Here is a 144179-nt window from a genome sequence, read left to right as displayed (position 1 = left end):
ACTGAGAGCTCACCTCCTCCAGGAGGCCCTCCCAGACTGAGCCCCCTTTTTCCTCTCCCCCCCATCCCCCCATCCCCTCCCCACAGCACCTGTATATATGTTTGTAGATTTCTTACTTTATTTTTCTTGTACATATTTACTATTCTGTTTATTTTATTTTGTTAATGAAGTGCATCTACCTTTACTTCTATTTATTCTGATGACATGACACCTGCTGACGTTTTGTTCTGTTGTCTGTCTCCCCCTTCTAGACTGTGAGCCCGTTGTTGGGTAGGGACCGTCTCTATATGTTGCCAACTTGGACTTCCCAAGCACTTGGTACAGTGCTCTGCACACAGTAAGCGCTCAATAAATATGATTGAATGAATGAATGAATCTAGAAGCTCTGGGAACTTGAGGGAACCAGAATGACCTAGTGGAAAGAGCTTGGGCCCAAGAAGCCAGGTGACCTGTGTTCTAATTCCAGCTCTGCCACTTGTCTGCTGCGCAACCTTGGCCTCGTCACTCCAATTCTGTCTGCCTGTTACCTCATCTGGAAAATGTGACCTGTGTTCTAATTCCAGCTCTGCCACTTGTCTGCTGTGCAACCTTGGCCTCGTCACTCCAATTCTCTCTGCCTGTTACCTCATCTGGAAAATGGGGAAGAGGACTGGGAGCCCCATGTGGGACAGGGACTGTGTCCAAGCCAATTACCTTGTTTCTACCCCAGCACTTAGTACAGCCCCCGGCACGTTGCGCTGAACAAATACCACAGTCACTGTTATTATTAGTGGGACCTCTCAGATGCAAATTTATCCACATCTCTTTCAAAGAGCAGTGTTGCCTAGTGGAAGGAGCATGGGCCTGAGAGCCAGAGAAGCTGGGTTCTAATCCCAGCTCCAGGCCTTCATTTCCTCCGCTACGAAACAAAAATCAAGTACCTGTTCTCCTTCTCAGACTGTGTCTGATCTCCTTGACCTCCGCATAAAACAAAAACCCCTCACCATTGACTTCAAAACCCTCCATCATCTTACCCCCTCTTACCTCACCTCACTACTCTCGTACTCCAACCCAGCCTGCACACTTGACTCCTCTAACGGCAACCATCTCACTATTCCTCGATCTCATCCATCTCTCCACCGCCTTCTCACCCACATCCTGCCTCTGGCCTGGAACGCCCTCCCTCTTCATATCCTACAGACAATGACTCTCCCCACCTTCAAAGCCTTATTACTCTTATTATTATTACTCTATTTATTTATTTATTTTACTTGTACATATCTATTCTATTTATTGTATTTTGTTAGTATGTTTGGTTTTGTTCTCTGTCTCCCCCTTTTAGACTGTGAGCCCACTGTTGGGTAGGGACTGTCTCTATATGTTGCCAATTTGTACTTCCCAAGCGCTTAGTACAGTGCTCTGCACACAGTAAGCGCTCAATAAATACGATTGATGATGATTTATTGAGCAACTTACTGTGGGCTAAGCACCGTACTAGGCTCATGGGAGAGTACAGTATAATGGGGTTAGTAAACGTGAGCCCAGCCTAAAGGAGCACAAGCCCACCAGTCAATGGGGGAGACACACATTCAAATAAATTACAGATAAGGGAGATGGATATGCACAAAATAATAATAATAATGGCATTTATTAAGCGCTTACCATGTGCCAGATCTGTTTCTAGAACTGAGCTCAGTCCTGAGCTTCACAGATGAGAACTCCTGCCTTGAAAAGATTGGGAATTTATAAAGAAAACCAGGAGACAAAAGTTTTCAGAATCAGGGCTTCTAAATAATAATAATGGCATTTATTAAGCGCTTACTATGTGCAGAGCACTGTTCTAAGCGCTGAGAAATAAAATGCTTCTAAAGTGAATGAAAGAAATGTGATCAGGACATTTGGTAAACTCCAAGGACTACCTATTCTCCTCCACCCCAGATGCAAACCCCTGATCACCTGTATATATGTATATATGTTTTTACACATTTATTACTCTATTTATTTTATTTGTACATATTTATTCTATTTTATTTTGTTAATATGTTTTGTTTCGTTCTCTGTCTCCCCCTTCTAGACTGTGGGCCCACTGTTGGGTAGGGACCGTCTCTATATGTTGCTAACTTGTACTTCCCAAGCGCTTAGTACAGTGCTCTGCACACAGTAAGCGCTCAATAAATACGATTGAATGAATGAATGAATGATGATGATGATTGAAGGCCCATCTCCTCCAAGAGGCCTTCCCTGACTAAGCCTCCCTTTCCTCTTCTCCCCTGATTTGCTCTCTTTGTTCTCCCCCCATCCCAGCCCCACCGCACTTCATTCATTCAATCGTATTTATTGAGCGCTTACTGTGTGCAGAGCTCCGTACTAAGCACTTGGGAAGTACAAATCGGCAACATATAGAGATGGTCCCTACCCAACAACGGGCTCACAGTCTAGAAGGGGGAGACAGACAACAAAACAAAACATGGAGACAGGTGTCAAAATAGTCAGAACAAACAGAATTAAAGCTATGTACATATCTGTCATTTATTTGTTTATATTAATGTCTCTCTCCCCCCCCTCTCTAGACTGTAAGCTTATTGTGGGCAAGGGATGTGTCTGTTTATTCTTCTCTCCCAAGTGCTTAATACAGTACTCTGCATACAGTAAGCACTCAAAATGATTGAATGAATGAATGTGGGAGGAGGACTGTGTCCAACACTTTTAACAGTGCTTGGCACATAGTAAGCTCTTAAGAAATACCACAATAATTATTATTATTATTGATGTGTGTTTGAGAGGTCCCTCTAAAGTAAGAAAAATTAGGATTGGGATCAGTTCCAGAACTGTTACTCTCTGAAAGGATTATGATGGAGGACAGAAGCCACTTTCTTACCTGGCAAAGGTCCCAACTCCCGAGGTGCTGATTGGGACACTGGGGAGATGGCTCACCTCCCCTCCAGGCAACTTGGACACACATCGGGGACCAAAAGTCAAAGGCTTTTCACTCATGACCCCGCAATGTGACCTTTGAGCTAATTTAGCTGCCACCTGATTGCTCCATTATGTTGGGATGCCCTGACCTCCTCACCTCAGAGCACAGAAGCTTTATAATAATAATGATGGCATTTGTTAAGCACTTACTATGTGCCAGGCACTGTGCTAAGCGCTGGGGAGGATAGAGGCAAATCGAGTTGGACACAGTCCTCCTCCCACGTGGGGCTCGCAGTCTCGATCCCCATTTTACAGATAAGGTAACTGAGGCACAGAGAAGTGAAGTGACTTGCTCAGTGTCATAGAGCAGACAAGTGGCGGAGCCAGGATTAGAACCTATGACCTATGACTTTTAGACTGTGAGCCCACTGTTGGGTAGGGACTGTCTCTATATGTTGCCAACTTGTACTTCCCAAGCGCTTAGTACAGTGCTCTGCACACAGTAAGCGCTCAATAAATACGATTGATTGATTGATTGACCTTTTCACTCCTAGGCCTGTGCTCTATCCATTATGCCATGCTGTTTCATTCCATTTAATCTGGCACCTCACACCCAAGAGCAATCCATCATTTAGCAATTAATTTGCCTCCTGATTAACAAATCAACTTGGAGTCCCGCAGATGAATGTGGGCCTACGTGCTCAGGCCCTTTGGTCCACAAGGACCAACTGTGCCTCAGTTACCTCATCTGTAAAATGGGGATTAAGACTGTGAGCCCCCCCACCGGGACAACCTGACCACCCTGTAACCTCCCCAGAGCTTAGAACAGTGCTTTGCAAATAGTAAGCACTTAATAAATGCCATTATTATTATTATTATTATATGGCTGGGCAAAATAAAAATGAGATGAGGGAATTAAGAAAACCAAGGGCAAAGTTCACAAGAAATATGATCAAATTCACAGCAATGAAGTGGTATGAGAAGGCCTGGAGGAAAGGGGCAGGCAGATCATTCAACCATTCATTCATTCAATTGTACTTGTCAAGCACTTACTGTGTGCAAAGCACCATACTAAGCACTTGGGAGAGTACAACACAACAATAAACAGAAACATTCCCTGCCCACAACCAGCTTACGATCTAGAGGGGGAGACAGACATTAATAAAAATAGATGAATTACAGATATGTATATAAGTGAGCCCGTTGTTGGGTAGGGACCGTCTCTGTATGTTGCCAATTTGTACTTCCCAAGGGCTTCACTCTGCACACAGTAAGTGCTCAATAAATATGATTGAATGAATATAAGTGCTGTGGGGCTGGGGAGGGGGATTTCAATCATTCAATTGTATTTATTGAGTGCTTACTGTGTGCAGAGCACCATACTAAGCACTTGGGAAGTACAAGTCGGCAACATATAGAGATGGTCCCTACTCAACAACAGGCTCACAGTCTAGAAGGGGGAGACAGACAACAAAACAAAACATGTGGACAGGTGTCAAGTCATCACAATAAATAGAAATAAAGCTAGATGCACATCATTGACAAAATAAATAGAATAGTAATAAAGGGAGGAAGTCAAGGCAGTGCAGAAGGGAATGGAAGAAAAGGAAAGGAGGGCTTAGTCAGGGAAGGCCTCTTGGAGGAGATGGGCCTTCAATATGGCTTTGAATGTGGGGAGAGTCATTGTCTGTTGGATATGAGGAGGGAGGGCATTCCAGGCCAGAGGCAGGATGTGGGCGAGGGTTCAGCGGCGAGATAGATGAGCAAGGTACAATGAAAAGGTGGGCATTTAGAGGAGCAAAGTGTGCAGGCTAGGTTGTAGTAAGAGACTGTGAGCCCGCTGTTGGGTAGGGACCGTCTCTATATGTTGTCAACTTGTACTTCCCAAGTGCTTAGTACAGTGCTCTGCACACAGTAAGCGCTCAATAAATATGATTGAATGAATGAATGAGAGTAGAGAGGTGAGGTAGGAGGGGGCAAGATGATTGGAGGTAGAAGGGGGCAAGGGGGCAAGGTGGAGGCCTTCCACCTCCTCCAGGAGGCCTTCCCAAACTGAGCCCCCTCCTTCCTCTCCGCCTCATCCCCCTTTCCATCCCCCCGTCTTACCTCCTTCCCTTCCCCACATCACCTGTATATATGTATATATGTTTGTACATATTTATTACTCTATTTTACTTGCACATATGTAGTCTATTTACTTTATTTTGTTAATATGTTTGGTTTTGTTCTCTGTCTCCCCCTTCTAGACTGTGAGCCCACTGTTGGGTAGGGACTGTCTCTATATGTTGCCAACTTGTACTTCCCAAGCACTTAGTACAGTGATCTGCACACAGTAAGTGCTTAATAAATACGATTGATTGATTGATTGATTGATTGATTGATGAGTGCTTTAAAGCCAATGGTGAGGAGTTTTTGTTTAATGAGAAGGTGGTGGGGCAACCACTAGTTTCTTGAGAAGGGGGGAAATGTAGTCTGAACGTTTTTATAGGACAGGGCAACTACTGCCACCTCTACCTCTAGGTTGGGCTGCTGCTCCCATACCCTATGCCAAGGGCACACAGTAAATAATAATAATAATAATAATAATGATGATAATAATAATGGCATTTATTAAGTGCTTACTATGTGCAAAGCACTGTTCTAAGTGCTGGGGAGGTTACAAGGTGATCAGATTGTCCCATGGGTGGCTCACAGTCTTAATCCCCATTTTACAGAAGAGGTAACTGAGGCACAGAGAGGTTCAGTGACCTGCCCAAAGTCACACAGCTGACAGTTGGTGGAGCCGGGATTTGAACCCATGACCTCTGACCCCAAAGCCGGTGCTCTTTCCACTGAGCCACGCTGCTTCTCTGACATTATCGGGCTGTCACTACAGACGCCCCCCACCCCATCCCGGGGCCTCTGCCATTCATGGGGAGGCATGGGGAGCAAATACGGGGGAAGGCAGACCCTGGCCAGTTGAGTTTCAGGACGGATGGCAGGAAGAAATGTGGCGGTTGGCACAGGCCTTGGGCTCTTCCAGTAGCCAGTGGCTTGGCGTGCTAGTGAGGATGGAGTGACTTGCTGTCCCTGGTACACAGGCCTGAGGTTCTCGGTGCCCCTGGACTTATTTATTTTCAGCATGCCAAGCTGAATGAATGAGAAGCAGCGTGGCTCAGTGGCTTTGGAGTCAGAGGTCATGGGTTCGAATCCCATCTCTGCCAATTGTCAGCTGTGTGACTTGGGGCAGGTCACTTCACTTCTCTGGGCCTCAGTTAACCTCATCTGTAAAATGGGAATGAAGACTGTGAGCCCCACGTGGGACAACCTGATCATCTTGTAAGCTCCCCAGCGCTTAGAACAGTGCCTTGCACATAGTAAGTACTTAATAAATGGTATCATTATTATTATTAATATTGTTCAGGGAATCTGCACTGCAAGGGATCAAGTGTAACTGATTTCAGGGCTAGTGTGAGGCTCTTCTGGGGCAGGAACCAAGTGGTCACCAAGACGAAAGTTCACCCTCTCTAGGTCCTGCCTAAGGCCTGGGAAGGCCTCCAACGCCATCCTGGCCCTTCTCCCTCTCTGGCGCAGCCTGGGTTATCTTTAGATAAAGAAGATGTAATGGGGAAATGAGAGGCGGGGAGTGGGGGTGGTGTTTTGGGGAGGATCCCAGGGGGCAAATTGAGGTGATAGGTGCTGGGCAGCTGTCCAACTCCCCCAACAGACAAAGTAACCCCGTTTACTGTAGGCCCACTTGGGTTCTTGGAATAGAGATAAACTGTTATAGGAGTAGATCCTATAATTCCCTTTAATCAATCAATCAATCGTATTTATTGAGCGCTTACTATGTGCAGAGCACTGTACTAAGCGCTTGGGAAGCACAAATTGGCAACATATAGAGACAGTCCCTACCCAACAGTGGGCTCACAGTCTAAAAGGGGGAGACAGAGAACAAAACCAAACATACTAACAAAATAAAATAAATAGAATAGATATGTACAAATAAAATAAATAAATAAATAAATAAATAAATAGAGTAATAAATATGTACAAACATATATACATATATACAGGAGCTTTAAGAGCTCCAAGTCCCAAGGGAAGGAGTAGGAGGGGAGTAAATGGGCTAAAAGTGGCTGGAGGGGCAGGGTGACATTGGCAAGCATGAATGGCCCCAACTCTAGATTTTCAACTCACCAATGTGTACAATTGACAACAGACAATTGTCTAACAGACAACAGAACGTTCATCCATAGTAAGTCGGACGGAAAGTCAAGGTCAAAGTCGAGATCATGGTCGAGAGATCTTCAGGCTCGCTCACATTCGTACGACAAAAGACGCAGCCACCACTCCAGCAGCAGCTCTTCTTATGGGTCCAGAGGAAAACGCAGCCGAAGCCATTCGAGGGGGCGGGGCAGATATCACGGATCTCAGAGATCAAGGTCCAAAAGCAGAGTGAGGAGGGGTGTACGAGCCCCGTGTGGGACAACCTGATGACCTTGTATCTACCCCAGCACTCAGAACAGTGCTTAGCACATAATCTCGGTCTCAGCCTCACCCGCGTTCTCATAATCGGGGCAGTGAAAGATCTAGTCACACAAAAACCCACAACCCATCTCGTGAACGAGAAAAGCGTAAAGGCAGAAAGAAAGAAAATGGAAGGAGTAGGCGGGGAGTAAATGGGCTAAAAGTGGCTGGAGGGGCAGGGTGACATTGGCAAGCATGAATGGCCCCAACTCTGGATTTTCAACTCACCAATGTGTACAACAGCTGCCACAGAGAAACAGCATTACACAATAGACAAAGCATGGGCCTAAGAGTCAGAAGAACCTGGGTTCTAGTCCCAGCTACATCACTTGTCTTCTGTGTTCACTTATTCAACCGCATGTGTTGAGCACCGTACTAAGTGCTTGGGAGAGTACAAAATAACAATAAACAGACACATTCCCTGTCCACAACAAGCTCACAGTCTCGAGGGGGAGACAGACATTAATATAAATTACAGATATGTACATAAGTGCCGGGGGGCTGGGAGTGGGAATGAATAAAGGGTACAAGTCAGGGTGATGCAGAAAGGAGAAAAGAAGGCCTCTTGCAAGAGATACGCCGTCAATTAGGCTTTGAAGGTGGGAGAGTTCATTGTCACTGATTTAAGGAGAGATTTGAGGAGAGACTTGAGGGCATTCCAGGCCAGAGGCAGTAAGTGGGTGAGGTGTGGGAGTGAGATGGATGAGAAGAAGAGGATTAGAGGATGGACGGTGAGGGCTGGGTTGGAGCAGACTGGCAAGGTGAGGCAGGAAGGGGCCAGGTGATTAAACAAATGGTGAGGAGTTTTTGTTAAAAGCAGCGGTGGATGGGCATCCTCTGGAGTTTCTTGAGGAGTGGGGAAGCATGTGCCGAAGATTTTTGTAGAAAAACGCTTTGCAGCAGAGAGAAGTATGAACTGGAGTGGGGAAAGACAGGAGGCTGGGAGGGAAGCAAGGAAGCTGATAAGTAATCAAGGCAGGATAGGATAAGCGGTGGTATTAACGTATGACCTTGGGCAAGTCACTTAGTATAGTAATAATAATGATGATAATGGTATTTGTTAACCTTTTACTATGCATTAAGCACTGCGGTAGATTGAAGCTAATCAGGTCGGACACAGTCCCTGTCCCATATGGGGCTCCCAATCTTAATCCTCATTTTACAGATGAGGTAACTGAGGCACAGAGAAGTGAAGTTACTTGCCCAAGGTCACACAACAGACAAGAAGCAGAGCCGGGACTAGAACCCAGGTCCTTCTGACGCCCAGGCCCGTGCTCTATCCAGCAGGCCACACTGCTTCTTCCTTCTTAGAGTGTGAACCCCATGTGGGACTCGAACTGTATCCAACCTGATTAACTTGTATCTACCCCACTGCTTAGTGCACAGAGTGCTTAACAAATTCAATAACAACAATAACGATAATACCACCACTGATTATGGTCAGAACAAGACAAACCAGACTGTGTGGAGAGAGATAATGCTGAGGGGGAAAAAAACTATATCCAGGATGACTAATATATTAATATTTCTCTAATTTCATAACTACACAGATTATTCCACTTACTTTCCCCAAGATTAGTTCTAATGAAGTCATCCTCTACCAAATGATCTCTGGAAGAGAAACTATAGGCTTATTTCTTTCCCTACTCCTTTCAGTTTTGGAAAGCAGCTGTCCCAAATCTAAATCCTTCCTCCACACCTTTGCACAAGCCACACCAAGAATACATTTTAACTTCTGGTAACACAGAATTTGTATTTGAAAACAGTTGAGTTTGTGCAGAACTTTAGTGAAGAATTACATAATGAAATGACAACATCCACGATATGGCTGGTTACAGCAACTGGTAGAAAATCTGATGAGTTAAACTGCTGCATTCCCAGGAACACTCTGGATATTTTCCTTTGGCATAAATCCTTTCTGGACGGGACCCACACTCTGAAAGTTGGAAAAGAAAATTCAAAATTCAGGGAGTTGTATCTTGTGAAACTAATACATATTTCACGGCATCACCACCATCATCATCACGGTTTGCACATAGTAAGCGCTCAACAAATATGACTGAATGAATCACCATTCAATTTCTACATATAAAACATTGTCTTTTCAGTTGAACGTGTTATATAATCAAGGGATTTCTTTACACCCACCAGGAGCTGACACCCTTGATCAGAACTCGAAGATAGTAATGGGAGGAGGTTGCGATGCTATTAAGCTACAGCAGAAACAAAGTCATTTGGAGAAGCAGCGTGGCTCAGTGGAAAGAGCACGGGCTTTGGAGTCAGGGGTCATGTGTTCGAATCCCGGCTCTGCCAAATGTCAGCTGTGTGACTTTGAGCAAGTCACTTAACTTCTCTGTGCCTCCGTTCCCTCATTTGTAAAATGGGGATTAGGACTGTGAGCCCTCCGTGGGACAACCTGATCTCCTTATAACCTCCCCAGTGCTTAGAACAGTGCTCTGCACATAGTAAGCACTTAATAAATACCATCATTATTATTATTATTTGGTCACAAGAAGTTACATATTCATTCATTCATTCAATCGTATTTATTGAGCGCTTACTGTGTGCAGAGCACTGTACTAAGCACTTAGGAAGTACAAGTTGGTACATATAATCTCCCCCGCTAGACTGTATGCTCGTTGTGGGCAGGGAATATGTCCGTTTATTGTTATATTGTACTTTCCCAAGCGCTTAGTACACAGTACTAAGTACTGTGCTTTGTGCACAGTAAGCAGTCAATAAATGCGAACGAATGAATTTCTAACATAGCCAGATTTCAATTTTTAATCAAGTCCAGTGCAGGTAAGTGAAAAACACAGATAACCCACAACTGTTCTATGTGTCACCATCTTCAGCAATGTATTTAATTACAGCTAGAAAACAGCACAGTTAAATTCACCTTTTCTCTTACCAATCTATAGATCGGGGTACGCACCAAAGAGGGAGCAAAATCAAGAGATACTAAGTCCAAAAATGAAAGGCGTTAAATATTAATTAACATTTACAAGGGGACATTTCCAATTCTGCATATAGTGCAGCTGAATTTTGTGCAGCCAAAGGACGTTCCAGAGATCACACCAAATTATTGCCATTTGATATCTTGACGGTCATCAAACTCATGAGTGAATAAATCAATGATACTGATTGTGTGCAGAACACACTGCGCTGAAGTACCTGGGAGAGTTCAAAAGAATTACTTCAAGAGGAATGCTTTTAAGGAGTTTTCAGTACAGTAGGGGACACGGACAAAGTTATATATAGGAAGAAGTAGTCTTCTAGACTGTGAGCCCACTGTTGGGTAGGGACCGTCTCTATATGTTGCCAACTTGTACTTCCCAAGCGCTTAGTACAGTGCTCTGCACACAGTAAGCGCTCAACAAATATGACTGAATGAATGAATGAATGAAAGAAGTAATAGAGAGGAAGATATGTACACGCTGGGTGTAATGAGTACTGAAGTGGTTGGACAGCACAAAAGTGCAAACACCGCAACTGGGGATATAAAGTTAATTTCCCACTCCCATCAGATGTTCCCTTGATTCCTGAGCCAAATTTACTTTCCTCTATCTCTATGGCTATTAATCCCTTCAAATCCCTTTCCCAATTCCTTCACTGTTCTCCCCATCAAGACTCCTCACTGCTCATTCCTAACTCCTCACTGCTACCACTTATCTAAGCATTTACTATGTGCCAGGCACTGTACTAAGTCCTGGGATGGATCCAAGCTGATCAGGTTGGACACAGTCCCTGACCCACATGGGGCTCATAGTCATAATCCCCATTTTAGAGGTGAGGTAACTGAGGCACACAGAAATTAAGTGATTTTCCCAAGCTCACACAGCAGATGAGTAGCAGAGCCAGGGTTAAAACCAAGGTCCTTTTTTATGGCATTTATTAAGCGCTTACTATGTGCCAAGCACTGTTCTAAGCGCTGGGAAGGTTACAAGGTGATCAGGTTGTCCCACGGGGGGCTCACAGTCTTAATCCCCATTTTGCAGATGAGGTAACTGAGGCACGGAGAGGTTAAGTGACTTGCCCAAAGTCACACAGCTGACAATTGGTGGAGCAGGGATTTAAACACATGACCTCTGACTCCAAAGCCCGGGCTCTTTCCACTGAGCCACACTGCTTCCCTTGCTTTCCTTCTAGGCCACACTGGTTCTCATTTAATCTTCTAGTTCCTCCTTATTCGTCAGACAAATGCACCCTCTCTCTGCTGAACTCATTTCCTCCCCCTTAACAGAATTTCTGATCATAAATCTCTTATCAAAATTAGACACCTGAAATCGTTTCCCAAACTCAGACACCAGAAATACTGTCTACACTGTGTGGTTCCCCCAAAAGATAGGAAGGATGAATAATAGATAATAATAATAATGTATTTACTATGTGCCAAGCACTGTACTTAGCACCGGGGTAGATCAATCAACCAATCAATCATATTTATTGAGCGCTTACTGTGTGCAGAGCACTGTACTAAGTGCTTGGGAAGTACAAGTTGGCAACATATAGAGACGGTCCCTACCCAAAGGTGGGCTCACAGTACAGGTTAATTGGGTCGGATGCATTCCTTGTCCCACATGGTGCTCATAGTCTAATTAGGAGAGAGGACAGGAACTTCAACCCCATTTTACAGATGAAGAGATTGAGAACCGGAGAAGTGACTTGCCCATAGTCACACAGCAGGCAAGCAGTGGAGCAGGGATTAAACTCAGCTCTTCTGACCTCCAAGCCTGTACTCTTTCCTCCAGGCCTTGCTGTTGCCACAACCCCACTGCCACAACCCACGCCTATACGGTGGGGTGGATTGCTAAACTATAATAATAATAATAATGGCATTTATTAAGCGCTTACTATGTGCAAAGTACTGTTCTAAGCACTGGAGAGGTAACAAGGTGAACAGGTTGTCCCCCCTGGGGCTCACAGTCTTACTCCCCATTTTCCAGATGAGGTAACCGAGGCCCAGAGAAGTTAAGTGACTTGCCCAAAGCCACACAGCTGACCATTGGCGGAGCCGAGATTTGAGCCAACTTGTACTTCCCAAGCGCTTAGTCCAGTGCTCGGCACACAGTAAGTGCTCAATAAATACGATTGAATGAATGAATTTACTATTCTATTTATTTTATTTTGTTAATATGTTGTTTTGTTGCTTGTTTTCCCCTTAAAGACTGTGAGCCTGCTGTTGGGGAGGGCCTGCCTCTGTATGTCGCCAACTTGTACTCCCCAAGTGCTTAGTACAGTGCTCTGTACACAGTAAGTGCTCAATAAATACGATTGAATGAATGAATGAATGAATGAACCCATGACCTCTGACTCCAAAGCCCATGCTCTTTTCCACTGAGCCACGCTGCAAATGGTATATCAACCATATCAACCGGAAAGAAAAAAGAAAAACTGATGCAATTTCAACGCTGTGAGATAGCACTCACATGTGAGCTCAAGGAGGCTCCACCGCCATGAAAGGGACGACTCCTCAAAAATCTCCAGTGGCTACCAATCAATCTGCGCATCAGGCAGAAACTCCTCACCCTGGGCTTCAAGGCTGTCCATCCCCTTGCCCCCTCCGACCTCACCTCCCTTCTCTCCTTCTCCAGCCCAGCCCGCACCCTCCGCTCCTTCGCCACTAATCTCCTCACCGTACCTCGTTCTCGCCTGTCCCGCCGTCGACCCCCGGCCCACGTCATCCCCCGGGCCTGGAATGCCCTCCCTCTGCCCATCCGCCAAGCTAGCTCTCTTCCTCCCTTCAAGGCCCTACTGAGAGCTCACCTCCTCCAGGAGGCCTTCCCAGACTGAGCCCCTTCCTTCCTCTCCCCCTCGTCCCCCTCTCCATCCCCCCATCTTACCTCCTTCCCTTCCCCACAGCACCTGTATATATGTATATATGTTAGTACATATTTATTCCTCTATTTATTTATTTATTTTACTTGTACATATCTATTCTATTTATTTTATTTTGTTAGTATGTTTGGTTTTGTTCTCTGTCTCTCCCTTTTAGACTGTGAGCCCACTGTTGGGTAGGGACTGTCTCTATATGTTGCCAACTTGTACTTCCCAAGCTCTTAGTACAGTGCTCTGCACACGGTAAGCGCTCAATAAATACGATTGATTGATTGATTGACTCCTAGACAATGCACAGATTTTGTTTTGACTCTGCTGAGTTGGCCAGGGGGGCCCCCAGCTCCGGGGTTCAGGGCTCCCCAGCTCAGCTGGGACCCTTCCCAATCCTAGGCAACGGGCTTCCCTCAGCTTGGTACCGTGAGGGGCCCGGGACGATATGCAGTATCCCCAGAAGGCTCTGTTCGGGATTTCTCCCTGCACTTTCTAATGCCGAGAGAAAGAGAGCCAGTTCCACTGGGAAGCAGGGGCTCCTGGAAGAGTTGGGGAGCCCCAAGCCCGTCGGTCAAGAAGCAGGATTGGGGAGAGATTGGAAGAAATCAGACGCTTACCCTTGCAGAGAGTGTCTGCCACAAACAGGCCTAACCCATGTCTAGATTTTGACACAACCTTCCTTCCATCCAGGATACACCTGCTGTGCAGAGATTTAATAGCCAGGTGTTCACTGGTAAAGTGAATTGGAGAACTGAAGGAATTTCCTGGAAGATTCATGCCCAGCAAAACAACTTCTGTCTCATTTAACTTAGTTATTTCAAGCAAATGTGCTGGATTGCCCAAAATACCCAGATAATTGCTTCATTGGTCCGCTATAAACTCCTGGGGGCAGGGATCTTGCCTAACCAACTCTATTGCATTGAACTCACCCAAGCACTTAGTCTGCTCACAGTAAGTGCTCAATAAATACCATTAATTGACTGTGAGTGTAGACCTACTGCTGGGAATGATTGCTCTTGCTTGCTCGTCTCTTTTCATTTTTTGCTCTTCCCGTCCATTTTCACTTTTATAGCATTTGAAAATTCTTAATTTTTAAAGGTTATACATATAGTGCTTACAATTCTAACTCTCAGGAGGAAAAAAAAAGCCCTAGGGGAATCTATGAACTTAATCAAATTTTCTGCATCCAGGAGGTAAGAGTAGTACTTCCTTCTTACTAAAAGAAGGACTCAGACTCACAATTCCCTTTGCACATAGTGAAGCAGAGTTTTGTGGGGTTTTGCTTTATTTATTTTTTTAAAAATCAGTGAACTCAGCTGTTTAGGCTAGGAAAATCAACTCTACTGTGAATAACTCAAACTTGCTGTTGTTTTGTTTTCACTAATTCATGTCCTGCCCCTCTATTTTGAGTTAAAAATGGCTTTAACAGTACCAATTCTCATCCTACCAAGATATCCCGACAGCACCTGTATATATGTATATGTTTGTACATATTTATTACTCTATTTATTTATTTTACTTGTACATATCTATTCTATTTATTTTATTTTGTTAATATGTTTGGTTTTGTTCTCTGTCTCCCCCTTCTAGACTGTGAGCCCACTGTTGGGTAGGGACTGTTTCTATATGTTGCCAACTTGTACTTCCCAAGCGCTTACTACAGTGCTCTGCACAAAGTAAGTGCTCAGTAAATACGATTGATTGATTGATTGATCTTCTGGGTCCTTCCCCGCACCTCCCTCAACTTTCACATTAAACGTCTCTCAAAACCAGATGCGTGAGAATTTTAAGAGGGCCTAAATCTCTATTTAAAGGCACCCTCTATTAGGCAAACACAGAATAGCTGTTAGCCATATTCCATGCAGGCCGGATAAAAGGACACCCGGGCCGAGGGGCTTTTTGTATAGTATTTGTTAGCACTCACTGTGTGTCAAACACTGTTCTAAGCGTTGGGGTAGCTATGAATCAATCAGGTCGGACACAGTCCCCGTCCTGTGTGGGGCTCAGAGTCTAAGTGGGGGCATAAGAGTGGTAGGTTCAAAAGAACAGAAAGAAAACACTTCCTCACCCCTCAGATGGTAAACATACCAATCAGACGTGAAATGTATTAACACCAGGAGTTGTGCCGATACCAAACATTAGTACATACCAACGGGCAGTGGTCCCTAGTTACTAGGGGGCCCGTTTGGGAGAAAAAAGGAAGGGGGGGATGTTTGATGATTGATGATACATCCCTAAACGTTACAATTGATGTCATGGACGGCAACATAACATGGCTCACCCAAGCGACTGATGGAATTTTGGCCTGGATGGCCATTTCTTCGCTCCCCTCCCCAGGTATCTCTGCTCCCTGACCCCCCTTAACTGGCCCACCCTACTCCAGCTCTTAATAGTTTGTATCTGCTCTCTGTGGCATCATTGTCTGCCAATTCTATTATTGCCATAGCATATTGATTGCTCAACTACACCCTGTGATGCCATCGCCTACTTTTATCATTGCTACAGTTTTATTGCTTCTGCATCTCAATTGTTAACCCCCCGCGGTACTGTCACTCGCCCTGCTGACCTCACCATGAACTTTCAGTTCCCTTGCTCCCAACTGCCATTCCCATTCCTCACCTTCCCCTTCCCCTCTCCCACCCAGCTGTTTCCCTCCCTCTCACCCACCAAGACCGCTCCCCCTCAACCCCTACCAAGGATTCCTCTGTACCAGCGCAGGTCCTCCGCTTCTCCCTCCCGGCCCCCTTCCTCCCCTTCTACCCGCCCCCACCCCATCCCAGTTCTCCTTTCCCATCGCCACCCCCCTTCCCACTCTCCCCGCCCAGGCCCCCGCCAACTCATCCCAATCCAAACCCTCCCCACCCCTCGCACCCTTCCCCCTCCCTCCCCACCCTTGACAGCTGATGCCAAGTGTGGCCTCTGGAACCCCCGCTCCGTTTTAAGTAAGATCCCTTTCATCCTGGACCTTTTCCTTTCCAGTTCTCTACTCCTCCTCGCCCTAACTGAAACATGGCTGTCGCCGGACGACACGGTCTCTTCTGCTGCTCTCTGCAGTGCAGGCCTCTTCTTCTCCCACTCCCCCAGACTCACCGGAAAAGGAGGAGGTGTCAGTTTCCTTCTCGCCCCCCAATGTCGCTTTCGCACTATCCCTCCTCCCCCTTCCCTTTCCTTCCCTTCCTTTGAAGCCCACATTATTCGCCTCTACCACCCCCTCCAGATTCTTGTAGCCGTCATCTACCGCCCTCCGGGCCCCACTTCCAACTTCTTTAACGACTTTGACCCCTTCCTCACATTCCTTCTCTCCTTCTCCATGCCCACTCTGATCCTCGGAGACTTCAATATCCACATGGATATCCCTAACGACTCCTCTGCCGCCCGCCTTCTATCTCTCCTTGACGCTGCCAACCTCTTCCTCCACCCCACCTCACCCACTCACCAACTTGGTCATACCCTCGACCTCATCATCTCCTACCGCTGCACTGTGTCCACCCTCACCAACTCTGTGATCCCTCTCTCTGATCATAATCTTCTCACCTGCCTCCTCACTCACACTCCTTTCCCCTGTAAATCCGTATTACTCCCTCACAGAGATCTCCGCTCTCTGGACCCCACCCATCTTTCGGAGCGCCTCACACCCCACCTCGCCGCCCTCTCCTCTCTACCCGGTCTTGATGATCAGATTACTGCTCTCAACTCTACCCTTTCTACTCAGCTAGACTCACTCGCTCCCCTTTCCCTTCGCCGCTCTCGCACCACTAACCCACAGCCCTGGATCACTGCCACTGTCCGCCTCCTTCGTTCTTATGCTCGAGCTGCTGAACGCTGCTGGCGAAAGTCTAAACACCATGCCAACCTCGTTCACTTCAAGTTTATCCTTTCCTGCCTTAACTCAGCCCTCTCTTCTGCCAGACAAAACTATTTCTCCTCCCTTATTGACACCCATGCCCATCACCCCCGCCAGCTCTTCCGTACATTCAACTCCCTTCTCAGGCCCCCGGTTCCTCCCCCTCCTCCTTCCCTCACCCCCAACGATCTGGCCTCCTACTTCATTAACAAAATTAAATCCATCAGGTCCGACCTCCCCAAAGTCTCTTCCCCCCTTTCTCCAACCTCCCGGCTCTCAACACTCTCTGCTACTCTCCCATCCTTCCCAGCGGTATCCTCAGAGGAACTCTCCTCCCTCCTCTCAAGTGCTACTCCGGCCACCTGTGCTTCTGACTCCATTCCCTCTCATCTTATGAAATCTCTCGCTCCATCCCTTCTCCCCTCCTTAACTTCCATCTTCAACCGCTCACTCTCCACTGGTTCCTTCCCCTCTGCCTTCAAACATGCCCATGTCTCTCCCATCCTAAAAAAACCCTCTCTTGACCCCACCTCACCTTCTAGTTATCGTCCCATATCCCTCCTACCATTCCTTTCCAAACTCCTTGAACGAGTTGTCTACACGCGCTGCCTAGAATTCCTCAACAACAACTCTCTCCTCGACCCCCTCCAGTCTGGCTTCCGTCCCCTTCATTCCACGGAAACTGCGCTCTCAAAGGTCACCAATGACCTCCTGCTTGCCAAATCCAACGGCTCATACTCTGTCCTAATCCTCCTCGACCTCTCAGCTGCCTCTGACACTGTGGACCACCCCCTTCTCCTCAACACGTTATCTGACCTTGGCTTCACAGACTCCGTCCTCTCCTGGTTCTCCTCTTATCTCTCCGGTCGTTCTTTCTCAGTCTCTTTTGCAGGCTCCTCCTCCCCCTCCCATCCTCTTACTGTGGGGGTTCCCCAAGGTTCAGTGCTTGGTCCCCTTCTGTTCTCAATCTACACTCACTCCCTTGGTGACCTCATTCGCTCCCACGGCTTCAACTATCATCTCTACGCTGATGACACCCAGATCTACATCTCTGCCCCTGCTCTCTCCCCCTCCCTCCAGGCTCGCATCTCCTCCTGCCTTCAGGACATCTCCATCTGGATGTCCGCCCGCCACCTAAAGCTCAACATGTCGAAGACTGAGCTCCTTGTCTTCCCTCCCAAACCTTGTCCTCTCCCTGACTTTCCCATCTCTGTTGACGGCACTACCATCCTTCCCGTCTCACAAGCCCGCAACCTTGGTGTCATCCTCAACTCCGCTCTCTCGTTCACCCCTCACATCCAAGCCGTCACCAAAACCTGCCGGTCTCAGCTCCGCAACATTACCAAGATCCGCCCTTTCCTCTCCATCCAAACCGCTACCCTGCTAATTCAAGCTCTCATCCTATCCCGCCTGGACTACTGCACTAGCCTTCTCTCTGATCTCCCATCCTCGTGTCTCTCTCCACTTCAATCCATACTTCATGCTGCTGCCCGGATTATCTTTGTCCAGAAACGCTCTGGACATATTACTCCCCTCCTCAAAAACCTCCAATGGCTACCGATCAATCTGCGCATCAAGCAGAAACTCCTCACCCTGGGCTTCAAGGCTGTCCATCACCTCGCCCCCTCCTACCTCACCTCCCTTCTCTCCTTCTACAGCCCAGTCCGCACCCTCCGCTCCTCCACCGCTGCTCTCCTCACCATACCTCGTTCTCGCCTGTCCCGCCATCGACCCCCGGCCCACGTCCTCCCCCGGGCCTGGAATGCCCCCAATCCCTCTGCCCATCCGCCAAGCTAGCTCTCTTCCTCCCTTCAAGGCCCTGCTGAGAGCTCACCTCCTCCAGGAGGCCTTCCCAGACTGAGCCCCTTCTTTCCTCTCCCCCTCGTCCCCCTCTCCATCCCCCCGTCTTACCTCCTTCCCTTCCCCACAGCACCTGTATATATGTATATATGGTTGTACATATTTATTACTCTATTCATTTATTTATTTATTTATTTTACTTGTACATTTCTATCCTACTTATTTTATTTTGTTGGTATGTTTGGTTCAGTTCTCTGTCTCCCCCTTTTAGACTGTGAGCCCACTGTTGGGTAGGGACTGTCTCTATGTGCTGCCAATTTGTACTTCCCAAGCGCTTAGTACAGTGCTCTGCACATAGTAAGCGCTCAATAAATACGATTGATTGATTGATTGATTGATTATGGTCTTGGTAATTTGATTTTGCGACGTGGCAGAAATTTAAGTAAAAGAAAGAATTTTTCCATTTCAAATCAAAAAAAATCTCAGCAAAGCAATTATTCCAGGAAGCCCAGGGTGGGAGAAGGGGGCTTCCAAGGTCGCTTCTACCCACAGGTCACCCATCTTGGAGGTTTAACTATCTAAGGGAAATTGTCTTTAAGCTCTCCATCCCTCAGTGCTTGGGAGAGTACATCCCTCCATCTTTGTGTGTCACTGTGGGTGGCCCAGGACAACCGCGGGTCGCCTTTGTCCTCTCCACAGTCACTCTTGGAAGACGGGAGGGAGGCAGACAAATGGGATCTTCCTGACCAGGGCAGTAAAACGAAACTTACTGACTTTGAATGAGAACAAAGAACTTGGCAATCTTTTTTTACATCCTGCAACAAATGGGAGCTACACACTCATGACGCAGCTTGTGAAGGGCACTGTTGGTGTGGAGTGGGAAAGCCCCAATGAAAGAGAGCCGTGGAAGTAATCCGTTCTTGAAAACATGCTTTGAAAGGTTTTCCAATTTTGTTTCTTCCTCCTCTGGTAATTGGCATGAAGAAAATATTTGACTTACATAGTTTAAGAAGTTCTGACTCTGAATGGATTTTTCTAGTGTTTTTTGAGACTCCTCCAGCACCTGGACACAAGCCTCTGAAACATAGGAAAAAAGGAACATTAGCACGTTGCTCTCAATTTCTCTGCTTTTTTTTTTTTTTTTTTTTTGCTTCTTTTCATGTCTGATTTTAGACCACTGACTCAGAAAACTCATTCTTACTGCTAAATGGACAACCGCTGGCATCACAGATCTTTTCTACGGAACTAATTGGGAAGTTCACTGACTTGCCCCACGAGTTGGATCCAAAATCAATCAATCAATCAATCGTATTTATTGAGCACTTACTGTGTGCAGAGCACTGTACTAAGCGCTTGGGAAGTCCAAGTTGGCAACATATAGAGACAGTCCCTACCCAACAGTGGGTTCACAGTCTAAAAGGGGGAGACAGAGAACAAAACCAAACATACTAACAAAATAAAATAAATAGAATAGATATGTACAAGTAAAATAACTAAATAAATAAATACATAAGCACACAAATAGATAAATAAATAAATAAATAGAGTAATAAATATGTACAAAAGACTATGTGGAGGTGCAACAATGTCAAGGACTAAAATTTCCATTGGCTCTGGTTATTTTCATTAATATAACTGATCAAATTTGTAGGCCTGTATATCAATCAATGGCGTGTATTGAGTGCTTACTGTGTACAGAGCGCCATACCTAGAATCCGCTCACCGAATCCTGAAACTTCCAAGGAAGAAGTCCAAGCCACAACATTCCTGGAGCCTTTGAAGACACTCTCCTACACAGAGCACCCTCCTACGCAGCTGAAATCCTCACAATCAATGAATCAATGGTATTTATTGAGCGTGACTGTGAGCAGAGCACTGTGCTAAGTGCTTGGGAGAGTCTAATTCAAGAGAACTAGCAGATATGGAAGCGGCGTCACCTAATGGAAAGATCACGGGCCTGGGATTTGGAGGACTGGGTTCTAATCACTTAATTTATCTGGGCTTCAGTTATCTCATCTGTAAAATGGGGATTCAGAACTGTGAGCCCCACGTGGGACTGTGTCCAACCCGGTAAATAATAATAATAAATAATGATGGCATTTATTAAGCGCTGTCCCGATCTGCTTGTATCTACCCCAGCGCTTAGTACAGTGCCTGGCACATAGTTAAATGCTTAACAAATACCATCATTATTATTATTAATGATGATGATGATGGCATTTGTTAAGCGCTTACTATGTGCAAAGCACTGTTCTAAGCGCTGGGGGGATACAAGGTGATCAGGCTGCCCCACGCGGGGCTCACAGTCTTAATCCCCATTTTACAGATGAGGGAACTGAGGCTCAGAGAAGTGAAGTGACTTGCCCAAGGTCACAGAGCAGGCGCATGGTGGAGCCGGGATTCGAACCCATGACCTCTGACTCCAAAGCCCGGGCTCTTTCCACTGAGCCACGCTGCTTAATCACAACTCCGCCACGTACCTGCTGTGTGACCTTGGGAAACTTCACTGTGCCGCAATTTTCTCAACTGTAAAATGGGAGTGCATTCATTCAATCGCATTTATTGAGCGCTTACTGTGGGCAGAGCACTGTACTAAGCGCTTGGGAGAGTACAACAATAAAGAAACGCATTCCCTGCCCATAACGATCTTCCGGTCTTTCAATACCTGCTCTCCTTCCTACTTAGAATGTGAGCCCCACTTGGGACATGGCCTGTGGCAAACCTGATTAGCTTGTATCTACCCCAGCGCTTAGTACAGTGCCTGGCGGTGTATCAGTGATATGAATCATAAGGAGTTATGAATTTGCATTTAATTTCTTTCAATTTGAAAAATGTCCTGTTGCTATCCTGGTTTTCAGGTTTTCTGCCGTGGGGTCGGGGTGGCGTTGCCTGTCGGCACAGCCAGTAAATATAAAGTTAAATTTTACTCTCCTCACATGGATGTCTTTGGGCAGCCACCTCTGAAATCTCTTTAGAAAACCAGTATTATAGGAAAATATTTCCATTTAGGAAAAGTGAAAACATTTATGAAAAGTGGTAAACCTTTAGAGAAGCAGCATGGCATAATGGATAGAGCACGGGCCTGGGACTCAGAAGGTCATGAGTTCTAATCCCACCTCTGCCATCTGTCTGCTGTGTGACCTCGGGCAAGTCACTTCACTTCTCTGGGCCTCAGTGACCTCATCTGTTAAATGGGAATTGAGACTGGGATCCCCACGTGGGACAGGGACGGTGCCCAACCCAATTTGCTTGTATCCACCCCAGCGCTCAGTACAGTGTCTGGCACATAGTAAGCACTTACAAGTACCACAATTATTATTATTAGATTTTAAGCTCATTGTGGGCATGGAATGTGTCTACCAACTCTGTTGTTTTGTACTCTCCCAAGCGCTTAGTACAGCGCTCTGTACACACTAAATGCTTTATAAATGCCATGGACTGATTCATTGATAAGCGCTTAATAAATACCATTAAGACAAAAAAAAGCAGGGGGAGGGGAGATGAGCTGGGGTAGATACAAGCAAATCGGGTTGAACACATCCCTGTCCCACGTAGGGCTCACAGTCTCAATCCCCATTTTACAGATGAGATCACTGAGGCCCAGAGAAGTAAAGTTCATTCATTCAGTCATATTTACTGAGTGCTTACTATATGCAGGACACTGTTCTAAGCGCTTAGAAAATATAATTTGGCAACAAATAGAGACAATCCCTACCCAAAGGGCTCATTGTCTAGAAGGGGGGGAGACAGACAGCAAAACAAAATAAGTGGACAGGCATCAATAGCAATCAATATAAACAGAATTGAAGATATATACACATCCAGAGAAGCAGCGTGACAGAAATGGAAAGAGCCTGGGTTTGGGAGTCAAGGGTCGTGGGTTCTAATCCTGACTCCACCCCATGTCAGCTATGTGGCTTTGGGCAAATCACTTAACTTTACTGTGCCTCAGTTCCCTCATCTGTAAAATGGGGATGAAGACTGTGAGCCCCCCCGTGGGACAACCTGATCACCTTGTATCTCCCCCAGCACCTAGTAAGTGCTTAACAAATACCATTACGAGCACTGTTCTAAGCGCTGGGGGGGATACAAGGTGATCAGGTTGTCCCATTTGGGGCTCACAGTCTTCAACCCCATTTTACAGATGAGGTAACTGAGGCCCAGAGAAGTGAAGTCACTTGCCCAAGGTCACCCAGCAGATGGGTGGCAGGGGATTAGAATGATAATGATGGCATTTGTTAAGCGCTTACTATGTGACAAGCACTGTTCTAAGCGCTGGGGGGAATACAAGGTGATCAGGTTTTCCCACGTGGGGCTCACAGTCTTCATCCCCATTTTCCATATGAGAGAACTGAGGCCCAGAGAAGAGAAGTGGGAAGCAGCTTGGCTCAGTGGAAAGAGCCCGGGCTTTGGAGTCAGAGGTCATGGGATCAAATCCCGACTCTGCCAATTGTCAGCTGGGTGACTTTGGGCAAGTCACTTCTCTGGGCCTCAGTTCCCTCATCTGGAAAATGGGGATGAAGACTGTGAGCCCCACGTGGGGCAATCTGATCACCTTGTAACCTCCCTAGCGCTTAGAACAGTGCTTTGTCCATAGTAACCGCTTAATAAATGTCATTATTATTATTATTACTACTTCACTGGGCCTCAGTTCCCTCATCTGGAAAATGGGGGTGAAGACTGTGAGCCCCACGTGGGGCAACCTGATCACCTTGGAACCTCCCCGGCGCTTAGAACAGTGCTTTGCCCATAGTAAGCGCTTAACAAAAGCCATTATTGTTACTTCACTGGACCTCAGTTCCCTCACCTGGAAAATGGGGGTGAAGACTGTGAGCCCCACGAGGCAACCTGATCACCTCGGAACCTCCCCAGCGCTTAGTAAGTAAGCACTTAACAAATGCCATTATTATTATTATTACTACAGTGGGCCTCAGTTCCCTCATCTGGAAAATGGGGGTGAAGACTGTGAGCCCCACGTGGGGCAACCTGATCACCTTGGAACCTCCCCAGCGCTTAGAACAGTGCTTTGCCCATAGTAAGCGCTTAACAAAAGCCACTATTATTATTGTTACTTCACTGGACCTCAGTTCCCTCACCTGGAAAATGGGGGTGAAGACTGTGAGCCCCATGTGGGGCAACCTGATCACCTTGGAACCTCCCCAGCGCTTGGAACAGTGCTTTGCCCACAGTAAGCGCTTAACAAAAGCCATTATTATTATTGTTACTTCACTGGACCTCAGTTCCCTCATCTTGAAAATGGGGGTGAAGACTGTGAGCCCCACGTGGGGCAACCTGATCACCTTGGAACCTCCCCAGCGCTTAGTGAGCGCTTAACAAATGCCATTATTATTATTATTACTACAGTGGGCCTCAGTTCCCTCATCTGGAAAATGGGGGTGAAGACTGTGAGCCCCACGAGGCAACCTGATCACCTTGGAGCCTCCCAAGCGTTTAGTAAGCGCTTAACAAATGCCATTATTATTACTATTACTTCACTGGGCCTCAGTTCCCTCATCTGAAAAATGGGGTTGAAGACTGTAAGCCCCATCTGGGGCAACCTGATCACCCTGGAGCCTCCCCAGCGCTTAGTAAGCGCTTAACAAATGCCATGATTATTATCATTATGAAATGACCTGCCCAAAGCCACCCAGCTGACAAGGGGCGGGGGCGGGATTCGAACCCGCGCCCTCTGCCTCCCAGGGCGGGGCTGTTCCCCCCGAGCCCCGCCGGGGGGCGACTCACCCAGGCTGCGGTTGACGGCGGCCAGGCCCCGCAGCGCGGCCCGCAGCTCCGCGGGGTCGCTCCGGCCCGCCATGGCCGTCCAGGCTTCCGTTCGCGCAGGCGCGCCAGGCCTGTACGGCGGAAGCGGCGCCCCATCTGCTTCAGCTGGGGGCCGCCATCTTTCCGTACGGCACTCCCTCCAACGAAGGAGGTGGGGCCCAAGTTGGAAAGGGCTCCGCCCCCAGAGCCTTAGGTGGCCCAGCCCTGGCTGGAGCCCCGGACTCCTGGTTGCCCGACGGCTCGGAGGGGCCCCGCACCACCAAGCAGGTAGGGGACCCAATCTGGTCCAGCCTTAGGGCATTGCATCCATTCATTCAATCCCATTCATACTGTGTGCTGAGCACTTATTGAGCACTCACTGCGTGCAGAGCGCTTGGGAAGTCCAAGTTGGCAACATAGACAGACGGTCCCTAGCCAACAACGGGCTCACAGCACTCACACAAAGGCTCAGTTCCGAATTAATGATGATGATGGCATTGGTTAAGCGCTCACTAGGTGCCAAGCACTGTTCTAAGCGCCGGGGGAGATACAATCAATCGTATTTATTGAGCGCTTATGTGTGCAGAGCAGTGTGCTATCAATCAATCAATCAATCGTATTTATTGAGCGCTTACTATGTGCAGAGCACTGTACTAAGCGCTTGGGAAGTACAAATTGGCAACACATAGAGACAGCCCCTACCCAACAGTGGGCTCACAGTCTAAAAGGGGGAGACAGAGAACAGAACCAATCAATCAATCAATCAATCGTATTTATTGAGCGCTTACTATGTGCAGAGCACTGTACTAAGCGCTCGGGAAGTACAAATTGGCAACACATAGAGACAGTCCCTACCCAACAGTGGGCTCACAGTCTAAAAGGGGGAGACAGAGAACAGAACCAAACATACCAACAAAATAAAATAAATAGGATAGAAATGTACAAGTGAAATAAATAAATAGAGTAATAAATATGTACAACCATATATACATATATACAGGTGCTGTGGGGAAGGGAAGGAGGTAAGATGGGGGGATGGAGAGGGGGACGAGGGGGAGAGGAAGGAAGGGGCTCAGTCTGGGAAGGCCTCCTGGAGGAGGTGAGCTCTCAGCAGGGCCTTGAAGGGAGGAAGAGAGTTAGCTTGGCGGAGGGGCAGAGGGATTGGGGGCATTCCAGGCCCGGGGGAGGACGTGGGCCGGGGGTCGACGGCGGGACAGGCGAGAACGAGGTACGGTGAGGAGATTAGCGGTGGAGGAGCGGAGGGGGCGGGCTGGGCTGGAGAAGGAGAGAAGGGAGGGGAGGTAGGAGGGGGCGAGGGGATGGATGGCCAGCCTGGAAGCCCAGGGTGAGGAGTTTCTGCCTGATGCGCAGATTGATTGGTAGCCACTGGAGATTTTTGAGGAGGGGAGTAATATGCCCAGAGCGTTTCTGGACAAAGATAATCCGGGCAGCAGCATGAAGTATGGATTGAAGTGGAGAGAGACACGAGGATAGGAGATCAGAGAGAAGGCTGGTGCAGTAGTCCAGACGGGATAGGATGAGAGCTACTAAGAGCTACAAGGTGATCAGGTTGTCCCACGTGGGGCTCACAGTCTTCATCCCCATTTTCCAGGTGAGGGAACTGAGGCCCAGATAAGTGAAGTGACTTGCCTAAAGTCATCCAGCAGACAGGTGGCAGGGGATTAGAATAATAATGATGGCATTTGTTAAGCGCACACTCGGTGCTAAGCGCCAGGGGAGATACAAGGTGATCAGGTTGTCCCACTTGGGGCTCACAGTCTTCATCCCCATTTTGCAGATGAGGGAACTGAGGCCCAGAGAAGCGAAGTGAGTTGCCTAAAGTCATCCAGCAGACAGGTGGCAGGGGATTAGAATGATAATGATGGTATTTGTTAAGCTCTTATTAGGTGCCAAGCACTGTTCTAAGCGCCGGGGGAGATACAAGGTGATCAGGTTGTCCCACGTGGGGCTCACAGTCTTCATCCCCATTTTCCAGATGAGGGAACTGAGGCACAGAGAAGTGAAGTGAGTTGCCCAAAGTCACCCAGCAGACAGGTGGCAGGGGATTAGAATGATAATGATGGTATTTGTTAAGCGCCTACTAGGTGCCAAGCACTGTTCTAAGCGCCGGGGGAGATAGAAGATGATCATGTTGTCCCACGTGGGGCTCACAGTCTTCATCCCCATTTTCCAGATGAGGGAACTGAGGCCCAGAAAAGTGAAGTGAGTTGCCTAAAGTCACCCAGCAGACAGGTGGCAGAGGATTAAAATGATAATGATGGTATTTGTTAAGCGCTTACTAGGTGCCAAGCACTGTTCTAAGCGCCGGGGAAGATACAAGATGATCATGTTGTCCCACGTGGGGCTCACAGTCTTCATCCCATTTTCCAGATGAGGAAACTGAGGCACAGAGAAGTGAAGTGAGTTGCCTAAAGTCACCCAGCAGACAGGTGGCAGGGGATTAGAATGATAATGATGGTATTTGTTAAGCGCTTACTAGGTGCCAAGCACTGTTCTAAGCACCGGGGGAGATAGAAGATGATCATGTTGTCCCACGTGGGGCTCACAGTCTTCATCCCCATTTTCCATGTGAGGGAATTAAGGCCCAAAGAAGTCCCCCTCTCCATCCCCCCCATCTTACCTCCTTCCCTTCCCCACAGCACCTGTGTATATGTATATATGTTTGTACATATTTATTACTCTATTTATTTATTTATTTTACTTGTACCTATCTATTCTATTTATTTTATTTTGTTAGTATGTTTGGTTTTGTTCTCTGTCTCCCCCTTCTAGACTGTGAGCCCACTGTTGGGTAGGGACTGTCTCTATATGTTGCCAGCTTGTACTTCCGAAGCTCTTAGTACAGTGCTCCGCACACAGTAAGCGCTCAATAAATACGATTGATTGATTGATTGAAGTGATTTGTCCAAGGTCACCCAGGAGACAGGTGGCAGGGGATTAGAATAATGATAATGGCATTTGATAAGCGCTTACTAGGTGCCAAGCACTGTTCTAAGCGCTGCGGGGGATACAAGGTGATCAGGTTGTCCCACGTGGGCTCACAGTCTTCATCCCCATTATGCAGATGAGGGAACTAAGGCCCAAAGAAGTGAAGTGAGTTGTCTAAAGTCACCCAGCAGACAGGTGGCAGGGGATTAGAATAATAATGGTGGCATTTGTTAAGCGCTAACTAGGTGCAGGCACTGTTCTAAGCGCCGGGGGAGATACAAGATGATCATGTTGTCCCACGTGGGGCTCACAGTCTTCATCCCCATTTTCCAGATGAGGGAACTGAGCCCCAGAGAAGTGAAGTGACTTGCCCAAAGTCACCCAGCAGACAGTTGGCAGGGGATTAGAATGATAATGATGTTATTTGTTAAGCTCTTATTAGGTGCCAAGCACTGTTCTAAGCGCCGGGGCAGATACAAGGTGATAATGTTGTCCCACGTGGGGCTCACAGTCTTCATCCCCATTATGCAGATGAGGGAACTAAGCCCCAGAGAAGTGAAGTGACTTGCCCAAAGTCACCCAGCAGACAGGTGGCAGGGGATTAGAATGATAATGATGGTATTTGTTAAGCTCTAATTAGGTGCCAAGCACTGTTCTAAGCGCCGGGGGAGATACAAGGTGATCAGGTTGTCCCACGGGAGTCTCACAGTCTTCATCCCCATTTTCCAGATGAGGGAACTGAGCCCCAGAGAAGTGAAGTGACTTGCCCAAAGTCACCCAGCAGACAGGTGGCAGGGGACTAGAATGATAATGATGGTGTTTGTTAAGCACTTACTAGGTGCCAAGCACTGTTCTAAGCGCCGGGGGAGATGGAAGATGATCATGTTGTCCCACGTAGGGCTCACAGTCTTCATCCCCATTTTCCAGATGAGGGAACTAAGGCCCAAAAAAGTGGAGTGACTTGTCCAAGGTCAGATAGGTGGCAGGGGATTAGAATAATGATAATGGCATTTGATAAGCGTTTACTAGGTGCCAAGCACTGTTCTAAGCGCTGGGGAGGAATACAAGGTGATCAGGTTGTCCCACGTGGGGCTCACAGTCGTTACCCCCATTTTCCAGATGAGGGAACTGAGGCACAGAGAAGTGAAGTGAGTTGCCCAAGGTCACCCAGCAGACAGGTTGCAGGGGATTAGAATGATAATGTTGGTATTTGTAAAACGCTTACTAGGTGCCAAGCATTCATTCATTCAATCAATCGTGTTTATTGAGGGCTTACTGTGTGCAGAGCACTGTACTAAGCGCTTGGGAAGTCCAAGTTGGCAACATAGAGAGACGGTCCCTACCCAACAGCAGGCTCACAGTCTAGAAGGGGGGAGACAGAGAACAAAACAAAACATATTAACAAAATAAAATAAATAGAATAAATATGTGCAAATAAAATAAATACATAAATGAGTAATAAATACGTACAAATATAGATACATATATACAGGTGCTGTGGGGAGGGGAAGGAGGTAAGGTGGGGGGGAGGGGGAGAGGAAGGAGGATGACACTAAGGTTGCGGGCTTGTGAGACGGGAGACTGTGAGCCCACTGTTGGGTAGGGACTGTCTCTATATGTTGCCAACTTGTACTTCCCAAGCGCTTAGTACAGTGCTCTGCACATAGTAAGCGCTCAATAAATACGATTGATGATGATGATGATAGTGCCGTTAACAGTGATGGGAAAGTCAGGGAGAGGGCAGGGTTTGGGAGGGAAGACAAGGAGTTCAGTCAAGCCCTGTTCTAAGTGCTGGGGGAGATACAAGGTGATCAGGTTGTCCCACGTGGGGCTCACAATCTTCAACCCCATTTTCCAGGTGAGGGAACTGAGGCACAGAGAAGTGAAGTGGCTTGCCCAAGGTCACCCAGCAGACGGGTGGCAGGGGATTAGAATAATACTGATGGCAGTTGTTAAGCGCTTACTAGGTGTCAAGCACTGTTCTAAGCGCTGGGGGAGATCCAAGGTGATCAGGTTGTCCCACGTGGGGCTCAGTCTTCATCCCCATTTTCCAGATGAGGGAACCAAGGCCCAGACTGTGAGCCCATTGTTGGGTAGGGACCGTCTCTATATGTTGCCGACTTGTACTTCCCAAGCGCTCAGTACAGTGCTCTGCCCACTGTAAGCGCTCAATAAATACGATTGAATGAGTGAATGAATGAAGTGACTTGCCCAAAGTCACACAGCTGACAAATGGGGGAGCCGGGATTCGAACCCACGGCCTCGGCCTTCCAAGCCCGGGCTCTTTCCGTTGAGCCACGCTGCTTCATCATCATCATCAATCGTATTTATTGAGCGCTTACTATGTGCAGAGCACTGTACTAAGCGCTTGGGAAATACAAATTGGCAACACATAGAGACAGTCCCTACCCAACAGTGGGCTCACAGTCTAAAAGGGGGAGACAGAGAACAAAACCAAACATACCAACAAAACAAAATAAGTAGAATAGATATGTACAGGTAAAATAAATAAATAGAGTAATAAATATGTACAAACATATATACATATATACAGGTGCTGTGGGGAAGGGAAGGAGGTAAGATGGGGGGATGGAGAGGGGGACTCTTTCGTTCCTCCCTAGGCACCCACACAAATGCCCAGTTTTGAATTGTGCAGTTGCCCGAACTGGATAATACTCTGAGCACCTAATATCTCATGCTTTGATCCCCTTTCTAGACTGTGAGCCCGTTGTTGGGTAGGGACCGTCTCTATACGTTGCCGACTCGTCCTTCCCAGGCGCTTAGTACAGTGCTCTGCACACAGAAAGTGCTCGATAAATACCTTTGAATGAATGAATAATAATAACGATGGTATTTGTTAAGCGCCTACTATGTGCAAAGCACTGTTCTAAGCGCTGGGGAGGCTACAAGGTGATCAGGTTGTCACAGTTTTAATCCCCATTTGACAGATGAGGTAACTGAGGCACAGAGAAATTAAGTGACTTGCCCAATCACACAGCTGACAGTTGGCAGAGATGGAATTTGAACCCATGATCTCTGGCCCCAAAATCCGTGCTCTTTCCACTGATCCACGCTGCTTCTCCATGAATCCCCTTCTAGACTGTGAGCCCACTGTTGGGTAGGGACCGTCTCTATATGTTGCCAACTTGTATTTCCCAAGCGCTTAGTACAGTGCTCTGCACACAGTAAGCGCTCAATAAATACGATTGATTGATTGATACAAGGTGATCAGGTTGTCACAGTTTTAATCCCCATTTGACAGATGAGGTAACTGAGGCACAGAGAAATTAATTGACTTGCCCATAGTCACACAGCTGACAGTTGGCAGAGTCGGAATTCGAACCCATGATCTCTGACCCCAAAGTCCGTGCTCTTTCCACTGATCCACGCTGCTTCTCCATGAATCCCCTTCTAGACTGTAAGCCCACTGTTGGGTAGGGACCGTCTCTATACGTTGCCAACTTGGACTTCCCAAGCGCTTAGTACAGTGCTCTGCACACAGTAAGTGCTCAATAAATACGATTGATTGATTGATACAAGGTGATCAGGTTGTCACAGTTTTAATCCCCATTTGACAGATGAGGTAACTGAGACACAGAGAAATTAAGTGACTTGCCCATAGTCACACAGCTGACAGTTGGCAGAGTCGGAATTCGAACCCATGATCTCTGACCCCAAAGTCCATGCTCTTTCCACTGATCCACGCTGCTCCTCCCTGAATCCCCTTCTAGACTGTGAGCCCACTGTTGAGTAGGGAGCGTCTCTATATGTTGCCAACTTGGACTTCCCAAGCGCTTAGTACAGTGCTCTGCACACAGTAAGCGCTCAATAAATACGATTGAATGAATGAATGAATCCCCTGAGTATATACTAGACTGTAATGTGATTAAACAGCGGCTGTCTCTCCTGCCCCATGCGGGACAGGGGAAGGACCGATCTAATTAGCTTGTACTTAGCCCAGCGCTTAGAACAGTGCCTGATACATAGTAGGCGCTTAACAAATGCCATTCAAAAAAAAAAAAGACGTGATCCGATCCACAGTGCTAACAGTGCGCACTCTTGTATTCATGTCGTATAGTTTGTGGGAGATGTTTGGGGGTTGGGGAACGGAGAGGAAGAAAAGGGGTGTTAATGCTCTCTCGACTCTCTCTTTTAGACTGTGAGCCCACTGTTGGGTAGGGACTGTCTCTATATGTTGCCAATTTGTACTTCCCAAGCGCTTTGTACAGTGCTCTGCACATAGTAAGCGCTCAATAAATACGATTGATGATGACTCTTGGAGTTGGATGCATCTGATTTGTCCATCTGGTTTATGCCTGCAGATCCTGCTCAAATTGCTCATGATTGTCAACTGGCAGGAGGATTAATGCAGTGGGTGACTATTGCTTAACTCTGTGAAAGTAAAGGTGTCCCTTTCTTCCGTTACAAGTGCAATTCTGGAGTGGGCTGCCTTGTTGCCAAGGGATGGAGAAAGGATAATAATAATAATAGCATTTATTAAGCGCTTACTATGTGCAAAGCACTGTTCTAAGCGCTGGGGAGGTTAAAAGGTGATCAGGTTGTCCCCCGTGGGGCTCGCAGTCTTAATCCCCATTTTACAGATGAGGTAACTGAGGCACGGAGAAGTTAAGTGACATGCCCAAAGTCACACAGCTGACAATTGGCGGAGCCGGGGTTTGAGCCCATGACCTCTGACTCCAAAGCCCGGGCTCTTTTCCACTGAGCCACGCTGCTTCTCCGAGAAAGGATGCCAGTCATAGAAAGGATGCCAGTCGTAAGCCCTTTGGGAAAATACACTGCATTATATAGAGAAGCAGCGTGGCTCAGTGGAAAGAGCACAGGCTTTGGAGGCGGAGGTCATGGGTCCAAATCCCGGCTCCGCCAATTCATTCATTCATTCAGTCGTATTTATTGAGCGCTTACTGTGTGCAGAGCACTGGACTAAGCGCTTGGGAAGTCCGAGATGGCAGCATCTAGAGATGGTCCCTACCCAACAGCGGGCTCACAGGCTAGAAGGGGGAGCCAGACAACAAAACAAAACATATTAACAAAATAAAATAGAATAGTAAATATGTACAAGTAAAATAGATAATAAATCTGTACAGACATATATACAGGTGCTGTGGGGAGGGGAAGGAGGTAGGGTGGGGGCAATGGGGAGGGCAAGGAGGGGGAGAGGAAGGAGAGGGCTCAGTCTGGGAAGGCCTCCTGGAGGAGGTGAGCTCTCAGTAGGGTTTTGAAGGGAGAAAGAGAGATCCACTAGGCCACACCGTGGATGCCAAATTCTCTCCTGTTCACTAAGCAAGCACTTAAGAGGGCAAATGATTTCTTGCCGATCCAACAGGAAACAGGGTAAAGCTGTCCACACTTTGCAGTTGTTGCCATCAAGAACCCCAAGCAGCTCTCTGAGATACTCTAACCTTATCGCGGAAGCAGCTGTGTGACTTTGGGCAAGTCACTTAACTTCTCTGTGCCTCAGTTACCTCATCTGTAAAATGGGGATTAAGACTGTTAACCTCCTGTGGGACAACCTGATCACCTTGTCACCTCTGCGCTTAGAACAGTGCTTTGCACATAGTAAGCGCTTAATAAAAATGCCATTATTATTATTATTATTAATCAGTCAATCAGTGGTATTTATGAAGCATTTACGGCCTGCAGAGCATTGTACTAACGCTTGAGCGTGTACAGTGCAACAGAGTTGGTAGATGCGTTCCCTGCCCGCAAGGAGCTTTCAGTCTAGAGGGGAAGACGCACATTAAAATAAATTGTGGCTATGTACGTAAGTGCTGTGGGACTGGGGATGGGGCGGTGAATCCCAAGTTCTTAAAGGGTACCGATCCGAGTGGATAGGTGATCTAGAAGGGAGAGAGAGTAGGGGGACTTCTTGGGGGAAGGCCTCTTGGAGGACATGGGATTTTAATACGGCTTTGAAGATAGGGAGAGTGGTACAGTGCTCTGCACACAGTAAGCGCTCAATAAATACGATTGAATGAATGGTGGTCTATCAGAAACGAAGTGGGAGGGAGATCCAGGCCATGGGCAAGGGATTGGCCATGAGATAGATGAGACTGAGGTACACTGAGTTGGTTGATGCTAGACGAGTGAAGTGAACATGCTGGGTTGTAGTAGGAGAGTAGCAAGGTGAGTTAGGAGGTGGCCAGCCGCAGAAATGCTTTATAGCCGGTGATAAGGAGTTTTTGTTTGATGCAGAGATGGTTGGACAATCACTGGAGATTCCTGAGTGGGAGACATGGGCTGCATGGTATTTTAGAAAATGATGCAGGCAGCAAAGTGAAGAACTGGAGTAAGGAAGTCAGCGAGGAGGCTGATGCCGTTGTCAAGGTGGGCTCGAATCAGCGTGGTAGCAGTTTAGGTGGAAAAGAAAGGTAGATTTTTAGTGATATGTGTGTGTGTGTATGTGTGTTTGCACAAGGGTTCTCATTACTCAGCCAAAGGAAAGTGCTTTACAGCCAAGTAAAGTGCCCTGAATCAGCCAACCAATGAGTAAGGTCAGCATTATTCTCCCAGGTTATCATTAGTGACTGTTGGTATTATTAGGGAAACCAGAACTTTTTTTAAATAACAAAATAGCCTTAGGGTATATTCTTTTAAAAAAACATTTTTTTAAAAGACTACCATGTGCTGAGCACTGAACCGAATGTTTGGGCGAGTACAACATCCTCATAATCTACAACTTCTCCTATCTATAGTTTATTTTAACTTCTGTCTCCTGTAGAACCGGAGCTCCTTCTGGGCAGCAGTCTTGCCTAATAATAATAATAATGATGACATTTATTAAGCGCTTACTCTGTGCAAAGCACCGTTCTAGGCCCTGGGGAGTTTACAAGGTGATAAGGAGATACAAGGTGGGGGTTTACAAGGTGATAAGCTCCACGGGGAGCTCACAGTCTTAATCCCCATTTTACAGATGAGGGAACTGAGGCACAGAGAAGTTAAGTGACTTGCCCAGAGTCACACAGCTGACAGTTGCTGGAGCCGGGATTTGAACCCATGGCCTCTGACTCCAAAGCCCGGGCTCTTCCTACTGAGCCACACTGCTTCTCTCAACTACTAACACTATTGTGTTGCACTTTCTTAAAGTGCTTAGTGCAGTGCTCTGCACACACTGATTAATTACAAAAGAGGTGAAAGACACAGTCCCCTATCTGCAAAAAGTTTACAATCTTACAGGGAAAAAAAAAGGCGTGCACATTGGTAGGAGGAGGAAGCATAAGATACCATTGAAATAGCACGTGTTAGGAAAGATAAATAAAGGGAATAAACTGGTAAATGAAAAATTATAGAACTCAGTGCTTCATTATCCCTGAAATGATAATAATAATAATTGTGGTATTTGTTAAATACTATGTACCAAGCACTGTAACTAAGCTCTGCGACACATTAAATGTAATCAGGTCGGACACAGTCCGTGTTCCACATGGAGCTCACAGTCTAAGTAGAAGGGAGAACAGGTGTTTAATCCCCATTTTATGGGGGAGGAGGCCGAGGCACAAAGAAGTTTAATTGGCTTGCCCGAGATCATACAGTAGGCGAGTGGTAGAGCTGAGGTTAGAACTCAGTTCCTCTGACTCCAGGCCCATGCTGTTTTTCACTTGATACTCTGCTTTGTCATTATAATAATAATTCTTATGGTATTTCATTCAGTCAGTCATATTTATTGAGCACTTACTGTGTGCAGAGCGCTTGGGCAATACATATTTATTCTATTTATTTTATTTTGTTAATATGTTTTGTTTTGTTCTCTGTCTCCCCCTTCTAGACTGTGAGCCCACTGTTGGGTAGGGACCGTCTCTATATGTTGCCAACTTGTACTTCCCAAGCGCTTAGTCCAGTGCTCTGCACACAGTAAGCGCTCAATAAATACGATTGAATGAAGGAATGAATATAGAGACGGTCCCTACCCAACAACGGGCTCTCTACTAAACACTGCCTCTCATGACTAATTTTGTAATACGTTACAAAATAATAGTAATAATGGCATTTATTAAGCACTTAGTATGTGCCAAGCGCTGGAGGGTTACAAGGTGATCAGGTTGTCCCACGGGGGGGCTCACAGTCTTCATCCCCATTTTACAGATGAGGTAACTGAGGTACAGAGAAGTGAAGTGACTTGCTCAAAGTCACACAGCTGACAGTTGGCGGAGCCGGGAATTGAAGCCATGACCTCTGACTCCAAAGCCCGGGCTCTTTCCACTGAGCCACGCAGCTTCTCTAAAACACTGTGAAATATTAGACTGAGGCTGGGAGAAGCAACCTCTGAGAAGGAAGACCTACATGTGGCAACAGTCATGGCAGCTGCCTCCTCGCTGACTTCCCTTTCTCCTGTCCCTCCCCACTCCAGTCCATACTGCACTCTGGCTGCCAGGATCATTTTTCCACAAAAACATTCAATCCACAGCTCCCTACTCCCCAAGGACTTCCAGTGGTCGCCCATCCACCTTAGCATCAAAAGAAACTCCTTACCACCGACTTGAAAGCACTTAATTACCTCCTCTCTCCCCTTGCTGCAGCCCAGCCCGCACGCTTCGCTTCTAGAGCGTCAGCTTGCTCTCTGTGCTTCCTTGATCGTGGCTCAGTGGAAAGAACCCAGACTTGGGAGTCAGAGGTCCTGGGTTCGAATTCCTGCTCCGCCGCTTGTCAGCTGTGTGACTCTGGGCAAGTCCCTTCACTTCTCTGGGCCTCAGTTCCCTCATCGGTAAAATGGGGATTAAGACCGTGAGCCCCACGTGGGACAACCTGATCACCTTGTATCCCCCCCCCAGTGCTTAGAACAGTGCTTGGCACATAGTAAGCGCTTAACTTCTAGACTGTGAGCCCACTGTTGGGTAGGGACCATCTCTATATGTTGCCAACTTGTACTTCCCAAGCGCTCAGGACAGTGCTCTGCACACAGTAAGCGCTCAATAAATACGATTGAATGAATGAATGAATGAACAAATACCATTATTATTATTATTATTATTATTATTATTATTATCTATCTCACTACCAACCCCTTTCCCACATCCTCCCTCTGGCCTGGAGCTCCCTTTCCCTCCATATCTGCCAGGCCACCACTCTCCCCAATTTCAAAACTACCCGTGAGCCCCATGTGGGACATGGACTGTGTCCAACCTGATTAGCTTGTATCTACCCCCGGTCTCAGTACAGTACGTGGCACATAGTGAGCATTGAAATCAGAGGTCATGGGTTCATATCCCAGCTCTGCCAGTTCATTCAATCATATTTATTGAGCGCTTACTGTGTGCAGAGCACTGTTGTAAGTGCTTATTGTCGGCTGTGTGACCTTGGGCAAGTCACTTAACCTCTCTGTGCCTCAGTTACCTCATCTGCAAAAGGGGGATTAAGACTGTGAGCCCCCTGTGGGACAACCTGATTGCCTTGTCACCTGCTTAATAAATGCCATCATTAGTATTATTATTATTTAAATACCATACAAAAGCGATGTCTCCCGTGGAATTCTGGAGGTACCAGGGAGATTCTCGTGTTTCCTTAGTACTGAGGGCTTCAAAGGGGAGGCAGAGCAGGTAAAAATGGGTCAGAGCTAGCTGGAATTTAGAACAAGGCTGTGGGCGTCAATTCAGGCCCTGTCAGGTGAGGTAACTGAGTCACAGAGAAGTTAAGTGACTTGCCCAAAGTCACACAGCTGACAATAGGGAGCTGAAAGAGGTCCAGAAGATTCTGGGGCCTCCTTTGTGTTTTGAAATGGGGCTTGAATTTGTGCTTGAAATTGTGTTTCCTTCTATTGACCAAGTTTGCTGTACAGTCCTGACTAAAGGATTGAAAGTGAGATTTGGGGTTTTGCCAGGGCTGGGGGGTTTAATACTAATTGGCAATTGGCAGGTGTTTTTGAATTTTGCTAGCTAAAAAACCTGCATTTTCTTGGCCCCTAAATTAGCATTGCTTCTCAGACCTCCTGAAAGTGTCTTTCCAAGCCAGTCATTTTTTGCTTCAGCCTCACAAAGAATCATCTCTTTTTGAATTTCTTCAGCAAATCGGGATGACCTACGTCAGCCTCCAGAAGGCCACTGTAATCTTTGTGCTGCCACCCTTCAAGCTGTGTGATCTTAAGAGTGGGAAATAAATTCTATTTATTTTATTCTATTAATATGTTTTGTTTTGTTCTGTCTCCCCCTTCTAGACTGTGAGCCCACTGTTGGGTAGGGACCGTCTCTATATGTTGCCAACTTGTACTTCCCAAGCGCTTAGTACAGTGCTCTGCACACAGTAAGCGCTCAATAAATACGATTGAATGAAAGAATGAATGAATGATCCTTGCTTTTCCAAAGTTTGAAACATCGGAAATGGCAGGTGAAGCTTGATGAATCAATCAGTGATATTTATTGAGCACTTACCGAATACGGAGCACTGTGGCTCAGTGGAAAGAGCACAGGCTTTGGAGTCAGAGGTCATGGGTTCAAATCCCGGCTCTGCCACTTAATGATGGCATTTATTGAGTGCTTCCTGTGTGCAAAGCACTGTCCTAAGCGCTGGGGAGGTTACAAGGTGATCGGGTTGTCCCACGGGGGCCTCACAGTCTTAATCCCCATTTTACAGATGAGGTAACTGAGGCACAGAGAAGTTGAGTGACTTGCCCAAAGTCACACAGCTGACAATTGGCGGAGCCGGAATTTGAACCCATGACCTCTGACTCCAAAGCCCGGGCTCTTTCCATTGAGTCACATGCTGCCACTTGTCAGCTTTGTGACTTTGGGCAAGTCACTTAACTTCTCTGTGCCTCAGTTACCTCATCTGTAAAATGGGGATTAAGACTGTGAGCCCCTCGTGGGACAACCTGATCACCTTATAACCTCCCCAGCGCCTAGAACAGTGCTTTGCACATATTTATTCATTCATTCATTCATTCAGTTGTATTTATTGAGCACTTACTGTGTGCAGAGTACTGTACTAAGCGCTTGGGAAGTACAAGTTGGCAACATGTAGAGACGGTCCCTACCGAACAACAGGCTCACAGTCTAGAAGCATAGTAAGTGCTTAATAAATGGCATTATTATTACTATTATTATTACTAAGTGCTTAGGAAAGTACAATACAATAGAGTTGGAAGACTTGATCCCTGCCCACAAGGAACTTATAGGTCAATCAGTCTATCAATCAATACTATGTATTGAGTGCTTCGCCTATGCAGAGCACTGTACTAAGCATTTGGGAGAGTATAATAGATTAAGTAGGCCCCTTGCCTCACTGGCTCTAAGGACTTTTTTAAAAAAATAATATTTAAGTACTTACTAAGTTTAAGTACTGGGGCAGATATAAATTAATCAGGTTGGACAAAGTCCCTGTCCTACGTGGGGCTCCCAGTTTAAGTAAGAGGGAGAACAAGTATTTATGTGACTTATCAATCAATCATATTTATTGAGTGCTTACTGTTTGCAGAGCACTGTACTAAGCGCTTGGGAAGTACAAGTTGGCTGTATGTACGTATTTATTACTCTATTTTACTTGTACATATCTATTCTATTTATTTTATTTTGTTAATGTTTTGTTTTGTTCTCTGTCTCCCCCTTCTAGACTGTGAGCCCACTGTTGGGTAGGGACCGTCTCTATATGTTGCCAACTTGTACTTCCCAAGCGCTTAGTACAGTGCTGTGCACACAGTAACTGAACTTATGTAACAGCACTTCACTTATCTCTTCTGTAAAATGGGGGTGAAGTCTGTGAAGCCCCATGTGGAACACGGGCTGTGCCCAACCTGATTATCTTGTATCTTGTGTTTAGTAGAATGCCTGGCACTCAGTAAGAATTTAACAAATACATTTTAACAGAAATTTTTAAAAAGAGGGATCTAATGAAATGTGCCCTTGAAAAATTCGAGTGGGATTAGGAAATTGAAATATACCCTCTCACGGTGGCTTGCCATTGGAGTCCCATTCAGAGACGACACATCTGAAATCGTAATTTATTGACTCTTGAAGAAGGTGGAAAAGTGAGACCTTAAACTCAAATCCTGTGGTGAAAACATGGCTTAACTCCTCTATGCTTCGCTGTCTCCCATATATAGAATGGGAATAATACCTGTCTCTCCTTCCTTCCCAGGGTGATGACTGACGATATCTGAAGCCCTTTAAAGCCCTGGCAAGGAAACCATGATATAAATCCAAGACATTGTTGCTAAGCCTCTAGTCCCAGGCATAGAGGAAAGGACAACCCACCAGAGATGATGATAATGTCGCAACTTTCATGATGTATTTCTCTTTTTCTCTGTGTCTCATAGATATCTTTGCTAAAGTCACTCTGAGGGCAGGAGGATGGATCCGAAAAACAGCGCCAGGGAAACTGTTCTCATAACAGGAGGAGGTGGTTATTTTGGTTTCCGGTCAGTGCCCTTGTTTAAAACATTCACAGCTCTGCTGCATGATTTCTGCCAGTTGCTTTAATGGAAGTTGAGTGAAAAATTCAGTGGACGTTAACCTGTTAGGAGGCATTCATTCCTTCGGCTGTGCATTCTGTTCTCCTTTAAATGTGAGGATTGCATTTCTACCAAGCAGTGGGAAACAGCATGGGAGGAGCACAGGCTGAGTTCTTATCCTGGCTCTGCCACTTGCCTGCTCTGTGACCTTGGGCAAGTCTTTTACTTCTCTGGGCCTTAGTTTCTTCATCTGCAAAATACCTTCATTCACTCATTCATATTTATTGAGTGCTTACTGTGTGCAAAGCACTGTACTAAGCACTTGGAAGAGTACACTATAACAATAAACAGATACATTCCCTGCCCACAATGAGTTTACAGTCTGGAGGCGGAGCCTTTGTGGGACAGGGACTGTTTCCGACCTGATCACCTCTGTCTATCCCAGCGCTTAGTACAATGCTGGGCACCTAGTTAATGCTTAACAAATATCACAGTTATTGTTATCAAACCCCACATTGAAGAAAACTCACCTTCTAGTTCATAAGCTTTGTCAAACTCTGAGTGTGTGTGCACAGTCATTTCTTCTAGCCTCTCCTCATGTTCCATTGTGGCGGGGTGGGCAGAGCCCCGTGAGCCTTATTACTCTATTTATTTATTTATTTTACTTGTACATATTTACTATTCTATTTGTTTTATTTTGTCAATATGTTTTGTTTTGTTGTCTCTCTCCCCCTTCTAGACTGTGAGCCCGCTGTTGGGTAGGGACCGTCTCTATCTGTTGCCAACTTGTACTTCCCAAGCGCTTAGTAGAGTGCTCTGCACACAGTAAGTGCTCAATAAATACGATTGAATGAATGAATGAATCCAGGTCGACGTGTCAGAAGCATGTCCCCTCCTCCCCCTCCAACCCCCACCCATTCCCTAGCAGCCTCCTCTCCAAAACAGAATCAATCGATCAATCGGTGGTATTTACTGAGCACTTACAATGTGCAGAGCACTGAACTAAGTTCTTTGTAGACTACACTGTAACAAAGTTGGTAGACACGTTGCCTGCCCACAGTGAGCGTCCAGTCTAGGGGTTGGAGAGACAGACATGAATATATATAAGAAGAAAAGAAGAATTGAGTACATTTATTATGCGCCTTCTCTGTGTAGAATGCAGTATTAAGCACTTGGGAGCATTCAGTCAAAATGCAAGTCACGGTCCCTGTTCTCAGAGCACTTAAATCTAACGGGAGAGACAGGCAGATGTAAGTAGTTTCTTTTCAGAAAATGTATAGCCCTTAATAAATCCAGATGGGTACTCTCTACCAGAGCTAGTGCTCTGTACTCTTCCACGCTCAATACAGTGCTCTATGAAGAGTAAGTGCTCAATAAATACCATTGATTGACGGAATAATTGATAAAGCTATTAACGACAATCCTGTCCCCTGGATGTTAAACTCAAAAGTAAGCTATTTCGGAGACTTTTTAAAAAATGATACCAGTTAAGCACTTACTATGTGTCAAGTGCTGGGGCAGATACAATGTGGGACACAGTCCCCGTCTCACACGGGGCTCACAGTTTGAGTATCATCAATCATTCAGTGGTATTTGTTGAGGGCTTACTATGTATTCCCAAGCGCTTAGTACAGTGCTCTGCACACAGTAAACACTCAATAAATACGATTGAATGAATGTGCAGAGCACTGTACTGAGCGTGAAGTTATAAGAAACAGTTTATACTCTGAAATGGACAATCCACCGTCTTCTACTTCCATCCCCGGTGGATTGTCCATTTCAGAGTATTAAGAAGATCTAGAGATCCTGGGTCGGTTGTAATGCCAGCCATGCTTCCGCTGGGGAAAACCCAGGCACGAATCCACGTAACGCCTCACCTTCATTTTAGTTTAGGTTGTACTCTGCACAGGATGGGAGTGGACATCATCCTGTTCGATGTCCAGAATCCCCCTCAAGAAGTCCCTAAGGGGATGAAGTTCATTCAGGGGAACATCTGCCACCTCTCCGAGGTCGAGGAAGCCTTCCAAGGAGTCAGCTGCGTCTTCCACATCGCTTCCTACGGCATGTCCGGGCGGGAGCAGCTGGACCGGAAGCTGATCGAAGAAGTCAACGTGAAAGGGACGGAGAATGTGATCCGGGCCTGCAGGAGGAGGGCGGTTCCGAGGATGGTGTACACGAGCACCTACAACGTGGTGTTTGGGGGCCAGGTTATAGAAAACGGGGATGAGTCTCTGCCCTATCTACCTCTCCACCTCCACCCCGATCACTACTCACGCACCAAGTCGGTGGCCGAGAAGAAGGTGCTGGAGGCGAACGGCTCGGCCCTGGAAGGCGGGGAGGGCGTCCTGCGAACCTGCGCCCTGCGGTCGGCCGGAATCTACGGGCCCGGGGAGCGGAGGAACCTCCCCAGGGTGGTGAGCTACATCGAGAAGGGACTCTTCAAGTTCGTGTACGGGGACCCGAGGAGCTTGGTGGAGTTCGTGCACGTGGACAACCTGGTTCAGGCTCACATCCTGGCCTCGGAGGCGCTGAAGGCCGACAAGGAGCACGTGGCCTCCGGCCAGCCCTACTTCATCTCGGACGGCAGACCGGTCAACAACTTCGAGTTCTTCCGTCCTCTGGTGGAGGGCTTAGGTTACCCTTTCCCGACCCTACGCCTGCCCCTGTCTCTCATCTACTCCCTCGCCTTCTTGACGGAGATGGTCTACTTCCTCGTGGGCCGCCTCTACAACTTCCAGCCTTTCCTCACCCGCACCGAGGTGTACAAAACCGGGGTGACCCACTACTTCAGCCTGGAGAAGGCCAGGAGAGAGCTGGGGTACGAGGCCCAGGCCTTCGACTTCCGAGAAGTAGTGGAGTGGTTTAAAGCCCAGGGGCATGGCAGGAAGCTCAAGGTCAGTTCCTTGAAGAATCTCTTTTGGAACGGGATACTGGTTCTGCTCCTGGCTACAGTTGTTCTGGCCTGGTTTCCGACCGGTCTGGCGATGCCATTTTGAAAGGAGATCAATCAATCAATCAATCGTATTTATTGAGCGCTTACTGTGTGCAGAGCACTGTACTAAGCGCTTGGGAAGTACAAGTTGGCAACATATAGAGACAGTCCCTACCCAACACAGTCGGGTCGGCGGAGGAGGAGGCTGAAGGAAAGGACTTTCCGAATCACTTGAGGAGGCCTTAGAAAGACCGTACGATTGTCCCCCTCCTATGATGTGGCCAAGCTTATGGTTCTCCGAGCGGCTCGACAACAGCCCATCTTTGACACCTAGACTGTAAGCTTCCCGTGGGCTAGCCACGTGTCTGACAACTCCCCCAGGTGCTTATAAGTATGGTGCTCTGCATGCAGTAAACACTCAAATACCTCTGATCGACCGGTCCCGTCTTTGTGAAGCAGCATGGTGTAGTGGATGAGCATGGGCCTGGGCTTCGAAAGGTCATGGCTTCTAATCCCGGCTCCACCACTTGTCTGCTGTGTGTCCTTGGGCAAGTCACTTAACTTCTCTGTGCCTCATCTGTAAAATGGGGATCGATACTGTGAGCCCTACGAGGGCCAGGGACCGTGTCCAACCTGATTTTTTTTTGTATCACCCCAGCGCTTAGTTCAGTGGTAAGCGCATAACAAATACCATAATTATTATTATTGTTATTAGAAAAGGGCAAGATAAGCCATCTGGATTTGCACTTAATAATAATAATGATGGCATTTGTTAAGCGCTTACTGTGTGCAAAGCACTGTTCTAAGCGCTGGGGGGATAAAAAGTGATCAGGTTGTCCCATGTGGGGCTCACAGTCTTCATCCCCATTTTACAGATGAGGTAACTGAGGCTCAGAGAAGTTAAGTGACTTGCCCAAGGTCACACAGCAGACGTGTGGCAGAGCCGGGAGGCACCTCTTGCCTCACTTCGGTTTGAGCTGGTAGAGAAAGTGCTTAATGACTTCAGACTCTTCATTTGTGAGCAGGGATTTTCCTTTCGAAGAGGGTTGCTGCCCGAGAGCACTTTTTTCAGCTGGACCGCCCACTCACTTGAAATGGACTAAAAAACGGACTGAAAGCTTGAACCCCTCAGAGGCGACAGGGAGCAGCACCAGGTGCGACCTTGAACCTACACAGGGTTTGCAGAAATTCCAGAGAAAGAGAGTGGCCAACCCAATTCCTCACCCGGCAGCCGTCGGAAGAAGAAGTGGCCATTTCCACGACGTTAGCCTTGTATAACTGCCTGGATGCAGGGCCCTGGCTTTTGCCCACCTCCCCTCCAGAGCTTTTACTGGGCTCCTTCTCGCTTTTACCCCCAGAGCCCAACTTTTGAGTGGTTTTTGAGGCTCTAGAACTTGGGGGATGATGGTGTTTCTCAAAGCAGGGGAGAGAGAGAGCTCCACAGAGAAGTTTAAAAGGGGTTTATGGAGATGAGATTTGAGGGAGACCTGATAAGTGTCTCTATCTTCTGCTTCTCTCTTCATCTCCCTCCCTATAATTGCAGAGAGTCAAGCACTTGACCAGCCTCACAGTTGCGGGTTGTTGTTTTTAATAAGCCTTTGATCATTTCCTTCTCACAATGGCCAATATCCTAGCAATGATGCTTCTGGCAGCCGTCAGCACTGATTACCACCAGAAGTTAAGCACTGAGATTTAGGCTGTATATTCCATTGTGGTTTTTGTTTATTTTTTTAAACTTTTCCAACTGTTTTGCCCCTATATAACTAACTCCTTTCAGTCCCTGGACCAATTGCCCCAACTCTCTGGTTTCCTACGGGTTCCAGTGGCTACTATTGGGCAATAGCAGGGATGGCCACCTCCCTAAACATTTCCATCCTTACCTGCAGGGTGCCGGGAACTTACATTCCTCCAGGGAAGATGGATTTTCTCAGGGAGAAATCAACACTAGTGCAGAACACTATCCCAAAGGGGTGGCCATGCCCACTGAGGTCATTCTGTCCCTGTCAGGGCAGCCAACTGCTGAATTAAAAATGGTAAGCACAAAAATTCCTGACTTTCAAACCTGTAGCAGGCATTCTAAAAGCATGAGGCAGAGGTGAGTGTGTATGTGGGAACAATAGGGAGATGCCTGTCAAACTCTGTAAAACTTTTTCCCAGCCACAGCATCTGACATCCAGGTGTCTGCTGTCTCAGTGAAGAGACTGTGGTGTCGATGGCCCTGGCATCCTTCCTGCGTGACCTGGCGACTGCCTGGTTTTCTGGGCCTCCCGATTGTTTTTTGGGACATGGCCAATTTTAAGTGGTTTTTACAGCCCGTCTGTGAATTTACGCGTAGTTGGTTACCTTGACCATGTATCTTGACCAGCAGGGGATTTAAGGCACAAAACACTATGTTTGTCCCCATAATGTTCCATTTTTGTGTGCATTCTAGAGATGTGGGGAATGGTGAAAGGTTTGAGGGACAGCTACTTGAGCCCTAAACATTGCTGGGTGCTTACATTCCTAAGGGACCCTTAAACGGCAGTCCGTTTCTTCTTCGGTTTTTTGACTCTTCCTCACCAATCGAGAAATAAACTATTTATTTCTTAGTTTGCTTTGGCAATTTTTTATTTATTCAAAGGGAATGCAAAATCTTGCATTGTCATATTAAAAATCCACACCTGCATGGGCCAACGCACTATTTCAGCCTGACCCTGAGTCAATATCAAATTGTGATGAAACCGGGCACTGTTTCCCAGTCACTTTTGAGTTACGTGAAAACGACGCCTGGAATATTTGGGCTGTGAAGACACATCTGGGTTCTGACAGTTTTTTGGAAACTAGTGTTGGTTTGGCTCTAAGTGGACAGAAGTTTCTTCCAGACTTAGAGGGTTTCTTTGTGGGATTCCCAGACCCCTTCCCATGCTACAGAACCCAAGCACTGCTTCTGAGCCACAGGAGCATGGACGGGAAAGAAGTTGCACACTTTTAAATAAAAATACCAGTCATTAGGGTGTCTGGCACCATATCCCCCGACTAGACAGAGGACCAAACTGCTGAAAACCAGACGGTCCAAACCAGACTACTGGCCACCCTAGCCATTTCCGTTTGATTCCTTGATGGCAAGGATTTGGTCTACTAGCTCTGTTACCTATTGCATTTTCCCGAGAGCTTAGTACACAGGAATAATAATAATAGTGGTATTTGTTGAATGCTTCCACTGTACAAAATGCTGGAGTAGATATGAGATAGGTCCCATATGGGGCTCTTGGTCTAAGTAGCGGGGAGGTATTGAATCCCCATTTTGCAGAGGAGGAAACTGAGGCCCGGAGAAGTTAAGTGACCTGCCCAAGGTCACACAGCAGGTACATGACAGAGCTGGTATTAGAACCTAGGTGCTCTGACTCCAAAGTCCATGCTCTTTCCACTAGGCCACATTGCTTCCCACTCGATAAGTACGATAAATAAACAGTAAGCAGTAAATACAATTAATTGATGTTTTGTTTGGAGTGTGCAATTCAGGTAGCTGAATCCCAAAAGTCCATCAACACTGAACACTAGATGGGAGTGGAGTTTTGGCTGCAGTAGTAGTAGTTAACAGATTGCTTTCTGTGCGCTGAGCACTGTCCTAAGCACTGGGTGATCAGATACTAGTGGGAATTAGACAGGGTCCCTGTCCCTCAGGTGGGCTCAACGTACAGCCTTGTTCAGAAGCCCCCAGTGGCCCCACCACCTCCTACTTAACCCCTAACTCCTGAGGAACTCACCAAAGACTTGGTTGGTAAAGTAGAAACCATTAGGCTTGAACTTTCCAAAGTCTCTCCATTGCCCCCCTCACTACCCTACAAGCCCCTCTTCCCTAGCTGTTCCTCAAGAGGAGAGTCCATGTGCCATGCAAAGAAAGCAGAGGTGTGAATAAGATGGGCAATTAGGATATGCCCCAATCGCAAAACTGGGGGTTTACTCCACCACTTGTCTGCTGTGTGACCTTGGGCAAATCACTTCACTTCTCTGTGTCTGTTTCCTCATCTGTAAAATAGGGATTAAGACTGTGAGCCCCGTGTGGGACACTGATTGGGTCCAACCTGATTAGTGTGTATCTACCCCAGCACTTAGTACAGTTAAGTGTTTAATATCATAAAAAAATAAAGTGACCTTATTTAGGAAAATATGAAAAAGAGGGAGTGACCCAAAACACAAGGTTGGCTCGTAAGTTGCTCTACAGCACCATCTTAGAGGTCACAAAAGAAAAATAGCTAGGTAACCAGGCAGAAAGCATTAAAAGGGATCACTGGAGGATAAAAGTCAACCTATCAAATATGGAAAGATTCACCTAAGAACACAGAAGTTCCTAGAGGGTGGCAGGTCAGAGGCAAACAGAAATGCATAAAAAAAGATTTTGAAGAACACCTAGTACAGGAGGCTAAAGTTCATATAAAAATTTCTTCCAATAGTCATTTCTGCCATAACACAGTAGTTGTGTTTCTGAGCAATGTCCTAGTTTGGAAAAATCATTTCAGTGTAACCAGTGGTTCAAAGGGGATTAATGGTTTAGGAGGTAGATGACTTGAAGCTACCACCATGACTAGAGTATTTTTATACACGTTTCTAATACAGTTATGTCCATCATTAGCAAAATGCTTTCCACCCAAGCCACATATTGCTATTGTATTAAATACTGTAAAGTTGTGAAACCACATGGAAACACAAAGTTACAGCTCAGTGAAGCTGAAAAGGAGGCTGGGAAGTACAGCTGTGTCGTTCCTTAACCAATGCCTGAGGTAGGTATGGGACTGTTCCCTCCTACACTGAATATGTGGTAGTAATAGTAGTAGCAGTAATATTTATTGAGCACTTACTGGGTGCAAAGCACTGTACTAAGCAGGGCTAGAAAATACACGGAAGGGAATTAAACACGGTCCCTGTCACTCGTGAGACTCACAATCTAAAAATTCTATTTGCACCAACTTGTTGATTGTGTGTTCCCTAATTCCTCATAATAATTTTAGACTGTGAGCCCACTGTTGGGTAGGGACTGTCTCTATATGTTGCCAATTTGTACTTCCCAAGCGCTTAGTACAGTGCTCTGCACATAGTAAGTGCTCAATAAATGCGATTGATGATAATAATTGGGGCATTTGTTAAGTGCTTACTATGTGCCAAGCACTGTACTACACATTGGGGTAGATCCAACATAATCTGGTTGGACATGGTCCTCATAGTCTAAGAGGAGGAAGAGGCTGAGGCTACCAGGCTGAGAGTGGGAAATAAACGAGAGCTCAAAACCTCCTCTTGAACCCAAGATTGGATTTGTGCTGGCCTAAATTGGCTGCGTAATCACTGAAGCCTCCAGATGTACAGGAATCATCGTTGGAGGGATGGGATGATGCTGCCAGCACTACAGAAACAAGCTAAAGAAGTGGGGGTTCAGTAGATGTAGAGGTCAGGTTAGAAGGGGACACTTTGGGGGACCTGGTGTGTAACCAGGCCTTTTTCTTTGCATATATGGATGCTTTAGCATTTGCCTGCTCTATGACAATAATAATAATAATAGCATTTATTAAGCGCTTACTATGTGCAAAGCACTGTTCTAAGTGCTGGGGAGGTTACAAGGTGATCAGGTTGTCCCACGGGGGACTCACAGTCATAATCCCCATTTTACAGATGAGGTAACTGAGGCACAGAGAAGTGAAGTGGCTTGCCCAAAGCCACACAGCTGACAATTGGCAGAGTTGAGATTCAAACCTATGACCTCTGACTCCAAAGCCCGTGCTCTTTCCACTGAGTCATGCTGCTTCTCTGTGACCTTAAACAAGTCACTTGATTTCTATGCCTCAGTTTTCTCATCTGTAAAATGGGGATTTAATACCTGTTCTCCTGCCACCTTAGTCTGTGAGCCCAAGTGGGACAGGTATTTTGTCTGATCTGATTGTATCTACCCCAGAGGTAAACACAATGCTTGGCACAGACTATAAGCTAATCGTGGGCTTGGAATGTGTCTACCAACTCTGTTGTACTCTCCCAAGTCCTAAGTACAGTGCTCTGCACACAGTAAGCACTCAATACATACCATCAACTGACAACAACCACTTAAGCATTTAACAAATACTATAATTATTACGTATGTATACGAATGTTCAGGTTTCCCTAACCAATCTTGTTTATTTCCAACCACTACTTGGCATATCCAGGCTCACTTTTCAGTATAACAATTTGGCCACCAGGATATCTAGTTTTGAAACTAAACCTGGTTTCTTTTAGCCACAGCTAACATCAGTCATGTCAAACTAGCTGGTTGTGCACTCCCCTGCTGCTTCCAGGCCAGGGATCACACTGTACTTCTCCTTGACGGTATCAGTAGATCACTAACATTACATAGGGAAAGGGTTGTGAACTGCTGAGGGGCGCGTGGTAATCGAGGGTACGGCACCAGCTAACAGAAAACCTGAAACAGTTTCTGTTGCTGATTTCCCTTGCCACTTGAAAAAAGCACAATCATTTCTCCTCTAACTTGGAGGCTCCGCTCGGAAAAAAAGTCCCTTTCCGGGAGGCTCAGGTTGGAGAACTCACACTACGCTCAATGCTGGGCTTACGGGCCGGGGATGGTTTCTCGTTTGCCATAGTTAAAGTATGGGTTAGGGCAGAATTACTGGATTACCAATATGTTTAGAATGCTTGCTAACCCCACCCCAAGCATCTCTTAAATTGCCACATGATGGGAGCCAGACAACAATAATGATAAATAATAATGATGTTTGTTGAGCAATTACCTTATGTGCCCATTAAGTGCTTGGGTGGATCCAAGTTAATCAGGTCAGACACAGCCTCTGTTCCACATTGGGCTCATTTTCTAAGTAGGAGGGAAAAAAAGGTATTTAATCACCATTTTACAGATGAGGAAACTGAGGCATAGAAAAGTAGAGTGACTTATCCACGGTCATACAGTAGGCAGTGGCAGAGATGGGATTAGAACCCAGGTCCTCAGGCCCATGTTCTTTCTATTAGATGATGATGATGCTCCTCAGCCTAGCACCCTTTGTGCCATAAATCTTTGGTTTTTACCACCTACAAGTTTTACCAAATGCACTTACTCTCAGGAAACTAACCCTACAGTTGTCAGGGAAAACTGGAATGCATTAATCATTACAGTTGAAGATGTCATTTCTGTCGTTGAGATTGTACCTCTAGGATATTGAGCCCGGGTCTTCCACTTGTCTGCTTTGTGACCTTGGGCAAATCACTTAACTTCTCTGTGCCTCAGTTCTCCCATCTGTAAAATGGAGAATAAGACTGTGAGTCCTAAGGAGGTTGGACTGTGTCCAACCTGATAAGTTCATATCTACCCCGGCACTTAGTAAAGTGCCTGGTATATAGTAAGCACTTAACTAATACCATAATAAAGTGGATTATGGCTGCCATTTAATAATAATAATAATGTTGGTATTTGTTAAGCGCTTACTATATTCCAAGCACTGTAGGGATACATGGTAATCAAAGTTGTCCCACGTGGGGCTCAGAGTCTTAATCCCCATTTTACAGATGAGGGAACTGAGGCACAGAGAAGTACGGCACATGGGTGGCATTGGTGAACTGCTCTCCAAGTCAGCTCTGGCAGGGCCAGATCTCACAGCCAGCTCTTTCCCTCTTACCTACACTCACTCCTCTCCCACTTCCACCCAGACTGCACACTTTGCTCCTTGAAACCCCATACTTACTCTAGTCCCTCTTGTTGACCCCTTGCTCAAGTAGGAGGGAGTAGTCTAAGTAGGTGTGCTGCCTAGGTAGCAGAATTCACTGCCCGCCTTCAGCTCTGTGCTGCGGATATTGATCCTCAAGGGACCCTAGGGTCTGCCAAGTGCAGGCTGGTACATAAACTTATCTTCTTCAGAATAAATACCCCTCCCTAGCTTTTTGCCGATTCTGAGAAGCTACTTATAATCATCAGCTTGTCTTCCTCTGCGGCAGTTTCCCAAAAGGTCTTCAGTAGATCACTTTCCATAGGAGTGATTCCCAAGCATTCCTGAAGTGTTCTTAAACACCTGAGTAGTAGGGGCCCCAGAGCATCAGAATTGTATTCAGACACCAGATTCCTCACAGTGTCCTTATGCATGGCCGCACATGAAGGTTGATTGCCTGGACCTCATATGCTGCTCGGCTCTACTCTGTTGGAAATGGAGAAAAGACGGGGCAAGGACTCTCCAATTCTCACCAGGGCCAGCCACCTCATCATGGAGCAACTTCAGGATCTTGATAAACTTCTCAGGTTAGCCCAGCTGATTGGCTACAGAGCCTCCTGCTGATTGGGTCCAATGCTTTGATCGGGACTGCCGGCATCACGAAGCGGCTTTGATATTACTTCCAGGACTTCGTCTGGATCTGAAGTGTAGGAAAGATCATATCCCTCACGCGCCACTGAGGTTGGAAGTTGCCCTGAAACTCCGGGAGAATGTGATAGACGCTCTTCATTAGCTTGTCCATCTGATCCCTCCAGGGGGAACCAATCAGAGCGGGGCAGCTCACAAAGCAATGTTTTAGTTCGTGGCTTCTCATCCAAAAACTTTGCGGGACGCTTAACGTAATGAAGCAGGCCATAACTAAGGAAGTCACAAACCTGCTGCAGACTCTGGCTAGGATTTGGTCAGCAATGAAGACCGGTGAGACTCCCATGGTCATATCTGTGGTCAGTTCTCCCACCTCGCCTCTTGAAGAAGGCCCAAATGGTGGCATCGTCAAAATCCTACGGTGTCTCCTCTGCCAACTGTATAGTGAGGGAAAAACCGTGAAGGCAATTGAGGCCACTTTCCTCCCCCTTAACCCTCACCCTAGGCAGTCAGCTCAGTGTGGGCAGGTAACATATCTAACTCTGTTATATTGTACTCTCCAAGCACTTAGTACAGCGCTCTGCACAAAGTAAGCACTCAATAAATATCACTGATTGACCTCAATGGGATGACCATCGATAGCTGGCCACAGAAATCTGTTTCCTCAGAACTCCTGCCGACTAATTTGATGTTAATTTTTTCTCAAGCTTGTCCAAGGGGTTGATTTTTGTTCGCTTTGGGCATATGCACATGAATAAAGATAATTAAGGTAATTATCAACTTGAGCAGGCACATCCCTGAAGGTTTTCCATTTTCAATACTGTGTAAAATACTGAGGTGTGGTAGAAAGTGAAAGCTAAATAGGGTATGAAAATTACGGCTGAATTTTTAAAAGGATAATTGATACGCTTGAAAAGTTTTTGTTTATACAGCATTTTGGTAGTGGGGTGGAAAATGAAGGGGGAGAACCTTAAGATGGCAATAAAATCTGAGCAATTGAGGTGGAATAAATCAGAATAACCATTTTTTAGACAACACAGCATTTTAATTCATCACAACAGAAATTGTAACCCAGTGTCAGTGATGCCTATTAATTCACTCATACTTTTGATATGTACACGAGCACACGGTATTTATAAAAAAATAAATTAAGTTTTGATAACCAATGGGATACAGAAGTTTACAAATGCAGCTTCTTTAAGCCTAAAGAAAAACAGAAGCATCGGAGATTGTCCTTCCCTAATCATAGAGGTTTCAGAGCGAAGATAGCACGCTAATTTCATCCATGCCACCTGGCTAATCTAGCAACACGCACTGAGGTACTAAAAAAGATCTAAACTTGCTTCAGGCCCTTTCAAGCTGCCCAGACCCCAGGCATAGTTAGAAACCTTTTCAAGGACCGGGGTCTATCTACATCTGAAGGTGGCTACTGGATGGACTCCAGTCTCGGGGTCTCAAAACAAAGTCAAGGGGCAAGGTCAGTGAAAAGCAAGTCTGACCCAGCCCTTCAGGCCTCGCTCACCGCTGTCTTGCGTGTGCTGGATACAGCTATAGCCTTCCTGTTTTTGGTACTCAAATCAATCAATCAATTTATTGAGCGCTTACTGTGTGAAGAGCACTGTACTAAGCGCTTGAGAAGTACAAGTTGACAACATATAGAGACAGTCCCTCCCCAACAGTGGGCTCACAGTCTAGAACAGTCTACTCAAGCTCTGAAGCTGTCCTCTCTATTTCTAGCGACTCCTTGAAAATAATGATTATGGTATTTGATAAGCGCTTACTATGTGTCAAGCACTGTACTAAGTGCTGCGGTAGATGAAAGATCAGGACCCACATGGGGTTCACAGCCTAAGTTGGAGGGACAAAAGATACTGAATCCCCACTTTCGAAGACAAGGCCCAGAAGAGTGAAGGGATTTACCCAAGGTTGTCACAACAGACACGAGGCGGAGCTGGGATTAGAACCCAGGTCCTCTGGCTCCTGGGCCCGTGCTCTTTCCACTAGGCTATGCTGCTTTTCTAGCTCTCCTAATTTCCAGGCAGCGCTCCGCAGAGGGAAGTGGAATTCTGCTCCCTGCATGGAAAACTCCACACCAGAGTAGCTGACAGTCCAAACTCACCAGGCAACTCTAAAGCATTTGCTCCTCCCTGAGCTGTCATCAGTCAGCATGGCATAATGACGTCCTATGTACAATCATGGCACTTATTGGACAGTAAAAGATTTGGTGAAAGAAATTCTCTGTGCTCAATACATTACAAATGGCAGCTTATTAAAAAGTACTGACTACATTATTCCAGGATGTTGTCCTCTTGGAAAAATGATAAAGCTGATTGTCATCTTTATCAGTATCTTAAAAGGGGAATGATTGTGGGAGGTTACATCTTCAGCCCAACACATTATCGATCAAGTACAAACAACCATCTATTTGTCCCCTGGCATTCCACATATCTAGAACACATTACTAACACAAGGCCTTCAGCACAAATCTCTGTGGTGGTAGAGGCACATTTCTTCAAGTATGGCCTAGTCGGTAGACTGGAAGTCAGAAGGATCTGGGTTCTAGTCCCGACTCGCCACTTGTCTGCTGTGTGACCTTGGGCAAGTCACTTCACTGGACCTCAGTTACCTCATCTGTAAAATGGGGATTAAAACTGTGAGCCCCATGTGGGACATGGACTCCGTCCAACCAGATTAACCTGTATCTACCCCAGGGCTTAGAACGGTGCCTGGCACATGGTAAGTGCTTAACAAATACCATTAAAAAAAAAATGAGTCCATGGACGTTAGCCAACAAAGAACAGGCCTGGGGTGCAATGAATTCCCTTGCTGGAAAATTATTTCAGGGACGCTGTCTGCCTTTCCTCTAGCCCAACTCTTTGTGCACATTAGTTAAATAACTTGGGAAGTTGGAGAACAGTAGTCCTTTTACAGCTTCCTTCCACTTTCCCCAATTACCACAAAGGACGTCGGGGAGAGGATCAGGAAAAAGAAATAAATCAGAAAACCATTCCAAGCTGTTCTCGGGCCATGCCATCACCAGGAGTCTGTACATTGCTGGAGAGTGAGTATGGGGCTGGGGGTGGTGAGGTTCCCTCAAACTTGGGCCCTGTCTCTGATGTGAAGAAGAAAAGTTTCACCCGCCCCAATAAAGGGATGCCCACCGCAATGGTCGCCGAATCCTTAGCAAAAGGCTGACACAAATGCTGAGCTCAGTCACAGGCTAACGCCATAAAGGGGCTCGAAGCACTATGAGCCGTTCTCGGGAAAAGGGTGGGTTTGAGGGAAGTTTGGCTCCCGTTACCACTTCTCCTAGGCACCGTGGGCTCTCTTGAAAGTTCCCGGTTTCCAAGGGTTCAATCTCCGCTGAGGTGATCCTGCCCCGCCGTCGATTCCGGAGGGCCCGATGAGCCACCCAGTTCCACCACTCCTGCAGGCCAGCATCTGGCTAAATAGCCAGGTCCTGGTCCGCCCCATAACACCCCCTCCCCCGACTGCTGGTAGGTGAGCATCCCTCAGAGCCCAGGCATGGCCCTCACCCGACAGCTGGAAGGAGAGGGCAGCTCTCTGGTAGTGGCCGAAGGGCTGATCCCCGCCGTCACCCTAGGTCCCCACTTCAAGCAGACAGTTTCGGGGTGATGCTCAGCCCAGAGGATTCCAGCTACCGGCCTGCATCTCCTCCACACCAAGCCGAGGGTTTGCGTCGACAAAATCCTCTCAGTGGATGAGAGATTAGGAAGGACAAAGCGTTCCTTTTTCAACAAAACCCCAATTCTACCATCTGACCAATTCACTGCCGACCATCCTTGCTCATTTTTGGTTGGAATCAATGAATTGGGTTCGCTAGAATAGCCTTAGAGAAGAGATCAAAACTTCCTTCTCCATGTGCCGTTCCCAGGGTGTTTTACTGATGGCACTTTATAATTTTCTTGATTCCTGAGACCTGTGGCCCCAGGGGGCCAAAAACGAACAAGCAGGATGTCTGCTTTACAACAGGGAATATAACTTAAAAAAATAGGATAAAATAAAAAGACTGCATGGGACAGGAAATGAATGGACTGAGTCCCGGTACTTCCGCATAACATTGCTGTAGATGAAAGCTTGGCAGCAGGAGTGGGCTTCACAGGTGGGTGTCTTCTGAGGGACTTTGGAAAAGGCAAACACACATGCACACACTCACAAAGATGCAGCTTCATTCTATGAGTAGAACTTGCTGTTACTGACTCTCTTCTCCCTTAATCTTCAAGAAAACAAAATGGAGTCAGTGATTTGACATTATTAAAACAACACACTGTATATTCTTTCCCAGCACTTAGTACAGTGCTTTGCACACAGTTCACACAATCAATATCACTACTGCTCCTACGCACAACATATATACGTGCCCCATTGGGGGAGCGAAAGGCATTACCATTACTTTACTGCATTATATTCTCCCAGGAACTGCCGACAGTGCACTGCATACAGTAAGTTCTCAATACATTTCCTGATTTCCTATCAAAACCCAGCACCCTCATTTTACTCCTCTAATGCCAAACTGCCCATTGTATCTCCAGCTTGACTATTTTGTCGCCAACCCCTTGAAACTCCCTCCCCCTTCATGGTCAACAAAAGATCACTTTCTCCTCCTTCAAAGCCTTATTAAAACCACATCTCCTCCAAAAGTTCTTCCCTGATTAAATCCTCACATCCCCTACTCCCGCTCCCTTCTGCATTACCCTTGCATTGGATTTTCACCTTTTATTCACCCCCCACACACATTTATGAACATATCTGTAACTTATTTTAATGCCTGTCCCCCCTCCAGCCTGTAGGCTCTGAGGTCAGGAAACGTTTCTACCAACACTGTTATATTGTAATAATAATAACAGTGATGATGATGGTAATTGTTAAGTGCTTAGTATGTGCCAAGCACTGTTATAAGCACTGGAAAACACACGTGCATTGGCCGGGAACCGAACCAGGGCCTCCCGCGTGGCAGATGACGATTCTACCATTGAATCCCCAATGCCTAATAATAATGATGGTATTTGTTAAGCGCTTACTATATGCAAAGCACTATTCTAAGCGCTGGGGGGGATACAAGGCGATCAGGTTGTCCCACGTGGGGCTCAGTCTTGATCCCCATTTTACAGATGAGGTAACTGAAGCACAGGGAAGTGACTTTTGCCCAAAGTCACACAGCTGACAAGTGGTGGAGCCGGAGGTAGAACCCATGACTCTGACTCCCAAGCCCAGGCTCTTTCCACAGAGCCACGCTGCTTACTCTCCCAAACGCTTAATACAGTGCTCCGCCCACAGTAAGTGCCCAATAAATATGACTGATTGATTAAATATCATTGATTCATTACTCGGAAAGTTTCCAGATGTTGGGTTAAGTCAACAATGAATTGTTTCACAGTTTCTTAATGTTTACCCAGCCCTGGGTGCTGGATGTAGCAAACAGGTCTTAGAATTCCTATAGGGCAACAGAGGATACTGAGTAGGAAAATCAGGGAGGCAAGAGGAAACTGCTGAATGGGGCCGTGTGGATGATGAGCACTTTCATGCCCCAGAGCTTAGAGCAGTGCTTTGCACATAGTAAGCGCTTAACAAATACCATTATTATTATTATTATGCAGGGCAGGGGGACCGACCTTTCTCCCCAGAGGCTTCCTCTCATTCAGGCCCCCGGAGAAGTAGGTGATGACCTACCTCCTGTCGCACCTCTCCTGATACAGCTGCAGCTGATTCTCATTTACATTGAACTCATTCACCAGAGCGTCTCGGTTGGCGTTTCGCAAGTTTTGGTGGGTGTCGTAAAGGAAAAGCTGGTTATTCAGTTCTTCTTGCCGCCTTCGCAGCTGGCGGCATGACGAGTAGAGCTCCTCCTCGCTTTCCTGCAGGGCAAGGGGAATCCTGTCATTGCTGAGGCCTGTCAGTCGGTCGGTCGATCGTATTTATTGAGCACTTAAAGTGTGCAGAGCGCTGTACACTTGGGAAAGTGTGGTCCCCGAGCCCCTGAAGTCGGGGACAGGCAGTGCCCCCGTCTGTTCCGGGCACCGGAGCAGGAGCCTCCTCCTGTGGGGAGGAGGCCAGGCCAGCTGTGCCACTCAGGGTGGACGGACTGGCCTTTGGAGCGTGTGGGGGTGAAAGAGGGTGACCTCTTACTCCAGTACACAAAATCAGTGGCGACTGGCCGGAATCCAAATCTATGGACATTGCCCACCCCACCCTCCAGGCCCAGCTGGGTGGTAGGAGATAGGAGCCAGGGGTGAGGAAGAAGAACGAGCCCACCACATGGAGCCCAGTCATTCATTCATTCATTCGTATTTATTGAGCACTTACTGTGTGCACAGCACTGTACTAAGCGCTTGGGAAGTCCAAGTTGGCAACATATAGAGACAGTCCCTACCCAACAGCGGGCTCACAGTCTAGAAGGGGGAGACAGACAACAAAACATATTAACAAAATAAAATAAATAGAATAAATATGTACAAATAACATAGAGTAATAAATACGTACAAACATATATACAGGTGCTGTGGGGAGGGAAAGGAGGTAAGGCTGAGGGGATGGGGAGGGGGAGAGGAAGGAGGGGGCTCAATCTGGGAAGGCCTCCTGGAGGAGGTGAGCTCTCGGTAGGGCTTTGGAGGGAGGAAGAGAACCCAAGAAGAGTCCAATGCAGCTGGGCAGCTGTAAGTGTACAAAGATCCCAGGGAGGCAAGGGAGCCCGAGGAGACAGGGAACTTGGCAAGAATGCACCTTTGCCCCTTCTTTGGATGACCCTCCCTCCTGCTCTCACTCTCCATCCCTGCTGAGTTAACTTGACCAAATCCTGGCCAGGTGTGGAATCTGATGCATTGTTCACCTTAGGAAGAACAGGGAGAACAATCAATCAATCGTGTTTATTGCGCTCTCTGTGTGCAGAGCTCTGTACTAAGCGCTTGGGAAGTACAAGGTGAATGGGAGTGGGGGACAGCCTCAGGGAGCAGCTCCCCTTCCTTCCATTCCCATAAACCATCAAGAGCGGGACAGCCCTTGAGGCAGTCACAACCCGGGGATTGATCACGAGGGGCTGGTGAGCAGGGAGGAGTTTGCCTATCTTCCATCGGGACCCTGCACCCGGGATGCCTGCCATCAGAACGGGGCGACAGACGGATGAAACTAGAGCTGCATGGGCTTAGCAGTATTTTCCAGCCAAGATGGGATGAAGGCAGACAGGGTCAGCAGAGCGGCCACCTTAGGTCAGCTGCCCCTAAGGGGGCCAGGATCCACAGGACTGGGGGAGGAAGGCAGGGCTGGGATATGGATAATTCATGCCTGTACCACCTCAGACCCAGGAGTAGGGTTAGGGTCTGGGGCATTTCCCGGGACTTGTGCCCCAGCACCTGCGTCGGGGAGAGGTTTCCTTGCACCAGTGGCATTGGCCCAATCGCTCGGCCACGCCATGGTTTGGAAGAAAGAGAACTTGTCAGGAGTCCCAGCTCTGCCACTGTCCTGGTGGCTGGCCTTGGGCAATAATAATAATAATAATTAATAATAGTATTTGTTAATCACTTATGTTGTCAGGCACTGTTCTAAGCGCTGAGCTAGATACAAGCCAATTAGGTTGTATCCCTGTTCCACATAGGCCTCACAGTCTTAATCCCCGTTTTACAGATGAGGTAACTGAGGGTCAGAGAAATGAGGTGACTTGCCCAAGACTACACAGCAGACAAGTTGAAAAGCTGGAATCAGAACCTAGGTCACTGGGCCTCAGTTGCCTTATCTGTAAACTGGGGCTAAAAAGATCTGCCTCTCCCTACTCACAGCGATGTTTGTGAGGAAAAAATGAGATCACTGATGGGAAAACGCTTTGGAAAAATAAAAGCGTTCGACCCAAAACAAGATGGTCGTAGTAGAAGTCCCCTGTCCCCAGCTGCTTGCTGAGTGGCAACAGGGGCTCCTACTTATACATAGCTTTAATAATCCAGAACTGATAACTGTGGTATTTGTTAAGGCCTTACTACATGCCTGGCCTGGGAGTAGCTTCAGTACAGTCAGATCAGACCCAAGCCTGTACCACACAGGGCTCCCAGTCTAAGTAAGTGGGAGGGAGCACAGGTATTTTAACGCCCATTTTACAGATGAGGAAACCGAGGCACAGAGAAGCTGACCTGCCCAAGGTGATAAAGCAGACATGTGTTGGAGCTGGGATTAGAACACAGGTCCCCTGATTCGCAGTCCTGCTTTCAGGGACCACGTGCCCCCTGCTGCCGCTCCCTTTCGGCCCGCTCAGAGGACGGAGGGGGCTGGGGCGGGCTGACCCCACCCAGCACCAGCATATCTTACCTCAGACCTTTCGGCCCTGCCCCACTCCCCACAGGCCAGAGGTAAGGATGGGTGCCAGGCTTCCCATGGGGAGAGAGGGGTCCTCCCCTGGGCCTGACCAGGCCTGCTGGAACCCTCAATCTAATCTTGAGGTCCCTACCCACTTCCAAGGACAGTCGACCCCCCTGGAGGAGCAGGCTGCCAGCTGAAGGAGAGAGCCACTACATTAAAATTCACACAGAAAAGTTGCCTCTGTAATGTTTCTTCCAGCTACAGCCCAGAGAATCACTAGTGAGAAGATGAAAGTGGGGGGAGGAGGAGGAGAGAGACACAGAGAGAGGGAGAAAGAACACATCCTGGGAATCTTTGGCAATGGCTGAAATCAAGTTGTGGGAGATGGTTTTGACGCACTTTCCCATGAAATCCTTGGCCGCGGCTGCTAACCAGTAGCAAATTGGCTGATAAGAGTTCCCTCCTTTCCCCCTTCCTTGAACTGCTCTCCAAGGGAGATGCTGACAGACAGCAAGCCTGCCAAAAAGTGGGCAGCAAGGAAGAAGAGAACAGAAAGTCTTCAAGCACCTCTGCTGGATAGAGAGTCTCAGAGGCCCCGATTCTCCTGTCAGAGTGCGACCCGACAAGGAATTTTAGAACTGATCGGAGTGCGCTGCATTCAGAAACACCGGCAAGGGTCCCACACTCTGAATAAAATCGCATTTTAGTCATCCCAAGGTTGGAAGCAATTTACCCAAAAGAGCGTTTTTACTGAGAGGAAGAGCTCATGAAACTGTCGCTGTGGGGCTGTCCATTCAGGAGAGGATGGCACGATGAACTCTTTCATGCAAAAATCACCCTAGGGGCTCGAACTTCTAACTGGTCTCTCCATTTGCCCAACAGGATCCCTCAGCTTCCTCCCCGGAAGGACAGGCACCTCTGGTGAACTCTCAAGCTCAGAATCTAGTTCTAACACCTCACTGTATCAGTCGGCCTGCCAAGGGGATCCCGCTCAGAAGAAAAACATCAAAGGAGTCTGACTGGATCCCAACCCCTGCTCATGGCTCGAGGAGGTGGGGTACAGTCCTCGATCCATTCAGTGAGGGAATCTGCAACCACTATCTGCCCGGAGACCACTCCATGATGGAGCAGCCTTCCTCCCCTATTGGCCCAGGAGTACAAACTCCTGATCGCAGGAAATGGACTGCCTGCCCTTCTCCTCTGACCTCACCACTCAAATGACTAGATTCTGGAAGCTGAACTGAGCCCAACCCAGAGGTTGAAGGGCAGGGGGATGGGAAGAAAGGAATTGTTGGAGGGACCATCACTGAGCTGCTCTCTGTCAATCAGATTCATGTGCTGTCATTGGCATGACCTTGGGGGTCATGCTTGTGATGCGTAGCTCCCTCCTACCACCTGCCTGGCATGAGAAGCAGCGTGGCTCAGTGGAAAGAGCACGGGCTTTGGAGTCAGAGGTCATGGGTTCAAATCCCGGCTCTGCCAATTGTCAGCTGTGTGACTTTGGGCCAGTCACTTAACTTCTCTGTGCCTCAGTTACCTCATCTGTAAAATGGGGATTAAGACTGTGAGCCCACTTGGGACAACCTGATTGCCTTGTAACCTCCCCAACGCTTAGAACAGTGCTTTGCACATAGTAAGCACTTAACAAATGCCATTATTATTATTATTATTATTATTATTATTATTATTATTATTATTATGAGCAGAAATTAGACACCAGAAAATTCTCCCTGAAGGGATCACAGCATAGCCTAGTAGTCAGAGGACATGGGTTCTAATGCTGGCTCTGACACTTGGCTGCTGTGTTACCTTAGGCAAGGCCCTGATGGTCTCCTATTCCTCATCTGTGAAAAGGGGATTTGATTCTTGTTCCCCTCCCTCTTAGAATGTGAGCCCCACAGGGACATGGAGGTGGGTCTGAACTGATAATCATGTATCTACCCCAGCATTCAGTACAGTGCTTGGCACATAGTAAGCACTTAAATACCACAATTATCATGCTGAGAAGCAGCACGGCATAGTGGAGACAGCACGGGCCTGGGTCATGGGTTCTAATCCTGGATCAACCACATGTCTGCTGTGTGACCTCAAGCAAGTCCCTTCACTTCTCTGTGCCTCAATTACTTCATCTGTAAAATAATAATAATAATAATAATAACTGTGGTGTTAAGTGCTTACTATGTGGCAGACATTATACTAAGCGCTGGGGTGAATACAAGCAAATCAGATTGGACAAAGAAAGTGGGGATTGAGACTGTGAGGCCCACAGGGGTCAGGGACTGCTTCCAACCCAATTTGCTTGTACTCACCTCAGCACTTAGTACAATGCCTGGCACATAGTAAGCACTTAATAAATACCACAATTATTATTATTATTATTATGCTTGGCCAAGAGATGTACTTTGGGGACTGGGATTACTAGGGGTTTGCACCCAGCCTCTGGGAGGACTCCATTGGACAAGAATTGTTCCCCTTATCTTCCTACTCCCGTGGCCCTAAAGAGCTTCCCATGTTAATAAGACAGGAGATGGGGAAGTTCCTTGACCTCCCTGAGCAGTTTAAAGGTTTAAAAAATAGAACCTCAGTCACCCAAGTCTCCTTTCCAGCTCTGGGCTCCTGAGATGGGTACTTTAGTCAGCTCACGGGGAGGGAGACAGGATAACAGGTGGGGTGGGGGGGGGGAGAGAGAGAGAGAGAGAAACAGAGAGACAGAGACAGAGAGAGACAGAGAGAGAGACAGAGACAGAGAGACAGAGAGAAAGAAAGAGAGAGAGAGAGAAGAGAAGAGAGAGGAAGAGAAGAGAAGAGAAGAGGAGAAGAGAAGAGAAGAGAAGAGAAGAGAAGAGAAGAGAAGAGAAGAGAAGAGAAGAGAAGAGAAGAGAAGAGAAGAGAAGAGATGAGAAGAGAAGAGAAGAGAAGAGGGAGAGAGAGAGAGAGAGAGAGAGAGAGAGAGAGAGAGAGAGAGAGAGAGAGAGAGAGAGAACAAACAGAGACGTAGAAACAGCCATGATTTGAACCACACTTACCAGAACTGGGCGCATCTCACAGAAAACCAACAGGGAAGCTAGCTCGATGTCCTCACTGTAACCATTTTTGAGAGGGACGGATCTGAACCCTGGCCCACGTGGTCAAAAACAAACACAAGAGCACATTAGACTGAGAGTCAGAATTCTGTCAACAATCCAGTACCCAGTTACTTCCATCTGCCCCACCAGCTTGGTCTCCAGGTCGTGACCTTGTCCTTATGAGGATCGTGTCTACCTCCTCTATGTACTGGCCCCTCCCAAGCGCTTAGTACACTGCTCTGCACACAGTAAGTCAATTAAAACCACCGATTGAGTGCTTGATTGAAGCTGGTTTCCTTGTGAGACCAGGCCTTCAAACTAAGCAGAACTCAGATCTGGAACCTTCCTGGGAGGCCTGAGAAACAGCTAAAAAATGCCGTCAACCTGCAAATATGCACGGCAAAGGACAGCAAGTGGAATCCATCATTCAGAGGGTCTTATCAATCACTTACTGTGTGCAGACCACTGTACTAAGCACTGAGGAAAGCACAATATAACAGAGTCGGTATACACAATCCTTATCCATACCGAGCTTACGGCTTAAAGTGGGGTCAGCCATTAAGAATAAACTACAGTGAGGGGAAATGGTAGAGCAAAGGATGTGCACTTAAGTGTTGTGGAGCTGGGGTGAGAATCAAATGGACAGAGAGAGGTACAGCATCTGGGGTCCCTGGAGGTAAGGGGGGAATGTTATCCCACCATCAGGATAATTGGCCCTGAGGGGGTGAAACCAGTGGTTCTGCTCCCACGGCTTTGTGGGCAGGGTGGGCAGCTGAGGCCAGCTCACCCCACTCTGTGCAGCTGGTTGGGGATGGGTTAGAAGTGTGGCCACCAAGACAGGCAAGCACCCTCTCTATTTTGCCTCTGAGGAAGGTGATCCCACTCCACCTCCCTGGTTATCTCATTCCTTCACACCCACTCTAAGGAAGTTCTTTGGGATTTCCACACCACAGTTTCCCAGGAGTGATTTATACCTCTTCCTCTAGTCCACCTCTAGGCAGAGGTGGAGAACCTCTAACCATCCAAGGAAAAGGAAGAGGAGAAAAACAAGAAGGAGAAGGGTGAAGATGAGGAGGAAGAGAAAGGGGAGGAAAATTAATCAATAGTACTCCTTGTGTGTAGAGCACTACTAAGTGCTTGGGAAAGTACAATATAACAGGAGTTTGTAGACGTTTCCTGCCCAAAGAAGCTTATGGTCTAGAAGGGGTGATAGACATTAATATAAACAAATTGTGGCTATCAATCATATCTATTGTGTGCAGAGCACTGTACTAAGCATTTGGGAGAGTACACTACAAGAGAGCTGGCTGGAGAGGAATGGGTAGATTTTGGCAATGTTGAGAAGTCTGAACAAACAGAGTTTAGTGACACTGAAAATGTGGGTTGAAAGAGAGTGATGAATTGAAAATAACGCCAAGGTTACAGGCTTGTGAGGCAGGGAGGATGGTCGTGCTGTCTACAGTGATTGAAAAGTCTTGGGGAGGAAAGGGTTTAGACGGGAATATGAGGAGTTCTGTTTTGGACGAGTTAAGTTGGAGATGTTGTTGGCAATTCAAGTAGAGAGGTCCTGAAGGCAGGAGGAAATGCAAGACTGCAGAGAAGGACAGAGATCAGGGCTGGGGTGATTTGGGAATCAAACGCACAGAAATTGTACTGGAAGCCATGTGAGTGAATGAGTTTTCCAAGGGAGTGGGTGTTAATACAGAATAGAAGAGGGCCCAGCACTAGGCCTTGATGGACTCCTACAAGTCTCCTACCAGAAAAGGAAGAGGAGGAAGGTGAGGAGGAGGAGGAGGAAAGGGAGGAGGAAGATGAGAAAGGGGAAGATGAGGAGGAGGAAGAGGCACTTGAAATAGCCAGCCTGGTTTAGGCACAGAGGTCAGAAATTGTGTTTAGCCTTTCACATCTGTAACAAACCCATCTGAAACTTTCATTCACCTATTGCCCAGCCAGGGCATGATCCCCTAGACCGCCTCTCCTCTGCACGGCACACCTGCCTCAGCAGCAAGAAAGGAAACAATTGGGGGATGGGGGTGCGAAAATGAGGTGAGAGAATCCAAGAAAGAGAGGAACTCCTCTGTACGGCCATAGACCCACCAAGTAAGCAGACCAGCAATAGTCCACAGTGACTTTCAGTCAGACTCAGTCTCTGCTTTTTGACCAATCTGACACTTACCTGATTTGATTCCTTTGATGGGGTACGTGGCATGAGCAAGGAAGTTGGGATCACTGAACATATCTTCCTCATAAACCACAAAACGCAGGAAGGCCAAAGTGGGATCGTAAATCTCAAACGTCACTTTCTCATGTGTGGGAGCCCAGACGGGATTAAGACCATTATCATCTGAAAGGACACAAAAGCTCATGAGAGATGATTGGGAAACCTTCCCTAGGAGCGAATCTCAACTGTATGCAAGTTTTCAGTGTGCACGGATAGAAAAGTACAAAAGGGTCTGTTGCTGGGGACAGTGCAGAGAGATGCCAGATCACAACCTCAGGGGACCCCCATACCCCAGCTAACCACCCGGCGATAGCAGCTATTGGCTTAGAGAGTAAGGATGGCTCAGGGCAACCCATCATCCAACGTGAGAAACAATTTGGGCACACGTCTGGGAATCACCCCGTTAATCACACCAGCATGACAAAGTTTAGTCTCCGCGTGTCCATGATGTGGTTGAGACTGAGTCCCACAGTAACCTTTCCGGACTTAAGAGACCTCTTTTCAGTTCTGCCACCGCTGGTGTCTTCTCAACTACGAAAGACAACTATTTGAATTGTAATTTGGGACACCCAGTCTGGGAGCGTGCATTAGGAAATTCATTCATTCAATCGTATTTATTGAGCGCTTACTGTGTGCACAGCACTGTACTAAGTGCTTGGGAAGTACAAGTCAGCAACATATAGAGACGGTCCCTACCCAACAACGGGCTCACAGTCTAGAAGGGAAGACAGACAACAAAACAAAACATGTGGTCAGGTGTCAAGTCATCCGAATAAATAGAAGTAAAGCTAGATGGACATCATTGACAAAATAAATACAATAGTAAATATGTACAAGTAAAATAAATAGAGTAATAAATCTGTACAAACATATATACAGGTGCTGTGCGGGGCAGGAGGTAGGGCAGTGGGATGGGGAGGGGGAGAAGAAAAAGGGGGCTCAGTCTGGGAAGGCCTCCTGGAGGAGGTGAGCTCTCAGTAGGGCCTTGAAGGGAGGAAGAGAGCTAACTTGGCGGATGTGCAGAGGGAGGGCATTCCAGGCCAGGGGGAGGACGTGGGCCGGGGGTCAATGGCGGGACAGGCGAGAACAAGGCACAGTGATGAGGCTAGCAGCAGAGGAGCGGACGATGCGGACTGGGCTGTAGAAGGAGAGAAGGGAGGTGAGGTAGGAGGGGGGTGAGGTGATGGACAGCCTTGAAGCCAAGAGTGAGGAGAAATCAGCCCAAATAAGTCAATGAGCTCAATTCTCCAACCACACTGGGACCAGAGGGTGCGAGAGCTTCCTCAAACCTCATCCTGATACTCCCTTCTACAAAGAATTTGCCTCCTGAACTGACGGCTGCTGGCTGAGCAGGTCTCCTACACAGAAGCAGCATGGCCTAGTGAACAGAGCTAGGGCCTGAGTGTCAGAAAGAAGAGAAGCAGCGTGGTTCAGTGGAAAGAGCCCGGGCTTTGGAGTCAGAGTCATGGGTTCAAATCCCAACTCCACCAATTGCAAGCTGTGTGACTTTGGGCCAGTAACTTCACTTATCTGGGCCTCAGTTCCCTCATCTGGAAAATGGGGATGAGGACTGTGAGCCCCACGTGGGACAACCTGATCACTTTGTAACCTCCCCAGCGCTTAGAACAGTGCTCTTTACATAGTAAGCGCTTAACAAATACCATCATTATTATTATTATTATTACCTGGGTTCTAATCCCAGCTCCGCCACTTATCTGCCACATATCACCTTGGGCAAGTCACTTCATTTCTCTGTGCCTCAGTTCCCTCATCGATAAAATGGAGATTAACACTGTGAGCCTCATGTGGGACAAGGACTGTGTCCAACTCGATTAGCCTGTATCTACCCAGTGCTTAGTCCAGTGCCTGGAGCATAATAAGCACTTAACAGATACCGTAAAAAAAAAAAAAGGTGACACTGCTGCAGAGAAAATGGCTTTATCCTGGGTGCAGCATTGTGCTCCCTATCCCACCTCTGGTAACTGCCCCGAATCAACCTAAAGTCGTTAGGCATCTCAGCACTAACACTAAGTGGGGGAAAAATTTTCTTCCATTTACTATACCGTCACAGCCTTAGTCTCCCTACTGGGTGTAAAGCTGGGGAGAAGGGAGCATCAGGCTGAACCTGTTGGGCATATTACCACACAGTAAGCGCTCAATAAATACGACTGAATGAATGAATTTACCAATGATATAGCTCTGGGCCCAACAGAATCTTGCAAAGTTACAGAACCACTTGGGCCTGAGACAACATGCTGGTTAAGGCCACGCCTGTGTCTTCTGGATTTGCTAAGGAAGAGCATTCAGGATCCCAGGCAGATAGGAAATTAATTGGGGCAATTTTTTCCGCACAACTACGTTTCATCGTCTCTTTTAGGAACTTAATTGAATTCCAGCCTGAATGCCAGGAAGGTGGATAGATGGAAAGTAGGTCACAGGCAGGAGGATTTTTTCTTCCTTTTTGTGCTCACACGAGAGAAAGTAAGCCTTAACATGTAAATATTAGAATCCTTCAGTTCCTGAGGGAAAATCTCAACCCGGACCCCAGTCTGGCTGCATTAACATTTCACGGTTAGGGGCGTGTGAACCTATGATACCAAACTTGCATAATTTCCACTGTTCAGGTTTCCAGAATATTTTGCTGAGCTTGAAACCCCTACATTCCATGTTCCTTTAACATGGGAGCTGTTCAGATCGCTGACTGCCTCCAGACATAGGATGAGGTGAGGCCACGTGGTCTAGCTGCTTCCATGGAAACAGAAACAGGCCATTGGATTCATTCAATCATATATATTGAGTGCTTGTGTGCAGAGCACTGTAATAAGCACTTGGGAGAGTATAATACAACAATAAACAGACATATTCCCTGCCCACTACAAGCTTACAGTCTAGAGTCAAACAGAGTTGATCAAACTTCAGGCTACACCCAGGTTAGGCTCCTCCACCCATCACTGAGACTTTCTCCTAAAGTGAACCCACAGTCCAGATGAAATGGCCCCCAGTGTCGTGTTTCCTTTGAAAAATCATGCTTTTAAGCAAACATCTCTCAGTGGAGAGGAGTCTCGGCAGCAAAAGATCCTGTAACAGATGAAACAAGCACTCTCCCTCACAGTTAAGATAGGCAAAAGAAATAAAACCTACTACATAATCAGAAAAGAAGGTAGAGAGCAAAAAAAGAGTTTGCTTTATTTCCCTGCTCCAAACTGCCAGGTTGATCTTCGCACAGGAGGATGGTCTGTACCCTTCTGCCTAACGGATGCCTGGTTTTTACTCCATTTTCAGGTATTTTTAAGTTCCCTAAAATAAAACTCAGCTCTTCCAAAATGGATGTGAAGTTTGAAGGAACAAATATGTACACAGGGATTGTGTCCATGAAGGGTTCGATGGGGACTTAACCCCCATGTTAGAGGTGAATTGGGTGTGCTCCAAATACATGGAATCAGAAAGTTTATCTGATTTGCTCCTAAGAGAATCCTAAAAGATTCTCTGGGATAATCAAGCAAAATCGGTTTTTCCCGGAAGCTTTGGGGGGCAACTTATCTTTCCAGGTTATTATCCAAGGGCAAAGAATATCCACCTCCTGTCCTCAAAATCGAAGGATAGCAAGCTCTGTCTAGTGGCACTTCTGCTAGAGGGGAGGTTAGAAAAAGCGGGCTTCAGGTGGGAATGAGGAACTGAAAAATGGCAAGAGATAGGGAGAAGGACAGAGTTGGGAAAGAACCTAAGAAGCACAGCAAAGAGAAGAGGGTGTGGAAGAAAGCAGTATAACAGCATGGGGCAGGGTTAAAAGAAGAGGTAGCAGAGATCAGCTTGATGCTGAAGTAGCTTGAAACTACTAACATGAGGGGTATGGAGGATTATCGGTGATTTCCCTTATCCAGAAACTCTTGTCTCTCATTACAACAGATAATCAAGAGTTTAAGGATGGCCTTGTCTCCCTTCCTAGATTAACAGCATGTACATTCATGTGCTTCTAGACAGAACACTAAAATCACGCTGAAGGAAACATCTGTCAATAGCGATAAACTCCCATCATTTACTCCTCTGACGGTCTTGATAAATTTCACATACTGAGCATTCAACAGCACCTGCCACTGATCCTATGTCGGTTCATTCACACCAAAAGAGCAAGATTATTTGGATACTCACTCACAACCGTTGTCTTGAATTTATTGTTATCGTATTCGGCCCCACAGATTTCCACCTCCACAAATGGGCAGGCGATGCTTCTGCCAAGTTTGGGCAGGTGGCGAGCCCCAAGGACCTAAAACCGCAACAAGGAGTTAGTGTCAGTGTGTGACATTGTGACAGATACTGAGAGTGCCTGGCCCTGATCAAACTCCAGATAATCTTGTGGCCAACACGGTACTTGAGAGAGATTGTTTCACAGACCAGGAACTGGTCTGTCTGGTCAATTTGCTTCCATTTCTAAGTCGCCACATGTTTTCCCACTAAAAACATTCTTAATAATAATAGTGGTGTTTGGGAGGCAGCGTGGCCTGGTGGAAAGAGTCCAGGCATCAGAGGACCTGGGTTCTAATTCCGGCTCTGAGGCCCCCGTGGGACAACCTGATCACCTTGTAACCTCCCCAGCGCTTAGAACAGTGCTTTGCACATAGTAAGCGCTTAATAAATACCATCATTATTATTATTATTATTTGCCTGCTGGGTGACCTTGGGAAAGTCCCTTTCCTGTGCCCCAGTTTCCTCATCTGTAAAATAGGGCTTCAAGACCTGTTCTCCTTTCCCCTTAGACTCTGAGCCCACCTGAGACATGGACTATGTTTGACCGGATTAATTTATATCTATCCCAGTGCTTAACATAGTGCTTCACACATAGTAAGCACTTAAATACTATGATTTGTATTATGCCATGCACTGTGCTAAGAGCTGGGGCAGATATAAGATAAATCAATCTACCAATGGTATTTATTGAGTGTTTACTGTGTGCAGAGCACTATACTAAGCTCTTGGGAAAAATAAACCAGAATAAACAGAGTCCCTGGCCCACATACACTTTGTACTCCCCAACTGCGGTGTTTAATAAGTACTAACTGGGGAAATCGGGTGCCTATTTCCTCTATACAGAGATAGTGTCTACCACATCTACTATACTGTCCCAAGTGCATAAGGTAAGCGCTCAATAAATACCACTGATTGATTGATTATTTTGGGCCTCCTGGGAGGAAGAAGGCTGCTGAGAGACAGTGGATGTTTTCTACTTCTCTGCAGGGCTGCTTCGCCCATCCGGCCGCCTCCTGAGGAGAGGGGAGGGGAGTGTTCCTCTGTGGCACCTAGGGGGGACCATGCTGAATGTCCCAAAGGCCTGCGCCCTCCTCACTGGGTAGCCTCCTCCCACCCCACCACCTTGGATTTCACTGTTTCAAGCAGATCCATCCTACCCTTCCTCTCCAGCCTCATGGGATAGTCAATCATACATTTTCCTCTCCCACAGGTCTTTGAGGTGTGAAGGAATATGGTCTTTTTGTGTAGAATAATATTCTCCCTGAACGTCAGATTGAGACAGAGAGCCTCTAGCCACCTGAAACTATGGTGATTTTCAATGAAAAGCTCTCTCCCTATAAAAAACGAGATTCTGAAAGAAGGGAATACAGAAATAGCCAGGTTGATGGAGTTTTTTTAAAGAAACTTAAAGGTGCTTTTTAAGTTCTCTCACAGTGATCAAGTTGTCACTCGGGTGATTAACGTACCTATAATATAGGAGGTACTTAGTCAATACCATAATCATTACTATGCTTAATTATCATTAAACACTTATGCGCTCAGCACACTGCTAAACTCAGGGGAAGGTACAGGATAATCAGATCTGACACAGGCTCTTCCCACTTGGACAGAGTTGACAATCTAAGAAGGAGGGAGAGAGAATGGGGCTCGGGGCTCAACTCCATTTTACACCTGAGGAAACTGAGGTCCAGAGAAGTCAAGAGACTTTCCCAGTGTCACACAGCAGGCTGGCAACAGGACTAGGACAAGAATGCAGGTCCTCTGACCCAAGTTCTTTCCACTTGGCCATGCTACTTCCACGGAACTACAAAAGCTGTTGGTGTTGTTCTGAATAAAGCATCATTTCAATCTGCCCTCTTCTCTGAAAAGAACACAGTTGGGGGGACGGGGGTGGGGGGGAGCGTAGTGCGTGTGTGTGTGTGTGTTTGTTTTTCTTCACTTCCCAAATCAAAGACAGCCCTAGCCAGGATCCCTCAAAGTCAGGTTTTCCCCCCAGCGTTGGTTTCACTGGGAGAGAGCAAAAGCATTTTTGTTACTGAAAAATCAGCAGAGTTAGCTGGTGCTAGGTAAACACTGATTTTTATCGCCAACCTATCTCCCAATATACTATGGAGCCCTTAAAGAAAATTCAACAAAAGATACAGAATCTGTTTTGTTCTTTCAGTCGGAGAGCCCACAGGGAGGTAAGAACAACCAGATTTACCTTCACCGTCAGAGTCATGAGCATTTTTCGCTGCGATTCCGATGGCGTCGGGTCGTAGTTTTCATTTCTCATGCTTTCCGGCTGCAGGACGTATCCGGTCCGCCCACTGAGGGAGAATAGGGCGTGGTTCATCTGCATGTATTTGTCTGGGGAGGAAATGAAGCAGCTATAAAGAAGGGCAGTGGGAAGGAGTTGGGTTTGAATAATAATCCAGTAAGAGCTAAAATTATATCTCATGACCCTGAAAAGTGTGCCTTTCTGTGTGGCCCTGGTAGAGTGGAAGGCGGGGCTGGGCTCGAGGTGTTTGATTCAGGCCATTTTAGCCTATGAGTCCAAGACTCAAACAAGCAGCTGGAAGGAGTCCATTGTTCTCTCTGACGTCTTGTCAAACTAAAGAGAAGGTCTGGGGGACTGGGAGGGCAGGCCACCCCAAACCACCCCCAAAAGCAATCACTGAGTGCTCACTGTAGGCAGATCACTGGACTAAGAACTTGGGGAGAGTACACTAATAACAGGGTTGGCAGACACACTCCTTGCCCACAACGAGCCTAAGGATCTAGTTCCCTTAACAGCCTCTGACCTTTTCTCTAGTCCCTTTGCTGTCAAAATAAAGGCATTCATGAATGACAATCATTCAGGGTACTCTTCATTCATTCATTCATTCAATCGTATTTATTGAGCGCTTACTGTGTGCAGAGCACTGTACTAAGCGCTTACAGGAAAGGAAGAGGTTCTGAACACTAGGGATGGGCATGACCCTAGCTGCCATGCAAAGTTAGACCTGTCTGCCTGTGCTGCCAATGACCTGACTAGGCCATTGAGAAGCAGCGTGGCCTAGTGAAGAGAGCATAGCCCTGGGAATCAGAAGGACCTAGATTCTAATCCCAGCTCCACCACTTGTCTGATGTGTGACCCTGGGCAAGTCACTTATCTTTTCTGTGCCTCAGTCACCTCATCTGTAAAATGGGGATTAAGACTGTGAGCCTCATTTGGGACAGGGACTGTGCCCAACTTGATTACCTTGTATCTACCCCAGCTTGTAAAACAGTGCTTGGAACTCAAATACCATTAAAAAAAACATGCCTAGCTCATCATCAGGGTGAACCTCCCTTGGGGCTTCCCCATAGACTCCCAGGGGCTGGAAAATATGATCTGTCATCAACAGTCTGGGCAAGCTTGGGCCCGGATACTCACCCAACTCTTAGTGCCTGACATACAGTAAGCACTTAACAAATGCCACCATCATAATCAACAAAATTCTAATCACGGCCACAAGCATCTCCTTGTCCAGGGGCCCGGCCTTGGGTCCCCCAACTTTACAGCTCCCCGGGAGGAGGGGGCAGGCAGGAGGTGAAGGGATGAGATTTGGACCAGGTTGTATCATGGGTCACTGCTGCTGCTGTAAGCAATCCCCCACCTCTGTCCATCCCTCTTTCCTTTCTCTCTTCCCTGACGTTTCTGGTAGGGTGAGATCTCTCCCAAGTGCTTGGTTTTAGGGCTCTGCACACAGCGGGTGCTCAATACCCACACACACTCAGATCTTCACTAACACACATTTTCACTATCCCTTTTCATTATATGTTGCCAACTTGTACTTCCCAAGCGCTTAGTACAGAGCTCTGCACACAGTAAGTGCTCAATAAATACGACTGACTGAATGAATGAGTGAATGAATTAGGGAACTGGGGAATGTTTTTCCTTCCCTGATCATCTATCTGGAGAGAACATGAGGCAAAACTGGAAGAAACCACCATGCACATACGTGCAGCACTGATCAAGGTGTGGGTTTTCATTAATCTGGATTCCCCTACATATATAACATGTCACAGAAGGGCTGGCTGTATTCTTGAATGACTGAGCGAAAGGGTGAAGATCATCCAGTTAAGTGTTAGGACTGCCTTTGCTGGGTGTTTTTTTTTTTTTTAACATGCAAGGCTGCATTTCATTCATTCAATCGTATTTATTGAGCGCTTACTGTGTGCAGAGCCGCGTGTTCATTCTAGAAACATTCTAGAATTCAACTCTATTCTTAAATTTGGCGACCTTCAATACCCAGCTTTCTTTTCTTCTGCTTTTGTCCCAATGCCTGCGGTATCCACGTGTGACTTCCCCTGGCTCCAAGAACTGGGACAAAGGCCCTGTCTCCAAGAGCTCACCAACTGGCCACGCAATCCTTCTCAAAAGGTAAGCAGCATGCCCTAGTGGATAGAGCACAGGCCGCAGAGTCAGAAGGACCTGAGTTCTAATCCCAGCTACGCCATTTATCTGCTGGGTAACCTTGGGCAAGTCACTTAACTTTTTGTGCCTCAGTTACCTCATCCGTAAAATGCGGAATGAGAGTGAGAGTCCCAAATGGGACATGAACTGTGTCCAACCTGATAAGCTTGTATCTACCCCAGTGCTTAGTACAATGCCTGGCACAGAGTAAGCGCTTAATAAATACCACTACTAAAAACAAAAAACAAACAAACAAAACACCACGAGGCCCATTACCTGCTGTCTGGAAATTCAAAGCCACCATCTGAGAGCCGCAGAGCCACAGACGAAAGGGGTCGTAATTGGAGGAGTCGACTCTCTGTCCTTTAGGGTAAACTCGAGTCAGTCCCTTTTGATTGTATTTCAAGAGCTCATTTGCCCTCTGCCTGACGATGGTGTCGGCCTTAGTTTCCACAAAAGAACGTACTTCCCGGAAGTCAGGATTTTCTGCAAAGAAAACAAGGGGCAGTGGGTGAGGGAGAGAGTAAAATCACTTTTCCCCTGTGAAGCCCTCTGGTCCTTCCAGACAATAGTGCATCAATGCACACAGCTCTTTCCCAAACATTACTTAATGGCTGGATGCCAAGTATGCACAATAAAATCAACCATCACTCTATTTGACAAGAATATTCAGTTACTTATGACAGTGTCATCTCAGGCTGTCTGCTCTGTTTTATTTTATTACAAGATGCCCATAGTTCTAGGGCCCTGGGACAGAAATACTGTATAACATAATGAACACTGAGGTCTATTTGACTAAAACTCTATATTACAGTTATTTGGGGACATGTGGCAATGAAAAGCCAGATGAACTTTTGCTTATTTGAAATTCAATCTGAACTCCCTGAATACCAGCTTGGAGATATTCTAGGGGCGCTTGGCATCTAAAAGTAGTTGTAGAAATCCCAAATTACGGATGATCAAATTTTATTTCTGTGATAAACCCAGTAACTTTCAGTGATTGGGGGGGGGTGGGAAATGGAGCTTGCGGAAAACATTTCTTGCCCCAAATTCAGTGACTTGCTCTCCAGAGAGGAGAAACAGGAAAATGAGATTCTGTCTCAGCTGCGTCCCTTCTCTTCAAACCAAACAAGTCACGGCACAATGTCTGTTCTCATTAAGCTTGGCCTGGACAAGGGTGTTTCTTGAATGCTGGCATCAGTCACAACCTATTAAATAAATTACACAATTTCTCCCCAAGAGATGTAAATTCCCTGGACCCACCCTGTCAAAGTATAACCTAAGCACATCACTGGAATAATGGAAGGGACAGAAGAGAGGAAACCGAGCCATTCGGAAACCTGTGTCCACCTCCTTTGTAATTGACCTCCTGTGCTTCTTTTAACCTCGTTTCTCAATTTCCATCTTGGATTTCATGTGGCCTTCCCTTCTGACAGGGTGAGAGGCCACCTCAATACAAATCTGATGAGCCCCTTGATCTTTCATATCATGGTCTCCCTGAAGTGCAAGGCTAATTTGCCACCAAAAAACCAGTCCCCAGGCGGAGGGGCTTAAGGCACGAGGGTGACCAAGGTCTGAGGACATCATCTGCCCAGGCCAATGTGGGAATGTGGAGTCTAACCAACCCTAACTCAGAAATCTCGCTAAGCTCTCCTGGGCCTGGCTTCACGTCGGACCAAAGCTAGAATGCCAGGGTAGCTGCAACTGAGAAGCAGTGTGGCCCAGTGTAAAAAGCAAAGGCTTTGGTCTCAGAGGACCTGGGTTCTAATCCTGGTTCTGCCATTTACCTGCATAACCTTTGGTAAGTCTCTTAACCTTTCTGTGCCTCAGTTTCCTCAACTGCAAAATAGGGATTCAAACCTGTTCTCCCTCCTACTTAGACTGTAATCCCCATGTGGGACCTGATTGGCTTGTATCATCACCAGTACTTAGTATGATGCCTGGCACAAAGGAAGCATGTAACAAATACCACAATTATCAATATTCTTCTTATTACTAGTTTTGGCTGCTAAAGCAAGGGGGAGAGGAAGGGGAGGGGCTTCTCTCTTCCTTCCTGGCTTTCATGGATCACTGCCATTGTTCCCCTGACCCCCTGGAGTCATCCCTGGGAATAGACAACGTTCTGGTTCCAATTCCCCAATTCGGTCCCGACTCTGCCTTGCAATCGGAACTGGCCAAAGAATCCAATTGGTGACGGGGGAAATTACCCAAATTATCCTTGGTTTTGCTAGTTGGTTTGCAGTAGACGACCAGGTCGGACAGTTCTATGGCAATGGACTGGTTCTTCTCCCAGTACTTCATGTTGTTCTCCTGTTTGAAATAAGACATCTCAGGTTTATGCTTCTTTGAAAGTTGCAAGTACATTAAGCTTAGAGCCGGCCTTTCCTACCACCCCTCTCTTCCTCGCGGGGAAGAAGTCAATGACTGGAAAACAATAACATTCTCTAGAACCTGGTTTCTTCCTTGAAACTGCACACCCAGGCATCGGTTTCACACAATTACTCTTCCACGTGGGGTACCCTGAAGGGAGACGAGACAAACTGCCCAACCGAAGCTAAAATTGGCGTAAATTCCCTCTCAAGAATAATCTAAATGCATGTTTCTAAACCAGCCTAAGCAACAAACTAGGAGTCTGTTTTTCCCCTAGCCATTTCTACCTTAAAGCTTCTGGCCTTGATCCCCTGAAGAAATATGGGTCCAGGTTTTTCCCTTCCAAATTTTTGTTTTGTTACTTCCCACAACCTGACTTCTTTCAGGGCCTGCCTAATTTCTTTCTGGTTCTGGACCGATAGATCCATGCCAGTTTGCCTCGTCAGATTAACTGTTTCTTTTCCTCAGTGGGAATTCAGGTGTAAGGAGGAAGGCATTGCTTTGCTCTCCTGCGGGTGGTTTATTAATTACTGTTGCCAGGTAGGGCTTGCAGACATTGACGGCCCAAGAATTTTCTCCTCTGCCCTTCTAGAGGAGCATTAAGAGTGGTGACCGCTCTAGGAGAAGCACCATGGGAAGAGACCAGGCCTGGGTTCTGTTCTAATCCCAACTCTGCCACTTTTTTTTTTAATATGGCATTTGTTAAGCACTTACTATGTGCCAGCCACAATACTAAGTGCTGGGGTAGATACAAGCTAATCAGGTTGACATAGTCCATTCCCCACATGGGGCTCACAGTCTTAATTTCCATTTTGTAGATGAGGAAACTGAGGCACAGAGAAGTTAAGTGATTTGCCCTAAGTCACACAGCAGGTAAGTTGAAGAGCTGGTATTAGAACCTTGGTCCTCTGACTCTTTATGCTCTTGCCACTGGGCCATACTGCTTGCCACTGGGTAAGTGATCTAACCTCTCTGTGCCTCAGTTTCCTCATTTGTAAGATGTTCTCCCTCCCCCTTAGATTGGGAGCCCCATATGGGAAAGGGGCTGTATCTGATCCAATGATCTTGGATCTGCCTCAGCACTTGGAACAGCGCTTTGCACATATTAAGCACTTAATAAATACCACAATAAGTATTATTATTATTAAGACTAAAATCTGGTGGCTTCCTGACTACGCACATGGTCACTGTGCTGAGGCATGAGAAACAGCTTCCGAGGAAAAAAAGTTTTGAAATGAGTGTGTCCAGGAAGCTCACTTCTTTTGGCACGGAATGAGAGGTAAGGGGATGGTGGGTTCTAGATGCCTGAAGCTGGGTCTGCTGCAGGCAGGGCTGGTCTCAGCCTGTTACTGATTAAGAGGAAATGGGAAGACCTGGCGAGGGTCAGGATACTGAGCGCTCTGGCCAGATGTAAAATGTTGAATAATAACAATAGTAAAGGCATTTATTAAGTGCTTACTATGTGCAAAGCACTGTTCTAAGCGCTGGGGAGGTTACAAGGTGATCAGGTTGTCCCACGGGGGGCTCAAAGTCTTCATCCCCATTTTACAGATGAGGGAACTGAGTCCCAGAGAATAATAATAATAATAATAATAATGGCATTTATTAAGTGCTTACTATGTGCAAAGCACTGTTGTAAGCATTGGGGAGGTTACAAAGTGATCAGGTTGTTCCATGGAGGGCTCACACTCTTAATCCCCACTTTACAAATGAGGTAACTGAGGCACAGAGATGTTAAGTGACTTGCCCAAAGTCACACAGCAGACAATCGGCAGAGCCGGGGTTTGAACCCATGACCTCTGACTCCAAAGCCCGGGCTCTTTTCCACCGAGCCACGCTGCTTCTCCAAATTCTTCTGCAAGTGGTCTCCCGCTGTAAACTCTGGCCATTTTAGAGATTTGAGAGGATGTTCACATCTGCCTTTCGATCCTCACCAAGAAGTGACGATTTTACCTCCCTTTCCACAAAACCTTCAGAATTGCAAAATCTAAAAAAGTCCAAGTGAATCCAGGCACTATATATACACTATTTTGCCCATCAAAGCATATTTCTAAGTTGCAGAAAAAAAGCAGCAGGAGAAGCAACAGGTGAAAAGAAGAGCCTTTGAAGCAATTAAGAGGACAAGGTCCTTGAGGGCAGGGAATGTGTCACTTCTTAATTCTGGACTTCCTAGTCACCTAATACAGTGCACTGCCCCAAATGGGTGCTCAGTAAATGTTACTACTACATGTTACTACCCTCTCCTCTATCAACAGAACTAAGAAAAACCAGCATGGACCATAACTATCTGACTTAAAAATGTTCGGTGCTTCATTATTTCCCTAAGTTTATCTTCACTCCAGAGCCACAGCTTGCAATGACAAAGGAATTTTTTTTTAAGTTACCTGCTTCTCTTTACCACCTGAAATTCCCATTCTCTGACATCAATGTCAGCTTCCAGGGGCATGGTTCAGTATGGGAGCAGAAACTCAAGAGAAGACTATACAGATGAAACCTACTTCATGAAAGAGAGAGAAAGGAGAAAAGACAGAAAGGGGGGGATAGGCAGAGACAGAGAGGGAGAGACACAGACATCCAGAAAATGTAGTATTAAGCAAATTGTTCCTTAAGAAAATAACTCTTAAATTACCCTTCAGGATCATAAACACCTCAGACAGATCCAACAGATAATGAAGCATGTGTACATGTGCTCATGGGTGCGTGCACACATACATATATATACACACACACACACACACACACACACACACACGTACATGGAGCTTCCCCCAAACCTGCAGTTTACTTTGGTGTGTTTCCCCTGTTGGATTGTAAGCTTCCTGAGGTAGGGATCTGGTCTAGTAACTGTATTGTACTTCCTCCCCTTCCCAAGGCCAGGGAAGGTGTCTACCAACTCTGTAATATTGTACTCTTCCAACTTCTCTTGTACAGTGCTCCACACACATTTACTGAGCACTTACTACGATTGATTCTTTGAAGGGCTTAGTACAGTGCCCTGCACAAAGTGATCACTTAATAAATAACATCGATTGATTAACTGATGTCAGCAGTGATATAACCAGGGCCTACTTATTTGGGCCAACCTGGCAGAGAACCAAAGGAATCACTGAGAGAACGTCAGGCCTATTCTGAGCCTCTCTCCCGACTATGGAGAAGCAGCGTGGCTCAGTGGAAAGAGTCCGGGCTTTAGAGTCAGAGGTCATGGGTTCAAATCCCAGCTCCGCCAATTGTCAGCTGTGTGTCTTTGGGCAAGTCACTTAACTTCTCTGGGCCTCAGTTCCCTCATCTGTAAAATGGGGATTAAGACTGTGAGCCCCCCGTGGGACAAACTGATCACGTTGTAACCTCCCCAGCACTTAGAACAGTGCTTGCACGTAGTAAGTGCTTAATAAATGCCATCATTATTATTATTATCATTATAACTCATAGGAGGCACAACACATGGTAGGCTCAACCTCATAAACACTTCCAGAAAAACTTAGACAACTCTTTTCCTTAGCTAGATTAGGTGCTTGCTGTCTGGAAGCAGCGGGATGGACTAGATGACCCTCCAACCCTGTGATCAATCTTCTAGTTGGGAAAGGGAGAGACTTCCCAGCACACTCATCAGTCCTTGTTTTTAAGCTACCATTCTTAAGCTACCATCCGTTTTTCCTTTTGGAAGAACGGAACGTCCGTGGAAGCAATTCATTCTCGGTGGACTTCCGTGTTCTGCCGCAGCAGAAAAGCAGAGCTGAGGAGGTCATTCTGCAGAGAGCTGTCGCTACAATGGGCAGGCTTCAGCCTAACATCCTGGCCCAGGTCTTTCTCCTGGAGGCCTGAACCCGCAGTTCTGGCTGTGAGGGGCTCCCTCATGGGCACCCTCACCAACACTCTCTCCCCCTGACTTTGGTGGCTAGTGCTGGTCAATGGCTATCATTTTAAGTCCTGTTCAGGACTCAGAGGAGGTGGTTCCACTCTGCCTGTACAAGATGGTGGCAAGCAGCCCTGCCATCCTCTGTTGGATTCATCAGTCACCCAGCCACCCAAGAACTTGAGAATGGGAAGGACCTTTCAGTTCCCTACTGACAGGGCTCTGGTCCTTGTCTTTTCCAATACTCTCGTCATTCTAACAAAGCCCAGAAGATGGTTCTAGCTCCACTCCAGAATGGACTACTCTGAAGAAGAAAGAGAAGCAGTGTAGGTGTATGTTACACTGTGAGCCCACTGTTGGGTAGGGACTGTCTCTATATGTTGCCAACTTGTACTTCCCAAGTGCTTAGTACAGTGCTCTGCACACAGTAAGCGGTCAATAAATTCGATTGATTGATTGATTGATTGTAGCCTAGTGGAAAGAGCGTGGGCCTAGGAGTCTGAAGACCTGGACTTCATCATTTGTCTGCTGTGGGATCTTGGAGAAGTCACTTAACTTCTCTGTGCTTCAGTTTCCTCGTCTGTAAAATGGAAATTAAATCCTACTCCCTCCTACTTTGATGGTGAGTCCTATGTGGGACAGGGACTGTGTCCAACCTTATTATCTTGTACCTACTCCAGTGGTTAGTATAGTGCTCGACATGGTAAGCACCTAAGTAAAATAATATGGTACTTAAGGGTTTTTATTCTTATTATTAATGATGTAAGCTTGTTAAGGGCAGGGAATGTGTTCACTAATTCTGTTGTACACTTAGTACAGTGCTCTGCATATAGTAAGTGATAAATACCATTAATTGATTTACAATAACAGTGATAATAACAACAAAAGGAAATTGGGACATTAATAGCAGTCCTGGACATAACACTGACCATAATGAAGTCTGAACCACCACCTACTTCAAGGAAGGAAAATCAAGGAAGCCACTGAAACTGACTGAACGAATGAGGTAATGTGGCCAGAGACTCTCCCTAACCTGGAAACTCATTGTTTCTTTCATCAATCAATCAATCAATATTTATTGAGTGCTTACTGTTTGCAGAGCACTGTACTAAGTGCTCAGGAGAGTACACACTACTAAACTTTATCCTGCACTTAGTACAGGGTTCTGCACACAGCTGGTATTTGGTTGACTGAGCAATAGAGAGTAAACATAAAAAGAAAGAAAAATCGGTTACATTCCATACCACAGTTGTATTCTTCCAGGTGATCTCTCGGATGCTCTGGTACCACTCGAACAGTTCTTCCACTCTGTCAGTCGCGAACACGACTGGAGGGTCGTCGGACTTCTTGGGGTCCAAGATAAAGACGAAAGGCTTTTGATTTCTGCCTTGTGGGGCTTTCACTTTTCAAGAACAAGAACAGAGGAATCTTTTGAGAGGCATGAAATAATGGTTACAAGAATCTGAGTTATCCAAGCTGTGCCCATTGTAAATCCAAACACACAGGATCAGATTTCCCAAACGGCTTTCAGTTTTGTTTAGAAATAAACCTGCAAGTTCTTAAACATTTTAACATCTCTAAAGACTTTTCAACTTTCCTTTAAGGAAGAGGAAGAATCTAGCTCAAAGCCTAAATTTAAGAGAACTTCTAGATTGAAATGAGTGAGGAACTAATGAAATGCATGTGCTGAAAAATTAATTAGGAGTCTCAGGTGATTTTTCCCCTGTCTGCTTACAACTACACAGCATGTTTGCTGAAAGTAAAGCAGCAGCATGACCTAATAGAAAGAGCAGGGCCTGGGAGTAAGTAGACCTGAGTTCTAATTCCGACTCCTGTACTTGTCTACTCTGTGACCTTGGGCAAGTCACAACTTTTCTGGGCCTCAGTTTCCTTATCTGTAAAATGGGTATTTAATAAAGTGTTCTCCCTGCCATTTAGAGTGTGAGCCCTGTGTGGGACAGGGATTGTGTGTCCAACCTGATTATCTGAATCTACCTCAGCGCTTAGGTCAGTGCTTGGCACAGGACAAACACTTATTTGAAGACCATGATAATATTATTATTATGCAACTGATCGTATGGTTCTCGAAGACAGAGACTTCTACTTGTATACTATGTTCCCGAGGCCCTAGTCTGATTCTCTGCTCCCACTGGGCCCTCAAAACAATCCAGATGACGATGATGACGATGTCAACTGCATGATTCACAGACACATCCTTGCAGACATCAGTCATTGCACCATTCCTGAAAATACTGGTCATCTGGTCTGCATGGGGGAAGGCCCATTCTTTGAGCCTCTCCGGGGCAAAATGATGTCAGCACACCTGCCCAGACGGACAGAGAATAGGCAAGCCACATCCACTGTGCTGGCAGCCATGTCAGAGGGGCAGCTCGGAGCTGCCCCTGCCCTTCCTTCCCCTTCCTTCCCTCTCCTTCTTCCCCCACCCCCGGTAGCAGTGGCGAAAATGCAGCTGTCTCCCAGTCTCCTCAGAGCAGTTGACCGAGCACCCAGTCTCACAGTGCAAATCCTCCTCTGTGTGGAGTCAAACGAATGACTTGGACTGGAATTGGATCTGCCTCAGAATGATGACAAATGACACTGTTGCCCAAACTTCTTTTGGTTGGAGGGAAGGGGGACTGGAACCCTGCTGGACAATTACAAAACATGGGTGCTTGGGAAGCAGCAAGAGTTTCTGCCCTGGGCAGATGGGGCCAATGTTCACCAATGTCCTAGGGCCCCACACTTCTCTCCTGGGACAGCCTTAGGAAGAATAGACAGGTAGTCCGGGTGGCAGAAAAACCTAAAATTGAGGATTCACCAGCGCCGGCACAGACCGGCCGGCCAGCTAGGAAGAGACGGGATATCGGATACTGAAGGACGGTTGGGTGGCGAAGCCCCTGCAGGTGGTCTGGCACCTAACAGAGATGCCCACTGTGACCTCGGGGCATTGAAGAATCCACGAAGGGGTCTGAGCTAAGGTCAGAAGTGGGGTCCACTCCACAGTGGGCCCCAAAGGATCCAGATCAGCAGAAAGCAATGACAGAAAGGTCCACGCACCAACATTATAGGCATTGAGGTCCAGAATGCCCCTGCACAGAGACCCTAAAGGATTGTCTTCGATAATCTGCAGAGAAACAAGGAGCTCTCGTCAGTATAAGATGAAGAGACATTTCACGTTATTTTTAAGTATAATGAAAAGGAAGCTGGATTCAAATGCACATAATTTAACAGCCACTGCCCATGGCACTGCTTAAAATTCATTTTTATTTCAGGAATCTATCCACGGGGAGAGAGATAAATAATGAAGATGCCGGTGACCTTGTTGCAGGCGTCTGGCAACATCGTTAAAAAGGTTTTGTTTTCCAACTTGCATAAATAAGCCCTACACATTTAGGGAATAAAATGCAATGTTTAGGCTCTCTCTTTCCAGTTGGGGAAAGCCCCCAGGGTCCTGGCTGCCCCCCATAGGAGTTAGGCCCCTCCCCATCCACCAGAAGCGGAGTCCAGGTAAAATCTGGCCAAGTCACCTCACCAAAACAAGTTCTGGGGTTCGAGGCAGGGCCCATCAGAGGGGAGAGGTAACCCCTCCCACCTTCCCTGACACAGTCCCCGTGGGAGCCGAGTCTGGAACAATCATTTGGATGACCGGAAAGTCATGGCTTTTCCCTGACACAGTAGGAGTCTGAAGACTGCACCCCTCAAGTTCTATTTTACCCCAAATTCTTCAATTTGCTTATCTTGCATGTCATCTCCTGCTACCTGTTACTCGTTCCTGCTTTATGTGGATCTGATTATATCCCCCTTTTAGGACATGAACCCCTTGTGGCACAGGAGCTGTGTCTTAATTGACCATAGGGCTGCATCTCCCTCACTCAGTTAAGTGCTCAGCAGAGAGTAAGTACTCAATCTATCAACACCAATCAATCTATCAATCTATCCCCTGCTCTCTCTCCCTCCCTCCAGGCTGGTATCTCCTCCTGCCTTCAGGACATCTCCATCTGGATGCCTGCCCGCCATCTAAAACTCAATACGTCCAAGACTGAACTCCTTATCTTCCCTCCCAAACCCTGCCCTCTCCCTGACTTTCCCATCACTGTAGACGGCACTGCCATCCTTCCTGTCTCACAAGCCCACAATCTTGGTGTCATCCTCGACTCTGCTCTCTCGTTCACCCCCACATCCAATCCGACACCAAAACCTGCCGGTCTCACCTCCGCAACATCGCCAAGATCCGCCCTTTCCTCTCCATCCAAACCGCTACCTTGCTGGTTCAATCTCTCATCCTATCCCGACTGGATTACTGCATTAGCCTCCTCACTGATCTCCCATCCTCCTGTCTCTCCCCACTTCAGTCTATACTTCCTGCTGCTGCCCGGATTATCTTTGTGCAGAAACGCTCTGGGCGTGTTACTCCCCTCCTCAACCTATGAATCAAGCAAAAACTCCTCACAACCTGATCATCTGATCATAGTATCATCTCATCATAGAACCTGATCATAGTATATATTTACTATTCTATTTATTTTGTTAATGATGTGCATATAGCTTTAATTCTGTTTGTTCTGACAACTTTGACACCTGTCTACATGTTTTGTTTTGTTGTCTGTCTCCCCCTTCTAGATTGTGAGCTCGTTGTTGGGTAGGGACTGTTTCTATATGTTGCTGACTTGTACTTCCCAAGCACTTAGTACAGTGTTCTGCACACAGTAAGCACTCAATAAATACGATTGAATAAGTGAATGAATGAATGAACACCATAATAGTATCTCCAAAATTTCAAGATTTTAAGACATAGACCTCATTTCCCTGTGCAGCGCCCTCCCAACTCACACAAAGCAGATCTCTAATGCTAACACTCCCCCCCAAAATTATTTTCACTGCGAGACAACTCAAACCACAGGATTCATTCTCTGTAGGTTCATCATCATCCTGAAGGTTGTTTCTCTTGCACATTAAACAAGTCTTTCTCTAAAGCAAGGCTGAAACCCCACTGGTCCTCTTCAGAGGGTTTTGGTGAAGAACCTGGGGTTGCTTTTAACTGTACTCCAAAGTGTCAGGCTCACACAAGGACTTAAGTCAGCCTACACTAAGAAAAAGAGAGGCACTTACCTGCTTTTCAAGCTCTTCAAAGTCAACTGTTGATATGTCTTCAACATAATTTGCTGGAAAATACTGCTGAAGCCTTCCACCGTAGTCCCCTTTCCACCTAAATAAAATTTGGAGCAGTCAGAGACCTCCAAACAAAAGACTCAAATAATAATAATAATAATGGCATTTATGAAGCGCTTACTATGTGCAAAGCACTGTTCTAAGCGCTGGGGAGGTTACAAGATAATCAGGTTGTCCCACGGGGGGTTCAGTCTTAATCGCCATTTTCCAGATGAGGTAACTGAGGCCCAGAGAAGTTAAGTGACTTGCCCAAGGTCACACAGCTGACAATCGGCAGAGCCGGGATTTGAACCCACGACCTCTGACTCCAAAGCCCATGCTCTTTCTATTGAGCCACACTGCTTTTCAATAATGCATTGAGAATCAAAAAATGCACATACTATATGCTGTAAATATCCCACCTGTGCTGTCCTCCCCGAAAGATATCCAAGGAGAGACAGGCAACAGGAACAATTGTTTCACTGGGGAATTTTAAAGTGGGCTTCAGCGCTTCTAAATGGAAACGGGTGATTTACAGGTACAAGCCTCTTTTGCTCTCCCTTTCGTCTAAAATGCTTTTTATTGGTTGATGATGGGAAATACCTGGAGGACATCAAGTTATTGAGCAGAAACAAAAACCATAAGCCAGGAATGCAAAATTTGTATTAAGGCTCTTCATCTGTCATTTTGCCCGCTGGAACAGAAGTAAGGGGGCAATGAAGAAATGGCAGACTGTTGCTGGCCACTAAGGACGCACTGAGTGGCTGCAGTGAGCAGGTAAGTAATGCAGGGCTCCAGTTATGCTCATCACAGAATCAATCAATCAATCGTATTGAGCGCTTACTGCATGCAGAGCTCTGTACTAAGCGCTTGGGAAGTACAAGTTGGCAACATATAGAGACAGTCCCTACCCAAAATTGGGCTCACAGTCTAGAAGGGGGCGACAGAGAACAAAACAAAACATATTAACAAAATAAAATAAATAGAATAAATATGTACAAATAAAATAGAGTAATAAATACGTACAAACATATATACAAATATGCAGATTCAATACCCTATCCCTAAAAACGTGAGCTCCATGAGGGACAGGAACTGTGTCTGATATGCACATATTGTGTCTACCCCAGAACTTCGTACAGTGCATGGCACATAATAAGTGCTTAACAAAAAACACAATTATTAACTAGCACCAGGGAAAGTGGAGCCACCTGGGGCACAGGCTCCAGAGCAATCACTCCAATTTCTGTCCCCCTTAGGCATAGCATTACATACATGCACACACATACACACAAACACCCTGTAGTTTTGTGGACTGACAACTCCCAGCAATCCATGGAGCAACTGGGATCACCAGGTACTTCCAGTTTCAAGTGGACTGGGATGGTCACTACTCTCTAAACTTGGTACAGGGAAGCTATTTGGGCCCCGAACAGAATCTGCCACATGCCATCCAAACCAAGACACTACATTCCAGGAGTTCGAATGGACTAATGAACCTAATCTATGCAAAGGAATAAAAAGGAAGGAGAATTATAATTTGAATCAATCGATCAAAGAGAATTTTTGAGCACTTATGATGCCCAGCGTAGCGTTCCATGTACTTGGGAGAGTACAACAGAATAAACAGGGTCCCCACCCTCAAGGAGCTTACAATCCAGGTGGGGGACTGATACTAAAATAAATTACAGGGAGCAGATCACTGTCTTCAGAAGGCAACCCCACTACTGGGCAAGTTGGATGGAGGCCTGACTCTGCAGAAGACCCCCGCAAGCCAGAAATGGGGGGCATTAAGACAGTAAGCTCATTGTGGGCAGAGAATGTGTCCACCAACTCTATTATATTGTACTTGGCCAAGCGCTTAGTACAGTGCTCTGCACACAGTAAGCGCTGAATAAATATAACTCATTGATCAACTGACTTTGCTGCTGACAGGGAGTCCACAGGAACTTTTAGTAGTTCCCACATTGGGGAAGTGACTCTGCCCAACAACAGAGAGGAACCTGAAGCAAGGAGAAGAGCAGTGACTTACCCAAGGCCACACAGCAGGCAACAGGCAGAGCTGGAACTAGAACCCAGGTTCTCTGACTCCCAAGCCTGTGTGCTCTTCCCACCAGATCATATTGCTTATTTACACTCTCCTTAGCATTCCTGCATAGAGTTCCACTTTATTTCTCCGTTCTCTAGATTTAAATATCTCTGTTTTTCTCGAGTGTAAGCTCCTTGTGAGCAGTGACTTCCCTGTGGCTGTTACCTCATCTGTCAAATGGGGATTAACACTGTGAGCCCCACGTGGGACAACCTTATTATCTTGTATCTACCCCAGCGCTTAGAACAGTGCTTGGCACATAGCAAGCGCTTAACAAATACCATCATCATTATTATTAGGTAATGTGTCACTCAGTAATTCTGGTGTTCCCAAGAACCTAACAAAGTGCACCAAGTGAGCACTCAATAAATGCTGCTACTACCAGTCTGTCTTGATTTTAAGGGCCGACCGAAAGTGGGATCCGTGTCCCCAGACAATTTCCACCAGAAGCTCTCCGGTCGGGGAGCTCCGCTCTTACCAGCCTCCTTCTTCCTTCAATACATTGTGAATCAAGGCTCCCCTGCAAAAGCTCAGTTCATCTTCTTGTTTAGCTTTGTAGTCATATAAAGCCTTCACAGTTCTCTGAGGCTTTTGGAAAAAAAAAAAAAAAGGAAAAGTCAGGCATGGGGGCAGCTTATGAATTGGTAAATTCAAATTCTCCTATTTAAGATACATTCCCTCACTCTGGTTCCTCTCTCCCAAGACTTGGAAATTTGAACACTGAGAGTCCACAGTGACATCTACTGGGAGCAGCATCTACTGGGCGGCAACATTTTTCAAGCTGCGGCTATTCTGTCCCCACTGCAGGTACGCAAGGAAGAAGCAGCGCGGCTTAGGGGAAAGAGCCCGGGCTTTGGAGTCAGAGGTCATGGGTTCAAATCCCAGCTCTGCCAATTGTCAGCTGCGTGACTTTGGGCAAGTCACTTCACTTCTCTGGGCCTCAGTTCCCTCATCTGTAAAATGGGGCTTAAGACTCTGAGCCCCCCGTGGGACAACCTGATCACTTTGTAACCTCCCCAGCGCTTAGAACAGTGCTTTGCACATAGTAAGGACTTAATAAATGCCATCATTACTATTATTATTATTATTATATATTTACGCCCTGCCTTACTGAAACAGGGACCATTAATATGACCCACTGAGGGCAAGAGAGGGAGGCTTACTATGTGCAGAGCACTATACTAAGCACCTATACCAAATCCTCTAGACCATAAGCTGTACTAAGCACCCAAACTAAGTGCCTCTAGACTGTAGCTCATTGTGGGCAGAGAATGTGTCTACAAACTGCTTACACTATTCTCCCAAGCACTTAGCACAGTGCTCGGCACACAGTAAGTGTTCACTAAATATATCTGATTGATAGCACAATATAATACAATAGAGTTGGAAGACATGATCCCTATCCTCAAGTAGTTTACCATGTGCTAACCACCCCACGAGCACCAGTGGCCCTAGATCAGGCAACAGACATATCCGAGGTTGAGTTCGGAGGCTCTCCCCCTCGTCCCCCTCTCCATCCCCCCCATCTTACCTCCTTCCCTTCCCCACAGCACCTGTATATATGTATATATGTTTGTACATATTTATTACTCTATTTATTTATTTTATTTGTGCATATCTATTCTATTTATTTTATTTTGTTAGTATGTTTGGTTTTGTTCTCTGTCTCCCCCTTTTAGACTGTGAGCCCACTGTTGGGTAGGGACTGTCTCTATATGTTGCCAACTTGTACTTCCCAAGCGCTTAGTACAGTGCTCTGCACACAGTAAGTGTTCAATAAATATGACAGATTGATTGATTTATTGATTGATTAAAACACCCTATCTGGAGGCCCAGCCTTCCCACCAGCCCATCATCCTTTGGTCCCACTGAGCTGTCGTGTTCAAAAGTACCAACAGAAGTTGGCAGCCTAATGAGTTCAGCTTGGGCTTGAGGTGTGTCCTATACAGGTCTGAACAATCACCTCCTCCATCTGTCTGCTATATTAAAAGACTCAGACTCCCTCAGCTCAGGTCCGCCATACGGCTTTACTGAGCAAAAAATAGCCCCAAAGACGGTGGAAGATTTGGGATTTGGACCACAATCCTGCTCAGTGGACTCGGTGAAACCAGGGCCGAAGCACACTTCATAGGCGGCTGGTAGGATTGTTAAATATTAAATGGGAAACGACAATTTGGGGGATGGGTAGCAACTACTGTACTCCAAACATGGGCTTAGAAGAGCTATTTTTTACAGCTTTTAATGATTCACTCTTTACCACAAAGCTAGTTGTTCAAAACTTTGATTCCACTTAGTTTTCCCCAAACCCTTCCCTCCCGAAAAGAACTTCCCTAATTCTAATCTTCTACCAATGTCTTCCCATTGCAAAGTATACCGAGTGAAAAAATATACAATACCGTTGAAGGATTAATCTCACTAGGGTCCACATACATCCTGACGTCATAAAGTGAGTTTATATCCCTTTCCTTTGAGAGAAAAAAAAAAGAAAATCAAGGTAAATACTTAAAATTCTGCAGAAGCACCATGCTATCCCGATGGGATTTCTCTAAAGGAAGACTTTTCAAAGCATTTTTAATGTGGAATGGGCACTGCAAAGTTTCTGGAACATCTCTTCTCCCTAGACATGGGTCACAGAGAGTTAGAGGGTCAAAAGGGAGAGGGGTGAGGGGAATGTGGCAGAGAAGGTAGAGGCCAGAATAAGATAGTCCTGTGCAGAGATGGTTCAGATTACCTGAGCCAAAAAGCTGAAAGAAAACTCATTCAGATTTCAGAAGGGAGAATAGTCTAGAGAGGGTAAAGTCATCACGCTTATTGGTGGCAATCAACTGGTGGCAAGCCTCACTCTCGGCTTCAAGACTGTCCATCACCTCAACCCCTCCTACCTCACCCCCCCTTCTCTCCTTCTCCAGCCCAGCCCACACCCTCCGCTCCTCTGCCGCTCACCTCCTCCCTGTGCCTCGTTCTCACCTGTCCCACTGTCGACCCCTGGCCCACGTCCTTCCTCTGGCCTGGAATGCCCTCCCTCCACACAACTGCCACACAATAGCTCTCTTCCTCCTTTCAAAGCCCTACTGAGGGGTCACCTCCTCCAGGAAGCCCTCCCAGACTGAGCCCCCCCTTTTCCTCTCCTCCTCCTCCTCCCCATCACCCCCCCCTGCCCTACCCCCATCCCCTCCCCACAGCATTTGTATATCATCAATCGTATTTATTGAGCGCTTACTGTGTGCAGAGCACTGTACTAAGCGCTTGGGAAGTACAAGTTGGCAACATATAGAGACAGTCCCTGCCCAACAGCGGGCTCACAGTCTAAAAGGGGGAGACAGAGAACAAAACCAAACATACTAACAAAATAAAATAAATAGAATAGATATGTACAAGTAAAACAGAGTAATAATAGAGTCATTTGCATATATTTGTACATATTTATTACTCTATTTTATTTGTACATATTTACTATATTTTATTAATGATGTGTATACAGCTATAACTCTATTCGGATGGTACTGACACCTGTCTACTGGTTTTGTTATGTTGTCTGTCTCCCCCTTCTAGACTGTGAGCCCATTGTTGGGTAAGGACTAAGTTGCCGATTTGTTCTTCCCAAGCGCTCAGTACAGTGCTCTGCGCACAGTAAGCGCTCAATAAATATGATTGAATGAATGAATCATACATAGACCAGAGGGAGAAGTCTGGAGCCAACATGCCCTCAGTCATCAACGCCTGGATACCCGAAAGCAAAGCTTTCAAAATACAGATTGGGCCAGAGCGCCGCAGCAGCAGCCAAGAGCCCACATCCTGACATCTTGTCCGAGACAGAGGCAGGAGTCGGTGGGGTGGAGGCTGCGGGGAGCAGGAGAGACTGGGAGGAGAAGCAAAGAACCTGACTCACACCAACATGGACACTGAAAGAAGGCTTCTCGACCTTGAAAGGTGAAATACCACTAGAAGCCGGTGATGTAACCAAAGATGAGAACGGCTGATGCAAGTGTTAGAACCTGGGTCTGAGTTAACTTTTTACTTCACCAAGCGTGGCACTGAGGCCGATTAAGACACCGGCTTATCGGTATTTCAGTAGCGTACTTCAGTTTCTCAGTAAATCACATTGATGCTCACTGTTTCCGACAATCAGGTTTGTGCTGTCATTTCACACTCACGGAAAGATAACACAGAGAGCCTCATCTAAAAGACTTGCTGTGCCCTGAGGGGAATTTGGAAACAACCCCATCTGTCGGGCCCTGCCAAAATATGACTAGCATTCACACTCCTCCGGAGTGCTGCGGCCCACCCTTTCATCCTCCTTTCCCTCACACATCCTTGGCACGTGCAGGCTGGATGTGGGGAGCCAGCACTTTGGAGAGTAGGACCTGTCCAAACCAAAATGTCCTTTATAAATACCCAGTGCCTGCCCTCAAAGAGTTTCCCACTTGAGAAAACAATAACACGGGCACTGGCAAAACTAGGCGTGGGCAACTGCATAGTCCAGAGTGTTTACATCACTGTGCAAAAGAGCAGTGATGAGGCTTTGATCAAGAAATCATATCTGAATGCACCCACCCTTCTGGCATCATGCTTTTTTCTGCCCTGTGTCCCTCCTGTTTTCTCTAACAACAAGACCTGTTTCACAGGAAGAGGGATACCTGGGAGCCATTTCCTTTCTTTATTCTCATGGGTCAGCACCATGCTGGTAGAGTGACGACACCCTCTTCTTTCTGCTCCTCCCTCTCCATCAGGCAATGGGGCTCAATAGCCTTTAGTCCCTCAAACCTGTCATCTCCCTTCTTCCAAAGGGTTTTTGGCCATTTTGTTTGTAATCCTGACAGGTTAATCCTTTTCTATTGCTTCCCCTTTTCTCCTACAAGCAGTATACCATTTCCCAGGCAAGGAGTGCCAGCTTTAAAACAGAGAAGTAATCATGGAAAGTCTTCCTCCCTGAGAGCTGTTCGGAGCCGAACGATTAGAAAGCAATATTAATATAATGGCTTTGTGACCCAGGCAATTATCCCTTCACAGTTCCCTCCTGGCTCCTCCTTGCCCCACCCTCGACACCCGCCCCCGCCCCTCCACGCAACCTGATTTAAGATCCTTCTGAGGCGAATCATTATTCCCACCAATTTTGACCAGATTCATCTGTGTTGACGACTGTCGTTCTCCTTCACGGAGTCTCTATGGGGATAATCACTTGCCGTGTTATAACGCTCCAGCAGCTCCCGCGTCACTGGATAGCGCAGTTTCATTTTTCTGTAGAGTGCGTGTTTTTCATAGTAGTTAACCAGCTCCACCAAACTTTCAAAGTAGGCTGAAGTTCCCAGGACAAAATGGCGCCCGTCTTTATTAATCCGACAGTGCTTCACTTTTCCCTTTGCCCTGGAGAAACAAAGAATTCACAGGTGGAACCAGCAGGGATATTCCCCTAGTCACTGCTGCCCTGAGGCAGTTCAGGATCTTAACAATCAGTGGCATTTTTTTGGATGCCTCCTGGGTGCAAATCACTGTACGATGCTTGGAAGAACCCCAAAAGAACAAGGTATAAAGAACAGGTTCCCTGACCTCAAGCTACTAACAGTCTATTAGTACTTCCCAAGCGCTTAGTACAGTGCTCTACACACAGTAAGCGCTCAATAAATATGATTGATTGATTGACTGATATTAGTCGCAACTGAAACACTGGCAGGTAATGGAGGACACTGGGGCCATGAGGGAAGGCTTATTTAGATCAGAGACCTTGAAGGAGGAAAGAAGGGCACATGAGGTGTCTAAAGAAAACTTTTTAGATTTTCCTCTCCTCTGCACTTTTTGGACTAGCCTCTTTCAGGGGCCAGTGTGACTGTTCTTTTCTCTGAGAGACAGGGCCCGTGTTTAAGAACTTGAATGGTCTGTACTGGACCAGAATAATGGAAGGACCCAATATTATGTAGAAGTGGAGAAGCGGCAATGTCTAGTGAATATAGCCTGGACCTGGGACTCAGAGGCCTTGGGTTCTATTCCCAGCTCAGCCACTTGCCTACTGTGTGAACTTGGGCAAGCCACTTCACTTCTCTGTGCCTCAGTTTTCTCATCTGTAAAATGGGGCTTAAGGCTGCGAGTCCTCTGTGGGACATGGACTGTGTCCAATCTGACTAGCTTGTATCTACCCAGGGCATAGCACAGTGCTTGGTGCACAGTAAGCGCTTAAGAAGTAGTACTAAAAAAATGGTCCCAGGAATTTGTGTCATGGAAACTACACAGATCTGGGAAGTCAGGAGATCTTGCCACTGCAGAACTAGGGCAAATCATTTAACCTCTCTGGGCCTCAGTTTCCTGGTTTGTATAATGAAGCTAATCATTCCTACCACCTAAGGATGTTATGAGAACAGATGAGAGAACTGATGTGAAAGGCTCTTTGAAAAATTAAAACGCCATTCTAATTCAAGGCATCACTGGTTTGATTCCAGAATCTCCCGGAGATGAGTTTAAATGGGCAACATGGACGTGTTAACTCTGCAGGGCCCTACTGTCATCATGAATCTATTTTCAAAAAGGAAATTCCTGATCACTTCAGAGGAATTCCATTCTTACTCTCTAAATACAGTCACCCACTGGCAACTTTCACTTCTTTCTTTGTGGCTTTAGAGACCGTGGGACACTGCCATTTTTTTTTCTAGAGACACATTTTTAGAAAAGCAAAGCTGTGTGAGATCTTTAACAGAAGGATCTTTAACAGATCCTTCCCCAAAAGGAAGCTCATCAGAGCTAACTGCAAAGGCAGTGGTGCACAGTAAGTGCCCAATAAATACAAAGGACTGATTGATTGATTCAGGGACCTCCAAGGGAGAGAATACTATTCAAAAATTGGAAGAGCAAATCTAACCACAAGAGATAACCCAATGAATCTGATCTCCTGGTTAGTTCTGTATCTTGCATTGCCACACATATTTAAAATAGCAATAATAAAATAAATGTAGTCATTAAGCACTTACTATGGGGCAAGCACTGTACTAAGCACTGGGTAGATACAAGATAATCAGATCGGGCATAGTCTCTGTCCCACATGGGGCTCACAGTCTAAGGAGGAACATATTCATGGGATTCAATGGAGTCAGACTTTCCCTAAGAAGTTGTTCAGTAAAAAAATGGCCTGTTACTTTAAAAGTCGTTCCTCCCAAACAGAAACACCAACCACCAAATCGAAGAAAGCCACATTTGGGCCTAGACTGGTGCATCTCACTGTACTAACTGAATATCTGCGAAAGGCTCATGAGGGCTGACATGCTGGAATTTTCAAATTGACTCTGCCCCCAGAGGCCTCGACAACACTTAATTAAGCAGACACAAGCCATCTCCTTTTAACTGAGCAAACACACGCTACCTTTCCTTCTTCACATGCAAAAGAAATGACTGTCTCCACCACTGTCCTGAAGGAACGTGGCTCCCTTCATTTTTCCCTGAGAACAAGGTAAATCTCCTTTCAAGAACTTCCTCTTACCAAGACTGGGAGGGAAGAGAAAAGACGAGAGTGACCCTCACCCATAAGGTAACCATATCCAGGAACAAGGTAAAAGTCTGTGGGCCTGCTGGGAGCGACCTTCCAAATGTGGATAAGGGATGCAAAGAAAGGGTTGAACCGGGGCTCGGGAATAGTGACCCAATGCGCGATTGTCAGCTGAGGGGAGTGAGGGGAAAAATAAAAAAGGAGAACTACTCGGAATGACCTTTTGGTGTGGTTCCAGGGATGATTTGGGCCTGCCCCAAATAACTCAGTGAAACTAAAAGTGCCCAAGACACAGCCCCTCCATCTTCTGATAGTACGAGACAGAGCCTAGACTGGCCAACAGTTCAGTGTGGAGGAGACTGAACCAATAAATGGTATTTACTGAGCTCCTATTGTGTACAAAGCACTGTACTTAGCACTTGGAAGAGTATAAAACAACCGAGTTGGTAGACACGGTCCTCCGCCCACAAGGAGCTTACAGTCTAGAGGGGGAGATGGACACTAATATATATAAATTATGATTATGTATATAAATGCTGTGGGGCTGAGAGTGGGGTAAATATCAAGTGCTTAGAGGGTACAGAGCGGGCAGGGAATGTGTCTATTAGTACAGTGCTATGCACACAGTAAGCGCTCAATAAATACGATTGATTACAGAGCTAAGTGTTGGAAGGGTCGGAAGAAACCAAATTAATTGATAACCTTTCCTAGACAGTACACAGGGCGGCCTTGAACGCTAAGTCAGAGCTGACCTGAAGGCAAGGCCAGCTGGAAAATGCCCTACCAAGCAATCGATCAACAGCATTTAGCCTAGCTATCCCTTTGTCCCAGAAAGAAGAGACTGCTTGTGAACCTTGTGAGCCCCATTGGGACGGGGACTGTGTCCAACCCAATTAAACCGTATCTACCCCAGCACTTAGAACAGTGCATGTCACACAGTCATCACTTAACAAATTCTTCTTCAAATGCCGTCGAGTCGTTTCCGACCCATTGCCACTCCATGCACGCACCCTCTTCAGAACGTCCCACCTTCTGTCAAAGTCATTCTGGTATGTGTATCCTTGGAGTTTTCTCAGTAAGGATACAGAAGTGGTTTACCGTTGCCTTCTTCAGCGCTTAGCAAATACCATAACAATAATAAACCCATCCAGCAACACTGCTCGACGCTTACCTGAACGTAATGGCGTACGAATCTGCGTCTTCTCTTTTCCTAATCAGAAAGGCTCCATCTCGGGGAATTCGCATCAGCATGTCTTCAGCTTCTCCTCGGCTCAAGTCGTCGTAATACCAGCTGCGGGGAGGTGGTGGGATGGAGAAAGGTAAAAAAATCCAGTGAGGCTTGTCAAAGTGTCTCTCAGCAAGAGGAACTGGTGCCCACGCGTCCTGATTTGGAAGCCTCACAAATTTCAAGATACATTATCTGTTTGATTTTTCCCAACCTGTCACACATGACAGCAGTTTACAGAATACTGCAACATACCAAATTATTTGGGTTCAACATCAGCAGAGCTTGCCTGTGTACGGCAATGCACACTAAATCAACTTATCTTTACGTAACATGACACTAAGCAGCCAGGCTGGTTACTGCAAAAAGTGTGGCAAACTAAGTTTCAGGTTTGGCAAATGCAATTTGCTGTTACTAGGGGTTTTCAGGGATAGGAGCGTGGAGGGGAGCATAGAGAGAAAACATTGAGGACAATTGCTGCATTGTAATAAAGAGGGAGATACTGCAGGCATAATTTAGGATACGTTCATTAGCAACCCACACTCCAAAAACCACTCTTTGGAGTGTGTTCCTTCCCATTTCCAATATTCTCATTACAAAGCCAAAGCTGATTTTCCCTTTTGTTTTCAAGGTGAACAATAATGAGGGACTCTAACAGCAGAGGACAGTATGCTGCTCTGCCCAAATTAAAAGAAAATGAAGCCTGGAGCTTTGGGGGCTGTTAATTAAAAAGAAAAACACAGGCCACTGTTGGGAAGGTGCTGGGTAAGACTAAAAATGACCCCTGGAGAATTAAAATAGAATCTTCTCCAGAGGCCTTTAACACAGAGCTCACTTGCTAAAGTCTCTTAGTCCTCGTCAGTCATAGAGTTAAAAGTTCATAATTTCCCCCAATAAAAGAATCTGTTTCTCATTCGTTCATTCAATTCATTCAATCATATTTACTGAGCGCTTACTGTGTGCAGAGCACTGTACTAAGTGCTTGGAAAGTACAATTCAGCAATAAAGAGAGACACTCCCTGCCCACACCAGGCTTACACGCGTCCACCATTACCAGCCTCAGCAGTGAGCTCTGGAAAGGCTAAAATGATGAGCTCTCCTCCCCAACAATTCTGACCGAAGACTTGAACACCATAGGACCCAGGGGAACGTACGGTTTGGATTCATGCGGGTTGGGGTTGGGCACCGGATCGGTTAGACGCAGCTCGAACTCGGCACACCGCAGGTGAGCCTCCCGATAGTGTTGGATCAAGTCGTAGATGCTGCTGAACATGAGGTTGTCAGTCAGGTAGTACTTCATGGTGCCGCCCTCTACGATGGACCGAATGCGGCAGTGCTGGACTCGGCCAGATCTCCTGTGAGGGTGGGGAGGGGAGGGAGGAGAGGGCGATTGGTGCTGCTTTTAGGCCAGATCCATTGCTTCCCTGCTAAAGGTCGGAAGCCAACCAGTCACTGCTTAAAAACATTGGCACCAACTCTTCCCGCACACTTAACCACTCAGTCTGCTTTGACGCCATCTAATCAATCCATCAGTCAGTGGTATTCACTGACCACGTACTGTGTGCAGAGCATTGTACTAAGAGCTTGGGAGAATTGACTGCAACAGAGTTGGTAAACCCATCCCCTGGAGTGGAGTCAGAGCTTAATATAAATAATTTATATTAATAAATGATTACCTTCCCCAAGCATACATCTTCCACATATTGCAGAAGTCATTCCTTAACCCTAGTAATCCCTCCAGCCATCACCCCATCTTCTGTTCTCATTCATCCATTCATTCATCATTCAATCGTATTTATTGAGCACTTACTGTGTGCAGAGCACTGTACTAAGCACTTGGGAAGTACAAGATGGCAATATATAGAGACGGTCCCTATCCAACTCTAGAGGGCAATACTTACCCGCTGTCTTCGCCTTCCACTAACTCTCTTCCCAAATGCTTGGTCCAATGCTCTGCACACACAACAGATGCTCAATACATACTACTGACTGATTGACACCTTCTATCTGGTTTTCACTCCCTTCACTCTATTAAGATTGCTTTCACAAACATCTCCAATGACCTCTTTTTGGCTAAACCTCACAGGTGTTACTCTACTGCTTACCTATCACTCTCTTATCCCACTACAGACCAGCTCGCACTCCACCCAAACTAATCTCCTAGCTGTGCCTCATTCTCAACTCTCCCTTCTCTGACCCACTGCTCACACTTCAATCCCTTCCCACTCAAATCCAACAGTCACATCCTTCCCCATCTTCAAAATCCTTCTAGGAAAGCACTTTCCCCACAAGCCACTCCCCACCTCATCCCCCACCTTCCTACTCCTGTCATCACGAGCATCTCAATTAATACCTTTGATGACCTATTTTTATTTTAATCTTTCATATCCACTACATTTCTCTTTTACCTACTGTATGTTGGCAATTTGGGTCTGCTTAAATTGTAAACCCCTTCAGTTTGTCTTTTACTAGTATTGTGTGCTAATACAGTGCCCTGCACTCAGCAGTGCAAGTTGCTGGTCATTTGAAAACATGAGTGATGATGGTGAGAAAGAATTCCATTCTGCAATCTTCTGAATGACCCTGGATTTGGGCCAACTTCAGGCCAAGCTGAATACCTGACAGCTTGGCTAACTGAGCTGAGCTTTACTGCCTTAGGCAAGTAATCAATGATATTTGAGTGCTTAGTGTGTGCTGTACTAAACACTCGGGAGAGCACAACAGTGTTGGTAAACCCGTTCCCTACCCCCAAGGAGCTCATAGTCTAGAGGGGCAGCAGATAGTAAAACAAATTATGGATATGTACGATATGTACATAAGAGTGTGAGCTTAAAGGTGGTGTGAATTTCAAGTACTTGATGAGTACAGATCTAAGCGCATAGGTGACAGAGAAGGGAGTGAGAGAATAGGGGAAATGAGGGATTAGTAGGGGAAAGCTTCTTGGAGGAGATGTGATTTCAAGAAAGCTTTGAAGGTAGGGAGAGTGGCGGTCTATCATATATGAGGTGGGAGGGAGTTCCAAATCAGAGGGAGGACTTGGACAAGAGGCCAGTAGCGAGATAGAAGAATTTGCCCTACAAGAGCAAAGTGTGTGAGCTGGTTTATTTGGAGATCAGCGAGGAAAGGTAGGAGGGGAAGAACTGATTGAGTGCCTTAAAGCCAATGGCAAGGAGTTTCTGTCTGATGCACAGGTGGCTGGGCAACCACTGGAGGTCCTTGAGGAGTGAGGAAACATGGACTGAACATTTTTGTAGAAAAACGATCCAGGCAGCAGAGTGAAGTATGGACTGGAGAGAGATAAGAGGCAGGGAGGTCAGCAAGGAGACCGACACAGTAATCAAAGCGGGATAGGATAAGTGCTTGGATCAGTGTAGTAATAGTTTGTATGAGAGGAAAGGGCAGATTTTAGCCATGTTGTGACGGTTTGACTGAGAGGATCTGGTGACAGATTAAATATGTGGGTTGAATGACAGAGATGAGTTGAAGATAACACCAAAGTTACAAGCTTGTGAGTTGGAGACATAGTGGTGCTGTCTAAGGTGATTGGAAAGTATGGAAGAGGACAGGGTTTAGGTGGAAGATGACGGATTTTGTTTTAGACATGTCATGTTTAAGGTGTCGAAGGAACAACCAAGTAGTAATATCGTGAAGGCAGGAAGGAATGTGAGATTGTAACGGTGCTCTTTTGATGGACTATTGGGCCTAGTTCTGGTTCAAAGAGCCAGTCAGCTGGGTTATCAGTCCTTCCCTGAAATCACTGGGGGGTCACAAGGTCTGGCTTCTAATCCTAGTTCTGTCGCTGGCCCACTCTGTCACCAACCTGCTGTGTAACTTAGGGCTAATCACTTGACTTCTCTGTGCTCGTTTCCCCATTGTAAAATGGGGATAAAATACCAGCTCTCCCCACCTCTTAGCCCATGAGCCTCATGTGGCACAAGAACTCTTCCACTAGTCTGTAATTCCTTGAAGGCAGGGCTAGTGTCTACCAACTCTATTGTACTGTGCTCTCCCAAGGGGTTAGTACAGTGATCTGCACACAGTAAACACAATATCATTGATTACGGAATGACTGTGTCTGAATTGACTATCTGTATCTACCCTAGCACTTAACACACTGCTTCAGCACATTTAGAGTGTTTAATAAATACCATCAGCTCTTATGGGCTCCTTATCTCAGCACCCAAAGGGATTCTGTTCCCACAGGAGTCGAGTCCACAGAAGAAAGGAGCTTTGTTATACAGGGATCAATCGGGGCACATGGCAGCCCCAGTGATCCCAAGCCCAGGAGGGAAGTGCAGGCTGTGGCATCTGCCCCAGCCCCTCCGGCCTGTGCACTCAAAGCATCCATCAATTCATTTATTCATTCAAGCACTGTACCAAGCATGGGAGAGAGTACAATACAACAATAAACAGACACAATCCCAGCCCATAAAGAGCTTATCTTCTAGAGAAGGGAACCGCAGAGCCACAGGCAGAGCAGCCGTTCACCTCCTCTCCCCAACTAGAACAGGGGCTTTTTTATCTTCTAGACATGGACTCCTTCTCTGGCCTTGAGATCCACACCTTGGTAAGTCGTGATTTCCACTTTGGTGGCTGCCCGGCTTCCACAACTTTGGAGGCACCGGTAGTTTGGCCCATGGGCTGAAAGGGGGAGGAACAGATGGGCAAGAGCAGTCGCTGCTGCCCACTGTAGCTCCGAGGTGGATAGGGTTCCAATCAGGATACCACCTTTCCTCTGACCTCCTCTTCCCACCCCCAAGCCCCCGAAACGTGACTGAACGCTTGGCAGACTGTAGCCAGCTCCCCCTCGCCACCGATCCAGCCCCTTTATCCATTCTAAAGAAGGTTTAGACGACCCAGGATGGATTAAGGGAAAACCTAAATCAAATCTTAAAGCAAAACTCTACATCTTTTTCAGCTTCTTTAGCTTTGGGGAAATGAAAAAAAGCTATTTCAAAGTGATGGAAGGGGAAATGCTAAGTTATACCAGAATGACAGTGTGTAGTCATTGGGATATGTTTCACTTTCCCGGACTAGGAAGGTTCCGTCTTTGCCCCCAGTTTCTGCGCAGTATTCCTGAAGCAGCTTCTCAGCACTTGTCCTCTTCTCCATTCTCTTGTGAAACCACTTTTCACCAAAATGCAGATCAGTCTGGGCTACATCCTACAATCATAAAAAGAGTTAAAAAAAATTTTCTTTACAACTCTGCCCAGATCCCCATCTGCTGGCCTGCTGTAATAATTCCTCCAATTCTTTGCACACCTAATCCTGGAAAGGCATCTCATGGCTTGCCTGCGGGGCTGAAGTAATCAAGACGAGTAGCTCCTTAATTAACTGTCCATCGCCTGATTTCCATAGTTCTGGACTCATTTGTTCCACCCCATTTTGGAGGATGGAAATGCTCAGAAAGCATAATCAAGTCAGACCACAATTAAACCCTACAAAGGATGGGCACCCAAACATCCCAAATTTCCCTGAGACAAGCAGCCTCTTCCCAGCATCAGTGACTTTTCAACTTTTCAAATCTCAGTGGAGGAATTTCCCATTAGACTTAAGTGAGTCCACGGAAAGTTACAGTTTTTTTCTGGTTTTCTTATCTGGGCTGGATAAGTGGTGTAATGAGGACAAACTCTCCACTATGGAGGAATTTATGCTCATTTTCAACAAACTCCTCAAAATCTTGAAACAATTCAAATTGGAGTCTGTTTCTAACCTACTGTTTTCCCTTTCCCTGAACAAAGATCTTTGCCAACCCCTTTGGACACATAGAAAATGCGCACACATTCTAACATGATTCTTTTAAACTGACTTGACTTTTGGCTGGACCCTCAGATGAAAGATGGGATGAAATTCCTACTTTTCCCACATAGACCACTGAATTCCAAGACCCAATTCCAAGACCTAAAACGGGGCCTGAAGAGACAGAAGAACCTTGCAGAGAAGTTTGGATGGGGGTGGGGAGGTACCTGAAACCATTCCACTATCTTTAGAACAGTGCTCAGCGCTTAAAACAGTGCTTGGCACATAGTAAGCACTTAACAAATACCTTCATCATCATCTTGTAGGAGTTAAATCTGTACCCAGGGATAAGCCATTCCACATCCATAATTCTACAACTGGAAGGACAATGAACTTTCCTTTCCTTCTGCCAAAAGAGCAATGCAGCTGTCGGGAATTTTGATGTGCCCAGCAAGTAGGCACTGGTGACTGTTATTCCTGCTGAAAAGTAGATGGTAGGGGTGTAGGGTGACTCTTTAAGAGATTCACAGTGTCACATATTGGAGTCAAACTATAGTTCCGCTGTCTTGTCTCCTAATTGTTATATTGTGCTCTCCCAAGCACTTAGTATAGTGCTCTGCACATAGTAAGCGCCCAATAAATATCCCTGATCGATTGATTTAGCAGAACTGCAATTTCAATTTTCTCCCATGACTTTTAGGGTACCAACTTCGTGGAATTGTAGAAGGATGATTTCCTTCTCTACCTTTACTCCCAAGTTAGAAATGATCTGGCCCAGGGAACAGAGGAAGAACAGGGATGAGGTGAACCCTGGTGTACACATCCAAACCCATGCTGAAATGAGTCAGATTCCAAAGGAATAGGGTAAGTGAATGGGACAAGAAGAAAGAGACTACAAACCTTTGGGGAATCTTCCTCCACGCTCTGCTCTATATCATCACTGAAAGAAAGCTTCTCATCTGCGATGGCACAATAATGCCGATACCATTTCTAGAACACAAGACCAGCATTATCAGTCTTCTTAAGACAGAAGCAGACACTCTCAGAGAAGCAGTGTGGCCTAGGGGAAAGAGGACGGGCCTGGGAGTAAATGGACCTAGATTCTAATTCTCCGCCGCTTGTCTGCTGTGTGAACATGGCCAAGTCACTTAACTTCTCTGTGCCTCAGTTACCTTATTTGTAAAATGGGGATTAAGAGCCCACTGTGGCACAGACACTCTGTGCATCCCAACTATCTTGATTCTATCCCAGTGCTTAGTACAGAGAAGCAGTATGGCACAGTGGATAGAGCACTGAAGTCAGCAAATCATGGGTTCTAATCCCAGCTCTGCCACTTGTCTGCTGTGTGACCGTGGGCAAGTCACTTCACTTCTCTGTGCCTCAATTCCCTCATCTGTAAAATGGGATTGGGACTGGGAGCCCCATGCGGGACAGGAACTGCGTCCATCCCGATTTGTTTGTATTCACCCCAGGGCTTAGTACAGTGCCCGGCGCACAGTAAGCACTTAAATGTCACAGTTAGTACAGTGCCTGGCATAAAGTAAGCACTTTAATACCATTCAAGAAAAGAAAAATTAAGAAGTCTACATCCAACATGGTATTCCACAGGTCAGCCAAGCAGCATGGCTTAGTGTCAAGAGCACAGGCTTGGAAGGCAGAGGACGTGGGTTCTAATCCTGGCTCTGCCACTTGTCTGCTGTATGACCTTGGGCAAGCCACTTAACTTCCCTGTGCCTCAGTTCCCTCATCTGGAAAATGGGGATTAAGACTGTGAGCCCCACGTGGGACAACCTGATTACCTCATATCTACCCCAGCACTTAGAAGAGTGCTTGGCACATAGTAAGCGCTTAACAAATACCATAATTATTATTATTATTCCAGCTTCAGGGAAGGGAGGCAGGGGGTTTGGGCTAATGGTAACCCCTTCCACAGCTTTGTGCCGAGGAGCGAAGATTTTGGATAGTGGGACAAGCCTACTCAGAGGCCCCACCTACTTAGAGGTTGTGCTCTAATATAGCCATCTCTTCACCAGAGGTGCCTAGAAGAGCTGCCACGATCAGTGGCCTTGGATGCCCTGGAGGGAATGAGGAAGGAGGGTTTTCATCTCTCCATGCCTGGGAAGGAATGATCCCTGAGTCCTCCCAGCCCCCGGGAAAGACATCGATTCCACGGTTTCCTTCTTCTTTAAGCCTCAGCTGCCTTAAGGCTTCTTCCCACCTCAGGACTGGTAAGAAAAATTGTTTCTGAATTTTCCTTACCACACAATATTTTTTTTATGGGATATCTTGATTCACAACGAAACCAACTTCAACTCTACCTGATCTATGGAATCCCACATGTACAGTTCCCCTTGTTGCTTCTTCTCCTCTTTCTTGTCTTCTATGTTGACATCCACATCTCCTCTCGGGCCCAGCTTTTTATGCTAAGAACAGAACAAACAAAGGGTCACAATGAGGCCAAAATGACAGTTGTGGGAACCCTTCCTCTGCCTTGAAGGATTCTTCAGTCTCCAAGCACGCACCTATCTCCCTCCAGCTCAAAGGCTGCACTTGTTCCAGCCTTTTTCCAGGGTGCACAACTGCTCTGTCAGAGAGAAATGTTTCCCTTGTTTTCCTTCGGTGATATTCTCTCTGAGTCCAACCCGCCCCCTGAAGGCCCACTCCATGTTCTCCCTCACACAAGCTGGCCCCCCTGTTTGGGGCACATCTGGATTCTAAAGGATAAAGCACAATGACCAGAGTGTGATAGCACACGAGGTCTCACAAGGCAAGCACCAACGAGGAGGAGACAAGGAACATGGCATACTGACCGCCAACCCCCACACTGTTCCCTCTGTGGGTCTCCCTCTCCCACCCCCGAATCACTAAAAATGCCACTTTCCTCTAGCGTTACCAACAAGAACTGGAAAACACTTCCCTACTTAGCCTATGCTGACAAGCTAGCCATGATCTAGAAGTAAAGATCTCAGATTTTTGGACAGAAAGGGAGCATGCATGAAGCCAATGTAGAAATTTTAGAATGATTTCAGACAGCTTTGAAAACAGATCCCTGCTTTGGCCAGGGCTTGGTCCTCGGGATGAGCAGGGACTGTTCAAAGCACTGCAGCTGGGGCCGACACCAAGCACACAACGACTATGTCCCCAGAAGCCTGCAAGGCAAACCGTACATGTCAATCACACCTGTCCCTTCTCCCCCACAGACCTAACTGTGGCTCAATCTGGCTGGGCCCCTGGGCACAAATCCCAGAAGTGTAGAATCCATCAATCAATCAATTATTTATCAAGTGCTTACTAAGTACAGAGCACCGTATGAGAAAATACAATACGACAGAGTTGGCAGGCATGCTTCCTACAGTCTGGAGAGCAGCATACAGTCTAAAGTCTAGGCTGAAAGTCTAGAACTCTGCTCAGCCCAAACCAGGCCCACACAGGCTCAAATGTGGAGATGGTTGTGGGCAGGGAAAGGATCTACCAATTCTGTTATCTGTACTTCCCCAAGCACTTGGTACAGTACTTGCCACGGAGAAATACCTAAATGAATAACACATCAAAAAAATGATTTCAGGAAAACCCATTTTCAGATTAACAAACGCATATCCTGAGATGATTAAAATTAGAATCTGCTATAGCGTTTCCTTCATTAGTCCAGTAAGAGACCAGCGGTAGGGGCATGACATAACCAGGCTGGTAAGGGAAGGAAAATCTCTTGGGAGCTGTCATCTAGCCACCCATCATCAACACTGATTGAGCACCTTCAGTCAGTAGCAAAGTAAATGGATCACCTGCCCTTAGCTCAGGTTCTAAAACTTCCTCTAGATCATGTTAATGCTTCAAATGCAGTCACCAAATAAACAATGATTTGGTTCTCACTGGTATCAGTACCTCCAGTGGCCAATTTACACCGTGCCTACGACGGATTGCCCAACAAAAGGTATCTATAATTAGGACCTTTTCGGAAAACCTATTGTGGTGAACCGGGGGCGGTGTGGGGTGACAGGAAATCCAAACAGCTGCAGCAGAATTTACTGAAATGTCAATCTTCTAGATGCACAAACATTTTCAATTGACTTTTCCGAGCCATTGTCCCAATCAGAACTTAGAACAATTGGCATTCCCGGGAATGCAATTTATTTATGCAATATGTGATTAAATGTCTGACTCCCCCCTCTATAATAATAATAATAACGGCATTTGTTAAGCACTTACTATGTGCAAAGCACTGTTCTAAGCACTGGGGGGGATACAAGGTGATCAGGTTGTCCCACAGGGGGCTCACAGTCAATCCCCATTTTACAGATGAGGTAACTGAGGCCCAGAGAAGTGAAGTGACTTGCCCAAAGTCACACAGCTGACAATTGGCGGAGATGGGATTTGAACCCATCAATCAATCAATCAATCAATCGTATTTATTGAGCGCTTACTATGTGCAGAGCACTGTACTAAGCGCTTGGGAAGTACAAATTGGCATCACATAGAGACAGTCCCTACCCAACAGTGGGCTCACAGTCTAAAAGGGGGAGACAGAGAACAGAACCAAACATACCAACAAAATAAAATAAGTAGGATAGAAATGTACAAGTAAAATAAATAAATAAATAGAGTAATAAATATGTACAACCATATATACATATATACAGGTGCTGTGGGGAAGGGAAGGAGGTAAGACGGGGGGATGGAGAGGGGGACGAGGGGGAGAGGAAAGAAGGGGCTCAGTCTGGGAAGGCCTCCTGGAGGAGGTGAGCTCTCAGCAGGGCCTTGAAGGGAGGAAGAGAGCTAGCTTGGCGGATGGGCAGAGGGAGGGCATTCCAGGCCCGGGGGATGACGTGGGCCGGGGGTCGACGGCGGGACAGGCGAGAGCGAGGTACAGTGAGGAGATTAGTGGTGGAGGAGCGGAGGGTGCGGGCTGGGCAGTAGAAGGAGAGAAGGGAGGTGAGGTAGGAGGGGGCGAGGTGATGGACAGCCTTGAAGCCCAGGGTGAGGAGTTTCTGCCTGATGCGCAGATTGATCGGTAGCCATTGGAGGTTATGACCCATGACCACTGACTCCCAAAGCCCGGGCTCTTTCTACTGAGTCACGCTGCTTCTCTAAAGCTCGCTGTGGGCACGGAATGTGTCTGTTCATTGTTCTATTGCACTCTCCCAAGAGAGTAGTACAGTGCTCTGTACATGGTAAGCACTCAAAGAATACAACTGACTTGACTGACCCCTGCTCAAAAGCCTCAGGTCGGAAGGCACCACGGGACTCCATTCCCTTCCCCACTTAAAGCCCTTTCTAAAAGGTTCCTGTCTCCTCTTCTCTCCAACCACATCTAGAGCAGACAATTCCCTCAGCTTTCCTCAGCACTATTCCACCATTCTTCCTAGCCATCCAAGTCTCGACTGCCCATTCCCTCACATCCACTCTTCATGCCCTCAGTCTCGGTCCCCTTCAGCCCTCCTTTTCCCTGAAGGTGCCCGGCAGGCTGCTGCAGCCCCGGCCCCTTCTCCGGCTGCCAGACTCACTTCTACGGCGAGTGGAGAAGGGGGGAAACTGAGTGAGTGTCTGGGGCGGGGAAGGCTGAGTGTCAAGGATGAGGTCTGACGTAACCATCTGTCTCAGCCGGTGTTTGCCGGGGGATGGAGTTAATGACTGTGGTCTGAGAAAGATGTTTGTGGTCACGATGCCGAAGAAAGTCATTTCATATATCTGATGGCCTTGTTGTTCTACCCAACAGCCCTAGGTGCCCGGCCCATGGGGATGATGATCCTCACAGCTATGTTGACCTGGACTCCCAGACTTACTCATCCCAGGTCTCCAGCCAGATTTGAAACTTCCTGTCAGGGCTGAACAGACCCTAAATGCTGACTTGCTGGTTCAGCAGCAGTTTGAAGCCTGTCCGTTCCTGGCCCCCATCCTTTCTAAAAAGCCCTGCCCTCTATTCACCCCGGCCTTCAAAATGAAAAGTCTGCCACCCCCGCCAATACGTCTCATCCTTTCAAGGAGCTGACTGATTAACTGGGGGTTTAATAGCCTACTAATAGAAGGAATGCTGGTGGTAGGCTTTAATTTCCAGAATTTTCTTCCTTCTCTTTTGCTGGAGGCACCCACGGTACTTACTAGTCCTTGTCCTGCCTCTGGCTACGCCCCACAGGGGGAAGAGCATGGGCCTGGGCCTCAGAGAACCTGGGTTTTAATCCCAGCTCCACCACTTCTCTGCTGTGTGACCTTGACCAAGTCACTTAACTTAACTTCTCTGTGCTTCAGTTCCCTCATTTGTAAAATGGGGATTAAGACCATGAGCCCCACATGGGGCAGGGACTGAGTCCAACCAATTATCTTATATCTACCCCAGTAATTTAGTACAGTGCCTGGCACATCTTAAGCGCCTAACCAATGCCATTTTTCTCAAAAAGTGCTAGGAAGCTTCAGGAAGCACTGACATATAAGGTGAGCCATACCTTGATGATGATTTTCTCTTTCAGCTGGGTCGGGGACGGCAACTGATCGGCACTGGCTTCGGTGGGCCGCATGAGGAGGGCATCCCCAAATACCTCCTTGAAAACCTTTGCCATGTAGCGCTGCTGCTCCACACAGCAGTGCTCTTCGATAGAGAGGATCACCGGGAAACTGAGGGAAAGAAAGAGGACCGTTCCAGTTTTCCTTCCTGAAACATACGGTTCTTCACGCAAAGTGTGTGCTTAATAAATGCCATCATTATTCAGTCACATTTATTGAGCACACAGTAAGCACAGTAAGTGCAGAGCACTGTACTAAGCACTTGGGAGAGGTACAATATAACAATAAACAGATACATTTGTTATTATCCCTAGTCAACCTCCTCTTTGCCTACTTAAAAATAAATCCGAAAAGCAAAGACAAATCTCCTCCAGTGAATGTAAACCACACTTTTGGAGGAGAAAAGTGGCAGTTTCCTGGCTCTTGGTTACTGCACAAACATCTGCAGAGCAAGTTCTAGGGAAACAGGAGGCTGAGTCCATGAGCTGGGACAGATTTACATCGAATTCTTCCAATTCTGCCCTTTTCCTATTCCTCTTCCGGAACCAGAGCTAAGAAGGGGAGTGGGTCTGGAGCCCTCTAAAAATAGTCTCAGGTGCAAAATCAGCCAGGCCTGACTGATCCATCACCTCGCCTATCTGCTGGAAATCTTGGGTTCAAACCAGAATCCTGGGCCTTCCCTGAAGGTAACTCGGGGTGGGGAGGAGGAGAATCAAGAAATGATGGTCTTTATCTCTGAGATTATTTTTCTGTGGTCACACCCCTCAACAAGTCTCAGAGAAAAGTGAAAACCTACTCTGAGGTCACAAAAGCATGGTCTTTGATGGCCTGTACCACATCATCAAACTTGATCTTCGTGGTCCGTGTCCATCCATGATAGATGATTGGCTTTCCATCAGGGCCATCCCAGCAGTCCACTGAAGGGAGAAACAGAATGGTTTTAATACTCCTTTGGCTTGCTTTTACGGAGCTCGAGAGTTCTTCACTGCCCACAGAGAAAGGACCCAAGACCCACAAAATAATAATCGTTTAGATATGCTTAAATTTCACGCCCAACAATTACAGGATGGAAGGGTTGTAGTGTGAATAAGTTTTGGAGTATGTGTGTGGTGTGCACTTGAGTGGTAGGGGACAGAGTGTTAAGTACATCTGTTTCCAATCCACCTGCATCTGTACTATAGGATTTGGAACTTTACAGTTTTGTAAGGATAATGTGTAAAATTAACCTCTTCGCCAGTCCTTCTTTCCAAAGGAATGACCCTGCCCAAAGGCAACCTATCAAAGGACTGCCTGGAGAACACTGCAGGGGACCCTGAAACCCCAAGAATCTGACTAAGCAGGATGGCCTAGAGGATAGAGCCTGGGAGTAAGGTAGTTCTGGGTTCTAATCCCAGTTCCGCCACTTGTCTGATGTGTGATCTTGGACAAGTCACTTCACTTTTCTGAGCCTCAGTTCCCTCATCTGTAAAATGGAGATTAACACCGGGATCCCCATGTGGGACATGGACTGTGCCCAACCTGATTAGTTTGTATCTACCCCAGTGCTTAGAACAGTGCCCGGAACATAATAAGCACTTAACAAATACTATTTAAAAAAAGACTAAGCAATTAACTGACAGGTCCAGCCTACTGGCCAATTAGCACAGATGAATTGGGGTGAAAGAACACAAAGGGGCTTCCTTCACCCATCCAAAAACCGATAAAGCAAGGTTTAACTTGAGGATTGCAGCACTCCCATAACTCACTTCCTTTTGGGAATCGAAAGCTCCAGGAGAGCAGGAGGCCTGCCTCCCCAATGGCGGACCCGAGGACCACCACAGCCAGAAGTCCGGATACAGGCGGGGGGGAAAAATCTGTGAGAGGACCCCCACTGCTCTTTTCCGCCTCTCTCCAGCATGCCCTCAGCTGATCTCCGTGACTGGGGGGATCCCACAGGGCCTGTAAACTTCACCCAACCTGGTGGAGAGGGGTGGGGAGGGGGACACCAAGTGCAAGGTTTTTCCCATTTTGTTATGTTTTTTTTTTAATGGTATTTTTTTAATGGTACTTGTTAAAGCACTTACTATATGCCAGAACCTGTTCTAAGACCCTGATCTTCTAGACTATGAGCCCACTGTTGGGTAGGGACCGTCTCTATATGTTGCCAACTTGTACTTCCCAAGTGCTTAGTACAGTGCTCTGCACACAGTAAGCGCTCAATAAATATGACTGATTGATTCTAAGCACTGAGGCAGATACAAGCTAAGCAGGCTGTCCCAAATGGGGCTCACAGCCTTAATCCCCATTTTACAGATTAGGTAACTGAGGCACAGAGAAGTGAAGTGACTTGCCCAAGGTCACACAGCAGACAAGTGGTGGAGCCGGGATTAGAACCCAGGTCTTCTGACTCCAGGGCCCATGGTTTAACCACCAGGCCACACTGCTTCAGAATTGCATGCAACAACAGGGGAGAGAAGGGAGTGAAAATTTTAAAATGAAACCTCACCCAATCAGACCCACCCATAGGTCCCTTCTTTGTAAAAAGAAAATAAAGGGCATAAGTTTGTCTAGGCTGTTTTAGATAATTAATAGGTTGGGGTGAAAGGGCATAAGTTTGTCTAGGCTGTTTTAGATAATAGGTTGGGGTGATGCACATTGTAGAATTCTGTACTACAGTTCTTTATATACTTGAAAAATAACTGTTGGTGTGATGTCAATTTGATGGCTAGTTAAATTCTAAATACATTAAAAGAGCTGTATCACTTAGGCATAATTGACTGAGTCCCAATTCTAGGAAATGTAGTAGCAAATCTTGGTTCAAAAACCACTCCCCTCTTAGAAGATTGTTTCCCTGGGAAAAAAGGCTCCAATTTACCACGCTTCAATTTAAGATGCAGTTTGCAGGAACCAACTAGGTCGTGAGTCCAAGTTCGGCCTGGAAAACTTCCTACGACAAACCGGAAGGGAACTGAGCCTGAGAGTGTCTACCTGTCAGATTGTCCCCCACAAGAGCTGCACACCCCGGGCTACTTACACTCAATGCATCGGCATCCCATCCGCAGGCACCTGATATAGGCTTCCGGGGAAGATTCACTTCGGAGCTGGTCCCCGGTGAGGTACCTAGATGGACAAATGAAGACATTCAGGCAGCTCACAATGGCCAGTGGCTAACGGGGCCATTAGCCCAATTGCAACCACTGTACTAATAGTTGTGGGCCTCTGCAGGGAGGACCAGGAGCCTTCTTTTAGATTGATAGCCCCATAAGGGCCAGGGGCCATGTCTATCGATCAATCAATCACTAGTATTTATTCAAAGTTTACATGGGACAGAGCACTGTACTAAGCACTCAGGAGAGTACAATACAAAAGAGTTGGCAGACACGCTCCCTGCCCACAACGAGTTTACAGTCTAGGGTCGAGGAGGAATGGACATTAATATGAATAAATAATTCACAGATACATACTTAAGTGCTGTGGAGCTGAGGGTGGGGTGATCCCTGATCTGAGACTTGCTCCTGACCCAACCCTAAAGGTTATGGCCCCCCTGAAACAGTGTAGCTCTCAATCAGTTCACCCCACTGTCCCTCAGCCTTCTGGCAACTCACCACTAACACACACCAACCCCCACAAGAGCCCTACTCCTCATGACCTGGGAATTTTTTGCCTCAATTTCCCCACCTCCTACTCAATTCCTCTCCCATAATTGGCTGGGTTCCAGCTCATGTCACAGGTGAGTGATTGACAACCTACGTTAAGACCGTTTTTCCTCTGGAAGGGGTCCAGAGGAATGAATTGATCCCCTGCCATAGAAATTTCTGGGTCTTTCCCCTTTCTTTTAGTGAGAGGCTAGTTCAGCTGGGACCATCCCAAGGCAACATGATTCCACTTCTCAAGAAGCTCACAATCAAATAGGGAAGAGAAGAGATGGACTCACAAACATCATAGCCACGCAGAGCTACAGCACAAGTGAGAGGCGAAGGAGTGAAGTCACAGGAGAGCATATCCAACAGAAATCCCGAGACAAATGAGACACAAACATCAGGGTTAAAATGCCGTGGAAACTTACGTGTTATGTGATGAAGAAATCCAATAATGAGATAAAGGATTGTTCATATCCTGAACATCTACCACGTCATACTTTTCATCCCAGATGCTATTTTCTTTTGAAAAAAGGTAGGTGAGGAACTAAAATAAAATTGCAAGAAGAAAGGGAATTGACATCATGGGGAGATCAAAAGGAATAATATGTTGAAGTGGGATAGACACCTCTCAACTTTCCCAGAACTGGAAGAAAAAGCTAACTTGCAGATGACACAAAACTTCCATTTGGGGTTTTAGCACTAACTGCGCCGGCAACATCCCTCCAAACCTGATAGAGGACCAGAAACAAGCAGAAACCTTCAAGCTTTGCTTTCCTCTCCCTGAAAATACCCACCCTTGAGTGAACAGGTATAACAAGGGGGAGTTTCTGACCCCAAGCCATACGGGTTGTTCACCAGCTTCCCTGGCCCTCTGCTCTTTTGTGATTTTTCCAGGGCCGCTAGCCCAAAAAAGCTTCATGTGAAGGTGAAGCAGGATGCAGTGCCAACCACAGGCCTCTCCTCCCACCCCATGAGCCAGAAACATGGTTTCATGTCTGGATGGGGGCTGGGCTGGCTTCTGGGGTCCTCACTGGACTCAGAAGTATCCACTTGAGCACTTGTGTGTCCACTAATTCTGTTGTATTGTACTCTCCCAAACACTTAGTACAGTGCTCTGCACATAGTAAGTGATCACTAAATACCATTAATTGACTGACTTTTTTCTCTCCTCCTCCCCTCATCTCCCTCAACTCCCTCTAACCTACCCCCTTACCCTCCCCACAGCACTTGTGTATATTTGTACATATTTATTACTCTATTTTATCATTGATGTGTATATAGCTATATTTCTACTTATTCTGATGGTATTGACACCTGTCTACTTGTTTTGTCTTGTTGTCTGTCACCCCCTTCTATTCATTCATTCAATCGTATTTATTGAGCGCTTATTGTGTGCACAGCACTGTACTAACAGTCTAGACTGTGAGCCCGTTGTTGGGTAGGGACCGTCTCTATATGTTGCTGATCTGTATTTCCCAAGCGCTTAGTACAGTGCTCTGCACACAGTAAGCGCTCAATAAATGGAATTTAATGAACTGAATGAAAATGAATGACTGACTGAATCAATCCCATGGGGCCAGGGAATCTAGGCACAGCTCAACAGTTCTGGTGGCCTCAAGGAATCTTGATGGAGGGGGAAGGTGGGGAAGAGGCAGAGGGAGAGGCCAGGTCCACCCAGGCCTCGGCATACCCTGGAATCCCCAGGGTTGCACCGTAAGCCGGAGCAAAGCACTCGCAAGCTAGAGAAGCCCTACCTTGCCCCCACCCCAAGGCCAGTCCCATTCCAACCCAGGAGCATTTCCAAACCAAAATGGAAGTTGGTGTGTGCAGCTGGGGGTCCTTGGTGGCCCCCCAAAAAGGGCCACAGTGACCTGCCTCCCTTACACAAAATGAACCAGACAAAAAGCAGAAGGGAGGAGGTGGAAAGGAAGGGGAGAAGGAAGAAGAGGAAGAGGAAGAAGGAGGCGGAAAGGAAAGGGAAGGAAGAGAAGGGAGAGGATGAGGCGGTAGGCAGGAGGAGGAGGAGGAGAGGAAGGAGAAAAGGCGTAGAGAAGGAAGGGAGGGAGGAAGAAAAGGAGGGGGAAAGGAAGGAGGAGGAGGAGGAGGAAGAAGCAGGAAGAAGGAGGTGGCATCAGGAAGGGGGGAAGGAAAGGAAGAAGGGGAGAGGAGGAAGAGAAGGTGTGATGGAGGTGAAGGAGGTAATGATGGTAGAAGTGGAGGAGGAGGAAAAGCATAATGCACCAATCACTCAGTAATCAAAAGCTGGCTGTAATGTCACCAGCTAGCCTCTTGGAACAGAACTCAGCCCCTCAAAAAGCAAGAGGACGTATAACTTTGCCGACATACTTCGTTCACTAACCTCATCAACAAATAAAAACGGCTCGGCAGTTTCTCTCATAGTGTCGTCAATAAACTTTGTCATTCGTTCCCGGACTTTACCAAGATCTTGTGCCCATTGTTCCTGAAATTGTTTTTAAAGAATTCATAAAATACATTATGACGATGCAATAAACTCCATCGTTCCTTGATTTACAGTACTCTTCAGAATAGCATACTACAATCCAACAAGCTCTCTCCCTTCCTAACTTCAGGCAGCTCCTGAAATCCCATCCCTTCCAGGAAGGAAGCTTTCCCTGGCTCACTAGGAGATGGACAGACATCTCGACCTCATCCAATACAAACTAGTCCCCCTGCTAGTGAGACACTCCGCTTACACGTATCACTTAATGAATTTATAAAATCTGTTAGAAGTCGGTTGTTTGTATGTCCTGAAAATGCCCACCTAAATCTAGGTCATCTGTCAAATTATAAATTCCTAAAGAGCAGATTAGCAAACTACTTTGTAAAGCCCAGAAATGCTCTTAGCAACTGCTGACACCCTCCGATCATCCCTTTGAGGAACAAAGAATTCGGCCAGTAACTCTATGCTGTCTTTGGCCTTTGTTAGCCACATGCACGCTTTCTATTATTGTTTGTATGTCCTGTTATTTTATTCTTCTATTATTTCTTTCTCACCAGTTTGCCCCTCTCAAGCCAGATTTCTTATCATATGTCATTCTTGACTCTCCCATCTCTAACCCTCTCCCTGGAACTCCCTCCTTCAAATCCACCCAAGCACTCTCTTCATATTCAAAGCCCTCCAAAATCCTACCTGAGTAGGGATTTTAGAAATTTTCCATCTAATCCCAACCACCTCATTGTGTCATCACATATAACACATATAACACCTTTAACAGATATACATAACACACACACACACACACATATACACATATATATACACACACACAAGCAAACAAGTGGAGTGCTTGACACAGAGTAAGCACTTAAATACCAGAATCATCAGACACAAACACATCTACGTTTACACATCTATGTTAATACCATAATCAAATATGGTGTATATCTATATACATACATATACACACACACACACACACACACACACACATATATATATATATATATGAGATTATGGCATTTTTTAAATAATAATAATGATGGCATTTGTTAAGCGCTTACTATGTGCAAAGCACTGTTCCAAGCGCTGGGGAGGATACAAGGTGATCAGATTGTCCCACTTGGGGCTCACAGTCTTCATCCCCATTTTATAGATGAAGTAACTGAGGCACAGAGAAGTGAAGTGACTTGCCCAAAGTCACACAGCTGACAAGTGGCGAAGCCAGAATTTGAACCCATGACCTCTGACTCCCAAGCCCGTGCTCTTTCAATTGAGCCACGCTGCTTCCTTAAGTAAGTTAAATGCATACTATGCATCAAGCACTCCACTTATTTGTTTTGTTTAAGCTTTTGGTAATACCAATTATAATCGGCTTTTTCTCCGGTTTCCACTCCCTGCAGAGAATTTATGCTGCCAACTTATTTCTCCTATTAGGTAGGAAATGCCTCAAGGGCAGAGCTCTGTCTTTTGGTTCCATTTCTTTTTTCTCCCCAGTGGAAAGAACATGGGACTGGAAAGTCAAAGAACTCAAGTTTAAGATCCAACTCCAGTGTGACCTTGGACAAGTCACTTAACCTCTCTGGGTTTCAGTTTTCTCATCTATAAAATGGGGATACAACAGATTATGAGTCCGGTGTGGGACCTGGACTGGATGTGATCTTATAACATTGTATTTGCCCTAGCACTAATAAGTAACCACTTACTAAATACCATTATTTTTATGTTCTATTACCACCATTGTACAGGGATCTGCACCCAGTACTCAAATATGGCCAAATGGCTGCAAGAGTCAAAGTGCCCCCCCAAACCTTTCCAACATTCAGCGTTCAAAATCGAGGGTCACCCAAGAGATCACCGTCCAAAACCTTTGGGGGAATCCTGGCAAATAAAGAAGCATTGTGGCTCAGTGGAAAGAGCCTGGGCTTTGGAGTCAGAGGTCATGGGTTCAAATTCCGGCTCCGCCAACTGTCAGCTGTGTAACTTTGGGCAAGTCACTTCACTGGGCATTAGTTCCCTCATCTGTAAAATGGGGATTAAGACTGTGAGCCCCACTTGGGACAACCTGATCACCCTGTATCCTCCCCAGCGCTTAGAACAGTGCTTTGCACATAGTAAGCGCCTAACAAATGCCTATTATTATTATTATTATTATTATTAAGACTGTGAGCCCCACGTGGGACAACCTGATCACCTTGTATCCCCCAGTGCTTAGAACAATGCTTGGCACATAGTAAGCACTTAATACTATTATTATTATTAAATAAGACCGAGCCTGGAGGATCAATTTGAGGCAGCCCAGTAGTCCAAGGTCCTGGCCTTTACGCACCTGCTGTTCAGTGTGCAGAAACCTCTGGAAGTCATGCAGGTGGACAGCTGAGGCATCCGGCCGGTCTGTATTTCTGCCCCCAAAGAGAAACAGAGAGGGCAGCGTGAGAGAGTTCCCCAAGGAGCTGCCCGCTGCCAGGAACGGGGCCCAGCTGAGAAGCCAGGACTGTCTTGCAGTTCAAAGAACTGAAGCAGCGACCAAAGTACAGCTAAGTCTGGGGAAAGGAAGACCAAGACAAAGGTCTCGGCCTGGTCAGCTGGCTTAGACGTGTATCCCTCCAGCGCCGAGGGCCTACCCTTGGAGCTGAAGGGCACCTTCGGGACGGTCTGCCAGATACCCTCTGAAACACCAGCCCCTCACCCGAACACTGCCCACCAGCAAGAACAGCCGCGACCCCTGTGTACGGCGAACCCACTGATCCCACAGGTGGCCTAGGGGTTCTGCTAAAAAGGAAGTCAGCTGAAGGTTCTCTCTGCACTGGTCAGTACTCAGGCTACCCTTTGGAAAGTACCACTTGACCTGGAAATGGCATGTTTCTTCTGGCCAACAGCAATGATCTGTTCCACCAGTATAGGGAGATGGTGGGGGACCGCCACAATTCAAAGAAGCTAAAGTCTCGAGGGGTGCCCTCTCTCACGTGGCGGGAAGTGACGCTGAGGAGAGCAGGGATCGCACACCCCGGCCCCGTAAGACAGGGGAGTCTGGCATCCTTTATTCGCACAAACCCAGCTTATCTTAAAAAGGAGAAACCTCACCCCAGGATGAACACCGAAGAATCCTTTTTGAATTCATCAAGGATCTAAAAGATAAGGACAAAGAACAAAAAAGGATGTTGCATTAGAAATACAATCTAGGTATTGGCTGGGGTGCTGGAATTTTGAACCTGGTCATGTTCCAGCTAAGAAAGATAAACCAGGAGCCTTCCATGTCTGGCAATGTCCCCTGCAGTGTGAAAATTCACTCAACAAAATCCAGATTATTTTAACATTTTGGAGCAACCCAGTGACCTGGGTGCAGGGAATCCTGGTTGTGTGCAAGTCATGGAGCAAAATTAATGGATGTCACGGTACCAAGCTGATAGGTAAGTGATGAGCGAGGAGCCAGCTTCTGATGGGATCCAGGTGGCAGGCTCTTTGGCAAGCTTCAATAATTCTTTCAGGCTAGTAGAGCAATAAGAATAGTATTTGTTCAGCACCAATGGAAGGCAATGCACTGTACTAAGCACTTAAGAAAGTAGAGCCAAAATTAGGCAGCCATTTACCGCTGAAACTTTTCCCTACTGCAAAATTCCCTGAGAAGCCCTTTCCCAACAGAGCCAGAGAGGAATCTGGGATTTCATTTTAGAACCCGTGCTCCTGACGCAGCAGTGAAGCAACCCACCAATAAACGGTATTTATTGAGTGCTCACTGTTTGCAGAGCACTGTATTAAGCTCTTGGGAGAGCATAGTACAACAAAGTTGGAAGACACGATCCCGGACCTCGAGGAGCTTCCAGTCTAGTGCAATGGCCAGAAGTTGGACTGGACTTCCCCAGATGGCCCATGACTGAAATGGCCAGACACCCTGGGTCACTCTGATATGGACAGTCACCCTGATCTGGACCTGCACCTTTTGGGTGGCCCCAGGTTCGAGCTGGAGCATCAAATGGATTGGTCAGCCCCAGACGTTCTAGGTTCTCCCCTGTGGGAATTTAATACTTTGGGCAGAGGGAGTCCTGGGGTAGCCCGAAAGAATTAATGCTGTTTCCGAAGGGCCTTGCCGTCCGGAGACACATGAATGTTAGGCTCTAGCTCAGCAATTACTACAACTCATTGAATTGACTCTTTTTTTAAAAAAAAAAAAGGTACTTGTTGAGCACTTACTCTGTGCCAGGTACCATACTAAGTGCTGGGGGAGACACATGGCTGTCAGTTTGGACACAGTCCCTGTCCCACATGGGCCTTGCTGTCTTAATCCCCATTTTACATATGAGGTAACTGAAGTCCAGAGACATGAAGTGACTTGCCCAAGGTCACACAGTGAACAGGAGGCAGAGCTGGAACTAAAACCCAGGTCCTCCTGACTCCCAAGCCCATGCTCTATCCACTGGGCCATGCTGCGTCTCAAGGAATTTCTGGGAATCCTTCCAAAAGGCAGGGGAGGAGAAGAGGGAAACAAATCTCACCTTGAATTACCTCTGGACTGCAGCAAGGAGAGATTAGAAACAACAATTAACAGGCCAATTGGCATTTCTATTGGTGTGCTGGATACGCAATCAGGAAAGTGAGTGAGACACAGTTTCAAAGACAGCAACAAGCACCAGATGAGGTGGCTACACTCAGTGGGGAATGGAGGGTCAGACCCAAAGAGGTCTTTGAAGGAACCTTCTACACCTCTCCCCTAAATTCCCACTGTTGGGAGCATCATTTGGGAATTTCACTTATGGCGACCTCCTCCCCATTCTATCTTTTGCCTACATGGGCTAGTAAGTATGAAGACTAGCTTGAGTTTCATCTCCGTATTTCTCTGGAAGGGGCTTGTGAAATGCAAAACAGCAGAAAGGCAACATGTAGAGGGTGAAGTGAAGGAAAGGGCCTGGTTAATGCACAGATATGAGAAATTGCTTTTGCTGACTTGTTCTTAGGGTAAAAAGCACTGTTTCCAAGAATCCACAAAGATCTGGAAGCTTAACCAAAACACTGAAGACTCCCGCTTCAGATTCTTTGGTGGGGAAGCAATGGAAAAGGGGGTAATTAAAATAGCTTGGGTCCAAATAACCAGCCCAAATAGGTACCTGATGTTCAAATAGTGAGCTTTCCACTCAACCCATATTAGCCACCCCGGTTTAACAATGGGGAGAAAGAAATTGAATTTATTGGCTTAAATGAGTGTGGATTTGAATTACCTAGGTTTTCCCTGGGTCTCATTAGCCCAGACAATTGAGAGTCGATTGTACAGTCATTAGTTTTAGAAACTCTGGGCACTGTTCTCATTACCCGAGAACAGGCAAATGAGTCTCAGATGATAACCTTAAGGCCAGAGTTGGTTAACTTTACCCTCTTTGTAATGTAACCTAGCACAGCAGGCAGGATGAAGATGGGGAGGAGGAAAAGGAGGTAAGAAAGAGTACAACATGAGAATGATGATCTTACTGATTTCTGTTGTTCAAACATAAGTTTTTTATAGAACAAATGGAACTGCTCAAAGCTAAGTTCGTCCTTGTGAGCTCCTATTTCCTACAAAAATAGAAAAGAAAAAATTACTCTTGGTTTGGCCCAGGAAAAAGAAAAACACACTTACAGAAATGTCATGTTTGAGATGAAATACTACACTGAAATATAACTCGCCCTCTAAAATTCAAATTTCTATTTCTAACTCCACACACCACCAGAAGCTGATTGAGTCACTGCCAATAAGGAAGCAGCTCCAATGCTCAAGGAGAATAGTGGCCATCCAGTAGACAGCTGAGGTAAGAAAACGTTTTCCAACCCAGCCCTCCCCTTGTAGTAGAAGTATTTACTGAATGCCCATGGGGTGCTATGCACTGTACTAAGCATTTGGGCTCATGGTAGACTGGGGAAGAGCCACTTCCAAAAAACTGAGGCAGAAGCATCTGGCTCACGGGTTTCTGAATAAGGACGGCTTTGACTGCCCCTGCTCTGTGAAAGTATGTGTGAAAATAGACTCTAAAGAACAGATGATTTCCTTGGGATCCTGTTCTCGCAACCTAACAATGTTGCTGACCACATTTGGAATTCTAAGACCCGCTCTTCGCTGCCAGCCTCCTCTGCTGGATATGCACTGCAGCCTCTGTGATGTTTCTCAAAAATAATTCCTTAACAGTGTCTTTGAGGAAGATGTTCAGAAGGGTGGGAGTGGGACAAAAGGAGGGTCCCTTCCACTTTCAACGTCTGGTCTCAGAAGTCAAGTCAAAGGCCACAGGGTTGGTTCACAGCTAACTTTCTCCTTTCGCAGGAAAAGGAAGTGATCTGTGGAAGTGGCACAATGAGCTGGCTGGAGGTTGGCCTTGGAGTCCGCTAGGGAGTGGGGAGGGCCCTTGGGATCAACAGGCAGCAAAATTGACACCACAGGTCGGTGTGTGGAGGAGGGCGTTCTGGAATCAACTTGGTCTTCCTGGAATCTCCAGATTAGGGACAGCCACAAGTCTGTCAAATGTCTGCTGGCCCCCAGGATACTCCCAATGCATTCAGACCCCACCGCAAGTTGGCATCAAACAGCCGCTCAGTAGCGGCTCACTGTGCCACTTCTCTTCCTTCCTCTCTTGAAGGGAGCAGACCCCCAAAGCCTCTTCTTTCCAGACAGGCCTGTGGTTAGGTCAGTGTCTTCTACCCTCTGGAAGGAAGAGATTCTAGACAATATGGCCAATGGAGTAGAAGTAGTTGTACTATTTATTGAGCACCCACTTGTTGAAGTGCACTACACTAGACACTTGAGAAGTAACAATAAAGAAGTGACATATTCCCTGCCCACCAGGAGCTTACGGTCTAACCGAGAAGAATCCCAGTCCTGGTTGGAATTCCTCCCTCAGGGTCTGGCCAAGGGAAACAAGGTAAATTCCCCCGCTGCAAGTGGGGAAGGAACACTCCCTTAACCCTGGATGGTCCTCTTGACTGGATTTGTTTGAGCATGTGAATCCTACCTTTATAATAAAACCACCTAGTCATGTCATGTGGAGAATCTAATCTCCAAACTACCTTCCAAAGAAACAGTCACTTGAACTCCCACCTTTAAATTCTTGCAAGGACATGGCCATACATTCCACCCCCACTCACTTCTATCATCATAAGACTCCAAAGTGCCCAGCCAACCTTATGTTCTTTGTAAAAAAATCCAAAGCTCGCACCTGTCGGAGTATGACAAAGACACCACTAACTGAAATTCCAGGTGCCAAAATAGATGTTCTTCCAGACCCTCAGGCAAACAGGTTTTTTTGCTTGTTGCCTTTTTAATGGGATTTGTCAAATGTTTACTACATGCCAGGCACGGCACTAAGCACTGGGGTAAGTACAAGATAATCAAGTTGGACACTGTCCCTGTCCCATATGGGACTCAAAATCTTAATCTCCACTGTACAGGTGAGGTAACTGAGGCATGCAGAAGTTAACTGACTTGGCCAAAGTTACACAGCAGACAAGAGGCAGAGCCAGGATTAGAACCCAGGTCTTTTGACTCCAAAGCCCACGCTCTTTTCACTAGGCCATGCTGCTGCTCAGTTGGTTCTTATTTAATAGTTTAACTTACTCCTATGGTTTTGTTCCCAAAGCTACCCACAAAAGACTGCAGGTTCTTTTCTCTAAACAAATGCTTAAATAATTCAAGGAATCCCAAGCAAAATTTACCATAAACTTATCCTTCAGGAACTTGGCACTGCCTACTTTGAAGTTTACTAAGGGTAGTATAGTCTTCATTTCTCTGAGGCTGATGCTGGAAAACAAGTGTGGGGAAAAAAAATATTTCAGTGAACATTAATGATTTCCAACAATTCTGTTGTGCAATAGATAATCACTTGTTAATGAAATTTAAAATAGATTTCTCGAGACTCATTACCACCAAACCAATTACTTTCTCAAAGTATTTTACATGTTATTTTACATAACTGGATAACTGTTCCCATCTACTTGAGAGTAGAAATGCAGACCCAATCTATTTTTTCAAGCCTAAATGCTTTTGAATACTTGAGTGCATTTTACTAATAAAGGTTTTCCAAAATGCTAGAATACTTATGTAAATAATGGTAAAAATATCAATTGAACTCATTGAGCACCAACTGGGAGCACAGCACTTACTGGCTCTTGAGGAACAAACTAAAAAAGGTGAGATGATACCTGCCCTCAAGGAGTTTACAGTCTAACTGTAGTAGTATAGCCCAAAATGAATATATATGCCACAATAAAAAGTGAGAGAATAGAGATAATATTATTAATAGATGCAAGTGAATAAATAAAAATCCACTGAACAGCTGATGGAATAAAATGACCGGGATGGCAGGGAGACTAGCTGGTGAATGCTTTCTGAAGAAGGTGGCAACATTTTATAATTTTGAAGGAGGGGAGACCGTGACACAGCAAAGCTGTTGAGAGATGCCATTATAGGTGAGGGCAGAGAGGAGTGAGTGATGGGTTGGAGAGTTGAGTGTGAGCAGGTCATCTCTGAATTTTGGATTCAACTAACGAAATGGTTACACAGGGGCAGTGATCATGTGGAGCCAGGTTGACCATCCCAGATACCCAGAACCTCCTGGTAGATGAGCAGGGGAAAGGGGAGTTCTTCAAGCAACTGGGTGACCAAACTGAGAGCCTTTGTAAAAACTCCAGGCAACCCCAGAATGGAGAAACTAGCACTTAGATGGCACCTCAATCTTAACTAAAGTCGCCCTTTCATCCAGTCTGCTCAAACTACTTCCTCAAAAAGCCACAGTGTGCTCTCCTGTTAGAACAAAACCCCCTTAAGGACTCGCTTGCTGCAGGAAGGCAATCATCTGGAAATATTCATCTTAAGTGGCATGACTAAATTTCTCCTCACTAGGTCTTCATACACACAAACACTCCCCGCTCAATCCCCTCTCCCCTCCCTAAAGATTCTGCCACTTTTAAACAATGTTAATTTGAAGATTTGCCCTCCCTTTCTTGATATCATCAGAAGGGGACTTGGGAATGGGACCTCTGGCCATTTCTCTCCTTCCTGTTGGTTAGTAACCGGCTCCTATTGGAAGCAGGTGTAAAAGAAGGAAGGAGCCGGGCTTTCCCCTCACGTGAAATTTGGGTGAGTCACATCACAGCATGGATAGGTCTTTCTAAGCCCATGATTTGGGAGTCCAACTCGGGTCCCAGCCCTGAGCCTTTCAGATTTTCACACAATGCCTGGCTCTGGTGCCATGAATAGCTGGAAAAGTGTTTGCTTCCTGAAATAACAACATCCACTTTTGCACAGTTGGTGTAGAATCAGTTTGCCAAAATGCATGTTTTTGCTTCTATTCTATCCAGAACAATGAGAAGAATTTTGGGAGCATTCTTCCCCAGAGTGTGAATGTTCACGGGAATGCCACACAACATCGGAAGGAACATTCTGACATTTTTCCTGACCATGGGGTTGAGTGAGGAGAACTGACTTTCTCCTCTTTCACTTGTTGAAGAAAAATAGCATTGATACCTTTCCTCTGAACTGACCCACACAAATTAACATTAAAACTCCCTTAAGACAGGGATGAAACAAAACGGAGACAATGCTGATTAGTGGAGGGGAGGAATGTCATTCCCCCAAGCTGCTCCCTAAGGTTTCTGGATCCTGGTGGGAGGTTTCCATAGATTTGAATCAGGGATGGAAGGGATAGGTTCTCTCTTTGCTGAGGGGAGGAATTCATCCTGGCTTGTGTCCAGACTCACTATTCCCTTATGCACCCAAGGGGGCTCGGAGGGAGAGATGGCCCTTATTAATTCTAAAGACACACCCTTGACAGGTTTTTGCTTCGAGAAGATGCTTTCTTCCATTTCACATTAGATGCAGCACTGGTCTCAGCACTGCCTCCGGCACCCAGCCTTCAAGGGCGGCCATCGCTTTGGGGTAGAAGGAGAAACAATATTGTGTTGCTGGATGATTCTGCTCTGGGTGCTCCCTAACCCTGGATGAGGCCCCGTAGCTGGAGATTTTAACTGTTACAGGGGAAGAAACACTTGCCATTAACTTAGACCTTAGGAAGCCTTCGGATCCCATCCATGAGAAATTCACCTATTTCATCTATCTCTATCTTGCAGCCAAACCCTCGAGATCGGGTGTTTCTGAAAACCCGTTTGCTACCAACTTTCTATCCCTCCTCAATTCTACTGATCTGCTCCTCCCCACCTCACCCACTCACCAACTTCGACACACACTCAATTTTATCATGTTTAGGCACTGTACAATCTCTACCCTCACCGACTCTGAAATCCCTCTAACCAGCCACAACTACTCACTCTGACTTCTCTCCAACACACCCCTTTCCCTGAAAATCTATCCTGTTCCCCACAGAGACTTCCGATCTCTTGACTCCAATCCATTTTTCTCAAGTCATCATGCCAATTTTAGTCTCCACACCTAAAATACCTTCCTGCCATCCTCATCACCATCCTCTCCACTGAACTCAACGACTCGCTCCCCTATCCCTTCACCAATCTTGTACCACTAACCCAGAGCCCTGGATCACCTCCACAGTCCTCTCCCTTCAATCCTGTGCACAAGTCGCAGAGCACTGCTGGAAGAAATATAGATATCAGGCTGAGCTTGTCCACCAAAACTTCATCCTCGCCTCTGCCCACCAACATTATTTCTCCATACTTATTGACTCCCATGCTCACTGTCTCTAGCAGTTCTTTCAGATGTTTAACTTCCTCCTCAAGCCCCTTATCCCCTTGCCCCCCACCACCTCTTGTCCCTAATGACTTGGTCACGTACTTCATTGAGAAAATTGAAACCATCAAGCACGCTCCCCCAAAGACTCCTGTTCCTCCTCTTTAACCCTCCCATCTTTCCCAGCAATATCTCAAGAGACCTCCTGCCTCCTCTTAAAATCACCACCTGCACCTATGCCTCAAATCCCATCACTTCACACCTTAACGAAGTGTTTGTCCCCTTCCTTCTTCCCTCCCTGACTGCTATCATCAATCGTTCGCTCTCCAATGGCTTTTTCCCCAATGCCTTCAAACATGCCCATGTCTCCACTATCCTAAAAAAAACCCTCCCTTGACTCCTGACATCTCCCACTAGTTATCACCCCATCTCCCTCCTACTATTCCTCTCCAAACTCCTTGAGCAATTGTCTACACCCGCTGTCTCCATTTCCTCTCCTCCAATCCTCTTCTTAACCCCCTCCAATCTGGCTTCCAACCCCTTCACTCCGCAGAAACTGTCCTCTCAAAGGTCACCAGTGATCTCCTTCTTGCCAAATCCAATGGCCTCTACTCCATCCTAATCCTCCTTGACCTCTCAGCTGCCTTCAACACTGTCAATCACTCCCTTCTTCTGGAAATATTAACCAACCTTGGATTCAGTGACACTGTCTTCTCCTGGTTCTCCTCCTATCTCTCTGGTCACTCATTGTCAGTCTCTTTTGCAGGCTTCTACTCCACCTCCCACTCTCTATGGAAGTTCCCTTCAAGGCTCAATTCGGTCTCCCCTTCTATTCTCTATCTGTACTCACTCCCTTGGAGAATTCATTTGCTCCCATGACTTCAACTACCACCTTTATGCAGATGATTCCCAAATCTACATCTCCAGCCCTGATCTCTCTCCTCCTCTGCAGTTTTGCATTTCCTCCTGCCTTCAGGACACCTCTACTTGGATATCCTGCCAGCACCTCACAATTAACATGTCCAAAACAGAACTCCTTATCTTTCCACCCAAACCTTATCCTTCTCATGACTTTCCCATCACTGCAGACAGCCCCCACAATCCTCCCGTCTCACAAGCCTGCAACTCTGCATTATCATTGACTCCTCTGTCTCATTCAACCCACATATTCAATCTGCCACCAAATCCGGCTGGTTCAACCTTTACATCATGGATAAAATCCACCCTTCCGTCTCCATTCAAACTGTTACTCTGTTAATCCAAGCACTTATCATATCCCACCTTGACTATTACATCAGCCTCCCTGCTGCCTTCCTTCCTCCTGTCCCGCCACTCCAGTCCATACTACACTCTGCTGCCTGGATCATTTTTCTACCAAATCATTCAGTCCATGTTTGCCCACTCAAGAACCTACCGAAATTGCCCACCCATTTTCACAAACAAAAATCTCTTACCATAGGCTTTGGAGCACTCAATCACTTTGCCCCTTCCTATCTTACGTCCCCGATTCCCTACTACACCCTAGCCTGTACGATTTGCTTCTCTGTCAACCTACTGACTCAAACTCAATCTTGCCACTGACCCACATCCTGCCTCTGGCCTGGAACGCCCTCCCTCTTCATGTTCAACCGAAGATGACTCTCCCCATTTTTTCAAAGCCTTATTAAAAGCACACCTCCCAGTGAGGCCTTCCCTGACCAAGCCCTCATTTCCTCTTCTCTCACTCCCTTCTGTGTTGCCCTTGCACCCTTTACTCACCCCTCCCTCAGCACTTATGTATTTATCCCTAATTTATTTATTTATTAGCCAGAAACTCCTCACCCTGGGCTTCAAGGCTCTCCATCACCTCGCCCCCTCCTACCTCACCTCCCTTCTCTCCTTCTACAGCCCAGCCCGCACCCTCCGCTCCTCCGCCGCTAATCTCCTCACCGTACCTCATTCTCGCCTGTCCCGCCATCGACCCCCGGCCCACGTCATCCCCCGGGCCTGGAATGCCCTCCCTTTGCCCATCCGCCAAGCTAGCTCTCTTCCTCCCTTCAAGGCCCTGCTGAGAGCTCACCTCCTCCAAGAGGCCTTCCCAGACTGAGCCCCTTCCTTCCTCTCACCCTCGTCCCCCTCTCCATCCCCCATCTTACCTCCTTCCCTTCCCCACACCACCTGTATATATGTAAATATGTTTGTACATATTTATTACTCTATTTATTTATTTATTTGTTTTACTTGTACATATCTATTCTATTTATTTTATTTTGTTAGTATGTTTGGTTTTGTTCTCTGTGTCCCCCTTTTAGACTGTGAGCCCACTGTTGGGTAGGGACTGTCTCTATATGTTGCCAATTTGTACTTCCCAAGCGCTTAGTACAGTGCTCTGCACATAGTAAGCGCTCAATAGATATGATTGATTGATTGATTGATTGATTCAGATTAACATCAGCCTCCCCCTCTAGACTGTAAACTTGTTGTGGGCAGGGAACATCTCTACCAACTCTGTATTCTGTACTCTCCCAAATGTTTAATACAGTGCTCTGCACACAGTAACGACTCAGTAAGTATGATTGATTGATGATCCTTCACTCACATTCTGCCTCTGGCCTGGGACTTCCTCCAGCTTCGTATCTGAAAGACCATCACTCTCCCCACCTTCAAGGCCTTGTTAAAATCACATATTCTTCAAAGGCCTTTCCTGATTAAACCCTCAATTCCTCTACTCCTCTCCCTTCTGAATCTCCTTTGCACTTGAAATTGCACCCTTTAATCACCCCACCCTCAGCACCACAGCATTTATGTACAAATCCATAATTTATTTATTTATATTAATGTCTGTCTTCTCCTCTGCTTCTTGTGGGCGGGGAATATGTCCACCTGCTCTATTATACTGTACTCTCCCAAACACATAACACAGTGCTCTACACACTGAAAGCACCTAATAAATACAACTGATTGACTGATTCACCCAAGCTTGCTGAGGAAGTATGGCTTGGAAAGACAGGGTGCATAGTTGGCTTGGAGTTACACCTAAAAACTGGGGTTACGAGCAGATTGGCACTGATCTGGAGGAAAGTATCGGGAGACGGCTGTCAGGCACTGGTCTTGTGGGGCCATTCTCCTTGTGGGCAGGGATCATGTCTACCAACCCTGTTGTATTGTACTTTCCCAAGCAGTAGTACAGTGCTCTGTCCAGAGTAAGTGCTCAGTAAATACAATAGATATCTTTGTAAATGACAGGGCAAGGCAACTGAGATTCTAGTCATGAAGCTTTCAGAATGTGACTCTAAATATTCCACATGACAGGGATGGAATTCAGTGTTGCAGTGATTAACTGGAGAAATGAGCCATCAAAAACAAGAATAAGAACAGTAGGGACAAAGTGGTGCACTTAGCAACCAAAACAAACACACACATAAATAAGAACAAAAAACCCTTATATGCACTATCAATGAATGAGGAAGATTTGGGCAGATATTCAACTGAATAAGAACTAGGGGTCTTAGTGGATCATAAACTGAATTGCAGCCAACATTTCAAACAAATCCGCCATGATTCCAAGGTGTTTTTATGAGGAACCCAACCATTATCCCATCCCCTTCACTGAGTGGGAGGTGATTACCTTCCTCGCCTGCCTCTCCAATACTTTACTCACCCACTCCTCAACACAAGGCTCATGAACCTCAAACAAAATCATGCTCTGTCTGAGTCTTCATTTATTCACATCTTGTTGTCATATCTCCAGAATCCCACTACTGCACAGTTTTGGACATTTTTTTCTATACATCTTTCTACATGCCAGCCTATACTGGGGGTTTCCACTCTAATCATACATGAAGAGATGGTAGAGATCACGGCTGTTTCACTTTGTATGTCCCACACATGCCCTGCCCCATGAGGTGAACATGCACAACAAACATGACTTGATGGAGAGGGTGAGTAATTTCCCTTCTCGGGAGGTTTTTACAAACAATAACGCCCCAGAACAAAATTTCAGAACTCACAAACTCTAAAATCCCTTTCGCACTCTGGGCTCTAATCCTTCAACATTATGGGATGCCCTCCAGGCACCAGATGGGGATTTTAAACCACACTTGAGCAGTATTTCCAATTTATCTATTGGCAAACCGTGTGAAAAGTTGGCACACTTTCAATTTACAACCAAAGGCTCCAAACAGAAAACTGATCATCACAAATCACTTTCTTCTTCTGTAAAAGGTACATCACTCACTTGATGGTTAAGAAAATTAACCGCCCCTCAGAACTTTGGTTCATTTACTTGGGGTTGGATGGCAAATGCCCCATAAAGCGCAGGTTATAGTCCTTTGTCAAACGAAGAATGAAACCAGAAAATGGCAATGTAATAATCGGGACATAAAATATGAAATAACCTTACCTATTTCTCCTGGTTTGATCCACAGAATAAATCTGCTTTCTTAGCCAGCTAGAAAAATTAAGAAATAATATTGATGAAAATAGTCAAATGGGAGCTAAGCTGTCCTCAATTTCAGCTGAGGAAAAAAAGGAGTTGTCAAACCAACTGTGAGCCCCATGTGGGACAGGGACTGTATACAACGTGACTGTCTTGTGTTTACCCCAATATTTAGTGTAGTGCCAGGCACATAAAAAGAACTTAACAAGTACGATAAAAAAAAAACTAGGTAAAATCAAAAAATTGACAATGGAGCCAAAATTAAGTCATGTACCAGCCCCTTAAAGGGGGTGGGGAGCTGGAAGGAATGTGCACAATGATGTGCACAGCACTGTACTGAGTGCTTCTGTAAAAGCACACTGATAATCTTTGTCACATAAATGTGTAAAACAGACATATTTACAGTCTCCAAGTGGAGTTTTCTTTTCTAATTACTCTGACTTAGGGTTGGACTTAGAAAGATGTGAAATAATAATAATTACAATAATGATGGCATGTATTAAATGCTTACTATGTGAAAAGCACTGTTCTAAGCACTGGGGAGGTTACAAGATTATCGTTGTCCCACGGGGGGCTCACAGTCTTAATCCCCATTTTACAGATGAGGTAACTGAGGCACAGAGAAGTTAAGTGATTTGCCCAAAGTCACACAGCTGACAATTGGTGGAGCCAGGATTTGAATCCATGCCCTCTGACTCCAAAGCCCGGGCTCTTTCCATTGAGCCACGTGCTTCTCACGCTGCTTTTACCAGTGAAAGACTGGTAAAAATTAATACTTCCTTTTAACCACAAAAAATTTCAGTTCCAGCATAGTGAATGATTAGCACCAGTGCTTTGAAGTCCTTTGTCACTTCGGGGCAGAAGGACTGGAAGCAGGATCTACCGCTGGAGTCCGAGATCCTACTGCTCACTTTTTTTTAAAAATGGCATTTATTTAGCACTTACTTTGTGCCACACACTGTATTAAGCGCTGGGGTAGATACAAGTTAATCAAGCGGGATGCAGTCCATGTCATACATGGAGTTTGCAGTCTCATTTTACAGATGAGGCAACTGAGGCAAAGAGATGTTAAGTGATATGCCCAAAGTCACACAGCAGACTCCCGGGCCCAATCTCTATCCACTACGCCATGCTCTTCCAACTAGGCCAAACGGTTCTTGAACTGGGCCGCATGTGACCCCTCGATCAACCCAATATGGGAAGTGTAGCCTAATGGAGGGAGCACAGGGCTGGGAGTCAGAGGACTTGGGTTCTAATCCCAGCTCAGCCACAGCCCGCTGTTGGGTGGCGACTGTCTCTATATGTTGCCAACTTGAACTTCCCAAGTGCTTAGTACAATTCTCTGCACACAGTAAGCACTCAATAAATAAGATTGAATGAATGAATGAATACTTGCTGTGAGATCCTAAACAAGTCACTTAACTTTTCTGTACCTCAGTCACCTCTTCTACAAAATGGGGATTCGATGCTTGTTCTCCCTCCTGCTTAGACTGAGTCCCTTGATTATCTTGTACCTATCCTAGGGCCTAGTACAGTGCTTGGCACAGAGTAAGCTCTTAACAAATACAATTACTATTACTATTATTAGTCCCTTCAAAGCCCTACTGAGAGCTCACCTCCTCCAGGAGGCCTTCCCAGACTTGACTGTGAGCCCACTGTTGGGTAGGTACCGTCTCTGTATGTTGCCAACTTGTACTTCCCAAGCGCTTAGTACAGTGCTCTGCACACAGTAAGCACTCAATAAATACGATTAAATGAATTAATGAATGAGCCCCTTTTTCCCTCTCCTCCTCCCCATCCCCCCTGCCCTACCTCCTTCCCCTCCCCACAGCACCTGTTTGTACAGATTTATTACTCTATTTTACTTGTACATATTTACTATTCTATTCATTTTGCTAATGATGTCTATCTAGCTTTAATTCTATTTGTTCTGACGACTTGACACCTGGCCACATGTTTTGTTTTGTTTTCTGTCTCCCCCTTCTACCACTACCACCATCCCCCCTTTTGATGGTGGTAGTGGTATTTCACCTGTCTACCTGTTTTGTTTTACTGTCTTTCTCCCCCTTCTAGACTGTGAGCCCGTTGTTGGGTAGGGACCATCTCTATATGTCGCCAACTTTTACTTCCCAAGCGCTTAGTACAGTGCTCTGCACACAGTAAGTGCTCAATAAATATGACTGAATGAATGAATTAGCCAACCCTTGAAATCCAAACGCCCTTTACGACTTCTCACAAGGCCACTTCTGCCCCCCGACTCCCAACATATCCCCCCGCCTGCCCCTGCCACCGAGGGGCAGGGAAGATGGGGCTCTAGGGTCACAAGGGGCGATGACAGAAACCGTGCAGAATCCCAGGGCTACGGGAGAGCTGGTGGCCACGAGCCGCCACCTTCAAGCCCTGCTTGCGTCCCCATCCTTTTTGCCAATGGCCAATCCCAGTATTAGTGTGACCTTAACTAAGTCACTTTCCTTCTCTGGACTTCAGTTTCCTCATCTGTAAACTGGGGATTAAATCCCTGTCCTCTCACCTCAGGCTGTGAGTCCCATGGAGTAACTGTATTTATTAAGAGCTTCCTGTGTAATAAGCACTGGGAAAAAATTCACTGGTGGAAATTCAACATTGTCCCTGTCCCTCGGGAGCTCACAGCTTAAAGCAGCACGGCTGTGAAGCGGCATGGCTCAGTGGAAAGAGCACGGGCTTTGGAGTCAGTGGTCATGGGTTCAAATTCCGGCTCTGCCAATTGCCAACTGTGTGACTTTGGGGAAGTCACTTAACTTCTCTGTGCCTCAGTTACCTCATCTGTAAAATGGGGATTGACTGTGTGAGGCCCCCCTGGGACAAGCTGATCACCTTGTAACCTCACCAGCACTTAGAACAGTGCTGTGTACAAATTAAGTGTTTAACAAATGCCATTATTATTATTATTATTATTATTAAAAGTTAAGGTGGAGGTGAAGAGATCACTTGGCACTGGATCCAACCTGATTTACCTGTATCCATTTCATAGTAATGTCTACCTCCCTCTCTAGACTGTAAGCTCGTTATGGGCAGGGCATGTGTCTGCTCCCAAGCGCTTAGTACAGTGTTCTGCCCACAGTGATTACTCAATAAATACAACTGATGGATTGTCTATCACAGCACTTAGTAAAGTACTTGGCACATAGCAAGAGCTTGACAAATACCACAGTTATTCCTACTGATATTGTCATTATACCTTGGATTCACTCATTTCAGTAGATCCAGCCTCCATTTCCTCCTCTAACACTTTTTAAATGAATGGTGCTGACTCAATTGTAAATCATCAGCTGAATTTAGCGTCAGCCCCGAGTTACAACAGGAGAGCCATTATCTTGTTCAAATGCAGCTTCTTCTTGAGCAAAATGCCTGGGTTTAAAATGAATAGATTTGCTTCAGAGTAGCTACTGCCTCTGTCAGTGGCCTACTTCAGAGTTCTCGATTTTTGCATATTTACAGCGTGGTCTTGTGCAAAGTCAGAGGACCTGAGTTCTAATCCCAGCTCTGCCACATACTTGCTGTGGGACCTCTGACAAGTCGCTTAACTTCTCTGGCCTTCAATTTCCCAGTCTGTAAAATGGGGATTTAGTACCTGTTCTCCCTCCCTCTTAGAATGTCAGCCCAACGTGGGACAGGGACTGTGCCCTGTATGATTAATTGTAGCTACGCCGGTGCTTAGAAGAGTGCTTGACACTTGGTAAGCACTTAATAAATCCCGTAATTATTATTTATTCTCCATTTCTCAGCACCTGTCAAGCTGCCAGTAGTTCTCTCCTCTCCCCAGCTTTCCAGACCCCACCTTGAAAAAATGGGCAGAGAGGGAAAGAAAACTCAAATGGTACCTCTCGGTAATCGCCGGCGTCGCTGCATTCTTGACTTCCTTGGTTAAGATCTTCAAGCCACAGAGCCACTTCAATGCATCCTCTTTGGAATCAGCTGAAAAGAGGAGCCAAAGCAATGCTGTCATGATCAATTCCCGGGTCAGAATCAGTCACAGCTAGCAATGCCCCTTGGGAGGCTCTGAGTCTCTAATTCATTCATCCATTCAATCGTATTTATTGAGCAATTACTGTGTGCAGAGCACTGTACTAAGCGCTTGGGAAGTACAAGTTTATGCTGGCCGGCCAGGTAGTGGCACAGACCCTCCCTCGATTTCAAAGGACCATCAGTATCCCAGGTGCGTCTTGATGCATTGGTGGAGCACATTACCTCTTCAGCTATCACCCGTCATCTCTTTCCCTGTCCGTCATCACCTCAACAGGCATTCTCTAAGCTGCTGACACCCCTTCTGGAAGGGAGAGGCCCCAGGATAATCAATCAATCAAAAATGGTACTTTTTGAGCACTTACTTTGTGCAGAGCACTGTACTAAGCACTTGGGAAAGTACACCATGAAGTTGGTAAACACATTCCCTGCCCACGAGGAGTTTACAGTCTAGAAAGAGTCCCCTCTGGTTTGGGGACTGGTCAACCTGATTCAAGAGAAGCCGCATGGTCTAGTAGATAGAGCACAGGCCTGGAAAGTCAGGAGGACCTGGGTTCTAATCTGTGGAAGCAGCGTGGCTCAGTGGAAAGAGCCCGGACTTTGGAGTCAGAGGTCGCAGGTTCAAATCCCAGCTCCGCCACTTGACAGCTGTGTGACTCTGGGCAAGTCACTTCACTTCTCTGGGCCTCAGTTACCTCATCTGTAAAATGGGGATGAAGACTGTGAGCCACCCCGGGGGACAACCTGATCACCTTGTAACCTCCCCAGTGCTTAGAACAGTGCTTGGCACATAGTAAGTGCTTAATAAATGCTATCATTATTATTATTATTATCATTAATCCTGGCTCCACCACTTATCTGCTATATGACCATGGGAAGTCACTTCACTTCCCCGTACCTCAGTTCCTTCATCTGCAAAATGGAGAATAAAACTGTAAGCCCCATCCTCCTCCTCCCCCTCCCCATCCCCCCGCCTTACCTCCTTCCCCTCCCCACAGCACCTGTATATATGTTTGTACATATTTATTACTCTATTTATTTTACTTGTACATATTTACTATTCTATTTATTTTATTTTGTTAATATGTTTTGTTTTGTTGTCTGTCTCCCCCTTCTAGACTGTGAGCCCGCTGTTGGGTAGGGACCGTTTCCATAAGTTGCCAACTTGTACTTCCCAAGTGCTTAGTACAGTGCTCTGCACACAGTAAGCGCTCAATAAATACGATTGAATGAATGAATGAATGATAAGCCTGTATCTACCCCAATGCTTAATACAGTGCCTGGCACACAGTAAGCACTTAAATACCATAAAGTAAAACAAAAAATTAAAAAAAGACCCAGCAATGAAAACTGACTCTCAGGGGCTCCCTTATTCTGCTCCAGTGATTTCCACTTGGAATGCCTTCCTTTCCCTCTTGTGAAGGATGCCAACTCCTTGAATCTGGATTGGCCCCAGCCAGCGTGCCAGGTTGAGGACAATTCCAGCCAGCTGTTCCAGGTTTGCATCGGGCCCTGCTGTGGGTTGGATCGGCTTGGCCCTTGGAGTGCCCTGCTTCCCCCCTGAACCTAAGCGGCCCGCCTTGAACCAACAGGAAGAAGGCCAAGCTGAGCCAATTTAATTAAAATGATTACGAGTCAACATTCAGAGCCTGGGTCCTCAACCTATTCATGAGAGAAGGAGCATGGCCTAGTAGAAAGAGCATGGGCCTGTGATTCAGAGGACCTGCGTTCTAATCCCAACTCTGCTACTTGTCTGCTGTGTGCTCTTGGGCAAGTCACTTCACTTCTCTGGGCCTCAGTTACCTCATCTGTAAAAGGGGGATTAAGACAATGAGCACTGCGTGTGACAGGGACTGTGTCCAACTTGATTAGCTTGGAGAAGCTGAGTGGCTCAATGGAAAGAGCACAGGCTTTGGAGTCAGAGGTCATGGGTTCAAACCCCAGCTCCGCCAACTGTCAGCTGTGTGACTTTGGGCAAGTCACTTCACTGGGCCTCAGTTCCCTCATCTGTAAAATGGGGATTAAGATTGTGAGTCCCCTGTGGGACAACCTGATCACCTTGTAACCTCCCCACTGCTTAGAACAGTGCTTTGCACATAGTAAGCGCTTAACAAATGCCATCATTATCATTATTATTATCTACCCCAGTGCCTGGCACATAGTAAGTGCAGCGTCCCTGCAGCGGGGCTCAGTGGAAAGAGCCCGGGCTTTGGAGTCAGAGGTCATGGGTTCAAATCCCGGCTCCGCCAACTGTCAGTTGTGGGACTTGGGGCCAGTCACTTCACTTCTCTGAGCCTCAGTTACCTCTTCTGTCAAATGGGTATAAGGTCTATGAGCCCCACGTGGGACAACTTGATTACTTTGTATCTACCCCAGCGCTTAGAACAGTGCTTGGCACATAGTAAGCGCTTAATAAATACCATCATCACTATTATTCTTTTAGACTGTGAGCCCACTGCTGGGTAGGGACTGTCTCTATATGTTGCCAACTTGTATTTCCCAAGCGCTTAGTACAGTGCTCTGCACACAGTAAGCCCTCAATAAATACGATTGATGATGATGATGAAGTGCTTAATACCATTAAAAAAAAAGAATCCTAAATATTTCTCAAACCCAACTGCTTAAGATGAGCACCCCCTGTGTTTTCAAGAATGGGAAGGCTCAGCCACATGAGATAGAAGGCAAAATATCAAACGGAAGAACTAGTCCCTTTCCCACTGGCTCAGAAGCCTGTGGCCTGGGAGAGAAGAAGGCTGCCCAGCCCCCGGAACAATGCTACCCCCAGCTGCCTGTGCCTCAGACCAGGAGGGATGAGGAAACTTCAGCTGTATATATGTATATATGTTTGTACATATTTATTACTCTATTTATTTATTTATTTTACCTGTACATATCTATTCTATTTATTTTATTTTGTTAGTATGTTTGGTTCTGTTCTCTGTCTCCCCCTTTTAGACTGTGAGCCCACTGTTGGGTAGGGACTGTCTCTATATGTTGCCAACTTGTACTTCCCAAGTGCTTAGTACAGTGCTCTGCACACAGTAAGCGCTCAATAAATATGATTGATTGATTGATTCAGCAGCAAGAGTAGCACTGTGAAGCCCTCTCAGCCTTTAAAATGTTGCAAAACTGTGGCTGCAAATGAGACTGCTGTCTTTAAAATGTTGAAAAACTGTGGCTGCAAATAAGACTGCTGTCAATTTCAGACTCCTCAATTGTGAAGAGCCTGAAAATTTGTTCCTCTAGCCACAGTATCCTATCGCTCTTATTGCATTTAACACTCTCCTTGTGTTCTTTGATCTTCTCCCTCATATTTCAGCTTTCCTTTTGTTTCTCTCACCCACCCCTTTCCCTGCCTCACCTTATTCTTAGACTGTGAGTGTCTGTTGGATTATGAGGTTTTGAGCTAAGAGACATGTTTCCAAGGCTGGGGGCCTCCACTGCTTGGTCATAATTATGCCCTGCATGATCATGTCTGGAGGATTGTTAAGCTCTTCCAAATGCCAGCCAGGAAGGTCAGCAGTTCCTACAGCAAAGCAAGGAATCGTGGTACTGATGACCTCATTTCCTTTCTTTTTTTAAATGGTATTTCTTAAGCACTTACTATGTGCCAGGCACTGTACTAAGTGCTGAGGTTGATACAAACTAATAAGGTTAGATACAGTCCTTGTCCCACGTGGGGTTCAGAGTTTTTCACCCCCATTTTACAGATCAATCAATCAATCAATCGTATTTATTGAGCGCTTACTATGTGCAGAGCACTGTACTAAGCGCTTGGGAAGTACAAATTGGCATCACATAGAGACAGTCCCTACCCGATAGTGGGCTCACAGTCTAAAAGGGGGAGACAGAGAACAGAACCAAACATACCAACAAAATAAAATAAGTAGGATAGAAATGTACAAGTAAAATAAATAAATAAATAAATAAACAGAGTAATAAATATGTACAACCATATATACATATATACAGGTGCTGTGGGGAGGGGAAGGCGGTAAGGCGGGGGGATGGAGAGGGGGACGAGGGGGAGAGGAAAGAAGGGGCTCAATCTGGGAAGGCCTCCTGGAGGAGGTGAGCTCTCAGCAGGGCCTTGAAGGGAGGAAGAGAGCTAGCTTGGCGGATGGGCAGAGGGAGGGCATTCCAGGCCCGGGGGATGACGTGGGCCGGGGGTCGATGGCGGGACAGGCGAGAGCGAGGTACAGTGAGGAGATTAGTGGTGGAGGAGCGGAGGGTGCGGGCTGGGCAGTAGAAGGAGAGAAGGGAGGTGAGGTAGGAGGGGGCGAGGTGATGGAGAGCCTTGAAGCCCAGGGTGAGGAGTTTCTGCCTGATGCGCAGATTGATCGGTAGCCATTGGAGGTTTTTGAGGAGGGGAGTGATATGTCCAGAGCGTTTCTGGACAAAGATAATCCGGGCAGCAGCATGAAGTATGGATTGAAGTGGAGAGAGACACGAGGATGGGAGATCAGAGAGAAGGCTAGTGCAGTAGTCCAGACGGGATAGGATGAGAGCTTGAATTAGCAGGGTAGCGGTTTGGATGGAGAGGAAAGGGCGGATCTTGGCAATGTTGCGGAGCTGAGACCGGCAGGTTTTGGTGACGGCTTGGATGTGAGGGGTGAATGAGAGAGCGGAGTCGAGGATGACACCAAGGTTGCGGGCTTGTGAGACGGGAAGGATGGTAGTGCCGTCAACAGAGATGGGAAAGTCAGGGAGAGGACAAGGTTTGGGAGGGAAGACAAGGAGCTCAGTCTTCGACATGTTGAGCTTTAGGTGGCGGGCGGACATCCAGATGGAGATGTCCTGAAGGCAGGAGGAGATGCGAGCCTGGAGGGAGGGGGAGAGAGCAGGGGCAGAGATGTAGATCTGGGTGTCATCAGCGTAGAGGTGATAGTTGAAGCCGTGGGAGCGAATGAGGTCACCAAGGGAGTGAGTGTAGATTGAGAACAGAAGGGGACCAAGCACTGAACCTTGGGGAACTCCCACAGTAAGAGGATGGGAGGGGGAGGAGGAGCCTGCAAAAGAGACTGAGAAAGAACGACCGGAGAGATAAGAGGAGAACCAGGAGAGGACGGAGTCTGTGAAGCCAAGGTCAGATAACGTGTTGAGGAGAAGGGGGTGGTCCACAGTGTCAAAGGCAGCTGAGAGGTCGAGGAGGATTAGGACAGAGTATGAGCCGTTGGATTTGGCAAGCAGGAGGTCATTGGTGACCTTTGAGAGCGCAGTTTCCGTGGAATGAAGGGGACGGAAGCCAGACTGGAGGGGGTCGAGGAGAGAGTTGTTGTTGAGGAATTCTAGGCAGCGCGTGTAGACAACTCGTTCAAGGAGTTTGGAAAGGAATGGTAGGAGGGATATGGGACGATAACTAGAAGGTGAGGTGGGGTCAAGAGAGGGTTTTTTTAGGATGGGAGAGACATGGGCATAAAGAATGATAATAATAATTGTGGTATTTGTTAGGCGCTTACTATGTGCCAGGAACTTTACTAAATGCTGGGGCGGATACAAGCAAACTGGGTTGGATGAAGTCCCTATCCCACATGGGGCTCACAGTTTTAATCCCCATTCTACAGATGAGGTAACTGAGGCCCAGAGAAGATAAATGACTTGCCCAAGGTCACACAGGAGGCAAGTGGCAGAGCCAGGATTAGACTCCAGGTCCTTCTGACTCCCAGGGTTGTACTGTATCCACTGAGTCCCGCCATTTCTTCATTCACCTCCATCAGTTCACTGGGGTAAAACCACGATAGATCACACCACGCGGTTGTGAGCACAATGCTCTAGAATAGGGAGGGAGAAAAACAGGGGTACCTGCTAAACTTAGTGTGTTGAGAACAAACTGGGTTCCATAGAATATAGTGAAGCAGCAGTCATCCTTCTGGCGGGTGGCTTTCCCACGCTCGAAGTCCTTTGCGTTCTTCCCTGGACGGATTTCCTTGATTTCAATCAGATCCACTACAAGAAAAGTTGGACACGAGGGTAAGAATATTGCACATACTTCCTAGGTGCTGCACACTCATTCATTCATTCATTGATTCAATCGTATTTATTGAGCACTTACTGTGTGCAGGGCACTGTACTAAGTGCTTGCGAAGTACAAGTTGGCAACATATAGAGACGGTCCCTACCCAATAGTGGGCTCACAGTCTAGAAGCGGGAGACAGAGAACAAAACATAACATATTAACAAAATAAAATAAACAGAATAAATATGTACAAATAAAATAGAGTAATAAATATGTACAAACATATATACAGGTGCTGTGGGCAGGGGAAGGAGGTAAGGTGGGGGATGGGGAGGGGGAGGAGGGGGAGAGGAAGGAGGGGGCTCAGTGTGGGAAGGCCTCCTGGAGGAGGTGAGCTCTCAGTAGGGCCTTGAAGGGAGGAAGAGAGCTAGCTTGGCGGATGTGTGGAGGGAGGGCATTCCAAGAAAACAAGGGGCAACCTCATAGCCAATCATGTTTATTGGGCACTTACTGTGTGCAGAGCACTATACTAAGTGCTTGGGAGAGTACAATATAACACACACATTCCCTGCCCACAATGAGCTTACAGTCTAAAGGGAGAGACAGACATTACTGCACATAAATAAATTGCAGACATGTACGTAAGGGCTATGGGGCCGGGTGTGGGGATGAATAAAAGGAGTCTTGCACTGCATTTACCTGGAAAAACATGGTTCATCCTGCGGTGATTTAATTTGATCAACTAATAATACTACTCATTGAGTGCTTACTGTGTGCTAAGTACCATGTTAAGTTCTGGGCAAGATACAAGATAATCAGTTGGGACACAGGCCTCACATCTTTAATTGAGGGTATTTAAACCTCATTTTAGAGAGGAAGAAACTGAGGTAAAGAGGAAGTTAAGAGACTTGCCCAAGGTCCCACAGCAGGCAATTGGTCGAGCCAGGTCTCCCAGTCCCATGTTCTTTCCACTAGGCCAGGTTGCCTTCCCTTTTTGTTCATCCCAAATGGACAAGGGCTGACCAATCCAAACAGCTCTGTATCTCGAATGAACGTCCCGATCCTCTCCACCTCTTCGGCCAGTGTGGGGCAGGTCATCACTTGCCCGGATCGATGCGACCTCCACAAATATTTCCCAGATCCACCCCTTCCTCTCCACCCAGGGTTCAAGCTCTCATCACCTCTTGGTGGGAGCCCTGCATCAACCCTTTTAATGGTTTCCCAGCCTCCAGCCCCTCCCCTCCTACCCTCAGCAGATCAACTTGCCATTCAGAACCAACACTCCACTGCTCCCAAACATATTCTGGCTCTCCATCTCTCTTGGGATCACGCAGAAACTCCTGGCCGTTAGTTTCAAAGCTTTCCATGTCTTATCTTTCCACTCGCTTCCCTTGTTTAACCCCTGCTCATGCTCTTTGCTCCTCCTAAACTATCCTTTTAGCACTGGCCTTTCTCAACTCCAACCCCACTGCTCACACTTTTTCCTCAGGATGAAACTCCTTCCACTGTCAAGTCTGATACACCACATCCTTCCTCATTTTCAAAGCCTCCTATAAAGCCACCTTCTCCAAGACACATTCCCTAATTAATCTTCTCCTTTCTAATCAGCTCAACCTATCAGCTGCCCTTAGTAGTAGTGTACATACACATAATTATCTGGGTATTTGATAAGCACTTACTCTGTGCCAAGCACTAGACACATTCCCTAATTAATCTTCTCCTTTCTAATCGGCTCAACCTATCAGCTGCCCTTAATAGTAGTGTACATACACATAATTATCTGGGCATTTGATAAGCACTTACTATGTGCCAAGCACTAGACACATTCCCTCATTAATCTTCTCCTTTCTAATCAGCTCAACCTATCAGCTGCCCTTAGTAGTAGTGTACATACACACAATTATCTGGGTATTTGATAAGCACTTACTATGTGCCAAGCACTATACTAAGTGCTGGGGTAAATATGATAATCAGGTCAGACACAGTTCCTGTCCCACGTATTTAAAGCTGGGGAATAACCCTTTCAGCAATAGCGGCAGTATTCCACACATCCTTCATTCATTCATTCATTCAATTGTATTTATTGAGCGCTTACTGTGTGCACAGCACTGTACTAAGCACTTGGGAAGTACAACTTGGCAACATATAGAGACGGTCCCTACCCAACAACAGGCTCACAGTATAGAAGAGGAAGACAAACAACAAAACATGTAGACAGGTGTCAAAATAATCAGAACAAATACAATTATAGCTATAAGCACGTCATTAACAAAATAGAATAGTAAATATGTACAAGTAAATAGAGTTATAAATCTGTACGCTGATGACACCCAGATCTACATCTCTGCCCCTGCTCTCTCCCCCTCCCTCCAGGCTCGCATCTCCTCCTGCCTTCAGGACATCTCCATCTGGATGTCCGCCCGCCACCTAAAGCTCAACATGTCGAAGACTGAGCTCCTTGTCTTCCCTCCCAAACCTTGTCCTCTCCCTGACTTTCCCATCTCTGTTGACGGCACTACCATCCTTCCCGTCTCACAAGCCCGCAACCTTGGTGTCATCCTCGACTCCGCTCTCTCATTCACCCCTCACATCCAAGCCGTCACCAAAACCTGCCGGTCTCAGCTCCGCAACATTGCCAAGATCCGCCCTTTCCTCTCCATCCAAACCGCTACCCTGCTCATTCAAGCTCTCATCCTATCCCGTCTGGACTACTGCACTAGCCTTCTCTCTGATCTCCCATCCTCGTGTCTCTCTCCACTTCAATCCATACTTCATGCTGCTGCCCGGATTATCTTTGTCCAGAAACGCTCTGGACATATTACTCCCCTCCTCAAAAACCTCCAATGGCTACCGATCAATCTGCGCATCAGGCAGAAACTCCTCACCCTGGGCTTCAAGGCTGTCCATCACCTCGCCCCCTCCTACCTCACCTCCCTTCTCTCCTTCTACTGCCCAGCCCGCACCCTCCGCTCCTCCACCGCTAATCTCCTCACTGTACCTCGCTCTCGCCTGTCCCACCGTCGACCCCTGGCCCACGTCATCCCCCGGGCCTGGAATGCCCTCCCTCTGCCCATCCGCCAAGCTAGCTCTCTTCCTCCCTTCAAGGCCCTGCTGAGAGCTCACCTCCTCCAGGAGGCCTTCCCAGACTGAGCCCCTTCTTTCCTCTCCCCCTCATCCCCCTCTCCATCCCCCCGTCTTACCTCCTTCCCTTCCCCACAGCACCTGTATATATGTAAATATGGTTGTACATATTTGTTACTCTATTTATTTATTTATTTTACCTGTACATTTCTATCCTACTTATTTTATTTTGTTGGTATGTTTGGTTCTGTTCTCTGTCTCCCCCTTTTAGACTGTGAGCCCACTGTTGGGTAGGGACTGTCTCTATGTGATGCCAATTTGTACTTCCCAAGCGCTTAGTACAGTGCTCTGCACATAGTAAGCGCTCAATAAATACGATTGATTGATTGATTGATTGATTGATATACAAGTGCTGTGGGGAGGGGAAGGAGGTAGGGCAGAGGTGGGAAGGAGGAGAGGAAAAAGGGGGCTCAGTCTGGGTAGGCCTCCTGGAGGAGGTGAGCTCTCAGTATGGCTTCGAAGGGAGGAAGAGAGCTAGTAATCATATTCATTGAGCGCTGTGTGCAAATCACCATACTAAGCGTTTCATTTTTAGATGAAGAAAATGCGGTACTGAGAAACTGATGTGAAGTGACTTTTCACACGCAGATAGATGGGAGACCCAGGATTAGAAGTCAGAACTGATTCCCAGATCTATGCTCTCTCTGCTAGGCCAAATATTCATTACATGTATTCAATTTTCATTTGTCTTATTAATTTTTTCTATGCTTTTATATATGTTTCCACAATATATGTACTCAACCTATGATGGCCTGTTTCCTCCATTAATTAAAGAATAAGTTCCTTAAGGGCAGGGACCCTGCCTTGCTTTTCATTTTCTCTTGTCCCCTCCCAAGGGCCTAGGACAGAGCTCTGCACAAAGGGGTTGCTCGATAATACCGTGACAAATGAATCAATCGATCAAATAATGAATCTCCTCATCAGATTCCCTCGCCTCCAACCCCGCTCTCCTCAGATCCTGCAAATGAAAACCTTGAGAGGAAGATGCATTTCCCTGTTACAGGTGATGAGCTGATTTGGATTCTTAATGTGACATCAGCCGAAGGGGATGACGCGTGAGCCCTCGACCCGAGGAACTGATTATAGAGTTAGAGGCTTGGGCCCAGACACTCACATTCTCTCGTCCTCACCAGTCCAAGTCCCGCCTGGTCAAGGTGGACAGAGGTACAGCACAGCGTGAAGTGCTTGCATGGTCTTGGCTCGTGTTAGCCAGCCCCAGGCAGAAATAAAACCAGAACTCAGATCTTCTTGTTGCCAGAGAGGTGCTCTTTCCACATGCCCAGTGGCCAAGTCCTCAGGGACACAGAGAGCAGGTATCCCTCTGGTCTGTGAGCACCTCGTGAGCAGAGATTGTGTCACCTACTCAGTGGTATTCGTTTGGTATTTGTTAAGCACTTACTAGGTGCCAGGCACTGTACTAAGCACTGGGGTAGATACAAGCTAATCAGGCTGACCACAGTCCCAGTCCACATGGAGCTCTCAGTCTTAATCCCCATTATACAGATGAGATAAATGAGGCATAGAGAAGAGAAGTGACTCACCCAAGGTCACACAGCAGACAAGTGGCAGAGCCGGGATTAAAACCCAGGTCCTTCTAACTCCCAAGCCCATGCTCTATCCACCAGGCCACTACTAAATTGCTCTCTCCCAAGTGCTCAGTACATAGTATGTCACCATTCTCCAGGAGTCCCATTCTGAGGACTCAGGATGGTACGATAGGCACCTTGGTATAAACCAGTCAACTTGCTGGAACAAGCTGGGGAAACACCCTTCCAGTAGAAGGGGCAGTATTCTACACATCCTTCATTCATTCAATTGTATTTATTGAGCACTCACTATGTGCAAGCACTGTACTAAGCGCTTCAAACCCTGCGGTCAAACCCCAATATCCCAGTGCTATTTTACAGCTTAGATTCTGGGCCTTTCTCTTTTTCAGCAGCAGAGATATTGTTGGCAATTCCGATCACGGGCCCTGTAAAACACCACTAAATTAGCAATTAATCCTATAAGCTCAGGCTCTATATGCTAGGTGAGCCCCTTATTTTACTGCTTCATAAAAACAAAAGAGGTGATAGATCAGCCA

At 46.5% G+C, this 144179-nt stretch overlaps 2 protein-coding genes across 3 annotated transcripts; one reads left to right on the top strand and one right to left on the bottom strand.

The window, feature by feature from the left end:
* The first annotated feature begins 39868 nt into the window (after positions 1-39868).
* On the top strand, positions 39869-45466 carry SDR42E1 (short chain dehydrogenase/reductase family 42E, member 1). 2 transcript variants are annotated; one of them, XM_038753799.1, is made up of 3 exons: positions 39869-39947; positions 41869-42874; positions 43938-45466. In XM_038753799.1, the coding sequence occupies exons 1-3, from the start codon at positions 39880-39882 to the stop codon at positions 44013-44015; spliced, it is 1152 nt and encodes a 383-aa protein (XP_038609727.1). In that variant the 5' UTR covers positions 39869-39879; the 3' UTR covers positions 44016-45466. The 2 variants fall into 2 exon arrangements, with proteins under 2 accessions (XP_038609727.1, XP_038609726.1); XM_038753798.1 differs by lacking the exon at positions 43938-45466 and having other exon boundaries at positions 41869-42999.
* Positions 45467-53913: 8447 nt separating this feature from the next.
* PLCG2 (phospholipase C gamma 2) lies at positions 53914-139673 on the bottom strand. Its single transcript, XM_038754315.1, has 32 exons — positions 139655-139673; positions 138802-138945; positions 132858-132951; positions 128962-129009; positions 121598-121682; positions 119390-119473; positions 117014-117057; positions 116259-116331; positions 113831-113932; positions 111897-112015; positions 110865-110950; positions 108648-108768; positions 107794-107962; positions 103675-103779; positions 102257-102346; positions 100605-100780; positions 96772-96972; positions 95564-95683; positions 92108-92288; positions 89321-89389; positions 87403-87512; positions 84797-84893; positions 82745-82811; positions 80932-81089; positions 75672-75774; positions 73741-73950; positions 71248-71393; positions 68949-69063; positions 64755-64922; positions 62540-62628; positions 56904-57088; positions 53914-55449 (listed from the first exon to the last, which is right to left on the bottom strand). Exons 1-32 carry the CDS (start codon positions 139671-139673, stop codon positions 55407-55409), a joined length of 3621 nt encoding a protein of 1206 aa, XP_038610243.1. The 3' UTR covers positions 53914-55406.
* Between the last annotated feature and the right edge of the window lie 4506 nt (positions 139674-144179).

This window comes from Tachyglossus aculeatus, chromosome 11 (genome assembly GCF_015852505.1).
Source record: "Tachyglossus aculeatus isolate mTacAcu1 chromosome 11, mTacAcu1.pri, whole genome shotgun sequence".
Taxonomy (NCBI): domain Eukaryota; kingdom Metazoa; phylum Chordata; class Mammalia; order Monotremata; family Tachyglossidae; genus Tachyglossus; species Tachyglossus aculeatus.
Note: the sequence above shows the minus strand (reverse complement) of the source record. Positions and strands in the feature narration are given on the sequence as shown.

What these genes read in the sequence shown, in the direction of transcription:
- PLCG2 (XM_038754315.1), bottom strand. An exon ending in GATCAAACCAGGAGAAATAG is followed by an intron (nt 121,683 to 128,961) that starts GTAAGGTTATTT and finishes CTTGTTTTCCAG; the next exon opens with CATCAGCCTCAGAGAAATGA. An exon ending in CATGCTTTTGTGACCTCAGA is followed by an intron (nt 107,963 to 108,647) that starts GTAGGTTTTCAC and finishes TCTTTCCCTCAG; the next exon opens with TTTCCCGGTGATCCTCTCTA.
- SDR42E1 (XM_038753798.1), top strand. Translation starts at nt 39,880, where the DNA reads ATGGATCCGAAAAACAGCGCCAGGGAAACTGTTCTCATAACAGGAGGA. An exon ending in GGTGGTTATTTTGGTTTCCG is followed by an intron (nt 39,948 to 41,868) that starts GTCAGTGCCCTT and finishes CCTTCATTTTAG; the next exon opens with TTTAGGTTGTACTCTGCACA.